Source organism: Syngnathoides biaculeatus, chromosome 5 (genome assembly GCF_019802595.1).
Source record: "Syngnathoides biaculeatus isolate LvHL_M chromosome 5, ASM1980259v1, whole genome shotgun sequence".
Classification (NCBI taxonomy): Eukaryota; Metazoa; Chordata; class Actinopteri; order Syngnathiformes; family Syngnathidae; genus Syngnathoides; species Syngnathoides biaculeatus.
Window position 1 is genome coordinate 23,857,644 of NC_084644.1, and position 114,470 is coordinate 23,972,113.

The window sequence follows — 114,470 nt, forward strand, 5'->3', positions numbered from 1 at the left end:
ACGTAAGTGTGTTTACTGGAAAAATGCTGGCTGTCCTTCATACTTAAGTGACGGAAGCCACACGACAACTGTAGGTTACGGCGGTGTGATGTGTGGTTTTTAAAAGCTTTCAACTCATTGCTCCATCTCAAGTATCAATCAATGGCTGACATCTTTATTCACAGTATTCAATGTCGCCAGGCACTTCGAGATTGCTATATGATGTATATACTGCTACAAGTCAAAGTTTGACTTCATTTCTAGCAACAAAAGAAAAACTTAACCTCTGAAATATAAGTGCTCACACTTTTGCAAAAGAACACGTGCTGCTTTCATTTCGATGCACAACACAACTCGTTGAGCTCATGGATGCTTGAAAACGGCACATCGGTCCTTAGCTCTGTATTATTGCTCCCTTGTTACTTCATGCTGAAGTTGGGAGGAAAGATCAAACAATCTTTTCTGTCTCTCACAAAAGTGAGTACACCCCTTACATTTTTGTAAATATGTTGTCTTTACACATCAAAACACTGAAGAAACGATACTTTGCTACAATGTAAAGAGGTCAGTGTACAGCTTGTATGACTGTAAACTTACTGTCATTTTAAAATGCCTCAACACACAACCATTAACGTCCAAACCGCTGGCAGCAAAAGGGAAACCGCTCACTTTTGTGAGACACAGCGGTCATTTCTTGTAAAAAAGTGGGAAACTTGCCCAATGATTGCATTGCCTTGTTTTGTGGTTCAGCTGGCAACCAGCTCAGAGTGCACCCACCCTCTCACCCAGAATAAGCTGTAGGGTGTGCTGCTAGAGGGATGGATAGATATATTGTTTTATATATATATGGCAGGCCCAAGGTCAAGAATAAGAAGAGATTCATGTGAAGCAGAGCATTAATTAAGGACTACAATATGAAGAACTTTGTAAGGGGAGCAAAAAAAAAAAAGAGATATGACGCAAAACAACATAAGAAAAGTACTGTACAAGAATAGAGTTGTCATTTTAACAAATACATGTGGAAAAAGCCCAAATAGTTCTCTCTCAAGAACAGACACAAAGTGTTCATAGTGGTAATACATAATGGTACATAATGGCGTTGTGTGCCTAAACAAGGACTACTTCATTGTTCTTCATAAAATGTACTTTTTTTTCCCCTCTGAATGTCAGTTTTCCCCAATTATCATAACATTCTGACCTGTTTCCTTGTAGTAAACCTTTTCTTTAAAAATGACAACTTTATGTTGCTTGCATTCTTGTCTCATGAGGGTGTGTGTATGGGTGTGTGTATGTGTGTGCACCCGTATGTGCACGTGCGGTACATATAGTGAAGAAAAGTATTGAACACCCTGCGATATTGCAAGTTCTCCACTTAGATGTCATGGAGGGGTCTGAAATTACATCGTAGGTGCATGTCCACTGTGAGAGAGATAATCGAAAAAGAAAAAAAAGAAATCACAATGTATGATTTTTTTCTAAATGATTTATTTGTGTGATACAGCTGCAAATAAGTATTTGAACACATCAGAAAACCAATGTTAATATTTGGTACAGTAGCCTTTGTTTGCAATTACAGAGGTCAAACGTTTCCTGTAGTTGTTCACCAGGTTTGCACACACTGCAGGAGGAGGGACTTTGGCCCACTCCTCCAAACAGATCTTCTCTAGATCAGACAAGTTTCTGAGTTTTCACTGAGAAACACGGAGTTTCAGCGCCCTCCAACGATTTTCTATTAAGTTGAGGTCTGGAGACTGGCTAGGCCACTCCAGAATCTTGATATGCTTCTTACGCAGCCACTCCTTGGTTTTCCTGGCTGTGTGCTTAGGGTCATTGTCATGTTGAAAGACCCATCTTCAATGCTCTGACTGAGGGAAAGTGGTTGTTCCCCAAAATCTCACAATACATGGCCGCGGTCATCCTCTCCTTAATACAGTGCAGTCGTCCTGACGTCCCATGTGCTACCATGCCCATGCTTCACAGTAGGGATGGTGTTCTTGGGATGAAACTCATCATTTTTCTTCCTCCAAACACGGTTAGTGGATTTATGTCCAAAAAGTTCCATTTTGGTCTCATCTGACCCCAAGACTTTCTCCCATGACTCCTCTGTAACCCTAATTTAATACGGGCCTTGACATGTGCTGGTTTAAGCAGAGGAACCTTCCATGCCATGCGTGATTTCAAACCATGACATCTTTGTGTATTATGGAAACGGTGGTCCCAACTCTTTTCAGGACATTAATAAAGTCCTGTTGTGTAGTCCTGGCCTGATTCCTCACCTTTCTAAGGATCATTGAGACACTACGAGGTGATATCTGGCATGGGGCTCCACTCCGACTGAGATTGACCATCATGTTTAGCTTCTTCCATTTTCTAATGATTGCTCCAACAGTGGACCTTTTTTCACTAAACTGCTTGGCAATTTCTCCGTAGCCCTTTCCAGATGTGTGGAGTTGTACAATTTTGTCTCTGGTGTCTTTGGACAGCTCTTTGGTCTTGGCCATGTTACAAGTTCGACTCTAACTGATTGTATGGGGTGGACAGGTGTCTTCATGCAGCTAACGACCTCACACAGGTGCATCTGATTCAGGATAATACATAGAGTGGAGGTGGACTTTTAAAAGCGGCCTAACAGGCTTTTGAGGGTCAGAATTCTAGCTGATAGGTGTTCAAATACTTATTTACAGCTGTATCACACAAATAAATCATTTAAAAAAATCATGCATTGTGATTTCTGGATTTTTCTTTTTAGATTATCTTTCTCACAGTGGACATGCACCTATGATGAAAATTTCAGACCCCTCCATGATTTCCAAGTGGGAGAACTTGCAATATAGCAGGGTGTTCAAATACTTATTTTTTCACTGTATAATACTGTGAGAAGTGAGGAGGAGGAGTACAGTCACAAAGGATCAGATTTTTTTGTAGGTGTACACAGGTGATCAACATCCAATTCAAACATGTACAGTAAATGTGACTACTCGGGTAGTGAATGGTAGTAAGAACTGAATCTTCCTGTCATGTGCAACTGTTGTCATTCCATTATGCTGTCAGTGGCACCTGTCTTCATGAGCCCAACTTTATTCCACCACTATTTTCATCCCATCTGGTTATCCATTGTAGGCTGCGACAACGATCATGAACATTTTATAAGTCCTCTGCAAGCAAGAGGACATTCATCCATCTTTTTTTTTCTTCCTATATGTCAGAGGTGAGCTGAACTCCATCTTTAATGACTTTTGGCGAGAGGCGGTTACATCCTGCGCTCGTCACCAGTTAGTCACAGTCACATACACAGATGAGTAAAGTCGCCAAATATTGTACTCAAGTTAGAGTACTTTAGACTTAAGTAAAAGTAAAAAAAAAATAAAAAAATACTTGAGTAAGAGTAAGAAAGTACTAAAATAGAGGGAACATTTTTTGTCTTGAACTGGTGAGTAACTTCTGATTTAAAATGAAAAATCTGAGCATGAACGCCAAATAAAATTAAAATAAAATAAAATAATATGTGCGCCTTAACAAAGCTGCCACGGGTGCAATTTTTAATTACCGAAAAACCTGTAAAACATGCAGTGGGCCCTAGAGAAATAGTATCAGCTTTATTCACTTAAATGACTGAATGAAGAAGCTGTCTGCTGACCTGACTCGACTTTTCGAGAGCGAGAGAGAAAGAGAGAGAGAAGGAAAAGAAAGAGAGACTTATCGCAAACTCTTTTCTCAAGTAAACACTTTGCAAGACTATTTTTCCTCTCCCCAAAATGTGTCACTTGGATTGGTCCACGAAGAATTCGTGTGCAGTCACGTGATGGTCTTGTGCCATTGGTTTGGTTCATTGGAGTCAAACGATACTTGCGATCATGTTGGCTTGGCGCATAATTTTCGGTATGTTTTTAATATTTTTTTTTTTTTAAGTCAGCCAGAAGGGACCCATCCGTTTTTTCACCACACGTCAGGATGTTGTCGTATATGGATTTTTGCATCTCTTGCCATGAAAATACTCTTGAGGCATTTGTATTGGAGAAGAACCAACAAGTGACGTTTTTTGCAGATGCCCAAACTGGCGGGATCGTGTGTTTATACCCGTTTTACCGGTAGGAAAGTATCCGTTTTTTTCTGCATGTTACCCAAAATGCCGGCTCGTTCTATTGCTGGATATTACTCGAACACTCGGAAGGATGGATTCACTCTTCACACTTTTCGGAAACACCGAGTTCGTCGTGAAAAATGGATTGCACAGATGCAAAGGACGAGAGCTTTGTGGGTTCTAAATGACAGGTAGGTGTGTATAGAGCTCGTGCACCTACGTCACCAAAGTCACGTGACTGGCCATACTGCTGGTCAAACAAAGAATTGCTCAATGCTACGCCAGTTGGAGACGACACGAAAATATGTCCTATATCATGACGCCCAGAGTTTTGTCTGATACCCGTTAAACATTTAGTTGGTGATAATAAATGAAGGTCCTTGGAAAAATGAGAGACACTTGGCATAGAGGACCCATATTTAATGGCGAAGTCGATGTTTTCGCCGATAAGAAATTGGACTGTTAACCCGCTTCCACTTGTGTTGGACAACTGGATCGATACATGTATCTGGTGAGTAAGTCGTCGAGATTAACACAGAAGAGTTTGAAAGCGTAAAAAAGTCTGGATGCATACAAATACTTCGTTGCTGGATCTGTTCTCAATCAAGAATAAATCCCACATAGTGATGGAGCCCCTCAGATTTTTTCAATACAAATACCAATATTAAATAAATGATCCCTGGTTTTACACAAACTCGCATTCATTAACATCTTCATCTTCTTTTCATTTTGGTTTGTCCCGATTAGGGGTCCCCCGAGCGTGTCATCTTTCTCTCTTAACACCCACTGTCGTCATGTCTTCCCTCACAACATCCATCAACCTTCTCTTTGGTCTTCCCCTCGCTCCTTTGCCTGGCAGCTCCATCCTCAGCACCCTTATACCAATATACTCACTCTCTCGCCTCTGAACATGTCCAAACCATCGAAGTCTGCTCTCTCGAATCTTGTCTCCAAAACATCCAGCTTTGGCTGTCCCTCTAATGAGCTCATTTCTAATCCTATCCATTCTGTTCACTCTAAGCGAGAACCTCAGCATCTTCATTTCTGCTACCTCTAGTTCTGCTTGCTGTTGTTTCTTCAGAGCCACTGTCTCTAATCTGTACATCATGGCCAGCCTCACCACTGTACATTATCCTCAGCTGATAATGAACCTATTGATGACAATACATTCTAGTGTTGCTCCATGGTGCTTGAGAGGAGAATCTTCTTTTCATGCTACCTTTGCTGCTTCTTACTGATAATGTGTCTCAACAGGAAGTAAACGTCCCCTGGTTTAAGCCCTTGGTCCACTGAATGGGACCAAAGAAGGTCTGTGGCTCACAATGACATCAGTGCAAATAAAACATGGCTCATTCAAATTTTCAAGGATTGTGTGTTTTGTTTCCACTCTGAAGTGTTCCCCTCCCACTAATGACTCATCCTACTTCAATTAATTACCACATTTTATTTTGCCGCTCAGGAACCTCTTCAGTCGACTGACCTGTTGCGATTTTGATCACCTGGCTCCAACTGAACCAGAATTGGTAGAATTAAAAGAAGGCCCTTATAAACAAAAGTGTGACTTTACGGGCAGTAATGGATTAGTTTATCTGAGAAAAATGCATAAGAGATGACAAGTAAACCTCGACATTTATTTATTTCATTTTTATGGCAACATTTCAGCACATGAAGCCCATCCACGTATTATCACCCACCGGATGTTACGTGAACTGTGTCGGTACTGCGGCCAGACAATAGAGGTTCATTCAATATCGAATAGGATGCAGAAAATAAAAATGAGACACTTCATACTAAAATAATGGAAGGTTTTGACAAAAAACAACCCACGTTGGGTATAAACTGCAGTATAGTTCCACTAAAGGGCCAACTGATAAAGCTGAGGGTGAATCTATGGTGATTGGCAACACGGATGAGCCTTCTTGTTCGACAATGTCAGCAGCATGCTTAAATCAAAAACTGTCGAGCTGTACAGGAAAATGGAGAAGAGAGGCCAATCAAAAGAAAAAGGTGGGCTTTTTTTTTTTCTTTTTTTCAGGAAAACATGTTGCACTGCACAAAACCTGTTAATGTGTTACATTTTCTGAAGCTAACTGCAAGGAGAGGATGGGGGCAACAACATATGTTTTGTGTTCCAATCGTTGAGCTTCTTATTGTCCACTATAATAATATTCTTTGATTAACATATATTGTGCTATTTCTGCAGAGGATTTCTATTCATGAACTGCACAGATCGTATTTCATTTTGTGTGTTGTCTGAGAATGATCGCCATCTGGTAAGCACATCTGCCTCTAAGTTCTGCAGACTCGGGTTCAAATCTGCCCTCGGCTGTGTGGAGTTTGCATGTTGTTCCTCTTCCTCTTACATCCCGAATACAACCCCATGTCCAATGAAGTTGCAACTTTGTGGTAAACATAACTAAAAACAGAATACAATAATTTGCCCTAAACTTAATTGTCTACAGTACAAAGACAAGATACCTAATGTTCACACTGATAAACTTTGTTTTCAGCAAATAATCATTAACTTAGATGTTTATGACTGCAACACATTCCAAAAAAGCTGAGACAGGTGGCAAAAAAGGCTGAGAAAGTTGAGGAATTCTCATCAAACACCTACTTGGCACATCCCACAGGTGATCAGTCCTACTGGCAAGAGGTGGATGCCATGATTGGGTAAAAAAGAATTGCTCAGTCATTCACAAGCAAAGATGGGGCAAGGTTAACTTCTGTGAGCAAGTGCGCGAGGATATGGTCGAACAGCTTAAGGACAATGTTCCTCAAAGTACAATTGCAAGGAATTTAGGGGGATTTCATCATCTCCGGTCCATAATATCATCAAAATGTTCAGAGAATTAATGCTGAAAGGTACATACAAGTTTTGGAGAAACATGTGCTGCCATCCAAGCAAGGTATTTTTCATGGAAGCCCCTACTTATTTCAGAAAGACAATCCCAAACCACATTCTGAATGTGTTACAACAGCTTGGCTTCATGGTAAAGAAAAGCGCACTACACTGTTGTGCCTGCAGTCCAGACCTGTCTCCTAATGAAAATGTTTGGTGTATCATGAAGCATAAAATATGACAATGGAAAACCCAGACTGCTGAACAGCTGAAGTTGTCCATTAAGCAAGAATGGGAACGAATTCCACCTACAAACTTCAACAATTATTGACATCAATTCCCAAACATTATTTAAATGTTGTTAAAAGAAAAGTTGATGTCCTAGGTTTTTTGGACATGTTGCAACCATAAAATTCCAAGTTGTTTATTTGTTATTAACAACAAAGTTCATCAGTTTGGACATTAAATGTATCTTGTCTTTGCAGTGTATTTACTTGATTGTACTGCATGTGCTGTGCAATTGGCCGGCAACCAATTTAGAGTGCACCTCGCTTCTCACCCAGAGTCAGATGAGACCAAATTCAGGTCACCCATGACTCTTGTGAGCATAACCTGTAAGAAAAATTAATAGAATAAACATGTAGCCTGAGCCTAAACAGCATAAGGAAGGGAAGAGGAGAGCACAGCCACGATTGTTCTCAGCTGTTGACCCAAGTATCAAAAGTCCTCCATCCTCGCGATCTCTTTTCCCTGTCGCCTCACTCTTCCACCTCCACCCCACTCATTCATGCAGATACTTTATATTCTGATTTACTTTGGCTAATCTTCATTCCTCTCCTTTCCATTCCTTTACCTTGCATGCCTTCACCTTTCTAACTGTTCTTTCTGCTGCTCCCTGCTTTTACTGCAGAACACAATGTCATGTGCAAACATCATGGTCCAAGGGGACGCCAGTCTTAGATCATCTGTCAATCTATCCATCACCACGGCAAACAGGAAGAAGCTCGGGGCTGATTCCTGATGCAGTCCGACCTCCACCTTGAAGTCCCCTATGACTCCGACAGCACACTCAACAATGTTCTGGTGCCCCCAGACATGCCCTTTACAGTTCTCACATATTTCTCTGGCACAGCACACTTCCACATGCAGTACCACAGTTCCTCTGTGATATGCTGAAATAGGCTTTCCCTAGTTTGACAAAGACACAATGTAGCTCTTGTACCTTCTGTGTACTTCTTCATCAACACCCTCGAGGCAAATGATGGATCTGCAGTACGCTTACTCGCCAAGTACCATCCTGTTGATCGTAACTACTCACATCTATCCGGAATTTAACCCCCACTACTATTTCAGATATTTTTATTGTGTCTGACTTCCTTTATTCCTGTACAGTTCTTACAGCCCTGAACTTCACCCTTGTTGTTCAAACTGGGCACCAGCAGACTTTTCCTCCATTCTTCAGGCATCTTCTCACAAGGTAAATTTCTGGTGAACAACCTGGTCAAAAACTCCACAGCCACCTCCCCAATTCCTCAAATTAACATGGCAACATTTTAAACGGATTTCGTTCAATAAAATCTTGTGACGCACATCGTACTGCAGCACAGGCAGATCCACCGCGCTGTACAATGAACGGCCGGGTGGTCGCGTGCCTATTTACTAAATACATGGCGTTTGCATAATTTTAGAACAAGACCGAAAATTTTGTATATACATTCAGGATATAGAAACCTCTACTATTTATCAGTTTATGACTAACTGAACCAAACAAGAACTTTACAAATGCTTACCAGTCTTTGTTTCTAACACGAGGCACATCCTGCTCCATGCGTCTAACTGCTTGCTCGGCACTTTCTTCTGCATTCGAACGTGTGTGCTGTCTAACTGGCTCAAATTGATAACCTTTAATGCCTTTGTAAAGCTCGTATTGTTCACAGTCTTCTTGGGACCCTTCAGAATAGTGTTCATCGCATTAAAAAATATCGGAAAACTAATCGGCGTTCTCACAACGTATTCCAATCCTCGCCATTGTTGACGCAATGTTCCTACTCGGCTATTTCCGCTTCGTTTTCATCTTTTTTGGTGAATTCAGCAACGTGCGATCATTTGTTGCTGATAATCGAAAACTAAAAATGTTTCCTTCATAATGGAATTCAGATTCAAATTCTGTATTAAAAACTGTAAAATATTTACAAAAAGGTGTACTGAGGACATTCCATACACTTTAATCACCTTCACCTGCTCCACATCCTTCCCATCTCTATCCCTGTGTCCGGCCAACCCAGATAAATCCTAATCCTCTTTGTTGGTGTTCAATCTGCCATACGTCATCATGTCCCTTGTTTGCTCTTTTCCACCTCTACTTTTACACTACATCAGATTCATTTCTCATCTCCTTCTCATGTCCTTTCAGTGTCCCACTTCTTCTGAGCTAACCCCTTGTATCATTTCCACCACCGAGTATCCTTCTCCCCTTTTCAACCAGAAGACACACCAAATACTCTAATGCCTGTCTCTCCGATCATCTTGGCTGTAGTGGTCCAATCCTCTAGAAACCTGTCTCACCTCTTCTTGAAAAACTGCACAACACTCTTCCTTTCTTAGCTTTCAACACATGATTCTCTGCGCTGCACTTATTTTCTTAATCTTCCTCCCCAGCACCAGTCAATTTACACACCACCATCCTATGCTGTCTAGCGACGCTCTCCCCTACCACTACCCTGGAATCAGTAAACTCCTTCAGATTACATCGTTTCCAGAAGATGTAATACATATGTGTGCGTCTACCTCTGCTCTTTTAGGTCAGTCGATGTTCCTACCTCTTGTTGAAAAAAGTTAGCACTTCAGCCGAGTTTCTTTCCTTGATGCCAAAGTTGCCCGTCACTTTTTCATCATGCATGTTTCCCTCACCAACATGCCTATTAAAAGCTGCACCAATCACCACTTTCTCTCTGCCTGGGATGCTCAGAAACACTTTTTCTAGATTCTTCCAGAATTTCTCTTTCCCTTCTAGGTCACTAATTACAGTACATAACACCCTCTAGTTCAAATCTCAGCCTCATCAATTGATCTGACACTGTTTTCACCTCAAAGAGATTCTTGGCGAGCTCTTCTTTCAAAACAACCCCTTCTTCATTTCTCTTTCCATCTAAACCTTGGTAAAATAATTTGAACACTGTGCCCATGCTTTTAGCCTTGCTCCCTTCCCAAATTTTCTCCAGGAGACACAATACTGATGTTTCTCCTAATCATCATGTCACCCAACACCCTACTGTTTCCTGTCATAGTCCAACATTCAAAATCCCCACATTAAGTTCTAGGATCTTTGCTTTCCACTTCTCGTTCTGCCCAAGAAGGCCCTTTCCATCTCTCTGTCTTCATTGCATTGCATATTGACATTATGACAAACTGGGTTACAATATGGTCCATGCACATGCCCATGTCCTGGGTTTTTTTTTTTTAAACTGCACAAATGTTTTGCACATCAGATAATATGGTTTGCTGTATATCCACACCCCATGCTTTTATTTTGCCTTGTTTTGCCCTGCTGTCAGGTCAGTAATATAAAAGAGAAACTGTTCTTATTTGCCTTACCTAAATAGGCCTATGTGACAATAATCATAAGCAGGTACAAACATTCTGCACATCACACAAGTACAAACAATGTAAAAAATATTTATTTGATCAATATACATGTTTTTTTTCTTTCCAGGAATTGGAACAGTCACCAAGCATGCCAGGGGTAAGAAGTCCCATGATGTCAGCTGATGATAGTCATGCGTCACTTCTGTCATTGCACGATGATGATGGAATGGATGTTGATATGTGAGCAGACACAGTGGAAACAACTGCACCAACATCATCTCATATAATATTTATGAACTTTACATAAATGCAAAAAGTCAATTCACCATCTCATGGTCTGTTTGATGCGCTAATATGTTAATCCACACTGCCAAGAAACCAAAATAAAAGCTTTTTGTAGCGTTTCTTTTATTGTTGTTAAAGTTATTAACTGTACTTGAAAGATCACCATATCAAATTAATTCTAACAACAGTATAAACTCTTTCACTCGTACATAGATGATATTACCTTTAAAGGTGATGTTGAGGAAAACGCCGCAGAATTTTGGTTCAGACAAGAGTATCTATCAAAACAATCCATCTATCTAACGTATGTGTGATGGTTGAGTGATGACAGACAAATTACTGTTGCTGCATGTAACGCCTGGGTCAGACTACAAGACATATTTGGTCTTACACGATTGCACTACGTTGGGCTTAAAATCTTGGTGGGATAGTGTCAACACTACGCGACATTGTATAGTTTGCCACCGTATCGCATCTTTTACAATTACTGGACTTTATCTTGTCATATCAAACACTGTTGGGGTGGCAAGACCATAAAATGCCTTTCACCACAACCAGATACAAGTGATATCATGGCGACAACAAGCTGCTGTCAAACAATGGATTGCCGTGGCAATGTTGGGGGCAAAAAAAAAAAGAGAAATTTGTGGTGTCACTGGGTACTCAGGAGATGACATTTTGGGCTGTCCATTCAAGTAGGGCTTGAAGTATGTTCATGTACTCTTAATATGATATGTCTCGCAAGCAGGAACCTAACAATACGTCGCCCAACAAGCTAGTGATAGCGCTAATGTCAAATCACATGCTAAAAAGCAGATGTGGCAGAAGCGCGGCTCTTATGAAGACACGAAAGCATATCGAAGTTTAGGTTTTTGAATATGCGCGAGTGCATACAAATGCATGCACAGAGATAAATGCTTGCATCATATCAACTGTTTTGGAACATTTCATGGGCCAGAAAGTCATTCATTGAAAGGGAACTTTTTTTTTTTTTTAAATCCCTCGGTGATGTCGCTAAAATCTCGTGTCCTGAAAACAACAAACTAAAACAAATGGTATTAGACCATCAGGTGTCCCCCCCAGACTGTTGAATATCGGACATTAGCACGACGACTGATTCACAGTAGGACTCAGACCTCTAATCACGTGAGTGTTTGAGTGTTGCTTAGAGTTGTGACATACAACACAAACCTCAAACTGTCAATGTTTGGGTCAACATACATCTGTGACTCTGTATGTTCTACCCTTCTTCTTCTTTTCCTTTCGGCTTGTCCCAATTACGGGTCGCCACAGCATGTCATCTTTTTCCATCTAAGCCTATCTCGTGCGTCTTACTCTCTAACACCCACAGTGTTCATGTCCTCCCTCACAACATCCATCAACCTTTTTGTTGGTCTTCCTCTCGCTCTTTTGCCTGGCAGCTCCATCCTCAGCACCCTTCTACCAATATACTCACTCTCCCGCCTCTGGACATGTCCAAACCATTGAAGTCTGCTCTCTCTAACCTTGTCTCCAAAGCATCCAACTTTGGCTGTCCCTCTAATGACCTCATTTCTAATCTTATCCAACCTGCTCACTCCGAGCGAGACCTCAAAATCTGCTTCTTGTTTTTTCAGTGCCACCGTCTCTAATCCATACATCATGGCCGGCCTCACCACTGTTTTATAAACTTTGCCCTTCATCCTAGCGGAGACTCTTCTGTCACATCTTCCGCCAACTGTTCCATGTCGCTTGGACCCGTTTCTTCACTTCCTGACCACACTCTCCATTGCTCTGTATTGTTGACCTCAAGTATTTGAAGTTGTCCACCCTTGCTATCTCTTCTCCCTGGAACTTCACTCTCCCCCCACCGCGCCTCTCCTTCATGCACATATACTCTGTTTTCCTTCAGCTGATCTTCATTCCTCTCCTTTGCAGTGTGTGCCTCCATCTTTCTAATTGCTCCTTCATCCTGCTCCCTGCTTTCACTGCAGATCACAATATCATCTGCGAACATCATGGTCCAAGGGGACTCCAGTCTAACCTCATTTGTCAGCCTATCCATTACTACCGCAAACAGGTAGGGACTAAGAGCGGATCCCTGATGCAGTCCCACCTCCAGCTTAAATTCTTCTGACACACCTACGGCATATCTCACCGTTGTTCTGCTGTCCTCATGCATGTCCTGTACTATTCTAACATATTTCTCCGCCACACCATACTTGCGCATGGAGTACCACAGTTCCTCTCTTGGTACTCTGCCATCGCGTTTCTCTCGGTCTACAAAAACACAATGGAGCTCCTTCTGACCTTCTCTATACTTTTCCACTAGCATCCTTAAGGCAAATAATACATCTGTGGTACTCTTTCTAGGCATGAAATCATACTGTTGCTCGCATATGCTTACTTCTGACCTGAGTCTAGCCTCCACTACTCTTTCCCATAACTGCATTGTGTGGCATCATCTTTATTCCTCTGTAGTTTCCACAGTTCTGAACATTGCCTTTGTTCTTAAAAATGGGAACTAGTACACTTTTTCTCCATTCTTCTGGCATTTTCTCTCCCACTAGTATTCTATTGAATAAGTTGGTCAAAAACTCCACAACCACCTCTCCAAATTGCTTCTATACCTCCACTGGTATGTCATCTGGACCAACTGTCTTTCCATTTTTCATCCTGTTCAGTGACTTTCAAACTTCCCCCTTACTAATCATTACCACTTCCTGGTCATTCATGCTTGCCTCTTCTACTTTTCCTTCTCTGCACTTTTCTTCATTCATTAACTTGTCAAACTACTCTCTCCATCTACTTAGCACACTACTAGCGTCAGTCAACATATTTCCATCGCTATCACATCCAACCTGCGGGGTATACATAATACCCTCAAATTCAAATTTCATCCTCATCACTCGATCTCATACTCTCTTCACCTCCAATACATTCTTAGAGAGCTCTTCCTTTAGAATAACCCCTACTCCATGGTAAAATTATTTAAACTCTGCTCCTAAACTTCTAGCCTTACTCCCTTTCCTTGCTCTCCTGGATGCACAATATATCAACCTTTCTCCTCATCATATGTCAATTAACTCCTGAGATTTTCCTGTCATCGTCCCAATATCTCTTTCCTTGAATGATTTCCTGTATTTTGGGGTTCCACCGCCAAGTTTCCTTCTTGGGGCAGGATCCCGTCATTCAACCCGGAGAGGGCACGCCACCCTTTTCCGACTGAGGACCATGGTCTCTGATTTGGAGGTGCCGATTCTCATGCTAGGTGCTTCACACTCTGCTGTGAACGGCTCCAGTAAGCGTTGAAGGTCACGGCTTGATGAAGCCAACAGAAACACATCATCTGCAAAGAGCAGGGATGCAATGCTGAGGCCACCAAACTGGACACCCACTACACCTCGGCTGCGCCTAGAAATTCTGCCCATAAAGGTTATGAACAAAATCGGTGACAAAGGGCAGCTTTGGCGGAGTCCAACTCTCACCGGAAACGAATCCGACTTATTGCCGGCAATGCGGACCAAACACTGACAGCGGTTGTACAGGGATCGAACAGCCCATATCATGGGGTTAAGTAACCCATTCTCCTGAAGAACCGCCCACAAGACTCCCTGAGAGACATGGTCGAACGTCTTCTCCAAGACCACAAAACACATGTAGACTGGTTGGGCAAACTCCCATGCCCCCTCGAGCATTCTGCCAAGGGTGTAGAGCTGGTCCACTGTTCCACGGCCAGGACAAAAACCACATTCCTCCTCCTGGATCTGAGATTTGACCCTCCTCTCCAGCACCCCTGAATAGACCTTATCAGGGAGACTGAGGAGGGTGATCCCCTTATAGTTGGAACACACCATCCCACCCCAGTCTGCCAATCCAGAGGTACTGTCCCCGATGTCCATGTGATGTTGCAGAGGCGTGTCAACCAGGACAGTCCCACAACATCCAGAGGCTTTAAGAACTCTGGGCGAATCTCATCCACCCCCGGGGCCCTGCCACCAAGGAGCTTTTTAACCACTTTGGTGACCTCAACCCCAAAGATAGAAGATCCCCCCTCAGTGTACCCAGACTCAGCTTCTGTTGGTGTCCACCAACGTGTTCTGGGGTTGCCGCCATGACAGGCACTGACCACCTTACAGCCACAGCTCCAGTCGGCCGCCTCAACAATGGAGGCATGGAATATCGTCCACTCGGACTCAATGTCCCCCGCCTCCCCTGGAACGTGAGCAAAGTTCTTTCGGAGGTGGGAGTTGAAATCCCTTCTGACAGGGGAATCTGCCAGCCCTTCCCAGCAGCCCCTGAAAAGTGCGTTTGGGCCTGCCACGTCGGACCTGCATCTGCCCCCACCATCGGAGCCAAATCATCACCAGGTGGTGATCAGTTGACAGCTATGCCCCTATCTTCACCCGAGTGTCCAAGACATGCGGTCGCAAGTCCGATGACACGACTACAAAGTCGATCATCAAACTGCAGCCACAAGGTGCTTGTCTTTGAGCCCCACTCCAGGCCTGGCTCCAGAGTGGGGCCTGGGTGACGGGCAAAGGAAACCAAGGTCCAATTTTTGTATTCGTCATCGGGGTTTTGGAGTCGTGCTTTGTCTGGTCCCTCACCTAGGACCTTTTTGCCATGGGTGAGCCTACCAGGGGGATGAAGCCCCAGACAACTCCTCGGATCATTGAGACAAACAAACAACTCCACCATGATAAGGTGACGGCTCGAGGACGGGAAAAAGAAATAGTTCATTTTATCATTTTAGTTTTTTATCGATTGTATTTCTGTTTGTGGACTTGGTTGAATTTGTAGTTTATGTGAGAACGAGGAAACAATTTATATATATTTTTAAATAAAGACTGGCCTGTGGTCTTGGTACTCTGTAGGAGTTGATTTTTGTCATATTGGTGTGTGAAATTTACAATAAATATGGGTGAGTAAAGGATCTGTATGTATGAGGAGGGAATGATGTTCATGTGTATGATGTGGCTCTTTGCAGCAATAGAGTAAAAAATATGGCTCTTGAGGTTTGACTGCATGGCCACCCCTGCTTAAATCATCGGTAAACATTGATGATGACTGTGGTGTCATCTGCAAAATTCAGGAGTTTGACAGCTGTGTGTGTTGAGGTATAGTCGTTTGTGTAGAGAGAGAAGAGAAGCGGAGAGAGGACACAACTTTGTGGTGCCCCGGTGCTGATGGTATGTGTGGATGAGGTGGCGTCGTGTGGATGAGGAGGTGTCCCCCAGCCTCACCTGCTTTGTCCTGTCCATCAGGAAGCTATAAATCCACTGCCACTTGGTTGGTGAGATCCTGAGCTGGAAAACCTTGGAAGAGAGGAGTTAGAGGATGATGGTGTTGACCGCAGAGCTGAAGTCAGCGAACAGGATCCCCATATGTCGGTCCCTGACCACTTAAGGATTTCGAGGTTGAAGATCAGTTGCATGTTAACTGCATTATTGCTTTCTTAATTAATATTCCAATCATCATTTGCCTTGCTGTCCGACCACTGACTGGCTGACAATTGTAGCACATTTGCTGCGTTTTGTAATTTTATCCTGTCCCGGATAGTATCTGAGTCTATATGTTGTCCATTGCATTGAGGTCAAAGACAGCAGAAGTCACCATTAAAAAAAACAAAACAGTTATCCATTTAAAAATCCAGAAACTTCTTTGGACACATGACGGACAGTATTTGGTCAGTCAAAATGAATTTTGTAGTCATGCTAGACATTTTGTTCAAACCTTTAAAAAAAAAATCACTCAGACTAAACTAAATAAAAGAAAAAGTCAGCATGTCAGAGAAGAACCAGAAGAATCGGCCAAGTCCCTGCAGGATTTGTAGCGATAAGTGTTGCAATCAGCCAAAGATAGGAACAGAGCTGGAACTGGTATTTCATTGCAGGGTGGCAAGAGGAAAACTGAATTGGCACAGTATATCTTTTATTATCTTTAGTCGGCCCAAAATTGAATTCACCCCATCAAAGTTAAATAAGATGACACGATAACCAAGTTTATGTATTCTTTTTTTTTAATAAGAGGGAGATGTGAGGCATGACCTCACTTAGTTGCATCTTAATAACATTAAAAAGAGAGGACATTTAAAATAACACGAAGACACCAGTGATTACATTCCATAATTTTTGCCCATGTGCACCCCCTGCAGTTTTTATGTTATTCATTACCCATTGTTGGGCTCACCACTTTTTCCACTTTGCTGCCCCTGGAACATCAAATGTTTAATAAATCCTGATAAAACCAATATGTTTATATAAGGGCATATTGTTTATCTGGTCTTTTCATTTGTAGAGCACATTCTGGTTATGATCAGGAATGAACCAAAACTAGTGATTTGTGTGATATTGAGGATAAGGAGAATATTACTGACCGTTGTTTGAACTTCAATTTGTCTTAAGAATAAATTTCCCGAGGTTAATGTAGACATTGGATTAAATGTGCAGATAGATCCTTACCACTGCTCTTTGGCTGATGGAAACATTAGTTTCTGGGTGGTTTTGACGTTGCCCCATATGGGCAAAGAGTCTCTGACCTTTTCTAATTCCGTTGGACGTAATTATTTTTGAATCACTCGTTACACATTCCATCAAATGTTTCTCTATCCAGTTGCATCAGTAGTGATTTAGAGACAAACGATGTTTGTAGTTCACCAAACTTGGTTTGTGAAAATGAATTCTGAAGTATTTTCAACAAACATTTAAAAGAGAGGGGGGAGTTATAACATTGAAGTGAACAAACATTTTACAACAACATCAATGTCCAGCACAGTCATTGAAGTGGATGAATTGGGATTAAGCTTCATCATTGTGGTTACAACATGGTGTAACGACACTGTAGAGATCAAGTCAGCCTACAATATAAGCTTTTTTTTTTTTTTTTTTTTTTTTTAAATACAGAATTTCGTATTTTTTACACTTTCAGAAAGGACACATTATCAGTGACAGAAGTTTCATCTGCTCTTTCTCTCGAACTATCCTTCCCTTTCCTCCTACCCTCTTATGTTTTGACAGTTAGTTTTGGCAGTCTTATTGCCAGCCTGAGGCAATCTGTCAATGGATGGAAATAGACATTTACTGGCTGAATGGAGGAAAGCGCAGTACAGGGACACACGCATGCATGCAAACACACTATGGATACTAAAAAAAGTCAACGCACTCCCTGTCGAATGCAGTTTTTTGGTGATATAAAAAGAAACAACCAAGATTTCATCTTTTCATCATCTGTAAAACTCTGTTAATTCTCTTTGTATTTTTGAGACGAGTATTGAAAATAAACTGAAATAATGTTGTGGCTCTTTGTTCAGAATTATACTGTAAAAAGTCATTTCAGACTTGTATCAAATAAGAGTTAGCATATGCCTTCCACCATTTCAAATTCCACCGAATAAGTTTGAGATGGTCTCCTGCCAATGCAAACTTGGTTTCATCTGATCATAGTGCACTCTACCCGTGTATGTGAGAGATTCAAACCCATCATTTTCTGTGCATTTCAGAGGCTCTTTAAAATACCAGTTAATCACATGGAGAGTAAATCCGCCTTGAAATCATCATGTCATCTACTCTGCCTGTAAAACTGATTGCCATGATGGAAATATCGTCTTGCATGTAGCACTAGCGTTGACTAGATTGCAGTGAAAAACAGTCTCACCTGTACGTTTTGTGAAATCAATGTGTATCTGTGTGTGGTAACACTTAGGGTGGCAAAGAATAGAAACGGGGGCTGACTGCATTGTTCACCTCCTTCGGGATGTGATTGGCTGCCGCTACAACTCCACTAACACCTTTGTGTGTCGCTCCCGGCAGCATACAAAGCCAATACAAAGGTGGCAAACGGACACTGTTCCAAAAATGCAATTGAGGAAGGGGAAAAAATACGGCATGTCAGAAACTAGCTGGAAGGAGAGCAAAAGAGAGGCTTGGGGAGAGGTCACTGTCATCATGTTTGGTTCTTCATTCTCCAATAGCTGACTTTGTGCTTGTCATTCAAAAGGAAAGTATACATGTATAAGATCACAGACTGTGTGCAGAGAGTTGTTCTTGTCCTGGAAACTTTTCCTGCCAGCCAGCCACAAGGCCAGTGCCAGAAAAACGCAACCATTTCACGTGATGATCTGGTAATCGAATCTCTGCAATGCACAATTTCCCAAAAACAATTCAGGACAACCAGTGGAAATAAAAATGCAATAAACAAGAAATGCAGGTGTTTAGCAACAAATCTTTCCTCTGTTACTTGAACGGGACATCAGACTGAGCCAAGGGTTTGTTTTTGTTGTGAATTTCACTTATCACAGAGAAAAAGAAAGACTTGGAACGAATGAAAACAAAAAGAGGAAAAATGAGAACAAAGAGACAACAGTAGCAAGAGAGAAAAACAGAGAGAAGCTGGAGAGCAAAAAAGTAATCACAGAAGACTGCAATGTTTCTATGGTACTATGCAGTAATTAATACAGTATCGGCGTTCCAGAGCTATGTAGAAGAAAGATAACTTGTACGCACTGTAATGCCACAAATCAGCACAGGCAACGTTGTGTACAAAAGGTGAAAAGTGAGTGCACAAATATTTTGTTTTGGGTTTGTCTTTCAAATCCATTACGGGACAATCAAACAATTTTTTTTTTCTGAAGCAATTTATTATAACCCTTCTCTGACTTTCTTGAGTAGAAATGTGTGGTTCTGACAGAGATGCGTCCACTGCAGTGTCTTGCGTCAGGTAATTATCTTGCCCTTGGTGATCTCAGTTCGCAGGTACGTGAAGATGCGCGTCCGCGTTGACTGCTGAGATGGACAATGAGGTGGGAGGAAAGGGTGTGTGAGATGAAAAAGGCTTTAATGAAATCCCCTTTGACACTTGTCAAGAGTCACTTGCCTTTAATGACCGAGGAGAAGAAGAAGAACCACACATATGTCCGCATAATCAGAGTCCTGTTTCAATTGCTTGGAACGTCGGATGTCCAATTTGCATCTTGTTAGTTTGGTTTTATGATATCCAAAGGGAAAAGCAAATTTACTCTTCATAGTGGGCATTTTCTTTGTACTTACAGGACACTGGTGCACAGTTCATTAAGACGCTGCTATTCCTTTTTTAGGAGTAGCGACGGATTTATTTTGAATGGTTGTTTTCAAATGTTATCCTAGCTGCTACCGTGAAAGACACAAACGCTGAATCTCTCTCCAGCGGGGAAATCCACAAGTTGTTCCACGCGAGTGTTTCACTTCCATTTGTCTTTTACCACCTGACAGCTTCCATGATGTATTATGATTCGCCATTAGCAGCCGACTATGTAATCTCCTCAGAGAAATCGTTATGTGCTCCGCCAACTAAGCAGAAATTTGTCATAATAGCGTTGCGGCCTGACATGAAGACATTCCAAGTGTGATTGGTAACTTTTTCATATCAGCAAAAGAGTGATGTGAAATATAGTCCAGCCCTGGTAAAGAAATGAAAGCTGTCCTTTTTGGGATCCAACAATTATTTGATGGCAGGTTTATAGGAATATTCAATACCAAATGGAATTCTGTGTTCTAATTGGTTTGTTCATTTTTGGGTAGCATTCAAAACAACCTGTTGGTTGATTGTTGAAGTTTGGGAGTGAAACCAATCGGTTGGTTTGTCGCGTTTAAGGCCCAATACAATTTTAAGTGAGCGAACTGGGTCATCTGTCATTTTTGCTGTGGTCCAAGTGAAATTGATCTGATTCTTTTGAAATGACAACATTTCGGTTTTCTCAGATGAGGACACGAGGAGGAAGTTCACAGATGCAATCCCGAGTAGGAGCTTGGCTCATCAGTGATGCTTGGCAAGTTCAGACATGCAAGTCATCACGGCTGTCGCACTTTTGCACATAGAACCTAACCTCCACGTGAATTACTGCCTTTCTAAGGAAATGCAAGTACACACACAGTCCGTGCCTACCGTAGGATTTACATGTACGTAGATACGCTACCGGTATAAGTTTACCATCTGGGAATTAAATGGACAATAGACTGATTAGACAAACGTGGACACACAAAACGTTACCTGCAATTTCCACTGATGATTAACATAATGGTTTCCTGCGAGGATGGTAAAGCTCATTAGTAATAAACCTGAGCTCATAAATCACTTTTAATACGATTGAACTTTTCATTTACGATAACCAGACACGAAAATAGTCTATGGTACGGAACATGTGGTTCTGTTTGTGCAATAGGGAAGATAATTTTAAAATAGTTGGAGCGGAGGAAAGATTGCGTTGTTTGGTGTAGACCCAACGTCTTTCCTTGTTGACTGCTGCTTTCAAATGAGAACAACACTACATGGATTCAACTACAAATGGACTGTGAATGATTTCTTGAGCGCTGCGCTGAATATGTTGCAGTCATATTTACGCTCTGATATAAACGTATTTTATGTTCAAAACTACACAGAGGACATCCAAAATCATTATAGACCTGAAGTGAAAATATGCATTAAAAATGTCCCAATTTTATGAGCCTAGTTCACTTCGTGGTACCAACCTGGCCATCTCTCATTTTCTGTTAGCGCTGTTTCAACTCGTGTGTAGCGCTCTTACTGGAAAGATTGCTACTTTTTTTTATGCAGTAATACTTGCAACTTTAAAAATAACATTTCTCTAGAAAATGGTCCTGAGTGTCCCCTGCCAAGTAACAGCTGGAATGGGCTCAAGTTCACTTGTGACCCGAATGGGGACAAGTTGAAAATAAAATACATTGGTGCCTAGCCGGATGGATGTCTCACTCCTTATGAGTCTAGAGTGGAATTCATCTTTTTTAAGCACGTTTTGACCGGTTGTCTTGAGTGAAAAGCGTTTCACTGCGTGTGGCCAATAAAGCAGCAGATGAGTGAAGAGCGGTACAATGAAGGACCGAACAGCTGCTCAACAGCAAAGGCTTTTTCAAAGAGAGCGTGTGACAGGGACGCTCTTGATGTGCAGCGTGCCTGTGCATATTAACAACTGTCAGGAAGTCAAGTGGACGCACAGAACCATGCAGCAAGTAGCAGTCCGTGTCTGTGTGTGCACGCTTGTGTTTGTTGTGTGCACTTTTGGGCCACAGGGTGAGTGCGTTGGCGTCAGCATGATGCATATAAAAGTACGTAGCAGATGTCAATATTGCACACACACATACAGTACACACACACTGATTTGTGTTGATAGCTAAGGACAACCGCTAAAAATTCCATTTCAGCGTTTCTGTTGTTTTGTTGCTGTCTGTCTTTTCCTATGGAAAACGGAATTGATTTTTTGGTATTGACTTGTTCAGTGGTGGATGATTAAATTAGATATGATTTGAAGTCTGAAGAAAATGTCCCGATATGAAAAGGAGAAGCAAAGGGACTAAAGTTGCTGTGCTAAGAAGGTTGACTCAGTGCACCAGTGAGTTAGAGCATGTGAACATGTTAGATTTTAGAATTATCAGGACCCTCTGTGACATAATGTTACAATCTCAAAAACTGAGACTGTGGATTACCACACTGCAAAATAAGCATAATGATATATATATATATATATATATATATATATATATATATATATAAAATGGGTTCAATCCTGGACCCGGTTGTTTGGAGTTTGCATGTTCTCCCTGTGGCCTGTGGGGGTTTTCTCTGGGCACTCCGATTTCCTCCCACATCCCAAAAACATGGAACATTAATTGGACACTCTAAATTGCCCCTAGGTGTAATTGTGAGTGCGGCTGTTTGTCTCGATGTGCCTTGCTGGCAATCAGTTAAAGGTGTACCCCACCTCCTCCCCGTTGACACCTGGGATATGCCATGCAACAAGCACTTGTCAATCACAACAGGCAGGGTTCACCCTAAACTGGTCACCAGGCAATCACAGGGCACACTTAAACAACCACTTGCACACATATTCACACCTACGGACAATTTAGTCTTCAATGAAGCTACCATGCATGTTTTTGGGATATGGAAGGAAACCGGAATACGTGGAGAAAACCACGCAGCCACGGGGGGAACATGTATAGTCCACACAGGCGGGGCCGGGATTTGAACCCGGGTCCTCAGATCTGATAAACAGTCGTCTACTGTACTGCCTACAAGTTTCGTATTATATTTCATTTTTGAGAATCTTCTTGAAAAAGATGTGGAACTCCGGTTTGCACAACCTTAGAGCTGTTAGTCTTGAAATATTCCACTTTGGTTAACATGCTAATTGCCTGCTCCCTGGCAACGCAACCTCACTGGCACGATATGTACAACAAAATGAATAACAGTTCATTAAATATTGATGCACAGTACAGTGGAATAGGGGTTAGCATGTCTGCCTCACAGTTCTAGGGTTCAAGTCTCGGCTCAGAACGTCCTTGCTGGAATTTCTGTGCTCTCCCTGTGCCTGTGTGGGTGTTGTTCTGTTTTGCTTTTTCCGCACAAAAAAAATAAGCATGTTATTGGAAAGGTTAAATGAGGACTCGAAATTGTCCATAGGTGTGAATAAAACACACGAATGGTTAATTCTTTCACGCCCCCTGTGATTGGCTAACGACCATTGCAGGTTAGTTGGGATAGGGATTTCTACCTCAAATACTCCTGTAGTTTCCTGGGACCTTCTGCATGGCCTGATTTTGGTTATTATGCACACAATCGGCAAGATGTTTGCTGGCAAAATGTTATTTGCAAACCTTGAGCAAATACGGATGGACGACTTGAAATTTTATAACGTTATTGCGGAGTGCTCCATTTGTGTTGCATCATCAGGGAAAGAGCACAGGAGATGGAACCATAAAACACACACACGCGCGCTTACTTTACAACACTAGATGTTGATGTTCAAATGGTCAAAAAGACGAGAGTAGATAAGAAAACCAATTTAGTGTGTTGGATACCACAACATATACAAACATATTGTTGACATTATAAAGGCAGCATTTGTGGGAGATCACTTGTGTTTGACATTGTGCAAGTGTACCTAATGTTATGGTTGGGGAGTGTACTTGTCTCTATGATGACGCCGCCATCATGACATGTGAGGTTGTTGGACAAATCCATCAACTGGATGTAGTTACTACATCAGCAGTGCATGTGAAAAACTGGAGTGCAACATAAATAATTCCACCTACCTGACGCCAAACAAATGCGTGGTGGCTAAATAGGCTTGTTCACTAGAACGCTTTGGTAGTTTGTTCCTGTTCATTATTCATAAAGTTACACAAGCAATATCTGGTAATGAGTTCGTTACCACAGCTCATGCTGTCAGATCCATTCATCATTCCCTCAAAATGGTTTCCAAGAAAAGTAAAACAAAAACAAAACAAAACAAAAAAAAAAGTGAGCGAATAAATGCTTGAATTCTTCCCTCTTGAAGTTGTCGTCCAAAACACAAAACTCCATGTCTCACGCACACAATCACAAGCATACACTGGACTAAATGAATGTCATCCTGTTCTACATCCCACTTGTGACCCAAGCTGTGCTAAATAGTACTTTGCTCAGGAAATGTGCTGCTAATCACACACCTCAACCAAACAAGATACTATGGGCAGCAGTTATTTGCCGAACACAATAATCTGTATTTTTTTTCTTTTTTTGGCTTGCTCATGTTTACAACAGTGACTTCTTGACGCAGTGCACTGACGGGACACAAGAGTAGGGAGGAAATTTTTACTGTAAGTACTGTAGTCACAATATCTTCATTTGGAAGTGATATGAAAAGTGGTTAGGACCTCAGCCTCACAGCTCTGAAGTTCAATGTTAAAATCTCAACTCTGGCCTTCTTGTGTAAGTTTTCAAGTTCTACTCGAGCTTTTGTGGGTTTACTCTGGCTTTCAGCATTTCCGTTTGAAATTTGGTTCATACAATCACTGTCATGCAGCCTTTCACAAAATTAGGTTTTGCACCAGGAACCAAAAAATAGCTGGGCCCGTTTTAATCAAGTCATTAATTGTCAAAGTGAATTCCTGTAAATTATTTTCCAGTACAAGCAGGTACGCATTTCCTGCAAAAGGCATTGTGGAGAAATTTTGTTGTAATCATGTAATAAGATACAAGTTTTTCCTCAGTTTGAGAAACCACATTTACAATTTGTTTATTGCCCAACTATATTGTCCATTCTGACTTTATTAGACATGTATTTTATGGTGGCAATGAAATCCTACTTACTCTAGACAACTTTATGAGAGTCTAGATGCAAGACGGCTTGGTGCTCAAGTCAATCGCTGATAAGATTTTACTTTTCGGCAAAGGATAGATATGTGCATTTTGCACAAATTTTACTATTGTTTCCTTAGATTATATTTACAGTAAGTGACTTTGATGATGGCTTTTTCATTTTTTCGGAATGAGGGATCCTTCGAATTCGAATTTGAAATACCGACCCCAGAACTGCAGCCCACATGTGCCACCCCCCCCCCACCTCACTATGCTGCGCAAATCGTGCTTGATTTTTTTCATCTTTTACAACAAATGACACTTTGAGTAAGTTTGTGTTTATTTCTCAGATGCCCCAGGCGAAATGCAATTTTACTTTATTGTACTTCATTCAATTAGCTGTCTGGAAAATCCCAATAATCCAATAGAAATATTGTTTGGAGGTGAAAATGTCATGTAGAAGTGGAATTAGAAGAGGGCTGCGCTAACACATTTTCAGCAGAAGACACACAATCTCATTTTGTTGCTCCTCCAGGAGATGCCACTAATGAATGTTTCTGGTGCAATAAACAACGTCGGATAAATTGCGAGCAGTTGTCTTCTCGTCTGTAATGTCACCAATAATCAGAATACTAAAGTGCCTTGCATCACGCTGGTTTATTAATGGTGCTGCTTTTATTATGAATGAAAAACATCCTCATAGTGTACTTTACCAAGGAAAAAGAAAGTCAGGTGTAATAAATTACATGTCTGCAGAGGGTAATTTGTTCTTTTAACCTTTTGTATCTTAATAGAATAGAGTTACAAGCGAGTTAAGAGTCTGCGTATGCTTTCGTCTGGACTTTTGATTTTCTGTTTGCATTCAGCTCGTAAAAGTGGATTTGTTGTTGAAAATCCCTTGTGTTTGTGTGTTTGCGCCATCACCATTTTCCTCCTGTGTCCAACTAATCAGGCGCCGCCTCCACCCTTGTCACTGCCTTTGCGACGCGTTTGGAGTCATTTCAGTCCAATCGCTCGCTTCTTATTGGGTCAGGATTCTTGGCTCAAACCTGTCAAGACTTCGAGTTAATGTACTTTTTGGCAAAGCCAGTTTGTCTTCCTTTACTTTGCCTCCTTTTTGTTGTCCAAGAGGTGAGGTAGAAAAAAAAAAATCCTTATTTACCGAGATGAAGATTTTCCGTTTTGATTGACCTTGTTAGTAAGATACTCATTTGAGAGTATTTTTATTCCTAGGGTTGTAGTTTAGAGCTGTGGAGACCTGCACGGCATCCTATGAAAAACTTTGGCTAGGTAATTAACGACAGCCTGTTCACGAAGAGTAGTTGGTACGCGGTGCAGTATATCAAACGAGCATATCATTTATTACATTATTTATCAAGTCGTATGGAGGTGATGTGGTTCCACCTCACAACTGAAACATTCTCAATTACTGAGTTTGGATGTTTTGCCTGTGCTTGTGAGGGTTGTTTTGTCTTCTACATCCCAAAAAGATCCAAGTTTGGTCAATTGAAAAGCAAAGTTTTCCAAAGGTGTCATTCGTCGTTTGTCAATGTGTGTCTAGGTGACTTGTCCAAGTGCACCCCACCTCTCTTTCAGCCAATTACAGTAACATTTCATGCATGAGTCTGATAAAATTAAGACTATTACTGACCTGCATTACTTTAAGGTTATTAGGCACTGGGATCTGTTTGAGCTGTGCTCACAAAATGAACCCCAAAGAAATCTCAGAGCTTGTGAAAGTGGCTATCATTTGAACCCTTTCAACATATTGTAGCTGTATAAACCAAAATAGTTGTAGGTGCATTTTTTTATTTATTTATTTTTTTAAATGCAGGACAAAGCCAGAGTATCCAGTACACAAATATAGGGAGAATTTGCAAACCGTACAGCTGTGATTTGAACTTTGAGGTACACGTTAGTCACCATTTCATCGTTTTGTTGTCCGTGTATCACTGCGAAAATCCACAATTATGAGACAGTCAATGTGAACGCAGGGTTTAAACAACAGGTAACAACCATGCATTCGGTGAAAGACAGAAAAAGACAATGTTTTGCGATCAGATTCCTGCCAAGATCAAGTGGTATAAATATGACGTGAAGAGGAAAGTATGCTAAAAGTTTGATGCTGGACTATTGACTGATGCTGTGAAGTAGAAGTGCAAAGGCATAGAAATACAAAATGGAGTCTATAAAAGTTGATTGGTGAGTGGAGAAAACCCCAGAGTAAAAGTTTCTTTCCTTTTGCCAAGTATCTTCTTTAATGTATTGACTTTCCAGTCCAAATCATCAGAAGCTTCTTGAGTCTTCTGTGGGACCATCTGTCTCGTCTGAGCCTCTCTTCGTCCTCTTCTTGCAGTCATATTAACTCTCCATGCTTAAATCTTTTATAACTGGCAGAGACTTTAGCAACTGCATGAGGGAAATTAATCCAATGTACTGTCTAATGTTGGAATAACATTATTTCCAAATGTTATAAAGGAAATGTATTAATGTTCGTTGATATAATATCGACAAGATCGAAATGCATCTTGGAACATTCAAAGACCCAGACTGAGGGATAAGAAGAGCTCTGCTGTGGCCTTCTTTGTGAGGCCAAGCTTCACAAGCTCAGCTCTCTGGCTTGCTTGTTCACACAATACACACACACACACACGCACACACACTCAGCTTTTGGACCAGCTGTGTTCACTTTGGCAGCCACACTGCCTCGATGTGGATGAAAACCATCACTGCAGAAAGACAAACTGGTCTGCGCAACTACTGTTGGGTTCAGTATGTGTCATGACGGTGGAGATTTATGCTATAGATACAGCCGTGCACGCCATTATTGGCACCTCTTCACTTTTTTTCTTTTTTCTGGATCTGTACCAACCTTATATCATCAGGGCTTTTGATCATTTGATTTCGTGATACCAGTGATGCAGTCAAGGCTTCCAGTACCAGATCTGGGAAAACCAGGCTAAAAGAATTATGGATCCCCACCAGGCTTGTCTGTTTGCGTGCATTCCTAAAAAGCTCTATTTTTAAATCGGTCCATAAAATATTAGGTGGTAAGTCGTCAATAGAAAAATGTTGTTTCACTTTATTCTCTGTTATGATATTCCTTTAGCACTTAATCTTCAAGGGTGCAAATAATGGTGAGAACACACACACAAGGATAGCAATAAAAACATGGAAACACACACACACACACACACACACACACAGTAAATGGGTGTTTGATTTCAGCCACTTATTTTTTTGAAAAATGAAAATCCAATGTTAAAAGAGACTAAACCTCTCCTGTTTTAGGTCTGTCAGGGGCACCAAAACCATAGAATTTTGTTAAATTCCATAATAATGAGAGAGAAAATCTCTTAGAGAATTTTAATATTTTCATCAAGCTAAAAAATGTACATACACAAAAAGTACAAGGTCTTTAGTGAACTAGGGGAAGCCTGGATGATGAGGTCATGGCTTTGGAAGCTCCTGATAGGTTAGCTGACAACATGTCAGTTAATTAATGGCATGCCTGGATGTGGATTTAAAGCCACACCTCAAACCCTCTGCTTCCTTGTTTGAAATCATGAGAAAATCAAAAGAAATCGGCCAGGAAATCAGAGAAAGAAATTTGGTGTGTAGCTCATCCTTGGGTGCAATTTCCAGATGCTTGAAGGTGCCACTCTCATCCGTTCAAACAATTATACACACGTATAAATATCATGGGAATGTCCAGCCATAACACCAATTGGGAAGGAGACAGGCTCTGTGTCCCAGAGATGAATGTGTTTTACTCCGAAATGTGTGAATCACCCCAGAGCAAAAGCTGAAGACCTTGGGAAGATGCTGGATGAAGCTGGTAGGAGAGTGTCATTATCCACAGTGAAACAATTACTGCACATACATGGGCTGAAGGGCCAAAGACTGGGAATGAAGTCATTACACCGAAAGAAATAAAAAGACAGTTTGCAAAAAGACATCAACACAAATACCTTGATTTCTGGAGACATGTCCTCTGGTCTGATGACATTTAAGTCAGGCTGCATGGCCATCATGACCAATGTTAGATCTGGAAGATTAAGGGGTAAGGTTGTTGACCTGAGAACACCATACCAACTGTGAAACACAGCATCTTGTTGGTGGGGCTCTTTTGCTACAGCAGGAACTGGAGCGGTTCATAAAATAGACGGCATCATGAAGAAAGAATATTACATGGAGATACTAAGTCAACATCTCAAAGACATCAGCCACTAAGCTAAAACTTCGGCACAAGTGGTTTTTCGACAATGACAATAACTATACGCATACTGCCAAAATGATTAAAAAGTGGCTTGAGGATGACAAAGTCAATGTCTTGGAGTTGCCACTACAAAGCCCCGATCAGAATCCCATCAAAAATTTGTGGGCAGATCTCAAAAGGAGTGTGCGAGCAAGGGAACCGACAAATCCGATTCAGTTGCACCAGTTCTGTCATGGGGAATGGGCCAGGATTCCAGCACTGTTGGAAGTTTGTGGAATGTTATGCAAAATGTTTGACCCAAGTCATGCAGTTCAAAGGAAATACTACTTGATACTAAGGAAATGTATGTCAACATTTGACCTTGAAGGTCATATAAAATTCTCTAAAAATATTCTCATTATTGTGGGTTTTAACAAAATTAAATACATTTGGTGATCCTGAATATCCTGAAATTGGAGCGGTTTAGTTTGATTTTACTTCAAACAGTGGGTCTGTTTTTGCATAGTGTATGTAAACACATCGTTTCAACTGCGTGAGCTGCAAGTGGAACCTCGTAGTTTCAACATCATTTGTTCTTGTTCAACTTCCGAAACATTTGTTTGTATAGAAAATTATGTAAATGAGTTTGAGCCGTTCCCAAACTCCAAATAGTAAATTCCCATTTTAATTCAAATTTATATAAAAACATGTGCACCCTACATTTAAACAAAAATACTTAAACTTAAAGCAATTTAAATGCGTATAATTTACGTTTTTGGTGCCAATGCAATGGCTCATGAGGCAGTGAAGAGGTGTTATGAGGAGGGGGAGTTTTTTATGCTGATTTGTGCAACAACCGAGACGTGTGAACTCAGGTTCCACTGTGTGTGTGTCTGTACACACACACGCACACACACACACACACACACACACACACACACACACCACACACACACACACACATATATATATATATCACCGTACATACATACACACATTCATACACACTCCATTCTTTTCCAAAGACCCACATCTTTTGTTTTTCAGTCTTCATTTATTTTATTTTTTTTAAAACTAGAGTTCAGTTCTGTAAAATAGAACACTCAGTCACTGAAAATAGTTATATCTCATTAAAACAAAGTTATAAACTCATTTACACTTTTACATGGCATGAATAGATAAATACATTCAGAAAGTGCACAAATGCACTTAACATTGTTGCTTAATGTCATAACTTGAAAATAGGAAACTGACAGACTTCACAACATATTGCAGACTTAAAAATGAAAACAAAATAACACTGCCAAATGTGAAATTTTACAGGAGTAATAACATGACAACAATCACTGTGGATTGAGTCAAACAATATTTGGTTATGAGTCAGTATTTGAAAAGTATAAACTGTGCCTCTGCCCAAATAAGAATACATTTTTTTTTACCTTTATGAAGGGGGCATAAAATGTCAAAGCCATTCAGACATGAGTTGATTTTCTACTACACTAGCAGTATCCTCATGTCCTGTCATAACATTGCCATCCATGTTCAGAAAGGAACTGTGGGGTGCCTTGGATAAGTCAATCTTTTCATTTGTCTATACCACAGAATTCCCATGAACATTTTCCAAAACTGAAGTGACTCCATCTCAATCAAATTTACACATGTGTGATTAACAACTGGATAGATGCAATTACTGTTTCCATTTACCGGTCGATCTACATTCCTCCCCGCAACTATGGGCACGAGCTGTAGGTCGTGACCAGAAGAACAAGATCCCGGATACAAGCAGCTGAAATGCTTTTCCTCTACGGGGTATTCAGGCTCTCCCTTAGAGATAGGGTGAGAAGGTAGGCCATGTGGGAGGGGCTCGGAGTTGAGCCGCTGCCCCTCCGCATTGAGAGGAGCTAGATGACATTGCTAGGGCATCTGATCCGGATGTCTACCGGACACCAGGCACCTCTCACTGGGAAGAGACCCCAGGGACGACTCATGACACGCTGGAGAGACTACAGTCTCTCGGGTAGCCTGGGATGTATCGGGACCTTCACGGAAGAGTTGGATAAAGTGGCTGGGGAGAAGGAAGTCTGGGCCTCCCTGCTAAAGCACCTTTGTGACCTTTATGAAGGTTTATTTCAAAACTGTTTTATTTAAGCCCATCCTCTTTCCGTCTGCTGTTTTACAAATAACGTTTGATGCCGGTCAGAAGCAGAGAGGTTTGATTTAACTTCCTGCGTTGAAAGAGTAAGTACCACTGAACATTTATCAGAAGGTTGCAGAGGTTCTAAGGAGAAGCTGCATTAGGCTACAACAGTCAAAAAAGTGGGTGTACAAGATCAAAGGGGAAAATAAGGGGGTGCTTTGAGTGACTTCCATGACAACAACAGGAGCAAAGATGAGTCACCATTGTTAAAAATATATGGTGGTGGTTTCTGTTCCAAAGTGAGAAATTCAAGAATTTCAAAAATGGCTGATGGGAAAAGGAAAAGGTTAAACATTTTTTCTTAAACCTTCCGACAAGTGTTTAAAAAAAAAAAATAAAAAAAAAAAAAAAAAAAATCAAGTGCAATTGTTCATTAGGTTTTGACTTGCTCTCATACATTTATAAGTATGCTTTTTTTCCCCCCAATGGCAAACAAATGTTAATATGTGCAAAACATTTTTACGACAATGTGACAAGTATATACTAGCAACAACCATAGTGGCCTGAATAAAATACTGAATTAAAAAAAGGTACAATTCAACACACAGGGGCAGAGGCTTAACAAACCAATCCATCTCAACATCTTTGTCATATTTACAAGTTTATGGAGAATGAAGCCAAGCTACAATCAAACTGCAGACAAGTACTTTGATTGATGCTTGATCTGCTGGACGGTTAGTAGACTTAAACAGAACAACAACATTTTAGGATCCTAAACAACTCATTTGGCACTTTAATCTCATCGGTGCTACACATTAATTATATTCAGGCCAGTATGGACATTTACATCTTTCCTTTTACAGCTGGTGCAATTGTTTAAGTTCAGCGGATAAAAAGGGGAAAATGAAACAAAAATAAAAAGTTTGAGTTAGATTTGAGTGGCGGCTTTGTATTTGAATATCATATTGCACATACAGGTGCTGGTCATATAACTAGAATATACTGAACTGTCATTTCATTAAAAAGTGAATCTTGTATTACGTATACGTGCATTGCACACAGACTGACGTACAGTAATTCAAGTGCTCATTTATTTTCATGTTGATGAAAACTGAAAACTAAATTCCAAATTGAGAAACTCAGAAAATTACAACAATGTGGAGCGGTGCAATAATGAAGACATCTGGTGCCACACTCTAATGAGCTACTCATATCAAGACACCTGCAAAGGCCTTTAAATGGTCTCTCAGTCTGGTTCAGTGGATTACAAAATACAACCACGGACACTTATCACAAGGAGCCGATGCTGGCTGTTCACAGAGTTCTGTGTCCAAGCGTATTAATGGAGGCGAAGGGAAGGAAAAGATGTGGTAAATAATAAAAAAATAAAATAAAAACAACTGGACAAGCAAAAGGGATAACTGCACACTGGAGAGGATTGTGAAACAAAACCCATTCAAACGTGGGGTAGATTCACAAAGAGTGGACTGCAGCCAGTCAGTGGTTCAAGAATCACAATGCCCAGACGTACGCAAGCTGTCACATTCCTTGCATCAAGCCAGTCTTAAACAGGACAGCATCAGAAGTGTCTTGCCTGGGCTAAAGACAAAAAGGACTGAGTTGTCCAAAGTTTCGTTCTCTGAGGAAAGACAATTTTACATGTTCTTTGGAAATCAAGGTCCCAGAGTGTGTCGAAGGGAGGAAAGGCAATAGAGTGCACCTTGTTGAGGTAGAGTGTAAGGTTTCCACAGGAAACGATGGTTTGGGCTGCCATGACATGCCATGGTGTTGGTCCACTATGTTTCCTTACATCCAAGGTCAATGCAGCAGTCGAGCAGGATGTTTTAGAGCACTTTATGGAACCTGCTGCTGGAGAAATTTATGGAAATGCAGAATTCATTTTCCAAAAGGAATTGTCACCTCCACACAGTACCAAAGCTACCAGTACTTGGGTTAAGCACCATGTTATCCCATTTCTTAAGTGACCAGCAAGCCTGCCGGACTTCAACCCCATTAAAAAAAAATAAAAAAAAAAAGCTATCAGCTATTGTGAAGCGGAAGATGGTATAATACCCAACAATGCAGAATAATTGAAGGCCACTATCAGATTCCCCTGGAGTTCCTAAAGGCTTTGGATGTTGTGGTGCTATTCTGGTTGACATGCCTCTCCAACATCGCGTGGACATCAGGGACAGCGCCTCAGGATTGGCAGACTGGGATCCTCAAGGGTGCATGGGAGTCCGCCCAACCAGTCCACATGTTTTCTGGACTTGGAAAAGGCATTCAACCGTGTCCCTCGTGGAATCCTATGGGGGATTCTTGTAGAGTATGGGGTACTGAACCCCCTGATATGGGCTGATCGGTCCCTGTACGATCGGTGCAAGAGTTTGGTCCGCATTGCCGGCAATAAGTCGCACTCGTTTCCGGTGAAACTTGGACTCCATCAAGGCTTCCCTTTGTCACCGATTTTGTTTATAACTTTTATGGACAGAATTTGTAGGTGCAGCCGAGGCATAGAGGTTGTCTGGTATGGTGACCTCAGTATCGCATCTCTGCTCTTTGCAGATGATGTGGTTCTGTTGGCTTCATCAAAACATGATCTCCAACGGTCAAGTTTGCAGCCTTGTGTGAAACGGTTGAGATGAGAATAAGGAACTCCAAATCTGAGACCATGGTCCTCAGTCGGAAAAGGGTGGCCACCCTCTCCAGGTCAGAGATGAGATCCTGCCCCAAGTGGAGGAGTTCAAGTACCTTGGGGTCTCTTTCGCGAGTAAAGGAAGAATGGAGTGGGAGATCAACAGGTGGATTGGTGCAGCGTCTGCAGTGATGCGGACTTTGTATCGGGCCATTGTGGTAAAGAGGGAGCTCAGTCGAAAGGCGGAGCTCCCAATTGACCAGTCGATCTACATTCCTACCATCACCTAGCGGCAAGAGATGTGGGTCGTGATCGAAAGAACAAGATCCCGGATACAAGCAGCTGAAATGAGTTTCGTCCGCAGGGTGTCCGGCTCTCCCTTAGAGATAGGGTGAGAAGTTTGGCCATGCGGGAGGGGCTCAGTGTCGAGCCACTGGTCCTCCACATTGAGTGGATCCAGATGAGGTGGCTGGGGCATCTGATCTGGACGCCACTCGGACACATCACTGGTGAGGTGTTCCGGGAACGTCCCATCAGAAAGAGACTTCAGGAACGACCCACGATACAGTGGAGAGATGATGTCTCTTGGCTAGCCTTGGAATGTGTTGGGATCTCTTATGCAAGAGCTGGATGAAGTGGCTGGGGAAAGGGAAGCCTTGGTATCCCCGCTGAAGCTACTGCCCCTGCAACCCGACCTGGAAAAGCGGTAGAAGATGGATGGAGGGATATCAGACCAACCTAGGCTCTCATTAACACCTGAGCAGTGCCACAGACTGATCGACTCCGTGACACGCCACATTGCTACATTAATTCAGGCAAAATGAGCCGCAACTAAGTACTGAGTGCTCTATATTCTCATACTTATGTTCATACTTTTCAGGTGGTCAACATTCCTAGAAATATATAGTATTTATCTTGTTGTATGGCTCTTAAGTAGTAATCTAATTTTCTGGAATACTGAACTGGATTTTCACCGTTTGCCAGTTATAATTATCAAAATTAAAAGAAACCTTTGAAATATAACAGTCTGTGTCTAATGAATGTATATAATATACAATTTTTACTTTTTGAATGAAATTACTGAAATAACTTTTACATGAGACTCTACTTATATGACCAGCACCTGCATCGATGCACATGGGAAGGCAACATCCTTATGATAAAAAAAGACACAGGAAATGGCCCACACGATTTCATTCACCACAATTTCATATTGACACCAATTACTGTTGTTAAGGAAATGATTTCTCAGGGTAGTGTAGGCTTACAGAATGGACCTTACACTGTACATACTGTTGTAAGGTGCAGTATCTGATCTCAGATTTTATGAACAGATTTGCTATACTGTTTATGAAGAGATTTTATCACGACTCTCCTTTGCTACAAAGGTCTTGCAGCATTTTCTTGGATGTGGCTTGTGTCTGTTTTGTTGTCAGTGATGAGACAGTGTCCTGTGTCTTTGTTAAGGTGTGATTCGTTTGTGTTTGTTGTGTCTCGTGTACGTGCACTACTGGTTGCGTTGGTGGGACTTGCACTAAATGTGGTATGATGATGTCGGTAGTATGAGGACCTCCTGGATCTTTCATAGCCATACTGGCTCCTACCATAGCAGGATAGCTTCTATTCCTCCTCAGTCCTGTGTTCAGACCCAGAGCAGTGTTCCCGAAGCCAGTAGGGCAGAATGGAGCTATCAGACTACTCGCAGGTGCAATGGAAGCGGTGTGAGGTGGAAGGGTGTGGAAGCTTTTCAGTTTTTCCACGAGTTTCAGGTTTATCATTTCTGTTTGACTTTCTTTATCAGTCTGGCCACTTCGCTCCCTCTCTGCCTCACCTAGGACTTCCCTCAGGATGATGCGCGCCGGCTTAGAAGCTAGGAAAGAATCAAAACATAGTGGGTCATCATCTGAGGGACTGAACTGAAAATCTGGGCAGGCGGCGGCAGATTTAGTGCAAGAGCGGGGAGAATTTGGAGGAGTGGAAGGCTGGAGCAGGAAGAGGGTGTTAGGGCGTTTCATCATCAGTCTGCCATCATTCCACTCCACAGTGTCACTGGATGTTAGCTGTTCTCCTCTCACGGATCCTCGATCCCAGCTGCTCGGGTCATACACTGACGCAGAGATCCCGTGCTCCAGCAGGAGGCGTCCGAGCCCTAGCGAAGTGCTGGTGGTCTTGGTGGGGTCTCGAAGGTTGGTGGAGGATTCAGCCAGGGACTGGGACAAGGAGAGGCGGCGAGGTGTGCAGCAGGGGGTGTAAGAGGGTGTATGTGGAGCAGAGAAGACTACTGGAGTAGATGATGTACTGCTCTGACAAGAGGAGAGCGCTGAGCTGTAGTGAAGAATGACGGTGGAAGGGGGACAGGGATGGGTGTAGTAGAATGGATGCAGGGACAGAAACAAGCAATAACAAGATCAATATTTGATGGTTGAATAGAGGTAATGTCACTAAATATGAAATTAGTCACAGTATTAATCAAACTGTAACTTGTTAGTTAAACACAAACACTTCAACCTGCGAACGTTGAACATCTCAGTGTAAGATGATTGAGTTGACCCAGGTGTCAGTAGATGACTATTTCAGGCAGCCTCTCTTAATTCCTATCATCCTCCCTCACATTTTTTGGCAACTGAAGGAGTTTAACCACTTACGCTTACGAGGAAACAGAGTAAGTAGCTTGTAGAAAGTTCCATCCAGCTGAGCCATTGGTCTGCCTACTTCATAGCCTCTTGCAAAATAACCAAGGCACTAGAATGAGGACATCTTATGCTGCTTAGGCAGCGCCAGTCATGTAAAGGACTTCAGTCATTTTAGCCCAAGATTCCAGTATATTGACTGTATTCACTTTTTTTTTTTTTAATGGTTTAGATACTTTGGTTAAGCCAAAAGGGGATTGGCCAGAATTCCATTATTCATGCAGTATATTACACTCTGGCAAGTTAACAGATACATTTAGAAGAAGAACGATTCTGATTGCAAAGTAGCTAATGTTTCCTTATTTATCCTGCATTTTGCAAAGGCTTTAGTCATCACTGGCTTTGTTAATGAAAAGACATTTTTGCAGTCATTTTGACAGAACAAAATATTACAACAGATAAAGTAATACACAAAAGATACATGCATCAAGGATAAAGTTTACAATTACAATAGGTGAGGATCCAGATAAACGTGTGCAGACTGACATTTATGTCATTGTTTTATAAGATTCGAGAGCATCACTGGACATAATAACGCAGCGCCTTATTTTTACAATAATGTGATTGTTCACATCACCATGGTGGCTTTCTGTTAAAAGAATTCTCCCAGTATCCCAAGCACCATTTACAGTTGTTAAAATGTTGTTTTAAATCAGATGGTCTCTCAATCTCATTAATAGTTGGAATATTGTGAATGTTAATTTAACTTGTAGGCATTTATTTCTCTCTGCAGCTTTTGTTGTGTCTTAAGTAGTTTTTATTATCTTGCACGTGGAATGAACGCGTTATCTAGGCACATGAACTTTCTAGCTTTCAGCACATTGTTTGAGCCATGTTGGGCATGTGGGAGATGGAAAATACCTCCGTACAGTTGCTGTGTAATATACCTTATGAAAGATCTGGTGTGTGTGTTTCTTTCGGCTTATCCCTTTCGGGGTCGCCACAGCGTGTCATCTAAACCTTAGTATTAATAGTAAAACTCCAGTGTCAAAACCAGGGTGAATCAGAGGCTTACACACAATAAAAGGGTAGATGAATAACATTTTAAATGTGAACCTAAATATTTAAATATATAAATGACAGGATTTAAAGCTAATTCATGGTTTTTCAAAAACATATCTACTTGTATACCGCATCTCACTGTGAAAGGATTTACCATTTACTATACTTACGTATAATGTGCACTATTGGCTTTTGAAGATTTAAAAAAAAAAAGCACATTATACAACAGATTCTTGTATTTACTGTTTCCATCAATAACTAAAGGGCATTGTAGTTCAAATCACAACAGTTAGTGACTGCTTGGATGACATAAAACCATTTATGATTTGTTAGTTATCAAATTGTTGACAGGTAGCATGGGGAGGCAAAGTCAGATGTGCAGGTGTAACATGAATGTTTTACCTGTTGGATTTCAACATATTTTGAGGCCACAATCACACAGCAACATACAACCATGCCTTCCCTCACCCAACATGCAAACAAGCAGCTGCACTCATTGGTGCTGGTCTACGCCAGCCATGACAACCATATGATACAATTCCACTTCCTCTTCCTCAACACATGATCTGCCAGGACCAATAAAATCACAGTGAGAAGGTAAGCAAGATTGAAGGCTTTGGCAATAAGAGGTGCTAATAAGAGATCGATTACATCACACTTTCAAGTAATTTAGCTTTTGTTTTACCTTGTTGACATGGAGGTCTGCTGATCAGAAGGGTGGAGAATCCTGCAGGTGGTTAACGTGTAGGTGGAGCTAGTGTGGGACATACACTTGCCTGGGAAGTTAACTTAAGAGAAAAGAGGAAAGGAGGGGTCGGGGTGGAATCCAGGGGAAAGATGTTAGAATCAAAATTAAGAAACATAATTAGTGCAATCACCAAAATAGTACACAAAGTTGTGAGAAAGGCCCAACATTCACAATAGAAACCCAGAGCAAAAGCAGCAGCATCTTTGGAAAGTACTATTTTTAACATTTATCGTAGCGCTTTATACTTATACTTTCAAGTCATGTGTCCTGTCCTAAATGAAAATGAGATAAATTATTTGCAGCATACACTTCTGTGTACTGCCATTAATTAATGCAGAAAGAAAAGCCACAATGAGGAGAAAATAAATTACTATTATGGTGATCGGTTCGAGGAGATTAATCAACATTTGTTAAATTGTTTCTGTTTGGGAATTTTCCTCTGTGTGGGGTGAACAGTATTGTACAGTAATAAATTGGTTCCACTGTATTTGGATCAGGATCAAGCACTGTACTTGGGCTGTGAGGTAACCCACAGAGAAAATTACAAGGTCAACGCCAATATTACCCAGCAATGAGTGCCGTACTTTCATGTGACTTAGACAGCTGCTCTATAATGACACCTGATATATGAGCTCACATGACTATGAGCGGTGTCTGCGTACTGGGGACTTTACAGAGTCAATAGATACTAAGCTGCACTGTTCAAAAGCGAGCTGGACTGAAGTTAGTATGCTCAAACGACACCTTAAGAGTTTCATATTTGAGATACTTTTTGTTCCACCATTGAAAAGGATATAAACAAACTTTCACTGGTCACATCAGTCGGTCTACCTTCACAAATTAATGACATTTTGAGCTAGAAAAGCTGTGTGCTTTTCAAAGATAGTTCAGGTAAGAATAACTCAAAATGGGCATGTTGGTGGGCACTGGCATTGTCACCACAATGGAAAAGCATGGACTTTGACACAATTAAAGAATACAATAATTTCCCCCACAGGATTAATAATTATGAACCCTTCCAATTAAAATATAAACAGTGATGAAGTGAACCCCCATCACAACCAAAATAAAACAAACATTCTGTCAATCATGGGAATTATCATTTTTTTAATTTAAGTGAAATTTATTTACTTTGGCCATCTTTATGAATGTACACAAAATTTGATCCAATCCATCCATAATCCAGCTATTATAGGAGCATCTTATCCTCACAATACAAAAATATATTTAATATAGTTGACCGAAAAGCTTAGGGCTGAAGCGAAAAGCTTTTTAAAAGTTACATTTGCTATACAGCTCTGGTATTAGGCTTATTAGAGCCTAACAGTACACCCAATGCTGCAACCAGTGAGTACAGAGGCAAACTGGTTGAAACACAGTGTTCCCATGGCAAGAAAAAAAAGTGACGAATTAGGTCTTGAAGTGAATAAATATATTGTAAATTACAAAAATACAAGTACTGTTTTGATGGTGTTTGATGACAGCACACATCTGGACTGCAGGTGGGATGGAGAGATGTGCTGATGTATGCAGATGAGTGTGGCCATGCAAGACGGGGTGGAGTGTCACACTGAGATGTGGAGGTGTCCGTCGTTCCCTGAATGCTCCTTTCCTGACCATTAGACTACGCTCCCATCCCGACAACCCCATGCGCCAAGGTCCTTGGTGGGGAATGGAGGGTTGGGGTGGGGGTGGGGGGGACTCAGTTACACCAGCCTCAGGGTAGGGGTGGGGGGGCGGGGGGGGAGACTCAGTTACACCAGCTAAGAGGCTACCTCACCAGGCAAGTGGTCCGGTGTGCAGAGTTCTTTTAAGTCCACATGCCCGTTCATCTCAGACGAAGATAGTGTTGGGGAAGAGGTCGGTGGGCTCGCAGAAGGAATGACATCTTTTGCTTGAATTTTCTCTAGTGTCGCTTCCCTTTCTCCATGCAGTGTTTCTGATGGATTACTGGCATCAGTTTTGATAGTTTTACTGCGACAGACTGAAAGCGGAGAACTGCAGTACAAAGTGTCCAAAAAGCTCTCTCCTGACAAGCCTGCACAAGATTCGCTCAAGACTTCGTCCTCTTCTGGCTGGTCCAATTGCCAAGCATCCATTTCATCATGCTCGTGTGATAAAGTCCGAAAGCCCTTTGTGACTACACCAGGCCGATCATCCAGCAACGCACCCATATGAGGTTGAGCCAACTGTTGCCATGCATAGAGTGTCGCAGAACCTGGGGCAAAGAAAAGATAATAAAAAGTTATGACATTTGTAAACAAATATATACTTCAATTAATTTTCCCACCTGATCTCGTTTTTTGCTCAGCTTGTATTAAACAACTTACACCCATTTTTTTTTTTTAAAACAATGTGAAAAACACCAAATCTCCCAACATACTCTTATGAGTGTAAGAGTAACAACAATCATTGCTGCATGTTTATATCAATGCATAGTACAGCATATACTTTAAATTTTGGTGTATATTCCAAATATGAATGGAGATTCAATTTACATATAACATGGTTACACTAAATGTCATGCCATATTTATCTGTGTGAAAGTAGTTTTAAATATATCTACATCCAGGTACACAGTGAAGAACATATTCCATACCAGCAGACTGGTAGAGTATGTTTTTAAAAAAAAAAAAAATCTATCTATACACACACACACACACCACACACACACACACACACACACACACACACACACACAACACACACACACACCACACACACACACACACACACACATGGCTGTAATGAACACTTTGTACATGTAGCACAAACATACAAATTTAAAGGATGTCAGTATGCAAAACTTTAATGAAAAGAAAGTAAGGTGAGGAAAATTAGGAGAATTTTATTAATCTTTCACAAAAAACAATGGCATAACAGAAAAAGGAGGGCAAAAAAATGTTCAAAGGTGGACTGAAAAGGACAGCGTGCAAAGAAGGGAATTAATGTTATAAAAGACAATTTTCGAAAACTTATGGAAAGGCACATCAAATGCTAAATAAACAATTTGTACTCTTTATTCCCCTAAATGCGACTAGTAAATATCATTTGACCTTCACCCATCAACAAAGCATATGTTAAATCATTCAGTGCCTGCTCATTTTGGAGTATTGGTTTGATGAGAAATAAATGGTAAACACTAGATGGCACCAATCTACACAGTATGATTCTGAAAAAGCACTAGACTGCAATTTCAAAACATCTTTCAATTAGGTGTCTCCCTCCATTATTCATCAGACCATTTATTTTTCATGTAATTACCTTATTATATTTTAAGCCATTTAATCATATTTATCTTTGTGTAGCTTGATAGAGGAAAAACAAAACAAATAGCCAATATAAATTCAATAGAAAAACTCAATGTAGTCCATGCCTGTGTTTGGTGTTTTAAAATGTACAAAGTGCAAAATATAGTGTTAAGAAAATGTTCTTTAAATCCATTGAAAGGTAAAGATGACTGTGATTGCATGCTCATGTTTCAAAGCAACAGTTTAGTTGTGTGTGCCAGAGAAGTAGAAGGAATGCTGCAAATTCAAACTGCCTTCTTGTTCTGACACCTCCAGCAGACCGCCGACTACATTCAGGGGTCAAGGGTGAGACTGTGAGGCCAGATGGAGGCTGACCTGAACCACATTTGAGATCCATTGTAATTTCTGGGCACTTGTAAGGTGAAATCAGGTATTGATCATCTAACGGACTCTGAATTTGATTGCTTTTATTTTGTGACCAAGTTAGTTTGATGGGATCCCATGGAATTTTTGAGCATTTTCATTGTGTAAAGTGATCGGATTGTGACTCTGACAAGAATAATCACCTTCCAGCGGCTTGACAATCTGCAGCTTCTCAGGGAGGTAGGATCTGGCGGTGAACGAGTATCCCGACCACGCGCTTCCCAACGACGGATGTGAGCAGAGTGAGAACAGACTCTCTGATGGCGTTCCAAGGCCTCCACTACATTCACTACCTCCTTTCTCCTCTTCTTTGGCCAAGTAAGCCAACTTCCTCTCCCTCTCCTCTTCAAAGAAACGTTTTTCTGAGAGGTAATTGTCACGGCGTAGGGACAGACGCCGCAGGGCTCTCTCCAAATCCTGACTGCCAGGGGTGCCTGGAGCTCCCGGGGGCCACTTGTTCGAGTCCTCGGATCTGGACAAACAGACAGTGCCGTTGCAATCAATGAGGCTACTGATCACAATGACATAAGAGAGGTACATCAGTCATTACTAAATTAAAGTATGTAATAACATCTACGCTTACTTTTTCAGAGGATTTGTGGATTCCCTACCCCCCAAGTTCTGTCATAACTCAGAAAGAATGGATTTAAAAAAAGTTCCACATCATAGCAGCTTGTATACGATATTATTCCCCCCCCCCCCCCATTCACAACATTCTATATTGACCCTACCCTCTGAACATTGCAGCATCAACCCAAATACGACCTGAATGGTATGGATAAAAAAAATCCAAATAATGAGTAACTGAATCCTTTCCTACAAATGAAATACTTCGTACCCATTATCTGGTGTCTCCAGAATGCAGCTGCTTCTGTTGTCCATCATAATTCCACTTCCTGTTTCGCTGCCATACATAGAGTTGGAGCGAGGTGTGCCCACCCTGCTGGAGCGGCCCGAAGCGATGCATGATGACTGATTGGAACCCGGGATGTTGAGGGGCGAGGGGGCAAGCGACGAACGCTGCTGACGCATGAGGTTGAGGTTTTTCACAGTCTGGAACACACGTTTTGGCTGCAGTCTAATGTGAAAATCACACGGAAAAGTTGATAAAACAACCAATTATGGTTAGCATTTGAAGCAAAACAGGTTTCTAATTGTACCTTAGCTCCTCCACATCTGGGTCATCCATCTGTAGTTCTTTCCTCATGGTGCCCTCTATTTCAGCTGCCAGAGAGTCCTAGAACAAAAAAAAAAACAACAAAAAAAAATCAATGTGCTTAAAAAAAAAGACATGCATTGTATATTATGCTTTAAAGATCACATTAATAGAATATATATAATATAATACTGACATATAAAGCATGCTTTTTAGTATGATTTTAATGAAAAAAAGTGACGCAAAATGGACCCATCCATTTTTTCACCACACGTCACGATGATATCGTATATGGATTTTTGTAGCTCCCACCATGAAAATCCTCATGAACCATTCGTTTTGGAGAAGAAGCAGGAAGTGACATTTTTTTCCAGATTCCCACATTGGCAGCTTCATGTGTTTAACACCAGTTTTACAGGTGGGAAAGTAGCTGTTTATCCTGCGTGTTGGGCAAAATGCTGTCTCATTGTATTGCTGGATATTGCTCGAACACTCGGGAGGATGGATTTACCCTTCATAAGTTTCCAAAAGACCCGGTTCGTCGTGAAAAATGGATTGCACAGGTGCAAAGGACAAGAGCTTCTTGGGTTCCAAATGACAGGTAGGTGTGTATAGAGCTATTAAAAAAAATAATAGTTGGGGGGACGTAATCCTCTCAGAAGCAACAAAAGATCCGCGTCATAAGGCCATGGCCACCGGTGTTTAGCCCGGCATGGGTCCTCCCAAGTACGCTATCATGCTGTCAAACATACTGTTGTTAGTGAGAAGTGATCCGCATATCATCTAAATATGGCTCGAAACGATAGGGTATAACTGCCCAGATCACTTCATTTGATTGTGAGATGTTCTCTTCTTTGAAAAGAGCTTCCGAATCAGAAGGGGCGTCGGAAAATCTTTGTTGTTTCTCTCCCATAGCAGGTGGCAGAGTCTACTCAATGGCAACTGCCCCAGTGTGACACCTGTAAATGGCGTTGCAAGCAATATGGCTGCCACTGTGATGTCGATTGAGACTTCAGCAACTTTGGACATGAATGACACTCTTTCCGCTCATTTCTATTCGTATAGAGATTGAAGTGAATAATATTATATGGAGCTTTCATAACAATATTTTAAAATGTATACAGGCATGTCGGTTGAGCTTTAAATTGGTAGAATTAAAATAGGGAAAGGAAGCTGCATTTTCTTCACATTATCCTACTTGACTTTATCCTCTCACCATCGCGAACAAGCCCAGAGAATGGAAACGTCTCTGTGTGTTAGATGGAGCAGCTTTATTTCTCAGGTTTTTCAGCTCCTCTTGAGCTTCATGTAGCATTTCGATGCACTCCGCATACTTGTCCTGCAACTCACCCAACTAGTGAAGAGGCAAAGAAAACAATAATTAAAAAAAAAAGAAAAGGAAAAGCAAAGTATATATAAATAAATATAACTTACCTCAGCAGTGAGCTGTCGCTGAGCATCTTTGGCAGCTCCTAGGTGCTGTGTGAGTTCTTCATTCTCCACAGCGTACTGCAAAAACAAAACGGAACCTGATAAATATCAAGTATGAATGAGATCAATGTAAATAACGCATGCAGGACTGCACACCATCTTAGCCTTTTTCTGGAGGTCTACTATCTGGGAGAGAAGATGAGTGATCTCCTCCTGCTGTCTGGAAGCATCCTCAGATTTCCTCGCCAGCTCTTCAGCCAGGGAGGATATTTGCAGGTTGGCAACACCTGGGAGCAAAAGAAAGCGTTCATCAGAAGGGCTTCACTTCAGTCATAGTAGCAAAGTGGCACCACATTCACAAAAAATTATGAATCGAGGTCCTCAAGTACTTACGAAGTTCTTTGACACAGTCATTGACCAGCTGTTGCTCTTTTTCTTCATAGCAGAGGGTTTCTGTCTCCAAATGACTGGCCTGGAGCAAAAAAAAAAAATAAAATAAAAATGATGAGCACCACCACTACCACCAGAGGGCAGCTGTCTGCCATGACTTTCTGTATCAATGCAGTTGAGTGGCAACTATCCACTTACAGTCAATTATAATTTTCATGTAAATTAGAAAAGCAATACATGACTTTACTTTTGAAATGAAAGTTAGGCTAAGGTTGCACAACTACTGGTGTACATAATGAGCTTTTTTGAGTTTGTGTGTATGCACCTCAGAACGCAAAGATTTATTTTCTTCTTCTAGATCTTTCAGTTTCTTCTGCAATGAGTCCAGGGGGAAATAAGTTGGCGTTGGCACGTTGTTCTCACTGGGCCGCACACTATTTAAACATGCATGCACATAATTAGCAACACCACATTTACCAGCAACTAAGTTTGGTACACGTACATAGTGTAATGGAGATGAAATTAATTGGGATTTCAAGAATTAATAATTCCACCATTGAAAAGATGCTTTGCACACTTAAACTTTATACACAGTATACTGTACTTAATATTATTTATAGAAAGGAGTTTTGTTTTTTATGTTTGATATCGAAAATGTCATCACAACTTTGTTATATAAAAACAATTTAATTGCACTGATAAGCAAATGTATTTATGTAACGGTGTGGGATTGCAATGCATCACACTGATATGATTTGCCAACATTTTGCTTGTCATCTGTAACTATGAAAGATTATTATTACAAACCACTTGCTTTGAGACGATTGAAAACGGTCCAAAACTGCATTTGTTGAAGAATATTTTTTTTTCATTGAAAGACTTCCATTAGGAGAACATACTGAGATGTGATGGAAGATGAGAAGAGAAATGCAATAAAATAAAAAGGGCCTCACGGTGTGGAAGTGGTCGACTCCCCCTCACTTTCCTCAGCAGCGTTGGTATAGAACTGCAACAGCTCATCTTTCATGGATACATCATGGCGCAGCTGGGATACCTAGATGCGGAAAAGCAAGGGAGAGCTTGTGCATTCTAACAAATCCAACTATTGATTTTGGAAGAATATCCATCCATCCATTCTTTTTCTCAGCCACATATCCTCATGAGGATCGCAGGAGTACTGGAGCCAATCCCAGCAGGGAGGAGGCGGGGTACACCCTGAACTGGTTGCCAGCCAATCGCAGGGCACATGGAGACAGACAACAGTGGCAGTCAAAATCACACAATTGCCAATCGCAATTTAGAGTTTCTAAAGAATGTGTGTTTTTGAGATGTGGGAGGAAACCAGAGTGCCCGGAGAAAACCCACACAGCCACAGGGAGAACATGCAAGCTCCACACAGGCGGGTGGGGATTTGAACCCCAGTCCTCAGAACAGTGAGGCCAACACTCTACAGCTCCTCCACAATCCTGCCAAGAATATCCTTGAATCAAGATTTTATTTTTTTTTTTTTTAAATGTAGTTTGAGGGCTTTGTATGGAATCCACAAAGCACTTTAAAAATGAAAAATATGCTGAGAACGATAAAGAGCTTGATACATTGAGAGATCGCACTCCTACCTCCTCTCGTATGTGCTCAACTTGCTCCTCCAGTAGTTCATTTCGCTCACTCAGGGCCTTGTTTTTCTTTAGCAGTGATTGACCAATCCGAGCCGCTAATTCCAAGTCACGCTCTTTCTGCACAGGACCCAACAAAGAGTTACAGTTACAGTTTTATTATTCACTTGGGAGAGTTCCCAGAGAGAAACTCAAGAAAGTAACAAGTTAAAGTGACCACAAATATTGGTTCAACACAATTTATTTTTTATGAATTCTAAATTACTATTAATACTATTAAGAACAGCTGATGAGACAAGAAATGTCGATACTTCCTGATTATGCTGTTATGGAACACTCCTTGGCTTAATCATTAATGACTGCCGATTGTATGATAAACCTATGTGATACAAACCAATGATCCTGATTAGAAGTTTCTCAAACCAAACCTTCAGAGAAAGTCCACTTTTTGTTATCATCTGGACCACTGTTCATTTTGGGACAACCTTTCAATCCATCGGAATTCTCATACTTTTGAACTTCTTGGTTACCGAGTTACTGATGTGGATAAACTTGATTTGAATATAAAGCAAATAAAAGTCTCTCACCTCTTCCAGCAGTCGGGTGACGGCGTCAATGTCACTGTAGGTCTTTGTCATCTGTCCAACTCTATCGGCACACAGCACTACGCAAACAAGGAAAGGCTTACTTGTACTTTAAATGAAAACCACTCTAAAGCTTCGCACAAGTCATTACAGTTAAATTAATTTTTTAAAATGTTTGCAATATTGATGACCAATCATCTTGTCCAGCAACATACATGCGATTTATGTTTAAATAACACTTGATTTAATTTTAACAGTACTTTTGAAAAATACGTACAGTCTTTGAACAAATAGTGTATATCAATTAACTTGGGCAATATTTCATATTTGATTTCATCTGCCTCACAGTTTTGTGGACCTGGGTTCAAATCCGGCCTCACCTGTGTGGTGTTTTCATGTTATTCCTGCACCTGTGTGGGTTTTCGCCGAGTGGTCTGGTTTCCTCCCACATCTCTAAAATATGCATGGTAGGTTAACTAAAGACTCTAAATTGCCCGTAGGCATAAATGTCAGTGTGATCTTTTTTCTTTTTATGTGCCCTGCAATATGCTGGCAACCAGTTCAGGGTGAACCCCGCCTCTTGCCCAGAGTCAGCTGAGATAGGCTCCAGTACGCTCGTGACCCTAGTGAGAATAAGCAGTATGGAAAAAGGATGGATGGATTTCATATTATGATAATGTCTTAAATACTGTACGGTAATACAGTACTAAGGGTGTCTAGCAAAACTGCTTAATGATTGTTCTAATATTTCCCCAAAATAAAGGAACTTTATTGTGTGTCACACCTACACACCACATATCCAATTATGCTTGTATAATAAGTTATACAATTTCTCCAACATATTTAAGGTGTGTGACATCCTAATATGGATGCTAACAGCACAATACTCCACAGCACCAGGAAATCCAACACATTATACACATATTATACACAAGGTTGCTGACATGTTAATTTGGGGACCTTCCAAAATGCAAAACAGAGGTTGACGACACAAATAAAAAAAAATATTTCCTGGTGTGCCACAGGTGAGCTTCCCAAGGACAGTAGTGAAGAAATAGTTTGAAAACAAATGAATACAAAAACTTCCGAGTTAATGTGATAAAGTTGAATTTGCATAGTATCCCGATGGTAAATAATGCCTCTTGCCTAAAATCTTAAAAGTTACAATAACTTCATAACAGATGACTGCGGTTCATCTGAGGTCTAGCAAAATTAGAAAAAAAAAAAAAATTTACTACAAAAATACTGTGTGAACACGAGAGACTTAAAAATAAATATAGAGCAACCGCAATTTCCAGACTATAGAGCGCACCTAATTATAAGCCTCACCCAGTACATTTTTAAAAGAAATACCATTTAGTATATATTGTACATAAGATGCACCTGTCTGTAAGCAGCATGTGCCCACATTGAAACATGAGATATTTACAAAGAAAGACGGTACACAGAGAGAATTTTCAATGTTTTAATAATATACGTTACCTTTATTATCTTATCCTTTCTTTAAATCTTTATTTATTTGTTCTCTGTGTGTTCAACCAGTCTTCAAGAATGTTTTCCAGTTCGGGCCACCTGCTTTTATAACCTCTGAAAGCTTTTTTCGTCTTTTCACATTGCTCCAGTTCTTCGGGCTGCCGTTTCCAATGTCTCACCATCAATTAATTTATGCTAAGTTTACGTGCAGCAGCTCTGTTTCCTTCTTTATTGGCCTGCTCAGTTGCTTTTAACTTGAAAGCTGTCATATGCATTGCTTCTTGCATTTTCCATGATGAGGGTCTGTTCATGCCCAAAGTGCGAAGTTACATTAAACTTGCGTCTTCCTCAACACATATATGACACCTGTCTCAATTTTACCTTTTCTGCTCGAGTGCCCCTGGCGGCCGGTAAAAAAAAAAACATGCAGAAATTACCCCCATCATTGCATTAGCTGCAGGGTTGAAATTGTGTGACAAAAGTCGCGGCTTATAGTTCAGAAATTACTGTATATAAAAAAATTAAATGTAATTTTTGCTCACTGGTTTACCCTATTCAGTAAAAGCTGTAAAAAGGTTTTATGCTTGTCAATGATAGCAGCTGTAACCTAAATTTTGTAGATTTCAATTTTAATATGTAGAATGCTCAGTTGGAGTTTTACACACACCATACTGAATATTCTATCGGTAACTTGAGTCAACCATTTGATAACATTTTGTTTTCTGTTACTACAAAAATAAAGCCTAAATTAAACTTATTAACTTGGCTGAATCAAGGCGCAGGACAAATACAATGAAAAGTCTTGAATTGAGCCGATCTAATAATATTGCTACTGAGCAACTGACAGTAGCCTGTACAATGGATTTAACCAAAACAAACACCAAGACAACCAACACAATGGTGCACAACCCATATGCACAGCCAGAAAGCTAGTCATAAAACAAAAAAACGAAACAGTGCACAGTACTGTCGACCATGTCAATTTACTGATTGCTCATGAATTTTAAGATTCGTTACAGTCTGCCGACAAAATACAGACACTGGTTATACACCTCATTCATACCCCCACTGTACTGTCACATATTAAGCAAAAAGAAGAAATACCATTGATGTGGTGACTTGGGTCACTGATGTGCTAAACTCAGACTTAATTTACTGCTCGTGCTGTGCTTAGCTAGCAAGTCACAAAACATTCCAATTATGTTCAGAATTTTGGCCAAAACACAAACTGTAGCCCTCTGTAAAGTGGGTTAAAATGCCCAAACCACATTTGAACCCAGCATTGCACTTTGCACATACAGTAAGATACACCCATAGAAGACAGACAATGAAAAAGTGTATTTAAAACAAATTAAAATCAGTATCCCTCCATCTAAAAATATGGCAGGTCATAATCATAAATGAGCATTTAATCGAAATTCTAAAACATAACAGCAGACTACCTTCAGAAATAACTGGTTGTTCTTCATCCATCTCATCCACCTCTACCTCTTCTTGCTCTTTCAGACTTGCAAGACAAACGTGTAACATTTCCTTCTCTTGTCCTGTGCTTTCTTGCCTCGGCAGATAAACAAATTCTGCATCACTTTCTTGACGCCAGTCCGGTCCATCATCAGAACCAGTAAATGGGAGAAGTGCCATCCCTCATTCAAGTACAGCAGAGGCTAACTCCTGAACCTTAATGGCTGCAGGTGCAATTCCATGGCACCTACCTGCGTTGAAGCCATTTTACTCGTTGATCTAGCTTGTTTGTGCCAACTCCAGGGTTAATGTAAAAAAGGAGCATTCATATTTTTTATTTTTTATTTTAAATCCAGACGTGTGGTCACTACGATTGTCCATATTGCATGTTTGAAAAAGTTGGTCCCTCAAGTAAAAAAAAAAAAAAAAAAAGTCAGCAATGTGAGTTCTTTAGCCTGATGTCATTTGTGCCCTCTGGTCTGCATGTGTGTTTGTATGTGTGTCAGTGATAAGACAACCCGACTCCTCCCCTCCACTGTGATTAGTCAGTTCATGGCCCAAGCTATTATCAGATGAAGGTAAACTAGGACACAGAAGTTTTCTCCCCCTCCAGCCAGCTATCAGATATAAAAGGTTAAAGGAATTGAAAAAAATTATTACTGCTTTTCAAATGTTTGAGTGTTCAAAAGCAGCAACAGCATTCCACCTAACTATAGACAAGCAAAGTTAACCTGAGATGTAAAGTTTCTGGAGGTGTGTGAAATATAATAAAGGCTATTCTTTTACCCCCCTGCCTGAAGTGAAAGTTACTTGGTACAGTCCTGTTCTGTCTCTCTGGTGACAACAAAGCCACCAAACAAAACAGTCATGCACCTTTTTCTAGGGTGGGGCCATAAATCTCTTTTGTGGCTGAGGTTTTGGTGCATGTCAAACCACATACTGTACTCAATAAATAAATGTTGGTCACATACAAGGAGCTCAACCTTCTGCTCATTACCCCCCATTAATTGCTGAAATTGCTCCACAAACTGACACCAGCTTAGTGAGCTCCCCCACGCTTGAGTAACTCAACCCAATGGCCGTTTCGATGGAATGGTGCATGCAAACAAAAGAGTGGAGCACAATTTGCAGCGTTCACCTTGCCATTTGTTTTTATGGTGACATTTACCTTCACTTTTGTCCCAAATACTTATTTTTTCATGTGCACACAGACTCTTATTTGATGAGTATAACCTACTCAAAATAGTTGTCACGGTAATTTGGAAATACATGAGTACCCCTCTGTTAAAACTTTGTTTGGCAAAGTTTAAAGTCAGATCCCCTTCCAGAAGTAACCCTCTCCATTTGGGCTCAGGACCGGCCTACAGTTGGAATTGGCTTGTGCCCCCCAAAGGGCTGCATTTCTACGAAGACTGTTAAAACTGTGAATTATGGTAACATGCCGTCAATGTGCCAATGTTAAAATGTTTCCTCACATCAAATGGCTTGTATGAATAAGTTTTAACTTCACTTGTTTTGAGCTTGTAGCCGGAACTCCGTATTTTGGCTCGAAAAGTAACCTCACACAACAATAATGAATTTTGAAAACAAAAGAACACTAGATGGCAAGAAAAAAAACTAATGAATGGAACCAAATGCTACCAATCGATTCCTTCCCCTACCCACAAACGAGGGACAAGCTTAGTGTTTGTCATTCTGTGGGGGGACAACGTTTGTGTGGATTTTCTCCAAGTTCACTGTCATGTAAAGTTTCTAGTTTGACTTTTGGTCAAGTTTTATGTCACTTAAGTTTTTTCGGCTGTTTCAACTTGGCTTCCAGTATAGTAAAATCAGTTACGCACATGCACACACACACTTTTTTGTCTGTCATCAGCTCTTTTGAAGACTAAAATAAATGGTGAAAAGCATCAGTGCAAAAGTGCGACCCACCATTTAACTTGTTAGCTGGCTCATTGTTGGCATAGATATATTTTATTTTTTCAAACTCACCCAATTGACTTCATTAAGGTTCTATGTGGTATAGGCGGAGGCTAAGAGCGGAAGGTAACTTCTATGGACTGTTTTCGACCACGTGACCTCATCGGCACGCCACCATGTTGGATGGGTTCACTATCGCTTTTGCATACAGACCTACCTGAGTTACACAAATGTTCGTACGACTGTTAAAAGTAACGCATGATGGCTAAAAAGACTTTGGAAAGTTATCGGGGCTCATTAGATGTTGTTTCAAGAAACCATTATGATACGAAATGTGCTTTGATCGACAATATTGACCCATATGCCTTGGAGAAACACAAATGGAGCAAGAATATTGACCTGTGGGCGTCGGTAACCTATCCAGACATAGTCAACTATCTCCTCTTCTTGACAAGCGCTTATACCGTGGACCAACCAAAGAATTACAAAGGGTCTGGAGGCCTGCAACCACTTCATCAATGGCTGGGTTTGTGATACGGTGGTATCCATTGTAAGCAACGTGTGTCTCCACACTGCCAAGTTTGGTATACCGCACAATACAATTGAAATATGTAGGCAGAGGCTACTTCATTTCTAAGTGAATGCTTTCGAAAGTATTCATTCGCGTGATTAAAGTCAGCGTTATGTTAAATTATGTTGATCATACCAACGAATGAGGTGCAGATTATTATTACTTTCATTTTTACAAACATGTGCACGTAACGATTATTTTGGAGGGATGAGAAAAGCAAGTGCAAACCGAATATGTGAAACAATGAAATAAAGATCAAGACTGATTCATTATAGCGTACTGGGGGGTAGGAATTCAGTTCAGTTTTAGTTCCTTTCGTGGACTGACAGAAAATACAGATTTTGAGAGACATGCATTGCATTCACACACATTATCTAAGCCCTTGGCCCCAAAGAATACTTCTCCTTCACAGAACTTAGTTATTGCTAAGTAAGTCTGAAATTTTAAAAAGGTATCCAATACCTACCAAGAACAAAATACTCAGAGCAAACTCCGACATAAGGGAATGATTTGGCTATTAGACCGGCTCTGCTGATGCGAGACAGCCACAGTTGTCGCAGTTTGGTTGATAACTGCTCAGTGTTGTCACAATGGCTCTTGATCAAAGCTGGCAGTTGAAAAAAAAGACGCTTTACAACACCCACATAACATAGCAGTGCACCCCCATTCATACGCCTTTCTGAACTGATTTCTGCTCAGTTACGGTTTGTTTACCCGAATTCACCCATCCAAAATGGCGACCGTTTTCCAAACCAGAAGTTGAGTGATGTCAGATGAAAACAGTCCATACATCATGAAAGCCTCATTTGCGCAATTTAATTCTATTCCGAGTGTTGCACTGAGGCACCCGGTCATTCATGTTCACAAAGATAAAATACTTTTGTCCACTGCTGCCATTGGGCACAAGCACGTTTGTGTATATTTTTTCTTCTGTGGTTTTCACTGCTTTTTTTCTTGGTTTTCACCACGTTCTTCTTTGGGGTCAGTGGATTATAGTCATCAAAAGTGGGAGGTGAATTTTTTTTAATTTGAAGGATTCTGGGAGAACAGGAATGTTAGCCCCAGTTCCAACCGGTTCTCGATTCTCAATGCCCAACCCTAGAGACAACACTTTCCTTGGCTTTCTGTGGTCCATGTTCAGTGTTGTACATCTTATGTCTCCAAACAGCATTGACTACGTACTTGTAACCCTTTATATAGGCAGACTCATTGATGACTTGACTCACATTCAAACACATCTGTGATGCCAATTCGAAGACAAACCTTAAACATGTCCCAATGATGAAATTGTTTCCAATTTTTTTTAGGGGTAAAATTATTGTTTCCTTTGTTTCTTTCAATGATTCAGTTGAACTGCAATTCAAAGATCATTTAATCCCAAAACGTCTTTCAGGCAGTTGTCTGCAGAGTGGGACCTGAATAATGGAAAAATACATTTAGCTATGCTGGTCCTTTCGCTTGGAAAAAGCAACTAAATGACCTCAAATTGCAAGGACTGGTTACACAAGTATAATTTAAAATTATTCTTAAAGATTATAAAAACTGCTCTTTCGGCTGGGGCAACTGACAATTTGCCTGTTGAATGCTCATTTTTTTATAACTACCTTTTGGACAGATTGCTCTTGTGATGATGATGATGCCCATTTGGTAAAACAAACAATTTGATTTGAAAAAGCAGTGTGATATTCTTTTAGTTGATTTTAGATCTTTTTGTTACTGCTTTTGTTAATTTCAAGTTATTTTATTGACCATTATGGGTGATTCTTTGACCACAGAGGGGTGCCAATAATTTTGTCCACCTGTGTCCAATAATGCGGGTACAGATAAAAATAATTATGAAAGTAATGATTTTCTCATCACTAATTTATTCCAGTATTTCTGATTTGTCAGTCACAGGCCTGAATTTTGGTTGACAAATTGGTTCATAAATACCTCCACAACATTCAGTATTATACACGATACCAAACTGATTAAATCTGCTGGAAAAGTTATATTTTTCAGCAATCCCCCAGAAGAATTATACACAACTCCTACAACTTAATACATTACCATACACATCAAAGCTAACAGAACTAACAATGTGTTCAGACCTAGAATTATTGTTTTTATTTATTTGAAAGCAGAAGCAAGCAAAAAACATTAAACTGGTTAAAAACATTGTGAATTAGTGGGCCAAGATAAACCAATTCATTTTTAGTGGGAATGTACATACAGACTATTGAGTTCTACCCTGACATTATTAATCAGCAGTGTTTAATTTTCAAGTTAGTACCAAAATCATATTCAAAGATGTATGAATGCGGTAGCCACATCAATTACATACATAAGATGTTACTATGCAGATGTAGAGAAACACGATTTTAGTTCGTTGGAAAATTAAAGTGGCAAAACCAAATTGGTTTTAAATGCGATCACTTCTTCATTTATACTAATACTTCAATACATTTGAGATGAGAACCAAGTGGCATATAAAAGTTGACCCATTGCTACAACGTATCTCAGTAGTGTGGAAATCATAAGACTAAATATAAGCCAACCTACTTAAACATCCCCTCCTTTAATAGCTCAGACTCACACCTAGCCAACTGTTTTCTAATCCTGTCTGTATTTTGGAAAACAAATGGAAAACTTCACATCATTTCAGTGTTGCCCCACATCAGCATATGAAATTGTTATAATAACACATCAATAACACTCCTGAATCTATTTGTTTGGTACATTTTCAAGGTTGGTGGCCTCAACTGAATATTAAGTATATACACATAAAGGAGAGGAAAAGCTACAGTACTTCCAGTAGTTACGTAACAGATTTTTTACACCAACATAGATGCAAAATTGTGATTCTCCTTAATCCTAAACTGATTACACTGAGGAGGTAATTGAAACAATCTGCTTAATAAGGGGCGGGGCGATGAAGCACACATACAAGACTGAAAGAACATGCTAGGTAAAGGGAGAACTAATAGACCAATCACTGCTATGAGCAACCCAAAGCTTTTCGTCATACAGGTTACATGACGAGGGAAAGCCAATCAAGCACACAGTTCTTCTGTGTAGGAATTTGTAGAACGATTAGAACAAGGTTAAATATAGTTTTTCAACCAATTACTTACTGGTATGTTTTCATGTAAGTGTTGGGAGTTGACACGAAGGGATATAGTATGTACAATATGTTAAGAAACTTAGTACAATATACCCACAAATTGTCAAGAGCTGCACACAACAGCCCCACGGTAATTCAGGTGCCTACCTCTATGAAGAAAAAGCCTTAATATAAATTTTGCTACCTGTGTTAAACACGAACATATCAAGTTTATACAATGAGCATAATAGATTATTTTCAAATGTTAAAATGTAGTTGTAAAATGAAATCCTGCTCCATGCTTCTCTCTCCTCTGTACTACATATACAAAGTCAGAGGACGTAGTTATTGACCTGCATTACGTCACACATTCAGAAGAGGTTACGCAGAGTTCTCTCTCTCTCTCTCTCTCTCTCTCTCTCTCTCTCTCTCTCCTCTCTCTCTCTCTCTCTCTCTCTGTGTATGATAACTCAAAAATAAACAAAATAGCCAACTGCCAACTATTGTCCCATTTACTACTCTGAGGTAGATAATCTGACAAAGTATTGAACTTTTTTTTTTGTCCCCCCCCCACCAATGAATTTCCAATAACATTTGCTCTGCTTGCAGTTTGAGAACATATCACATATAATACACAAGACTGTCTTACCATCAGCACACTCTTCATAGTACCAGTCCAATTCATAGTAGTCTCCCTTCACAAACCTTTGGCCTCGTCTCTTCATTCTCACTGCTCAGAGAGACAGTTGTAATTTATTGTCTCCAATATCTTTGGTCAATCCAACACCCCAGCATGTGCTGAGAAGACCAGCTGTCACTGGGGTCTTATATCCTCTAATTGTACAGTATCTGTCCGTCAATAAAAGGTCCGGTTCTGCTATCCCAGAATAGTTTGTGGAAACTAGATGCCAGTGTTTTGGCCCACAAAAGAATTGCTCCAATTTTATCCCAGGTCCTTTTGGTCCCACACTCATTAGCAGCTTGCTGTCAGGGTAGTATGCTCCATATTGTTTCTGGTTCCATGCTTCCGAACAATCCCCTGATCTGTTAACTGTCATCAGTTTTCTTGAAGTCTCACACTAATACTCCATTGTTATAAAAATAGGCAGTAGCATCCTTTAATCTGTGTCCACTTTTCTATCTCCACAGTCACTGTCACTATTTTCTGTTGCCCCATCCATCAATTGCTGTTTCTAAAACATCTGGTCTGCCAAAAATCAGCATCTTGTCTTACAGTTAGGATAACTGGCTTTTCGTTTGTAGCATCCCTTGTTCAGTCCCAGCATTAGCTCTGCACGTGTACCACTGCATCTTTAACTGTGACTCAATAAATCCAATGATGCAGTGTGTGACAGAGAAAGCAGCAGGAGTCACGGGTTTTGCAGCAGATCTGATGACACAGTAAAGTGGGAAGGGTGAGCCAATTCTAACAGCCAATGAGAGGGAGCACTGCCATCTTACTGCCACCCACTGATGCTACGTCAGCATACTCTCCCACTCTCTCATCTCTTGCCCTTGTGAGTGGTTGCTATAGCAACAGGCTCAGACTCCAAGGCCCATGACTGAGCAGCATGTAGAAGCAGGGTGGAGTTGGAACAGATGACGTGGACAACAATTACTGAATTAACTTAATCTGGAATTAGTAGATGTAACATGTTTTATATGAAAGTACAATATCATATTTTACGATACATTTTATATATATATATATATATATATATATAAAACAATAGGGTACATGTAATATACCACCAACACAGATCAGACACACATACTATAAGACCCTACATTATGCCAAGACAGAAGTAACTAATTTTCAATTAATGCCTAGATCCGACTAAAGGATTTTAGCCCTGATACTGACCCAATTAGCTATTGTGGGCTGTTTTTCCCAGATCAGGTCTGACTGACAAAACTACTTGTAGTGTAACATCATTCACGACCAACAATTTAGCCTGACGCCAAAATGAAAAATCTAGCATGTCTGATTTTTTGGGGGATAACGAATGTTTACGAAAGCCTTAGAGCATGATTCGACAGAATAAAAGCTTGTTTACATACAAATGTTAGTGCAAGAAGTAGCAAGCTGGACTACATAATATTAGAGCAGGGGTGAAAATAATCACACTGACTACACAGACAGCACAGAATACATTTAATAATAAAATGAAAAAATGTGAGCTATTACCTTGCAGCCCGTCAAACAACAACAGAAAAAAATAATTCTTCCCATGCCAGAATGGTTCAGTTGAGTTACTCTTGAGTAGATGCTATTTTTACAATTGCTGAGGTAATTATAGAGGCATATTTCCATCCAAGTCTCTGATCAAGTGACCTATAATAAATTATACATGATGCATACACTTGAGATTTCCTGATAAGCATATTGATTGTGTGTGCATTTGTGACATACAAAATATACTGCTACTATATGGTATATTTCTAAAACGTGGTATACCACCAGTTATGTATGTACAGTTGAAGCCAGAAGTTTACATACACTGTGCAAAAACACATTTCATTTTTTGTCTGGGTCTGAAGTCAAATCAGACTAAACCTCTCCTTTTTCAGGTCAGTCAAGAGCACCAAAATAATTTAACTTTGTTAAACGCCACAACAATGGGAGAGAGAATTTATTAGAGTTTACGAACACACAAAGTATTATGTCTTTAAAGAACATGGGGAAGCCCAGATTATGTCATCATGGCTTTGGAAAGTCTTGATAGGTTAATTGATAACGTGAGTTAATTGATAGCACAACTGGGGATTGTTTAAAATCATAGGGAAATCAAAAGAAATCAGCCAGGAAATCAAATAATTGTGGAGCTCCACAAGTATTGCGCATCCTTGGTGCAATTTCCAGATGCTTAAAAGGTGCTACGTTCATCCGTTCAAACAATTGTATGCAAGTATAAACATGGAAATGTCCAGCCATCACACCGCTCAGAAAGGAGATGGGCTCTGTGCCCCAGAAATGAACGTGTTTTAGTCTAAAATGTACAAATCAACCCCAGAACAAAAGCTAATGACCTTGTGAAAATGCTGGATGCAGCTGGTAAAAACGTATTATTATCCACAGTGTAACGAATCCTCCACCGACATGGGCTGGAAGGCCACTCACTGAGAATGAAGCCATTACAACAATCCCTCATTTTTCACAGTTAATGGGGACCAGAACCCCCTGCGAAATGTGAAAAACCAGGAAGTAGGACCCATTGGTCTTCGTTGGTCCACATGTAACGCCGGGGATGTCGCCTTGTATCAATCTGTGTTGTATCAATGTACCTCACGTAATACAGTACATGCTGTAAACCGATCTGGCTTTTTTTGTTTTGGGGGGAGTAGAAAAACAACATGCACTGAATCTGCAATAGGTGAAGCGTTAAGTAAAGAGGGATTACTATACCCATTCTGGAGACATGACTTGTGGTCTAGTGAAACTAAAAGTGGAGCTGTTATGCCATAATGACCAACATTGCATCTGAAGGAAAAAGGAGAACACTTGTACACCTAACAACACCATACCAACTATGAAGCTTGGAGGTGGCAGTATCCTGTTGTGGGGCTGTTTTGCTGCAGCAGGAAGTGGAGCTCTTCATAAAATGTGTGGCATCATGAAGAAAGAACATTACATGAAAATATTAAGGCAAAATCTCAAGACATCAGCCAGGAAGCTAAAGCTTGGGTGCAAATGGAACTTCAAAATTGACAATGACTTTCCACTTACTGCCAAAATGGTTAAAATGTGGCTTGAGGATAAAGTCAATGTCTTGGAGTGGCAAACCCAAAGCCCAGATCTGAATCCCATCGAATATTTGTGGGCAGATCTGAAAAGCTGTGTGAGCAAGGCAACCAACAAACATCACTCAGTTACACTGGTTCTGTCAGGAGGAATGGGCCAAGATTCCAGCAGAGTACTGTCAGACGCTCGTGGAAGATTACCCAAAATGTTTGACCCACCTCATGCAGTTCAAATTATTTAATTTTGGTGATCTGACCTGAAACAGGAGTTTAGTCTGATTAGTGATGTGATTTCACTTAGACACTTTGGACCATATCACCCTACAATTAATTCCTCGGTATAGATCCCTCCAAAAATTCACCCCACCATCATTAAAACGAGGGTGGACGACTTCAAATAATTGAGTCAACAATCCAGAGTAATGGTGATTGTGATAAGAAAGTAAAGAAACGATTTCAAGTAAATTGGAACAGCTGGCGGAGCTGTATGGTGTGTTATGTGTCTGAAGAGTATGTTAGGATGAATGGTAAAGTTTATAAAACAGTGGTGAGGCCAGCCATGATGTACAGATTAGAGACACAGGCACTGAAGAGACAACAGGAAGCAGAACTGGAGGTGGCAGAAATGAAGATGTTGAGGTTCTCGCTAGGAGTGAGCAGGATGGATAGGATTCGAAATGAGCTCATTAGAGGGACAGCCAAAGTTGGATGTTTTGGAGACAAAGTTAAAGAGAGCAGACTTCAATGGTTTGGGCAAGAGAGTGAGTATATTGGCAAATGAGGAAAGGAAGACCAAAGAGAAGGTTGAGGGACGCTCTGAGGGAAGACATGAGGCCTGTTGGTGTTTGAGAGGAAATTGTGGGAGATGGGCTAACATGGAACAAGATGAAACGCTGTGGCGACCTCTAACGGGACAAGCTGAAAGGAAAAGAAGGATGAGCCAGTCACCTCATGGGCTAGCAAACTTCATAAATGGTCAACTTTCCCAAAAGTGTCCCAGGTGTGTGGATCTATGGAACCAAATCTTTACGTGTTATCATAATAATGAAAATTTATCGAATGCAGAAAAAAAAGTATCACATCCACTGCATTTATGGAATGATACCCACCAAAGTGTGAAAGCCTTTTCACACTGGACTTGCTATGTGTGAAAGCCCCATTGTCGTCGTCATTGCATTTTGACACAAAAAGCAATGACAACGACAATGGGTTGCAGCCATATTTAGAAATGGCGACATAACACCTTGGAAAAAAATTCTGAAGGATTTCCCTGTTGAGTGGATCGCAAATCGCATTATGCATTTGTCATTGTTGAAAAAGAAAGATGTAACTTATTTTAAGGAAGAGGATGTGATGCTGCAGGCTACATGACAAAAGAGAGAGAATGTGAAGGCCACATACTAATTTTAAGGCAGGATCTCCAAGTTTGAACTCGTTTGGGCGCTTTCTAGTTCCAAGAAGAGCGCTTCAACACGTATTACAGGCTGATCAAGTAGATTTGAAAGAGCATTTGAAACTCTCTTGCACAGATGTCTTAGTATTTTGCTGATTGTCCAAAGTTCAGGGTGTTGGGACACCACAATTATTATGATTTCCTCATCTTTTATTGTACAGGTCTGCCAAAATTGCATATAGAAATCACTCCCCCATTGGAGGAGCTTTCTGATGTCACGGCATCACAGTGCAGAATAGAACATTTTTCTATCTGAGGGAAGCAGAGCTGAGCGTTAGACACCCCCTGCATTGATGCAACCCGTTGCGTTGCTTCAAGATTCAGATTCAGAGCTTGAGAGATTTATCGTCATTGAAAAAAATGCAACGAAAAAATAAGGTACAGACCATTCAGTACAAAGATAAAGCTATATAAAACGCATAATAAAGATTTTAAAAAAAGAAAACACACTCAAGGTCAAAAATTAAAAGTGAAAAATAGATTTATGATTTAGAAAAAGTTAAGTTAAACATTTAAGTTTCTCTGCAAGCTCCCCCTCATCATCTCACCTCACCACATAGTATGTAAGGTGTTCCACTGCCATCCATGCTTGCTTGCTGTTTTGCTGTCCAAATTGTCATTGGTCCTCCTCTTTAAAATCCACCTTTGCTTTCCTGATGCCTCGCTTCAGATTGGCGTAGTCTATGCTGTAGCAAGCCCTGTCACCAGTTATTAAGGCAATGCTTCTGTCCTTCAGCAGCTGTTTCACCTCTCTGGCCATCCAGGGGTTCTGGTTGGGGTAGACCCATATGCGTTTTTTCCCCCACAGTGACCATGTCCATAAAGTTTTTGATGTAACACAGTACCGTGTCTGTAAAAACATCCAGGTTATTCATCCTCAAAGATGTCCCAATTTGTGTAGTTGAAATAGTCCTGTCACTGCTGGCAAGCACCATCTGGCTATGTCCTGATGGTCTGAGTGATGGGGTGAATTTTCGGAGAGATCCATAGAGAGGAATTAATTGTAGAGTGATATGGTCCGAAGTGTCTAAGTGCGGTACAGGTCTGGCCCTGGAGCCCAGGTGGATGTTACTGTAAACCTTGTCCAATGTGCTGGCTCCTCTAGTCACACACTTTACATGCTGATGGAATTTATAAAGTACTGATTTGAACTCCTCTTGATTAAAATAGCCAGCAATTGTGTGCACAGTGTCTGGATATTGATTTGCTTCAACTTGACAAGAAGCAGTTTTGTAAAAACAAAATATACAAAATCGCGGGACGCCGAAGCTCAGCTCACTCGTCAGACTCGGCGTCATTCCCATCCGAAGAACCATCCATGGCTGCCAGCCCAGAGCTCCCAGGGTTTAGGGTTAGTGTTTACGCACTTACGTCCCGCGCGTAGCCCTCCGAGTAGTAAGACTCCAGCGTCATTCTGCCTGAAGAACCATCCGAATATTGAACATTATTTACAGCCACAGGTTCAAATCTGTATGGAACTATTCCTCCGTCTTCCCGATCAACCGATACTGCTATTTCTTCATCAGATGAGGATTAATCTTAGAAATCAGCACTGGGCATAATATAATCGAGCCTTTGGTGCGCATCTTACAAGTCACATCCGCACACGTAAGTCATGTGAATGGCAGCGCCCCTGAAAATCCAGAATTATCGATAATATTCTTCTCAAAACACTATTAAATCAGAGAGGATTTAACGTCACATTGTCAAAATAGACTACATATTACATGAACTATTGGAGACATTATTCATGCGAAGCACTGGAATACACAAGAGCGAACAAACAGGTCATTTATACATGCATTGCTCCATATTGTGCTCAGATTGGTGATCAGTTCTTATCAGTCCCAAAAAGCCTGATGATCGTGTAAAGTCCAAGTACTAGCTTTAAAACATTTTGCACTGATCACAATGATAATCATGGGGCACAGAACATCTCTTTTGTAGTTCCCTAAAACACATGCACTTACAGAAGTACTTGAGGGTCTCCTCTATCTGCTCCGCAGTCAGGTCGAGGGAGGAGTTAGGGTCCACCAAAGGCGTGTGTAGCCAGTCATCTTGTTCGTACCCGAATATAGTGTCGGCCCTTAGCTTGTAGACAGGGAGTTGTTCCTCCAAAAGGCTAATAATCTCGAGTTCCGGCAAGTCAGTATTGTTACACACATCTGAAATTACACACACAAAAATTAAGTTAGTAGTAAGCAGTTTCTATTTTTATTTTTATTTTTTTTTTTGCTTAGGTGAAAAAATAAATTGGATATTTGTATGTTCTCAGGCATTGGGCACTGTTGATTACAAAATTGCAATTGATGTAATTTTACAAATGAAAGCATAGCCCACCATCTAGTGGTAAAATGGGTGAATGGCTGCAGAAAGATCTAAAAACAGCATTTTCAGACATTTACTTATGATTTAAAACAAAAAATAAATTCTTATACAAAGAGACATAGCGACCTTCCTTCATTTATTTATTTCTTCTTTCATTTTTTGTACTGTTTATCCTGACAAGGGTGTTAGGGGTGCTGGAGCCTATCCCAGGTAGTTTTGGGTGGGAGGTGGAGTACATGCCGGATTGGTCGCATGTCGATCATTTGCTTATTTATAAAACTGTAATAACACTCATGAAACTTTCATTTTAATACGTATTAAACCTTAGCAAATAATTAGTATCAAAAGAGCTTTAAAAAAAAGCAAACAACTGTCTACACTCTGAAGAGTCTTAGTTCTATTTATAGCTTTTGAACCATTTGTGCACTGCAGTGGAAAAATGGGCACACTTAAGATCTGATTTATGTTCAAAATTAGCACTACATGGGACATTTGGTGGATAGTTATTTCTGATAGGGATGTAACTCAGACAAAAAATTGCAATGATACATATTGTGGAGAGTATAGATTATAATAAAGAGGTTTTGTTCTCCCCTTATTTTGGACTGTCCTTGCTGTTAGGATTTCTACAACTCTGTCTCTGTATGTGGTACTCTCTGGATAAAACGGCTCTCTCACACAATTTGCTAAGTCAGATCAAATGCCTAACTCTGTTCAGGAAACAAGCAAACATGCACACAGGAGTTGAATTCTTCGGCAAACACAACCAAGAAGATTTAATTACAGAGTTATTCACCTCTAATTCTGATGCATCTTAAATGATTGATAAAAAATGTGGTTTGATGGCAAATTCAATAGACACCCCATAGTCATAATAACTACACTTACAAAATTTAAGAACAAACAAGAATTGTATCAACATAAACCTACTGTGAGGAATAATAATAATGCATGTTTTATATTCATCTGGTATTCATTGTATTATACAGCACTGTACTTAATTTTATTGTGGGCATAGTTTGCAATGGTGCAAAAACTGCTACTGCATCACCCTTGACCATCAAAAAGACCTGAATCTAGACCTGGATTTGGATCTGGCACTGCATTTCTGCTTTACAGCATGTCTTGGAGAACTGTTGGAGGTGTTAGTCTTTATCTAGCTAACTGTGAGGGACTGTATATACCAATCTGAAATACCAGATCTTGAACCCTTTCAGTCATTATCCACATTCCAAAACACTTGCCACAACTACCCAGGTAGTTAAATAAGATAACCAGCATACTGCTTTAGACACTTCTCAGGACAGTAGTCCATTTCTTACAACACAAATTAAGGTTCTAAGTATATGTAATAATGTAAAGTTTTCCCCACAGCTGTGAATTCAAAAACGGAAATTCTATAGCCATTTTATTTGCTATGTTTTTTTTGTTTTTTTTACATAAAAGCCTCTTTAAGATGTATTGTGTGGCCTTTGCAATAATGCAATGGTAGGTAAAACCAAACATTTCTGTTTCTGTAACAGAAGCAGTTTTCACATTTCACACATTTGATGAAAACTAACAAGTGTCTTTCCACACTTGGTTTTGTGTAAAGATAGGTTTCAAACATTAACAATGATTCATAACCTCTAAAAGAGGTCAAGTTGGATAGTCTTTTGTGTAAAAGTCTGTGTATACAAAGAGAAAGCCGACTGTATAGGGTCAGACCACATTAGCAGCAGTTTGCAGCTCCACCAAGAAAAGAAAAGTTCAAGTTCAAATGTAAGAATAGCCCACTGTCACTCAGAGAAATAAACACTGCAAAGTGTTTGAGTAAAGAGCCACTGTTATACACGCAAAACTCATTAGGTCTGTCTGATAATCATCCCACTCATTCTGGATTTAAGTATACTACAAAAGCTTTTTGCAAAATATTTGAAAAAAATGCAGCGTTCCAAACTCGCTGACTTTCATTTAAAAAGACAAATTACAGTATTTGATACAGTGAGTTCTGTTGCAGTATGACTGTGAACTGAGACTTGGATCAGAAGAAAGAGGGGGGAAAAAAAGGGTTGGATTCAACCTCACTGGATGGCATGTCTGAGTAATACATTTTATACCCCAGTCGGGCCAAATTTAAATGCCTTGAACAGCACAGCTCCTGTCCAACACAACGGTTCTCATTGCAGAAAACAGACAACTTCCCCCATGTTCATGAAATTCATTACAGTTTAACCATGAAAACCTTTAAATATACAAACAACTTCCAATATCTAACTAAGACCCTCACTACCATCTCATTATATTGTATTCCCTTTATACAGAGGCTTGTAGGTCTTTAAAAAAAAAAAACTCTCAGAGAAAACAGATGACAGGAGGAGACAAAGACAAAAATGGAGGGACAACAGTACAGTGAATGACAGTAACTGCCCGGATGTCAGACAAGTAGCTCACCACTGAGCAATTCCAACAGCACAAAGACAGCTATGTACTCACTCATGTTGCCTGGAGCATGAACAAAAACCTTGAGCCCTCGACCTATCACATTTTCCACAAGTCCAGGACAGGACAAGGACAAAAAAGACTCCACGGCGAGAGAAGAGAGAGAGAGAACATTGGGAGTGTGAGACAGGAAGTTCAAGGCATTGGATGCAAAGAAACTTAGAGAACAGCAACTGGTTAGAAGACCCACGGAGAGGGAGGAGTGAAGAGACGACGAGAGCAGAGCCAAACGGGTTCACCATGCCTCACATGCCAATGACGAGATCTACATGGACCGCCCCACACTAACGCTCTCTCTATTCTCTCTCTCTATCTCTATCACACTCTCTCTCTCTCTCTCTCTCTCTCTCTCTCTCCCACCCCAAAGCTAGACTCTTCCTTGTCCTTCCACAAGCTACACACGCTCTCTCTCTCCAATACACCACAACAGGAGGAAGTACAACTGCTCCAAAAATGGTGTACTAATTTCACCAAATTTTAAAACACCTATTCCATAGTCTGGTTCAAGTACCCAACAATCATTTTTAAAATGTTTTATGATGATTATAATTCAGTAAGTGGTCCGTCACCAAAATATTTATTTTTATTGACTGTCTTCCAAAGTAAAAGCAGATGTTTGCAAATGTCTTCTTGTTTTAACAAAAAGATAACCATTTTCCTTCATGCATTCAATTTGCTAAAATTGAATGAAAACTGTCAATTCTAAGTAAAACATGTTCTCTAAACGCTAAATCGATCATTAAAACAGATGATTAATTTGATCGTCTAATAGGTGTCAGTGGAATTATTGTTCCACCACTCATAGAAACTGAAGCAATGTGAATTTTACATGGTAGAACAGGAACCCCAAAGAAAGATTTTGTTTGTGATTATGCAAACTGAGAACAAAGTTCTGAAGTTCTGATATGTTGTTCGTTCTAGCTCTCTCACAAACACACACACGCACACACACACTGTATTTATCCTACGAAGTTACTCAACTCTTTGCATCACAGTTGACAGGTTGCCACTGAGGAATAAGCCCACAAATGAGTGTGACCCACTCCATGGCAATCTGAAAACCTATTCAACTCTTTGTGTGAGAAATTATGCACGCTCAACAAAAAGTTTTCCATTTGTGAGGACCCAAACAAGAAACACTTAAGGCAAAACAGGAGCACAAAATACACAAACGGAAACTCAGAGATGGAGAGGAAAGATGCCAAATACAAAGTTGAAATTAATTTTTCCTGGTAAATTGAGTATACCAAGATACCAGTAGATGGCACCACTACCCTGTGCTGTAGTGGTTTCACACAAAGCAATGTAATCATTTCCAGCAGTATATGCAAGCTGATTACAGTAAGACTTTCACAATCCTGCTCCTGTGTAATTAACATAATACAGTATATGTATCATTCAACAATTCTAAAATCCATCAGAGAACATCAGTGACAGAAAAGCAACCGTCAATAAATAAAGATATTAGTACCACCAGCAATTTCCTCCCGTTATAGCACCTAGTGTGGATATTTGCAAGATATCTAAAGGCTGCTAGAATCCTAACCAAAGTCACAGTCTGCTCTTCACTAAATTTCTTTTTGATGCACTATTATTTCAATGCATTTCCTATGAATGCACCGTTTCAATAATTAGGGACAGACTTCAATCTCATGACCTCTAACTGAACGGGTTAGCTGTCCTTGTTATTTTAAATAATGAGAGGAAGTGACCTCATAGTCCAGGGTGGTGGCTTGGGAGGTCCTTTTCCTGTAGGTTGTGTGCATAAGCAAACCTTCGGAGTCCAAAGCTCGATTGAATTCATTCTTAAGGTTTTGTGTATGTGCGTGCATACCCCTCGACAATCATAGCACTGGTTTGCCAGGTTTAGAGCCATTTATTTTTTTTAGGTTTTTCCAGCTGAGGGCTTTGAATCAATATCCATTACCATGTCATGATGTGACAAATGTCATGTGCCAATGTAGACTGTCGAAACAAGAGTGCTAAAGCTGCATTTTGGCAGGCTAAGGTCCTCTGGAGCGTCTTTAACTAACAGGATGTAGCATTACGACATGGTCCCAGAGAGGGACACTTTCTCACAATGTATGCCTCGCAGCTTTCAAAGCTCCAGAATTAAAGGCTGTGTACTGGTAAAGATATGAAACAATTTAAATCTTCTTAGATGTTCACAATACACTGAAGTAACTAAATGGACCTTTAGAAAGGAAACAATTGTGACTATTAAAACCCATTAATTTATCAATTGCTGATTTAGTAATGCCACATGGATTGCAGTATGCTTAGCCAATACAGTGCAATAAAACAAATATGCAGTACTGTATTACCGGTAATGGTCTCAGCATCTCTGTAGGTGACCATGAATCCATCAGGCGAAGCCTGGAGCCGTGCTTCACTGACACACACTTCCTCTTTCTCTTCCTCCTCGTTGGCCAAATGGATCCCTGGGTTGGGAAGGTGAGCTATATGATGAGACAACTGTTCTGGGGATGGGGCGGAGGTATAGGAACAGGTGTGGGGAGGAAGAGTCTTCGGGTCCAGCTTGACACTGAGTAGCTACCAGGATAAAGAAGGACCAGCCATGGACAAGTTCATGCAGCAAGGAACCCAAGATAACTTGGTTTTAATCTGGCTTGAGAAAACTAGTGCAGCGGACCACACAACCATAACTACAGACATGAGAGTACAAGGATCACTCCCTGTAAACCTGGAAGACAAAACAAAGGAAAAAGAATGTGGTTGTTAACCTTCATTTTAGATCGCAATGCAAATATGGTAAAATGTCTTTACTTTGGCAAACATCTAATTGTAAGTACAAGGTCGAAGAGTTACTGATATTGTCGTGGTACACTCTTATGTGTCTACTTTGTGACCATTGGAGGTGCTCGGTCTCAGCAAATGCTAATACCTATGGGGTCCCTCAAGGGTCAGTTCTCAGACCTCTCCTGTTCAGCCTTTATATGCTACCCCTGGGTCAAATTCCTCAAAACTTGGGCAATTTTTACTACCATAGCTATGCAGATGACACAGTTATAATTAGCAGTGTCTCCAGATGACTACAGTTTATTGGGGTATTGTGCCACTGTCTAAATCAGATAACTGGATGAGCCAAAATTTTCTTCAACTAAATCACAATAAAACTGAGACAATTGTTTTTGCCAATAAAGATAAGAGAATTGCTGTTAGTAAACACCTGGACCCTCTATCTTTAAAAACCAAAGACCAAGTCCGAAACCTTGGTGTTCTGATTGATTCCGACCTGACTTTCAACAATCATATCAAATCAATCACAAAAAATGCCTTCTACCATCTGAAAAACATATCAAGAGTGATGTCTTGTATGTGTCAAGCAGACCAGGAAAAGCTTATCCATGCTTTTATCTCAAGTAGACTTGACTACTGTAATGGTCTTCTGACTGGACTCCCCAAAAAGAGTTTCAAACAGCTGGAGGTCATTCAGAATGCTGCAGCACGCGTTCGGACCAAAACAACGCGGTCAGAGCATATAACTCCAATCCTAAAGTCATTGGACTGGCTTCCAGTCAGCTTTAGAATAGATTTTAAAGTTCTGCTACTGGTCTATAAATCATGATTTAGGTCCTGAATACATGAAAGAAATGCTTACAGAATATAAACAGTAGAGCTCTGAGATCAACTGACTCAGGTCAAATAGTGCAGAGTCCAAAGCAAACATGGTGGAGCAGCATTTAGCTATTATGCTGCACACAAATGGAATAAGATGCGAACAGAGGTGAGGTCAGCCCCAACTGTGAATGTTTTTCAATCAGGCTTGAAAACTCTTTTTTTTTTTTCCTCATGCTTTTTAGAATACATCCACTTTTTGATTATATTACTTGCACTGTATGCGGTTTTAATTGTCTTTTTTTTAATAGTGTTTTTTATTGTTTTTGATTTCGTTTTAAATGTTTTATCTCTTTGTTTTCAAATGCCTTTAATCGAGTAAAGCACATTGAGTTACCTTGTTTATGAAATGCGCTATACAAATACATTTGCTTTGCGACTTCCATGCAGGAAGCTTAAGTTCAGTTCAGTGAAATAACCGATTGTCTTCCTTGTGACTGACTGTCAATCAGTCCAACGTGTACTCTTCTTGCCCTTTCATCTTAAATAAGATCCAACTGCTTGTGACCCTTAACAGATAGCGATATTGGTATAGTGTACAGTGTATCCTTGTACACATAGCTCTATGTAGTAGTATTAGGGCTTACACGATCAGGATTTTTGGGGGGAAAATCAATGAGTTTAAAAAAAAAAAACAACCAATCTGATCAGAAGATGGAGCAATGTGTCTATTTAAATGACCTTTTTTTTTATTAACGTTATATATCCATGTACTTAACTGCTACAAAAATAATGCATCTTTCTTCATCTATTTATACCAATGAGAGATTGTGACGGACAGAACAAATTGTTCGCTGTCTATTAGACCGCAATGTATTGATGGCACGGTGGAGCAGCTGGTAAAGTGTTGGCTTCAAAGTTCTGAGGTTCAATCCGGGCAGAGAGTTGTGGACATAATCCACGCAACAGAGGTGCTGGCTCCAAGTGCTGTGATCATCCGATGCCAGACAGCGTAGACCGGTCTCCAGGTCCTGATTTATTTTTTCTATTTGGCCATTGGACTCCAGGTGATGACCTGAAGTGAGACTTACTTTTGCCCCAATGAGGGTGTAGAACTCCTTCCAGAATCGAGATACGAATTGCGGTCCTCTGTCCGACACTACATCCACTGGCAGGCCATGATAGCAGATGACTTTGTCTAGTAGTAGCTGCGCCGTCTGCTTGGCAGACGGAATCTTAGGAGCTGGCACAAAATGGACCATCTAAGAAAACCGATGACTGAGAGTACCACTGTGTGTCCCTGGGAGCAGGGTAGACCTGTAACGAAGTCTAGGGAAATGTGTGACCAGGGACGAGAGGGAATTGGTAGTGGCCGTAGCTCACCAATAGGTTGCAGACTACTCATGGATTCACCAGGTTCACATCCGATCCCAAGTCAATAAAGTCTGTGGCAGAATAAGTACGGGCCCCCGTGTTCAAGGTGAATCGAAGCAGTGCTCGACTCGATCCCGCCGCGGTGTAATTCACACTCAGCGGAGTCGTGATCTTGAGGACGGAGCGCTTGGGCCTGACCGGACAGTGGGCTACTAAGTGACCCTGGCGTCCGCAGTAGAAGCATCGGCCCTCTCGCCGACGTCGCTGTCGTTCCACTGCCGGACCATCGAGTCCCTCAGCCTGCATCGGCTCTGTCGGGAGTATGGGCGTCCGCAGCAAGGAAACCGGCGGGCCTGACACACCCTGCTCTCCTTCGAGTAGCGCGTCCACTTGTCCCTGGATCGCTAGCCTCTGGTCAATCTTGAGCGCTAGGGTGATGAGTGAATCCAGGGAGATAGGCAGGTCCGCGGCAATGAGGTGGCTGCGGATTTGCGGTGAGAGCCCTTGGAAGAAGGCGTCGAAAAGCGCATCCTCATTCCATCGACTTTCGGCTGCTCTGATGCGAAACTCGATAGCGTAATCGGCCACGCGACGCGGTCCCTGTCGTAACGTGATCAACGTCGTAGTGAAGATCGCAATGGGCGAGAAAGAGTTTGACGTTCCTTGAGTCACGGGAAAAGCATTCAAGGCGGGAGAGAAGTGAGGCTCCAAACAGCTAAAACTCCGCGACTGGTGGGGTAGTCGGAGCGACCTGGACTGAAGTAGGAACCGTGGCGGCCGCCGTCAGCACGGTGTTAGCGACGCTAGCCTGGGAAGCTAGCCATGGCTCTAGTCGGGCACAGATCCCGTGAAGCCTCTGGTTAGTCACCTGTGAGCAGTCTCCTGCTCGGCCAGGCGTCTGCCTTGGATCTGCAATGAGCAGCGGAAGGTTTCTGAGTCAGCTGGGTCCATGTTGGGGCCAGATCTTTCTGTCATAACCAGAACGCTAGGGTGGACCCAAATGCACGACTTGGTAGATAGGAAGGCAGTTAAAGGAAGATCTTTATTAATTCCAATGTCTGATTCCAATAGCTGATGAGGCGCAGGTGTGCGCCTGCTGATCAACGTAGGTGTGCAGGGGACCTGCACAGCCAGGGCTGGACCGGTAGAACCATGACACTATTATGTTCAACATGTCACTGGCTGCAATCAAGAGTTCAGATATCAGGTAATATGAATTCCTCGATCTTAGCCACATCGTGAGCGAAGATCTCCAACTACCTATCCACTCAAAAGTCAGTCTTGTCAACATATATACATGTTCTCTCACAAGTGGGTCATGTACATGGAAGCCAACAATACGAGGATAGGGGGCAGGCTTACCCAAGTATGGACAAAGCAGATACAAAACTGAATCAAACAATTAGCTTTCAGAGGGGCCTTTTCTGGACACTTGTATGAGAAAACCAAGGTGAGAATTGACAAATTTATACTAAATGAATGTTAGGGAACCACTCTACGGTAGTCTAAACGGCCCAAAAAAAAAAAAAAAAAAAAAAAACAACATTTAAGATGAGGATTTGGGGCTTGGTGTCAAAACAAAGCCTCTGTTTATTCTCAAAACAGGTCAGTCCCACAGGGATAGTGCGGTAAAAACCTGCTAATCTAATGAAATTATGATGTGCCCATTACGACAGATTTTCATAACACCGCCATGGTGACCAGACTAAAATTAAAATATGCTCCTATTTATTAAGGGCAGAACCAGCTGAAGCAGAAACCAGGACACTTTAGTGGACATTGGTTGCTACTCCAAACATTTCTCAACAAGGAATATGACACCCCCTCCCCCAACACCATAAGTAAATGAATAAATAACCAAATTGATACAGAGACTGTTTACAGTCTTTACTTTACTTGGCTTGAGTATATTTTATACAATTCCCCACTCTTTGGCAAGTCTCTTTCTCAGCACCATCCTCTTCCTCCACAGATAATACAAAATGCACACACCTTTTGATCCTAATGCTAATATAGCACTAAGCTAAACTACTGTCCTCAATGATAATATCCCTTCTTTAACCAGGTACTTTGAAAATATAGTGCAGAATCTGGCAATAATAAGTCTATGTTATTTCTTTAAATGTATAATCCCCACATAAGGTCATCTTTGTTTGCAGTGTTTGTCCAAAGTTTTAAATGCAGATCTATTCAGAAAGAGCACTCACTTTTTTAATCAATGAACACAATCAATATCCTGATGCCCTCTGTCTGAGTGGTGATCAATCATTAACAACCACAACTGCTATTCCGGAAAATGGATGTGGGTAGTGAAGATTGGAAATGCATGTATTGATTATTCATTCATCTTCTACCGCTTATCCAAGGTCAGGTCACAGGGCCAGTAGCTTTAACAGAGACGCCCAGATTTCCCTTTCCCTAGCTACTCCATGCAGCCCTTCAGGGGGAATCCCAAGACGATTCCCAGGCCAGTCAAGAGACCTTGTCACTCCAGTGTGTCCTGGGTTGTCCCCGAGCTCTCCTTCCGGTGGAACATGCCCACAACACCTCACCAGAGAGGCGCTCGGGAGGGATCCAAATCAGATGACCCAGCCACCTCATCTAGGTCCTCTCAATGAGGAGGAGCAGCGGCTTGACACTGAGAACCTCGCAGATGACCAAGCTTCTCACCCTATCTCTAAGTGAGAGCCCGGACACCCTGCGGAGGAAACTCATTTCGGCCGCTTGTATCCGGGATCTTGTTCTTTCGGTCACAACCCACAGTTCATGCCCATAGGTGAGGGTAGGAACCTAAATCGACTGGTAAATTGAGAGCTTCACCTTTCGACTAAGCTCCCTCTTCACCAGAATGGACCAATACAAAGTTACTGCAGACGTTGCACTGATGAGTCTGTCGATCTTCTGCTCCATTCTTCCCTCACTCGTGAACAAAACTCCAAGTTACTTGAACTCCTCCACTTGGGGCAGTATCTCATCCCCAATTTGGAGAGGGGACACGACCCTTTTCCAACTGAGGACCATGGACTCAGATGTGGAAGTGCTAATCCTCATTCCAGCTGCTTCACACTCTGCTGAGAAATGCTCCAGTGACAGTTAGAGATCAAGGGTTGATGAAGCCACCATAACAACATCATCAGCAAAAAGCCGAGATGCAATGCTGAGGCCAGAAAACCTGCCGCCCTCTACACCTTGGCTGCGCCGAGAAATTCTGCAAATCCTGAAGCCCTGTCGCCGATGTCTATGCAATGTTGTAGAGGTGTGTCAACTGGGACAGCCCCACAACATCCAGAGCCTTTATGAACTCCAGGCAAATCTCATCCACCCTCTGGGCCTTGCATTGAGGAGCTCCTTCCCTGCCAGAGCTGGGAACGTTCCACATCCCTACAGCCAGCTTCTGTAACCAGGGATCACCAAGGTCCCTGCCTTTGTCCACCACCCAGCTCACACTACACTTGACTCCTATGGCCCTTTCCACAGGTGGTGAGCCCATGGAAAGGGGGACCCACATTAACATTTCGAGTTGTGCCCAGTTGAGCCCCATGGATGCAGACCCGGCCTTCAGGCGCTCGCCTTTAAGCTCCACTTCCAGGCCAGCCTCTTGAGGGGAGCCCCGATGAACCTAAATCCATTGGTTTTGTTCATCATAGGGGTTTATGGAGCCATGCTTTGGCTAGTCCCTCACCAAGGACCTTTTCACTGTGGGTGATCCTGCCAGAAGTGTGAAACCCCAGACAACTTAGCGCCTAGGATGAATAGGACACACAAACTCCTCCACCATAAGTGCATTGATTATACTTTCCAGTCAAACAGTTATAAATATTCATTAAATTGCTAATTGCGTAAGCCCCCGTTTTTCATGGGCACAGTAACAAGGCCTGTGATCAATACCAGAATACCATGAGTAATTGACACCCTACAAGGTTTATTAATTAATGCCTATATTAGAAGTCTAAACTGAAAAAAATACCACAAACTATGGTCCCAAAATGTCAAATATAATTTCAATCTGATCAAACAAATATACTCTTGAAAATGGATTGGTTGCTGATACTTACAGAAGAAAAAAAAAAGTCTTCATAACTTCAGCGAACCCAGACTAAATTTAGCTTGTCCCAGACCTACAAGATGCTCGTTTTCCCAAATGAGATTTATCATTTCAACAAACCTCTTAGACACAAATTCTTGTCCTGTGCGTTATAGTGAATACAAAGAATCCACAAAAAATGCTTTTAATTTCATAACTGAGGGTAAGTTTGACATGTTCCTGGAATTCATGTATCTACATTTTTGTTTGATAGTGTGCTGTGATATTTTTCTATTGTTAAGTATCTTCCTTGGCTCCAGAAAGGTTGGAAATTACTGTGCTGATCAGATCATGTATTCAACAGAACGGCAGCATGTTTATACACAACTCTAGCACTATCTTGCTAGGCTACGTCACATTTTGTTCCATAGTTGCAAACAGTGTTGTATTAAAAGCATGTGAACATATATCAAGCAAGCCTAACACGAACATCATCTCCACTCCTGAGCACCAGTGACCGCCAACACACGTTCTACGCCATTTTCTCATTATATTATTTCTATTTCTATATATTCTATTCTTTCTTATCGCGATCCACTCATTTTGTCATCCCTACAGTAACAAGTGTATCTGGTCGCATTTGAGTTGACAAGATAAAGCCCAATGATTGTAAAAAACGGGATGCGGTGGTATCTGAATACAAAATTTTTGTCTCGTAGTTTGATCTGGGTTTTATGTCTTCTCTCTGAGCCGTCTTGTCCCTACCATATGAATGTTTTTATTTTATAATTTTATTGGTCGTCAGACATTTACAGTTCTATGGCAAAAGAGAAGGCTAAAAATAAACTCACTTTTGTATTCAAGTATACTGGATAAGGTGGCGACGAAGTGTTTTTTGCAGAGCAGATCATTGACTGGCAAATGATGATGATCAGTACAAAATGGTCATTATTGTCCGATACCGATATCACCCATCCAATGGGCATAAAGTGTAGTATTTTAAAGGCGTCTGCTGCTCACAAGAAGCGTAAAAACTAGCTGAAACTTTATGAAGCCGATTATTTTGAGCAACACACATAACAGCCCTGTGATCAGCCATTTATTTATGACAAGGTTTGGGCACTGTTTGAATTTGAGCAATTCTGGTTTCATTTCCTAATTTGGATTCTGGTTCCAATCCTTTCTAGAGTCAGATTCTTTTCAGGGGCTGTGTCAAAAAAACTTTGGTTTAAATAAGCGGTGTCCAAATCATGAACATCCATTTTCTGAGTAGGCTGCTGCATCGACTAAAATGAATATTTGACTCAGGGTTCTTTATAACCAGTGTAAAAGGCAATGTGTGCAACTAACGCGATTGACTTAATATTAAAAAATGTTTTAGCGAAAAGTTAGATGCAGCATCGTTACAATAGCTATTTGCATGTTTTTATCACATCAAAGGGTTTATATGTGCAAGTTTTGACTTGTTTTCATGCCTTCAGATTGTAGCCTTATTTTGAAGGGTACTCAAGGCAACACAGAATTTTGGTATGGAAAAAGTAAATTTCACACCACACAGTGAAAATGAAAGCAAAATGGGACAGCATGGAAAAAAAAAAAGTAAGGAATCAAATGATCTGTAATACGATTTCTTTAGCAACCCACTCAAGAGAACAAGGTTTGTATTTGTGATACTGTGAGACAACTGTGATGTGACTGTTTCAACTTTCTTTCCATTATGATAAAAAAATATATATATTTTCTGTCTGTCATCAGCTCTTACGTTGAACAATAGAATAAATGTTAAAAAACCATCAGTGTAACGCACAGTTTAACGGTGTCCATGTCAGCATACACATATTTTATTGTTTCACACTCACCCAATTGACTTCACTGAAGTTTTACACTGTATAGGCTGAGGCTCAGAGAGGCAGGGAGGACATCAGACTCCTACATACCGCGAACGTCTACTTTTTATAGTACAATTTTAATTCAAGTGTTGCACTGATGTGAGTGGTCATTTATTTTAACAATGTTAGGAACCACTTTTGTTGACCGCCCCTGTTGGGTACAAGTATGTCTTAAGTCTCCGTTCTTTGTTCATTTTTGCCATTTTCTTCTTCGGGGTCAGCTAACTATAATCATGAAAACTGGGAACCAAAATTTTGAAAAATGTGAAACATTACGGACGAACTGGAATGTTAGTCCCAGTTCTTACTGTTTGATGACTGAATGAGGACACCATGTATGTAGATCATAATGGCTTCAGTGTTTACATGAATTGAAAAAAGTGTTGAGATTTTTTTTTTTTTAACTTGGAAATTTTATGCTCACAAAATGCTTGTTTAAATCTAATGCCTAAAATGACTTAATGTAACTTTTAAACCAATCTTGTGTAAACAGGGCCTGTGTCTCATATAGCCTCAGACGATTAAAAAAAAAAGATTTTTAACTCTCTCTTTCTCTCTCTCTATGTATATATATATATATATATATAATATATATATATATATATATATTTCTCAAATGTGGGATTTTATGTTCCTACTTGATCAAATTTGCAAAAGGGAAAATTCATGCCCCAAGACCACATGACTGATGTACATTGAACTTTGTGATATCCGTGAAAATATTTACGAGTAGCTACATAAGCTACAACCATTAGTAATAGGTGAAAGGAGATTTGATACCCATGTTGTGAGACAATGGACAGCAGTATTCAGATACTGTACACCCCATCAACAGGAAGTTGACGAAAAAAAATGATGGGAGAGGGCATATATACTGGAAAGATGAAAGATCAGTCAAAGGGAGCTTTCAAAACAGCTGAAGTTGCTTCATTCAAAGGGAGACTTAAGTCCATGTTTTAAGGCCAATCGTGATTACAACAAGCAGACTCACGTGTTATACTACAACTTTGTCTTTTCCCCATTGTGGATTATCTAGACATTATAATGTAATGTTCCAATTCCAGTGTAAAACACCATCACGGTATAAATTTCCCAAGATCAAACCAGTTCTAATTATTTTCCTATTGTAATATTCTAAAGACAAACTATTACGTGCTCAGTCTCACCCTTCTTCGTGTGTTTGGCTTGTTTTTGTGTTGGAACACAATTATCCACATGTTCTTCTTTGTGATCACATGTGGTAAAAATAATATGAATGCATACTCACAAAAATGGTCAACATAATTTGCATTGAATATGCAGTGGCTTGACCGAAAATATGAGCAGCAGCATTGTTGCCAGCTGGTACTTTTATTGTCATCCAAAACTAAGATGACAGTAAGCAGATGTTCCATGGATCATGTGATACTGACAGCAAACATACTGGGACCTTCATTAAGATTCTGGGCAGTCCAAGACACTCTAAGATACTAACATTTTAATACAGTTGAGCTGCTCAGATCATTCATTTCATAAAACCCCATAAAAGTAAAAACCTAGATATAATTTAGAACATTTCTCAAGTTCTTCTTAATTACTTTTATATCTGAATCCGTCTTTTGCACTTGTGTTGAAACTTGAATGGGTGCTTAAACTAAAAAAAACGATTATAAATACATTTTCCACATCATAATAACAGAAGTCATTGGTCAAGGCCATTTAATATGGTGTCTAGTCACAAATGGCAAATCATGACATGAAATGACCATTCAGCAAAAGGCAAACAACACTTTTCAAAAGATGTCATTTGTGTTCGAGCCTTTTCATTAAAAAAAAAAAAAAAAACCTCGCTGACATACTTTTTATTCAAGCAACTGCCACAATATTGGCAGTTTTAGAAAAACTGCAGAATGCACAAAACAATGACCCCCTAAGTGAATGAACTCTAACTCGCCGTTTACAGTCGTGTAGCTGGAAAGCCACCATATGTGGCATTTTGCACCTGCTCAACTTTCAGCGAACTATAAACGAACTTCATACGACAAACATTGACACATTACACACACGGGCTCGCGCGAGTTCTTACCTTTTTGGGAAGACAGAGATCCAAGGCGACCTATAAAATCCCGGTTCTGTCTTTTTTTTTTTTTTTTTTTTTTGGCAACCAAACTTTCGCAGCGTTAAATGGAGGAAGCAGCAAGCCGAGATACCAAAAGTTTGCGCACTCACTTCAACTTGAGTGCCTTTTCTAACTAAAACCATGCATGAGCAGCTCAACACGACCAACTAAATTCCTGTTGGTCGATTTAAAATTACTTTGAGTACATAACATGCCGGGCTGCTCCCACACTGAACGTCGCTGCCGTTAATTCAAATGTTTAATGGGAACAAAGCAAAGCAGTGGATTTGTGTCAAAGAAATTGAAATGATGCCTCATTTGCTCCGAGTTCCTGTTGGATGTTTTCAAAATAAAATATATCCATTATAATTTATGTTCGTTCTTGTATAAGATTGCATGTATTGTACTCCGCAGGGTATAGTCCTCACAGTTTCAAAAGTTGTCTTTAAAGCAGTCTTTATTCAAATATGGTAGATCACTATGACGGATTGCTATACCACTAGGAGTTTGTTACTTCCGACTCGTCGTTTTTATTTTTACAATAGAGTGTTACTTAATCGTGTTCCGTTTAATGTTAATGATTGGAAGGAAACGTGCTTTTATCACATGTTTTATGTAACACAAATTTGAACAAATCCGCTTGCCATCTTTATTTGCAAACGTGCAGACAAACTGCAGAGGTGACAAAAGTAATCAGTCTTTCTACTGAAGTATCCACTTTGAGTGTTCAGAAAAAGGCTGGAAAAGGTACATTTAAACCCCTTTAGAGAAGGAAATGTGTTTTGCTACCCATTATATGCGTTTTAACAATTTGTTATATTGATTTATCTTATATTGATTCATCAAGATTTTTGCTACGTTGGCACCGTCTTTTTATTTTATTGTTACAGCAAAAAGTGTTTCAAAGATTTCATAACATTGTGAAAAGACAAATAAGAATAATGTTAAATAAGATAATTTAATGAGTTGGCCTCACAGTTTTGAGGTCCCGGGTTCAATCCCAGACCCGTCAGTGTGGAGTTTGCATGTTCTCCCCGTGCCAGCGTGGGTTTTCTCCGGGCACTCCAGTTTCCTCCCACCTCCCAAAAACATGCAACATTAATTGGACACTAAATTGCCCCTAGGGGTGATTGTGTGTGTGGCTGTTTGTCTCTATGTGCCGTGCGATTGGCTGGCCACCAGTTCAGGGTGTACCCCGCCTCCTGCCTGTTGACAGCTGGGATCGGCTCCAGCACTCCCCGTGACCCTTGTGAGGATAACCAGCTAAGAAAATGTATGGATGGGTAATTTAATGTAAAACTAGTTCATTATAAATAAAAATGTATACACCTAACCTGTACAGTATATGATTTTAAGAGGAACACAAGAGGCTGGTGATTTTGAGGCTGGCATAAGACTGCGTTTGTCTCAAATCATTCTTGGAGCAGCAGCAATCCTCACAGTTCTGAGGATTGTGGTTCAAATTCTGGTCCCGCCTGTGTTGAGTTTACATGTTCTCTCTGTGCCTGCTTGGGTTTTCTCCAGGCACTCCGATTTCCTCCCAAAAACATGCCTTCATTGGAGACTCTAAATTGCTGATGATCTTTATTTGCCAAATATGTCAAAAACACAGAAGGGATTTGTCTCCAATAGTTGGAACGGCTCTAGTACGACAACAGACAGCCATTTTGACCCCCCCCCCCCAAATACTTTGCGACATAAAAGCACAGAGTGGAGAGTAATTGAAAAATGAAAGGTTGCTGGTAATGTGGTAATGGCGACAGTTCAACTGAAATAATCAATCATCTGGCAGAGTGGAAATTGTGCAAATGGCGCAGAGTCTTCAGAAAACTGAAGCAGTTTAAAATGACTAGTAGTGTAATAATCTGGAACAATGTTAATTGTGCAAATGGTGTACTGTAGATACTCAATCAAGATCTCAAGTGCAACCGACTTGGAGTTAACTCTTCATTTGTGTCTTTTCAATATTGTCATCTGAGGATGATGGAAAAAACAATGAGCCTATTTTGACAAAGAAATGTGTAGAATGTATGTGTGTTCCAATGCATGGAGTAAATGTAAAAAGTCATGAGAAAAACATCTACTTAAGTACAGGAGAATCACTGCCGTACTGTTATGGAATAGGATTACATTATTTATTCCTGGAACAAACTGTCAAACTCAAGGCCCGGGGGCCAGATGTGGCCCCCCAAAGGAAATCATGTATGTCAACTTTCATGATTCTTGCTAAAATCTGTAGAAAATTTGAAAACATATCATATCATATGTTGTGAGCAATAATCTTTAGACATGACATTTTTCTTGTAAGGTTCCCGTTTTTGCCGTAACTTTATCAATAGTTGAACAAACTAATATCCTTCTGATATGAAAACTAGTTATCCCTCAATTTGTTGTGTATATGAAATAATAATAATGGCCCTCTGAGGGAAAGTGAAACAACAATGTGGCCTTCAACAAAAATGAGTTTGACACGCTTGCTTTTACTCCATGTCAGCTATCTGAATACAGACATGCAGTATTGAGGTATACTGTTGTATTTAAAGCCAGGCTAATCCAAGCAGCAGGCAAGATTGGTCATCTGGTGTTGCAATATCAACAAGAAGAATTTGGATAAGATATAATTGTGGCGCTATGAGTGCTCAGTTGGTCCTCTGTGTTTCTGAAAAGTGATCATTCTGCCAAGCAATCATTCCATTCACTGATTTAGAGACTACATCAGTGAGTTTGAACTCCAACAGAAGGTGATCGGTCTACTGGTTCCCTTCACAACTTAACAGCAGAAGTGCCTAAAACTGTGAACAGTAGAACTGAAATGAAGTGTACACTGCTTGATGAAACAATGGGGTTTGTATAGGTGACCTGGCTGTCACCATTGTTGTTTCCTCCCAAGTCACATTTTTTTGTAGTCAAGAAACATTTCCAGGGCTGAACTTTAAGGAGGTTTCTCCGGGCTCACAGGAACCACGCTCAGTGGGACAGTTCTAAACTAGGGTACTGATGTATTGTAGGATTCATTGTGTTCACAGTCATCATCGTCACAGAAATCAACCAACTTTGAAAATGTTCATGTTAACTTTCCGGACGCTTATTGCGTAATAGTATTTATTGCTTATTGCACAAAATATTTCCATTTATTTAGATTGGAATTTTTTTCATAATCAACATCTTTGTCTCATGTTGTCCCACTGGCCCAGAATCAAAACAAGTACTATCTGTAGTCATGTTTCAAAGTTGACTATGTGTTAAATGCTATGTATCTTGCTGTGCCAAAAGTTGATGGTAACAAAATGTGCATGCAGCTGTCTGAAACTGTATTACTATAGTTGGGTCGATAAAATTTACTGGCCTTGCAGCTTGCAAATTAGTTGTTTGCTCACAGGCATTGGAAACGTAATATTGCAGATGCTGTCCACAGAGTGAATGTATCCTATACTCCACATTCTGCTATTTTATTCACTACTTGTAGTTTACGCCATAGACCAGCTTGATTATGTTGGACTAAAGAATTCCCCAGATGGAATGCATGGTGCGTTACTGTGAGAAATGTTACAAGTTAGGAAATTGGTAAGTGCTTATAAACATGTAGAAAATACACAACTTTTGTTCCTTTATTCACCATTAAATGTTTATTTTTATTTGTATTATTATTATAAATACGATTTATTTATAAATACGACTTGTCAATCCCTCCAACGTCCTAAACTTTTTGTTTCGATTGTATCCTAGCAACGCTGGAATAAACCATGCATAGGTGAGCTACCATACCAAATCAAACGTTTAACACTAAAATAAGTGACATTCTGTGTTTTAAAGAACACAACAAATATTATTACATACAGAACGAAACACAAAAATTCGACTTGTGTGACTTGTTGCAACTCAAATGTTGACAAATGCACAATACCCCAAAGCCCCCCCTCCCCGGTTGGTTTGGAGTACCCGATTTATATGACTTCCGGTTAGGGAAAGTGGCGAGAAAGTTGTCAGGCAGGTTAGCAAAATGTCAGTGTCCGATGAAATAATAATACAAAATGATATTAATTATTGTAACCGTGCTAAACATACAACACATCTTAATTAGTTTGATGACAGTACGTAGTGCCGGTTATACAGTAAGATGGTGTCCGTGCTGCAACTGTAACTGACATGCTATACGTGTGACTTGTTTATACACTTTCAAGGCAGTATTATAACGTGAAATATCCTCCTGTGTATGTTTTTTTTTCTTGGACCAGATGGAGAACTTCATCCTGTATGATGAGCTGGGAGGAGGCTCTACATCTATTGTCTATAAAGGAAGACAGAAGGGAAATCTAAACTACATAGCCATCAAATGCAGTGACAAAATCAACAAACCTGAGATCACCAACCACGTAGGATGTCTCTTGCTTTTTTGCATTACTAATCGCAAGAGGTTTATGGAACAATCCTCAAATTGTGACTAATAAGGAGTACTGTTTCTTCTTTACCAAAATGAGCAAAAGATCGTTTCTCTCACAGGTCCGGTTAAGTCAAGATCTGGATCATCCAAATATTGTTCGCTTTTATGAGTGGTATGAGACCAAAAAGCACTTGTGGGTAGTGATAGAGCTCTGCACAGGTTAGTAGCTAATGAATGTTCCTCAATCAACAGTGACACTGCACAAGCACGACCATATGCTGTCCATTTTCTGAGCCGCTTACCCTCAACCGGTGTACCCCGCCTCCTACCCGATGACAGTCGGGATAGGCTCCAGCATTCCTGCAATGCTTGTGAGGATAAGTAGCTCAGAAAATGGATGGATATATATATTTTAGCACAGAGCTGTTAGAAATCACCTGATGATGTTACAGTAGTTTTCACCTATTTTGAGGGACATAGTCATGGCATATGTATACTTTTGGCCCAAATGATTTGATGAGTTTTCATTCTTTTATTTCTTGGTCTTACACTTCATTCCAGTTACTCCAACTCTCTCTCTGCGCACCAGGTGGTTCCTTGGAGTCTGTTGTGAATCGGGATACATGTTTGCCCGAAGATGTCGTGAGGAAGTTTGGATGGGATTTGGTCAAAGGGCTGGAACACATCCACAAGTTGGGAATCATTTTCTCTGACTTGACACCCACTAAGGTTTGTCCATGGATATGTGAACTCACATATGTTATGTATATTTCTGATTATCATCTTTCCTTCAGTAGATCCTTCTAGATAGTACTGGTATTTTAAAGTTGAGTAACTTCTGCCACTCCAAGATGGTGACAGAAACGCTTGAAGATTTCTTCTCATTGTGTTCTTCATGTGAAGATGCAGAGGAAAATTATAACTATGATTATATGAAAAAAAGGTTTCAAGGTCAGGGTTGTTTTATTATTCTTTGTTTTCCTGTTATCTGATGTACAGAGTTCATTAAGCGGGTGGTGTATTTTTTCAGGCTCACTGACTTACATGGCTCCAGAAGTCCTTCAGGGATCAGAAACAACTTTTATGTCAGATCTCTGGGCTCTTGGTTGTATTCTCTACTACATGTACACCGGTATGGTACCCAGACATGAAAAGTTTAATTTTGTTTCACATAATCAGTATTTATCCAGCCACTGCGTTGGCAAAAAGAAAACAAAAAACATGCAGACTGTGAAAAACAGTCATCCAAGAATAATACAAAAATCTTTGTAGGTAAAACACCATTTTTCTCTGCTAACCACAACGAGCTCACTGGAAGAATTTTACACGAGGAGCCTGTATCTCCCATGCAGACAAGTATGCATAAATTATTCCATGGAAATACAATCGTACATGTTGACAAACTTGAGTCATTATTTTTTTTAAAAAAAGCAATACATTAACAACACCTGACCCCATTACTGTTCATACAGCGTCTCCAACCATTCATCCCAGTCAAGGTTTCAAAAATCTTCTCAGAGCTTTACTCATCAAAAAGCCTGATGAGAGGTCAGACCCCCCCCACCCCACACACACACATTCTGTGCATGAGTGAGGTCTAAATAGAGAAAATTCTCAATTTAAATTGATATTATTGAAAATTGTGATCAACTTGTAGTTGATTGTGCTGTCGTCTTTTTTTATTTTTACAATTTAAATTGATAACAGGTTATTGAAAATTGTGATCAACTTGTAGTTGATTGTGCTGTCGTCTTGTTTCTTTTCTTTAGGATTAAGTGGCCAGAGTTACCAAGTCACCATTTTTGGACACAAGGACAAAAAAAGGAAGATGACTTAGAGGATGCAAAGGAGTATGATGATGATGATGATGATGATGATGATGATGATGAGTTTTCAGACAGAAAAAATGGCGGACAGTGGTGATTCAGTTGGATGGCGGTGTGTAATGTGACATTGTTTCTGAATATTGTGTACTTAGTGCTTTTGAAATGTTGATCATGTATTTATTAACTGACATGCACACAGAATTATGATGGTTTTCCTAAAAGTGCTCAATCCACCTGCTTCCGTTGTGTCAATGTGTTGTTTAAAATAAATAAGTAAATAAATAGATAAATAAATAAACTACATCCACAGAAGGATTTCTGATCTCTTTCCATAGGGGGCGCCGGAAGATAAATATCTTTACAATGAAACGACAAGTACTTCAGTGACCAAGTCTTTGGAGAAGTTGACCTCATCGCGGAAAAAACTCAACAAGAAGCAGACACACACACATAATATTCATGAAACTGTAAGCAAGAGTCAGGGATCAGTCAGGAAGTTGGCGGAGACCAGAAAACCGGGGAGGAAAAGACAAAAGATAGGATTGGAAGTTATGCAAATCTGTTGTTCTTGCTCCTGTGAAAGTTGAAGTGGAAGCTGGAGCCTCTCACACTCTCAAAGAAGGGATATATAAATAAAACATATTACCCGGCAGTGCGGTGAATTGTCCTTCATCCGTTCACTTGTCTGAAGAACTTCTTTTTTCCAATAAGATGGAATATGCCAGATATCTGTTAAGTGGATAAAACCTTGTGCTCACTGGGCACTCAATTAGGTACAGCAGCACTATTTTACAGCACCTAATGCTATGTTACATACTTTTACTTGGCCATTAAAGCTGATTCTGATTCTGAGGTGAGGAGGCATACTTTAGCAATGCCATAATGCTCGATTAATTTCTTGCTCAGAAAAAAAATCATTACTCACACTACGAGGGACGTGCAATATAGTCAGAGCTGTGTCCATTAAACATTCCAGTGCAACATAAATTAATTCGCCCCCTTTTAATGCAATAATAGTTGTCAGTAGTTTTGTGGTTAGAATCACTTGTGGGTTTTCATTGTTATCTTTAAATCCAGGTTTTGCATTTGAATTGATGCGATGTCCATTGGTATCAATAGCCCCACAGTACAGAGTACACACTACATCAGATTCTAATTATCCATACCTTCTCTGTCTCCATCTGCTGGTAATCCTTATAAATATGTTTTTCGGTTCATGTTTGGGCCTACAAAAAAAAAAAAAACAGCTTTGGCAATGACATCACATCCTGTGTGAAATCTCTTCTGCATACCGAGGCGGTTCTGACAGTCTTCCCAATTATAGACAATGCCAAGGTACATTGATGCAATATGTTTTTCTCAATGTCTTCTTTGAAGGGTAAATATCTCCTCCTGTGTGTTATTTTACGAAACTGATGCAGAAATGTATGTCGACTTGACAGTGTTTGTTGTTTATGGCCTTTCCAGTTTTTTAAGAGTCCTGCTGTTTAATTTGATTCCAAAGATAAAGAAGTATATCATCATATCCAAGTACTGTAGTCTAGCATGCGGATTGAATTGAATTGAATTTTTTGCACAATATTTTTATTTTTTTTTTAAATCCGGATTACTGATGACATCATTGTTTTGAATTGTACCACTAAATAACATGGCTGTCGTTACATCAAACATTTTTTTATACTCCAGTGTTTACCGATCTTTATTGAAACAAGGCACTCATTTTTCATTAGAAAAAAAATATTAAACAAATGTGTCTCAAAACCTGAGTGTTGAATCTTGTCTCAATTTACTCATGAATCAACTTTCTCTAATAAATCTGTAAATTTGACTTTTTCGAGTTAGAATTTGTTTGTAGTGCAATGCGAGTGATATCTGACTCGAGTTGACAGACAAAAAGCCAAAGAACAAGAAAATATTTGCCCACAGTTAATTGTTTGATGTTCTCTGAACTGCGGTCATGTGAAATTTGGTTATGTCTCTTGTGACATCATGCTTGTCGGCGTATGGTTTTCTTGTTAGGGGTGTGTAGAATTTTACCATTGACTTACTATTATTACTTATGCGCTTCTACAGGGTTTTAACTGGGGAGGCTTCAAACGGTATGTTGGTATGTTTTGAGGAAGTCTGAAGCTTAAACAAATCTTAAAGCAAATGCCAAATGCTGATATAGCACATCCAGACTAAAATATTTAAAATTTGAACTTGCACCGGTTTGATTTAATCCTAAAAAAAAAAAAAAAAAAAAAAAAAAAACGTGTATCAGCATCCATATTTCCCTAAGACAGCACATAGCAAGAATATCGATGGAAATTGACTTTTGGAATTTTCGTTTGTTTTTAATGCAATACTGGAGCAGTTGATTATTCTGAAGGGCACCACAAGATGTCACACTTGACACAGTAGTCACTAAGAGTGACCAGGCGGTTCTTTCTCATCCCGCCATACTTGCTCGGGTATTTTTTGTAGTCCTTTTGACTCGTTCATAGCACACCTGACTTGTTTTACATTCGTCATTGGAGGAGAAGAAGTTAGTTGTAACCCCAAAGGAATCTGTCAGGTTGGCTGTTGCAACGATTTGATGCATTCACCACACAAGCAACTGCACCATGCAAAAGCTTTAAAAATTTCTCATCAAGTGAAACATTTGCTGGACTGTGATTTTCTTATTTAAAAAAAATGTCTTTTTAGACATGAGTCATGCTTAAAACCATTCGACAGTCAGAATATAATGTTTCTCACGAACATCTCACTTCTAACGAAAGACTACAATCTTGTAACTTTTTGAAATCTCATTATTCTTTGCACATCACTGGTGCATTCAAATAAGCATATGTTCCATGTACATTGCAAAATTAAATTGTTCCCATCCTCATCCTCGGTTTTCTTCCAATGGAGCAGCTGCTATCACTTCATACGGAAGTGTTGAGCGTCTTCATTCAGCAGCTCTATTTGGCCATCGAAGGACAGAAGACAACAGCTTCTGCTTTCACACCTACTCCCTCCACTCTAGCTCTGTTTCCTCTGCTTTCTAATTCAACAGAAAGAGGTTGCCAAAAGATAAATCAATCCATTACCCGAGCCGCTTATCCTCATGAGTGTCGCGGTAGTGATGGAGCCTATCCCAGCTGTCATCAACCAGGAGGCGGGGTACACCCTAAACTGATTACCAGCCAATCGCAGGGCACACATAAGCAAACAACTATTTTCACACACATTCACACTTAAGGGCAATTTAGAGTCTTCAATTAATGCCTGTTTTTGGATTGTGCGAAGAAACCAGAGTGCCCGGAGAAAACCCACACAGGCACGGGGCGAACATGCAAACTCCTCACAGGGGGAGCTGGGATTTTAGGCCCCACCCTAAGAACCATGAGACAGACACACTGATTAGCTCAAAAATCCCTGTGGGGATAAGCGGTTTGGAAAATGGATGGATGGATTGTAAGAACACTCAAGACAAAATTAGGAATGCTACTATTTAAAAAAAATCTCTTTGTTCCAGTAATAGTTACAGACAAATAGACTCACACTGAGTACAAAACATCTTATTTCATTTGCTTTCATATGTACTGGTTTCTAACATGCTGTATCATATCAATCTGATCATTCTCATTGTGGGAATATTTTTCCTTCAATTAACTGCAAAAACTAAACCTGCAATGACAACAAGACTGTAACAGGGATGGTTAAGTAAATAAATCACATTTTTAGTTTTCTGAAACCAGTTCCAGAAAGTCTGTAGTGATTCTAGTGTTGTAGCATTGCAAATGTATTAATACAGTATTAAATTAATTAAATTACATTTATTAAAATTATTTATTTTTAAGTTGTATATAGTAGCTCTGGTGGTTGTTTAGAAATGCACCACCACAGCGACAGCAAGAAAAAACACTCCGGATACTTTCTTAGGTTTACTTTGACTATCACCATGTGTTTTATAAATATAGAGTTCAACCTTTAAAAGATATGATTTTCAATTCTATAATAGATTTGTAAACCCTAGTGACCCTAGTGTTGATAAGCGGAAAATGAATGAGTGAATAGATCAAATAAAATGTATTAAGGCGCAGAATTTTTCTCAGAGTTCTAGGTTTGCTGGATCACCATTGTACTGAACTTGAAGAAAACAGCCCACTTTCTGAGGTAGACGTATGCACACACGCACACACACACACATACACACACACACGCACACACACACACGCGCACGCACACACACACACACACACAGACAGACACACACACACACACACACCACACACACACACAAACGTCCTCCTTTACTAAAGATTTAGTTCCAGCAGAGGTGCTGTCAAAACGTGGAGAAAAATGGTAACAATTCCAAGGGCCCATAACAGTCAGGGTGCTACAAAATCCATTTTCAGGTTGAAGTGTAGCATTGAAGTAGTTGCCAGTGCAAAACACATGTTATTTTGTTCTGTGAGGTGGTGAGTCACCGCTGAATATAAAATCCCCCAAAACTCAACTTTATGGACTATGGGTTGCGATGAGTCATCTTGGGCCCTGTGAACAAAAATATCACTTTGTTCCCCACTCCATCGATACTGCAAATTCAAATTACAATTATTGGGTACAGATTTATGTCATCACTTTTCTCGCTCAGATAAAACGGCTCAATGGGATTACTTTTTACTAGAGTTAGTTTGTTAATATCCCTGCTAAAAATTTTCTATAGAACATTTCCAAAGAATTTCTAAACAACTATAGAACTTTAGGACCCAAGTCCTATAGAATTTCTATAGAAATTCTATTGTTCTGTTGAAATTCTACAGAAAATCACAGTCAAAGTTCTATAGAACAAGTTGTTTTGGTTTCTATAGAATTTCTATATAAAACTTTTAGCAGGGATTGTCCGCCAGGTAGCATTAAGTGTTTGAAATACCACCTCATTCTGAAAATTCTCTCTCTGTCTCTTTCTCTCTCTTGCTCTCTCTTGCTTTCTCGAAACTCACTCACTTCCCCTTAACTTATTTAACAATATTACGATGACGGTGGCACTGAAAAAACAACTGAAAGGAGAACTTGAGGTAGCAGTAATGAAGATGGTGAGGTTCTCGCTTGGAGTGAACAGGTTGGATAGGATTAGAAATGAGGTCATGAGAGGGACAGCCAAAGTTGGATGTTTTGGAGACAAGGTTAGAGAGATCAGACTTTGATGGTTTGGACATGTCCAGAGGTGAGAGCGTGAGTATATTGGTAAAAGGGTGCTGATGATGGAGCTGCCGGGCAAAAGAGTGAGAGGAAGACCAAAGAAAAGGTTAATGGATGTTGTGAGGGAGGACATGAGGACAAGTGGGTGTTAGAGAAGAAGATGCACGAAATAGGCTTGAATAGAAAAAGATGACACGCTCGGGGGACCCCTAATCGGGACAAGCCAAAACGAAAAGAAGAAGACGGTGACAAAGTTACAACTGAGCTTGCATTGTTTTTACCACTGTCTTTAATTTACAAGTTAAGATGTCACTCAATGTTGAACATGAAATAACATTTTAAATAATTTATATATTGTAAAAAAGAGTTTGAATGTTGTCCCGGAGCCTGTGTGGGTTTTCTCCAGGTAGTCTGGTTTCTTCCTATGCGGCAAAAAGATTTATGGTTAAATGAAGACTCTAAATTGCCCATAGGTGTAAATGTGAGTGCAAATGGTTATTGGTATGTGCCCTGCGATTGGTTGACGACCAGTTCAGGGTATAGAGCTCGTGCACCTACGTCACCGAAATCACGTGACTGGCTATATTGCCGGTCTAGCAAAGCATTCTTCAATGCTAAATAAAATACGTCTTTTAGCATGACGCCCAGAGTTTTGTCTGATACTAAACATTTAGAAGTTGATAATAAACAAAGGTACTTGGAAAAATGAGAGACACTTGGCATGGAGGACCCATATTATATGCCGAAGTCAATGTTTTCGCCGATAAGAAAGTGGACTGTTAACCCGCTTCTGCTTGTCTTGGACAACTGGATCTACACATATATCTGGTGAGTAAGTTGTCAAGATTTACACGGAAGAGTTTGAAAGTGTAGAAAAGTCTGGATGCATAAAAATACTTTGTTGCTGTTCTCAATCAAGAATAAATCCCACATACCGATGGAACCACTCATATTTTTTCAATACAAATACCAATATTTAAATAAATGACACTGGTTTACAGAAACTCACATTCATTAACTATGAAGACAGCGACTTGGCTCCTCCATACATGGAAGCGTGTTGCGGCCACACGTTAAACTTCGGTAAACCCCCCAAATGACAGACTTTTTTTTTTTTTTTAAATATGCATTGTTCTCAAATTAGTCCAGTGAATATTTAAAAAAGAAAATAAACCGCTGGGATAGGCTTCTGCCCCTGGTTATCTATTATCTATCTATTATGAAAAATACATTGGACTCATTTGCGAACAATGTATAATTAAAAAAAAAAAGTCTGTCGGGGAGAGGTTTACCGAAGTTTAACGTGTGGCCGCAACACGCTCCCGTCTACGTTGGAGACGACTCCCTGTCGTTTTTTTTGAAACACATTGTTCTCAAATGAGCCAACTTGGCATTGTAAATACTTCTTGGGAATTTGAGATTGAGAGGAATAATTCCTACCTGAAATGAAACAGTTGTGTGTATTTGGTTGGACACCATCCATCACGTTTAATTGCCGAAATCCATCGATCTTTTCTCGTTTATCTCGTTTATGATCTATTTAAATATCTGTCTCGTTTGTTGTAACAACCAACAGCACAAGTCTGGGGCATTGTGTATCCTCTGCTCCGGTTCAATGTCCCCCACACTGTCAAGCGGCTGTTTTTGACTGGCAATATGGCGCCGTGAAAATGGTGAGGTCATGTGCACGAGCTCTATACCCCACCTCTTGCCCAGAGTCAGCTGGGATAGATGCCAGGACACCCACAAACTTAGTGAGGATAAGCACTTCAGAAAATGGAAGGATCGATGGAAATCGCTGGTGTCTGGGCGAAGCATGTCCAAATTCAGTAAGTGTCATATTTTTTTCCCACAAATTGATACTATTGGTCAGTCCCCACGTGGGTCATTTTTATAAATTATTAATGAATCTCACGTGTTGAAAATCTCTGGCTTCCTTTGACAATGCAATATTATTGGCTCAACTTGTTTTGGTTTCCTGAAAGTGATGCTTTTAGAAATACAAGGGTCCCACCCAATGTCAGCGAAAAAAAAACAAACAAAAAAAAAACACTGTCGCTGACCAGTTATGACATCCGCCTCACAGTTCACAACTACTTAGAGCATCTCCCTCATGGTTCTGAGGATCAGGGTTCAAATCCCAGCTTCACCTGTGTGGAGTTTACACATTCACCCCATGCCTGCATGGGTTTTTTCAGGGTACTCCAGTTTCCTCCCATATCCCAAGAATCTTAATTACCCATAGGTGTGAACGTGAGTGCGAATAATTATAGTTATTATATAGTGCGATTAGTTGCCAACCAGTTCAGGGTGTACTCTGCCTCCAGCACTCCCATGACCCTTCTGAGGATAAGCAGCTCAGATAATGAATTGATGAACGTTTATTTGTGGCCTCCGATTAGCTGCGATTTTTCATGGTGCGCCCTACCTCTTGCCAGAAGTTAGCTGGGATTGGCTCAAGCCCTCTCGTGACTCCTGCGGCCAAGAGAACGGATGGATGGATGGCTATATGAACAATTCAACATAGGACTTGTTGCTATAAGATAAATAAAAAAATATCAACCAATGTTTGATAAAACAGGCTCAACCTCTGACTTAATAGTGTTTACCTGAAACTTGAATTACAAAACTGAAGCAGCAGTTTAAAAAAATAATTCATTTTTTCATATATGCAGATTTTCATTGAACTTTAGTGTCATTACAGTGAAATATGAATTAACCGATGCAAAGAAGCAGTAAACTGCCATTTAATGTGATATGCTGCAGTGTTGAAATATCAATAATAATAATCATAATAATAATGGAGGGATGGTGGATGGCTCATTAGCACATCTGCCTGACAGTTCTGAATGGTTGTTTTGATGTGCCCAGTGACTGACTGGGTGTACCTCACCCATCACCCAAAGTTAGCTGAGATAGAATCCGGAGTGCCCGTGACCCTCGTGAGGATACATGGTACAGAAGATGAATAAATTAATGAATAATAACCAGAATAATGTGACTGATGGCGCAAAGGTACATTTGTCTGATGTCACTGGAGGCAGCACAGATTGAATGACCATGTCAATGATTTTCTGTGACTATATGATTTATTTGATATTTTTTAATATTTTTTAATATTTCTATTTTCCATTTCCAAGCCACTTATCTTGACAAGAGTCGCAGGAGTGTTGGAACCTATTCCAGCTAACATTGGACGAAAGGCAGACTACACGCTGAACTGGTCGCCAGTCAGTTGCAGAGCACACATTGACACCATCAATGAGTGGGAATTGTTCCCATGGTGCCCACACCAAGGTCAGGCGTGCGTACTACTACACCATCAGTGACTCCTCTTATTTGATGTTGATTTGTAACATTAATTTGCTATTGTTGATTTGGATCTTGGATTTTTTTCTATTTTAAAAGTTAGAATATAAATTACCGTAATAAGTCTGCGATTGGTTGGAGACCAGTTCAGGGTGTACCCCACCTTTCACCCAAAGATAGCTGGGATAAGCTTCAGCACGTTCACGACCTTAGTAAGAATAAGGCATTTAAAAAAAGATTCCTTCATAAAGTATCGTATATCCCACACTCTATTTCACTTCCCGTGACAGCTTGCAGCTGTAAAGCTGTAAACTGATCATTACAAAATGTCTAACTGTGGAACTGCAGTGCTTTTTTCCTCAGTATTTTCTGTTCTGAATGAAAGATGGTAGAACAATTTTCCCACTCTATGCTCTTTACCTGACAGTGACAAATTATTGAGAGAGGGAGAAAACCGGTAAACTTGGGCCCATGTTTGTACATCTGTCTGTCTGACTGTCTGCCTGCGTCTCTGTGAGTCTGTCTCCAGACTCAGCGGGGGCTCTCTCTTGTACATCGATGTTTGTGTGTGTGTGTGTGTGTATTTTCTGTGGAAACAGATGACCAATAAAACAGCACACACTTGATTCATCTGTGTGTGTGTGTGTTTGTCTCAGCAGGGGTTCTGTTGCTGCAGTCCTGATGATAGGAGTATCAGGACTCGGCTTAGTTACTATGGTAACTGTTATACAGCATGTTTCGATCCGCCACCACCAGCACACACATGCACGTGCACACACGTCTGTTCTCGCCCTCTCTTCCATTTGTTTTCAATCTGTTTTTCCCTAGACAAACCACACAATACACATGCACACATATGCGCGCACACACACACCACACACACACACGCTAGTATCTTCCCTCACATAGAATTAAATGGGATTGCAATTTTGTGGGTTAATCAAGCAATTTAGGATTGATGTGCCTTTGCAGCAAACAAGATATAATTTTCATATTTACTTATCAGTGCTTCTCAAGTTTTATGTGGCTCCTACAGGGGTTTAGCCCGAGAGGCTTCCACTGTACACTTTGCAGGCAGTTTAATGGGGATATGTAGTCTTAAGGCATTCTGAATGTTCACAGTACTGTAATCTTGAAGCGGATGAATAATGCTGCTGGCACCCATTCAGAGGGAAAATCCTCGAAGCCCTCGGTGATGTGTCAGAATACTACGAAGTATTCTTTTTGTACGGAAGAGATGACTTTCAGCAACTTGTATCAATAAATGAAACAATAAATGATAACACCACATCTTATCTTGGTCAGTTAGAAATTCTAGCATAATTTTCTCATGAGAGATTTTCAGGTTTCTCATTATGCAACAAAAAAATATTTGAATATTTAATCAGTATTTTTAAAGACAGTGTTTGGTTTATTCCTAGACAAAGGTAGCAATATACTCTCACCGGCCACAGCAATGTAGAAAATTACTTTTTGTAAATTTATCTAAAAAATCTCAACCAAAATTACTATTTTATGTCCATGTTTAAATATGAGTTGTCATTTTATCCAAATTTGCTGCAATGTTAGTCCAAATTGAGTTGAATACAGAATGAATCCCGATTGACTAAAACAGATTTAACTTAACTTAAAGCTCCAGTTTAAAGGGGAAATCCACTGGTTTGCATTAACAATGTATCCAATAGGTCACGTAATATGTACTCTATTTTGACAATGTGATGTTAAATCCTCTCTCATTTAATAGTGTTTTGATAAGATTTTTATCGACAATCATGAATTTTCAGGGGCGCTGGCATTTTCGTGAGTCACATGACCTACGTGTACTGTGCCACAATAAAGCCCTGATTATGTGGGACACCATTTAGGCCCAGCGCTGATTTCTCGGATTTATCCTCGTCTGATGAAGAAATAGCAGTATCGGTTGATCGGGAAGAGGGAGGAATACTTCCATACACAGCCGTGAGCGGCATAGCTGTGAGTGGCTCGGGTGTTCGGTTGATCGGGAAGACGGAGGAATATGGCTGCGCCCCTGAAAATTCGTAATTGTCGATAAAAATCCTCTCAAAACACTATTAAATAAGAGAAGATTTAACATTACATTGTCAAAATAGAGTACATATTACATGACCTATTAGAGAGATTGTTCATGCAAAGCACTGGATTTCCCCTTTTAGGCCAATCCCTTACAGTTCTATATTACTGAGTTCATGGTATTGAGGCCCTTATGATCCTATTTCCATCCATCTATTTTCTGAGCCACTTATCCTCACAAGGATTGCAGGAGTGCTGGAGCCAATCCCACCTGTCATGGAGCAGGAGCCCGGGTACACCCTGGACTGGTTGCCAGCCAAATTACAAATAGCGACAGACCCCACTCATACTCACAATCACAACTAGGGGCAATTTAGAGACCTCAATCAATGCATGTTTTTGAGGATGTGGGAGGAACCCTGAGTGCCTGGAAAAAAATTCATGCAGGCAGGGGGAATATGAAAACTCCAGACAGGTGGGGCTGGGATTCGAACCCTGTTGTGACTTTCTGAGCACTCCCCCATGCTGAAAAGTCCCCTTGGGATAGATGCGCACGCGCGTATAATTTTTTAAAAACATTTTCTACTTCCGTGTCAGTCTAAAGCTTCTCCATCCATGCTTCTTCCGCGTGTTCATTTTCGCTCCGCGTACATTTCGCTAAGGACATCTCACAAAGCCGAACACAGCGAACGGAAGAATACAGAAACAAAGGCAAATGTATTGTATGTTATTTGTCACCTGGAAAGCACTTTCCAGCATTGAACAAGAATCAACAGAGGATTGTTCGGGCTCAGTCATTAAGGCACGTTTGGGATAGTGAAAGTAAATGACATATAATTTTCATGCGGTGAAATTCCCTTATATTGTCAGCAGCATGCAGAGCTTTTATTCGCTGTGTTCGGCTTTGTGAGACGTCCATAGCGAAATGCATGTGAAGGGAAAATGAACACGTGGAAAAGGCATGGATGGGGAAGTTTCAAACTGGCACGGAAGTAGAAAAAGTAGAAAAAATTAAAAAATTCTACGCGCATGCGCATTAATCCCAGGGAGACTTTTCAGCATGGGGGAGTGCTCAGACCGTCACACCCCCCTTATTACGTTTCATTTATTTGAAAAAAAAAAAAAAATCTGAAATTTGGATCGAGCTCTTCTCTTCCATCTCCTTCCTTTGCAAGATGTATCCAGTGGAGCCCAAGTGAAGTCCAAGTATTGACAAACATTTGTTTTAGAACTAGATAACTGTGTGAATGTAAGTGTGAAAGGTTGTCTGTCTCTATTTGCCATGTGGTTGAATGGTGACTAGTTTAGGGTGTCCACCTCTGGCCCAAAGACAGCTGCGGCAGACTCCGATTCTCTATGATCTCAAACAAACTGCATAATCTTTGGTTGTCACTAACAGAATTCTGTGGATACAAGAAGATATATAAGATAAGATGGTGTAAAAATAAATACTTTTAAGAATATTACTTCTGGCTGTACTGCTTTATTGTGCTTTATACATCCTTTAATACCAATCTATTTGTAATGTGCAGGTTAGTTTTACAATCCAATGGTCCGACCACAATTCACTGTATCTGTATTCTCTCTGCTGAGCACTTTTTAATTACTGTATGATATTTGAAGTGTAGCCATAAATGTTGTTGCCGCTGCATATCAAAAAAGTATATTTCTGTGGATGCTACATTCAGGTCTCACTTCATCCAAGGTGCTATTGTTGCAGAGCTACTGTAATAATACTGTGTTTAGAGGGAAGAATTGGTGTACTTTTTTCTGCCTCATTTGACCCGCTGCCCAAGAGATTTTCTGTTGTGTCACTATTAAACCCCTCCCCCCAATGATATGTGTACATTATTAGCAGGGTCATTTACAGGTGGAGAGCCTTTCAATACTATTGCTTCCCCTACATGTCCCACCAATGCACTTGACTCACATGCTCAATATGCACAGAAAACAACATTAAATTAAGCTTCATTATCTAAATAAGACAAAAACATATCAAACTGTAATGACAAGTATGTTCACTATCTTTAATTTCTTTCTTTTGTATTATGCTGCTGATTTCTGGTTGTAATAACTCACTGAGAAAGAGGAAGACTTGCTATCTGTAAAAAAAAACATAGCCTCTCTGTAACTAGATGTAGTTTTTAGATTTTGTTTTTGCGGTTGATTGAGTCAGGTGTAAAGTAAGGCTGTTAAATACTTTGAAAAGTGGTCGTGTCCGAACTATCAGAGCTGCTGAGGGACAATTTAAAGAAGTCAAGTAAAAAGGCTTCTGCTGCCACCACTTAGGGAAGTTTCTGTACCACATTGTCTCTCGGGTAAGCATATCCTTATATGATACAAAAGTGTTAATTACGTCTTCAGCATAGTATTGATTTTAAATAAATTGGTTTGTCATTAGTTACCATTTATAGCTACAGTATTTGTGACAAAAGCATGTTTCACTATGATGGAGTGCAGTTGTACACCACTGCATTACACAACTGCAGCAATCCACGTTTTGTGACGTTAATTCCTCTCTCTGACAGCGTGAACAAAAGCGAGCATTTTTTAATATTTTAATGGGGCAGATTTTTTTGTTTCTCTCTCTCTCATTGGATTTGCAGACAATCACTATTAACTTTGTTTCTGTCGGTTCATCGTTTGAATTGCGAGCCTCACCCAGCCAAGCAATGGAATTTAATTGTTATATATACACATCACCAATTCTTGAGGGCTTAATTAGCTTGCCTTACGCCTATAAAGCAATAAAGATGCCATTCTTGATTGTTTCAGGAGCGTAATAAGTTCAGGGTCTTATAAGTGCCTCTCAAAAAACTGACTTTTTGATTCCTTAAGGGATTTTTTTTCATTAATCTCAGTGCAGTCCTTATTATCCAACACCACCTCACCAAAGTTAAAGCTCTGAAGCTTAGAAAAAGGTTATAGATGTTCATGTTTGTCATGCAGTAAAATATTAAAACACAGCTGCAGTCATTTTTGATTATTTTTCTGCAGCTCAGCATATCCATAGCATTATTGGTTGCAGAGCTTTTGAGATCTACTTTAACAAAATGCTACAGTTTAATAGTAGTTCCTGTGCATTAATGTGAATAATCCTCTATTTCTCATTTGTATTCATATTATTCATCATCCTGCTTGTTCTGAATCACTGCAGCACCAAATTACTTTGACAAACAGCATTGGGGGAAAAAAAAAAACTGGATATTGGTAGTCACTAAAGATAGAATTCAAAAGAAGATCATACTGAGTGCATTGCAGCGTTCTCCCTTAGATCAGGTTTTTAGTAGAATAGTATTATTAGCATTGATATTTTTTTCTTCAGTTAACAGCATACACTGTCATCTCTTCCATTTTGTGGACATTTTTCATATTTTCGGAACACTTAAGCACAATTGCAATTGACCTAATATTTATATCAATGAGTAGTTTCTACATCCATGCAGTAGGGCAACGTGCAGTACAATATTATTTTGTTCTCTTAAACACAGTGGCACTTTTTCACACACTTTACAAGGGCTCCCTGCACGTTCAGGATGGGATAGTTGGGAGGTTTACAGCTGCACATCTTCTGCTTTGTGTTATCAAACAACAAAAAGTGCTCATTACACACAGTACTATGTACGACAATCATGTAATATCATAGCATTTAAAAAAATATGGGACAGTAAACAATTTTGCACACTGCCTTTGTCAGTCACATGACAATGAGTGATTGAATGATTTTGTGTATTTGGGTGGAATATGTCTTGTATTTTCTCATCATATTTTGTATTGTACTACTGTATTTATAATTAAAATGTTACATCCAGCTACCAGGGACTATTCAAACAGAAACCATCCAACTGCTATAATCTGTCATATTTACATGTAAATATTAATTAATGTGCAGTGTCCCTTTTAGTTGAATAAATAGATTAATTAAATGATCATTTCTATGGAAGCACAGTGGATCAGCTGTAAAGTGTTGGCCTCACAGATCTGACGTCCCAGGTTCGATCCCGGCCCCGCCTGTGTGGAGTTTCCATGTTCTCCCCGTGCCTGCGTGGGTTTACTCCGGGCACTCCGGTTTCCTCCCACATCCTCAAAACACTTGAAATTGCCCCTAAGTGTGATCAGGTGTGCGACTGTTGTCTCTCTCAATGTGCCCTGCGATAGGCTCCAGAACTCCCGCGACCCCTGTGAGGATAAGCAGCTAAGAAAATGGATGGATGGATGGATAATTTACATAAAAGCACATAAATAAGTTATTTGAGAATGTTAATTTTGTACAGCTCTTAAGGCCCTTTGAATCGGGTTTGCGTCTTAAGTGATCGATGTGATGAGTTTGAGGTCAGCGGTACTGTTGAGACTTTCCGTTGTGAGGCTACTTGATGCATGTGGCTTTCAATTGAGGATCTGTTGTGTGTGTGTGTCTGTCCAGTTATGTGCTTTTCTGTCAATGACAATGATTTGCTGAGTGTTTAGTGCTGCGGTAGGCGTCTGTGGTGAACAATTTGAGTTTACGCATTTTGAATGCAAGTTTCTGTCAGAGGGCCAGTATGATATTGATAGCACTAACACTCAGTATGCTAAGTCCCCCAGATAGAAGGCTGGCAGTGTTGACAGTGTGTGTGTTTAATTTCCTGCAGAGTTAATGATCAGCTGCATTGTTGGATCCCGTCTCTGGAGACTGAGATACAAACAATCCGCACAGAAGAAAATACATTTGGTCTTAGACCTAGGGTCCCAGACTTATTTCTCAAAATTTCCTCCTACAATACTAACACTAATTTACAACCAAGGTGTTACCTCGGCATTAACATTTGTAATGCAATCCAACCAGGTTCAGCCTTTATCTATATAACAGCAGAATTGATATTTAAATTTAAATAATAAAGATTTCCTCACTAAGTGTCCTAAATACAGTTCAACGCTCGATCCGGAAGTGTGACTTAAAACTCTATGATGCAAAGCAAAAGCCATTTATCAACAGCACCCAGCAATGCCAGTAGCTTCTCTGGGCTCATCTAAGATGGACTGATGAAAAGTGGAAAAGTGTTCTGTGGTCCGACAAGACCACATTTCATATTGTTTTTTTTTTAAATTGTGGATGTTGCATCCTCCAGGTCAAACACAAAAGGAACCACCGGACTGTTATGGACGGTCAGAGTTCAAAAGTTTGCATCTGTGACGGTATGAGCCTGCTCGTGCCACTGGCATCGGTAACTTACACATTCGTGAAGGCACCGTTAATGCTGAAAGGTACGCACATGTTTTGAAGAAACATATGTTGCCATCCAAGCATCATGGACACGCCTCCTTATTTCAGTAAGACAATGCCACACCACATTCGGCACGTATTACAACAGCAGGCCTACGAAGTAAAACAGTGCAGGTACTACACTGTCTTGTCAGCAGTCCAAGTCTGTCTCCTATTGAAAATATGTGACATGTTATACAGTGTAAAACACGACAACGGATATATGACGGGATTGTTGAATAGCGGAAGTTGTACATCAAGCAAGAATAGGAAAGAATTGCCCCTACAAATCTTCGACACATAGTGTCCTCAGTTCCCAAACGTTTGAATGTTGTTAAAAGAAGAGGTGATGTAACACAGTGATCCCGGCTTTTTTGGAATTTGCTGCAGCGATAAAATTCCAAGTTCATGATTATTTGCTAAAATCAATGAAGGTTATCAGTTGGAACATTAAATATCTAGTTTTTGTGGTCTATTCAATTAAATATAGGTTGAACATGATCATCATCAAATTATTGTATTCTGTTTTTGTGTTTACCACAACTTCCCAACTTCCTCGGCATTGGGTTTCTAGTTTTTGTAGTTTTTTTTTTTTAAAGTTCTGGGCTTTGCCAGAACCACTTTCAGTACACAAGGACGAGTAATGAAGATGTCATCCTTCTCGCCTTCCTGACTTGACCTCTCTCACCTTTTTTTCTGACTTGTCTCCACTTACATATCCATTCCATCATCGTCCTGCCTTCTTCTCACTTCCACTCTGCTCCTCTACTGCCCCAGCAGCTCCAACCCCCCCCCACAGACAGACACACAGAAACACACCTACACACACACTCCTCTCACCAATGCTCCATGTCTTCCTATGACTCTACCAGGAGAAGCGAGGCTCCCCAGAGGGCCTTTGGTTCGCTCCTGTTACCGCCTACACTGGCTTAATGAGGAGCCTGGGGGAAGGGGTGAGTGTCTCTGTGTATGTCTCAATGTGTCTGTTTTTGTGTCTGTGGCTGTGACTAAGTCTCAGTGTGTGCGTGTGTGTGTGTGTTTGTGTGGGGCAGGGGATCCCTATGAACAGTAATGATGAGACAACTGTGGGGGCCTAAAGCGTTGTATGCCAGCTGCAAGTCAAGGGCATACAGAGCAGACACACACACGTATGCGCACGCACACACACGTATGTGCCTACATTTACCTGCATCAAACACAGCCTGTACTGCTTAGTGCCCTGACCTCAGCAGCAATTAAGCCCTCCAGACACATATACAGTAGATGGCACAGGCAAAAATATTGAGATTTATTTCATTTTTGACCTCCCATTTTTACTCTTCTTTCATGCTCTGTGTGATCTCTATGTCATTGCTTCTCATATTTGATGATACCCATCCTATATATTTGTCATAAAAATGAATCCATGAAATGAAAGTTGTTTACGCAACTAAAAACAAAAATGACCCATACCACAATAGTAACGTAACTTATCCACGGCGAAAACACCGCTGTTTAGATGGCATGGGTGTATTATTCTTTGGTTCATATAAGTATATTTAAGACGGATAGATAGATAGATAGATAGATAGATAGGTAGATAGATAGATAGATAGATAGATAGATAGATAGATAGATAGATAGATAGATAGATAGATAGATAGATAGATAGATAGATAGATAGATAGATAGATAGATAGATAGATAGATAGATATAGATAGATAGATAGATAGATAGATAGATAGATAGATAGATAGATAGATAGATAGATAGATAATGCAGTCATATGATCATTAATTATTTTGAGATGCATGCAACTGACGAAACAATGTGCAGATTGAGACTAAGGAAGGTGATACGGATGTTTTTTCTGTACCTCAGAGGTAAAAGGGGGTCTTACCGGGCTGGCGCACCACAGCAGAATGAATATAGATGAAACTGTGGTCTGCACAGTTGTCAGCTTATAGCTACTGTTGCTTCATTACCACTGGGACGGTGTGGGGGAAGACGAGGGGGGTGACAAGAAGAGAGAAGGGTTGATCCGAGGAGAGGGGAGGTTGACTTATTTATCATTATTGAGCTGTGAGAGCATACTGAGTGCACGTACACACACACACACACGCACACGCGCACCCGCACGCAGACACATACAATGTTGGAGGCATGAGACTCCTCTTCCGACCCGACTTGAGTTCTTTCTTTCCCTCTCAGCATCTTCATCCATCCTTCCATCATCTCTTCCTCCACCATTGGTGACAGAGTTTTCCCATGAAAATACTTTAATTCATTCAGTCTTTTATGTTCTCCTGTTTCTCCAGTACTGGATGCCAGGTTAGTTGGAGCCCAATTGGCGTACACCCTGGACTGGTCGTCAGAATCGCAAGGCACATAGATATTAAAAAAAAACAAAACATTCACACTCACCGCAGAGTCACCAAAGATGACAACAGTGCACATTATATCTGGGTATAGGGACAAATGGATAGAAAACATTTATAAAATGTTTCAAATGTTTGCTGCGATGTAGCTGAATGATTTGATCAGCATATTTGAAAGACTTTTTAGCACGGTGCAGTGGAGTTCTGCAACTGCAATAATAAACTCATCTCATACCTCTTTTTAAAGCATCTCATTAGAGAGAGATGGTGTGCCTAAAGTTGAAGCTTATAAGAATGTGCTATAGTATTTGAGTGCTAACCTGAATGCATTTCATACATACAGTGTTTGTTCAATGTCTCATGTTCAAATGTCTTATGGGAAAAATATTGAATGTATTGAATGCAATTCCAGTCCCACACAGTACATTACATGCATTTGGTACATGACAGCAATAAGATACAGTGTTCAGGCCTGGTCTAATGCGCTTCAGGCACTGTGAATTTGATAGATTCTTAGACCCACTATATCACCCCTCCAACCCCCAACCCACTTCAATGTTGTTTTGAGTTTTCCCCATTTATAAATAAAGCACTGGAGAGAGAGGTGAGGTATTGTTGTGCTCAAAGGGCCCCCATCCAAAGAGAACATGGTGATTTCCAGCGGAAAGGGGAATGGCAAGGAGTGACAAGGGAGGAGGAAGAAGGATCCGCGTACTGGGAGAGGGGGAGGAGATACCAGGGAGTCACAGAGAGTTCCACTTGGAGAGGAAAGAAGTGGAGAGGGGGTTGTATGGAGTGAAAGGCAGGTTTCCAGGCCACACTCAAGGTGTAGGAAATTGTTTATGAGTCTCAAACGTTGCCTCTGCTGTCTGATGAAAAGGTTCTGTGTGTGTGTGTTTGGTGTACTCTTTCATAAGTGGTGATCCTGTCACGATTTACTCTCTTGCTATATTCGGCAAAGGAAGCCTTATGTACATCTTCATCAGTGCAATTAGCACGATGTTACCATTAATATCCTAAGATGTTGCCTTCATCATATGTCATTTGTAGACATTCCTCAGCCATAATATTGGGTACGGCTCCACGTCTTATGAAGTGCAATACAAAAGGTGCAAAAACATTCAAAATGTTTGTTATTGTGGCTGTGGTTTTTTGTGTTGAAGAACATTACTGCATCGTGCTGGGAACTCTCTGCTTGGATATTTTGGTTACCTTATTTAGCTTGAAGATTGTCAACTATTACCGTACATATACCAATGAGTAAATAATAGAGGATTCACCAGCTTTAGACACAATGGATCACTCATACTAAAATTCCAAAGCGGTACCTGAAAGCAAAACATTTCACTTGTAATATCACCTTTATCTGAATATGTAGTAAATATACAGTAGGATGCTAACAAATGGCAACTGAAAGTATACCAGATGCATGCATAGAACCCTTCGACAACTACTGCCTATGAAAAATCTAATTTCTTAATCAATGATGATTAATGTTGATGTCAGAATACAAGTCTGATATTTTAAAGACAAAAAATAGTACACTATTGAATGCTACCTTAAAGGTACTCATTAGTTATCTATAAGTGGAAAGGTTTGATTGACAAATCTGCTTTTCTTAAACTGTGTCTGGTACAAAAGATTTTTTGTGGAAATTAATTTAATTCTAAATTATATACATATAATTTCAATTTCAATTCACCAGAAACATGACAAACATGACTGATACCTATATATTTTCAACATGTTCAACAATAACAATAACAAGCTGTGTGGTCAGCACCGAGTTTGGCCGAGCCTCAGACGTAATCGTGATGCAAAACTGAATGACAGTTAAGTAGGAAAAGAGCAACTAGCTATGTCGCGTGTTTGTATAATGCGTCCCTCAAGTCATTAACCACAATCAAAATGAAAGGGTAAACAGTTTACAACCACAATGTCATTCCCAAATAAGCGAACACATTTCTTTCCAGTATTTCTCATTTTATGAGTGCTCTTTCTTCTTCAATATATTTTCCAGAGGTCAGATGCCCTGTGGCACCATCCTACCTCTCACAGATCAGAGTTGGTACTGCAACAGACGTCTGTTTTGTGGGAGGAGCCTCAATATTTTCAAGGGAGATATTATGTTCTGTGCTTTTTTGGTGATCTCTAGGGATGACATGACATGATAAAAGACTAACCACACATCCTGATTTTTCATTGTCATTTTTTTTCTGTCAAATTTTAAAAATCTGTTTTAAATCTTGATTAACCAGACTTAAAATGACCTGTTTTGGAGGCAAATTGTTCAATAGTCTTCATAGAGCTCTCTCTCTCTCTTGTACCTGTATCTACAGTGTGTGTTTGGTATTTTTTTCCATCTGTCTGTTTGCTCATGTTCCTGTTGCTCTCTGAACTTTCCTTCCGCTGTCTCCCTGTTTCTTTGATGATATTAGGTGTTTTAGATATGATGTCTGAGGATGATAGATGGTGTTCTGTGTGGCTGCCATAGAGTCACATTCAAAAGCAGGTGCACCACATTCCAAAGGACTGCAATTACAGAGGGAAAACCACATCAGGCATACGCGATTATGCATCAAGTCATGTGATGTGGTTTTGCTGTGATGTATCTCCCTCTGCGCGAAGACTCTGAGGCCAGGTGCAAAGATGCAGGTACATAAATCTGTACTGTATAATCCAATCCACAGCACTGCCCCCACTCTGAGATTTACTAATTTTATTAGGCAGACGTTCAAAAAGTGCATAAATCTGTCAACACTGCCAAAGAACTAGTTTGGCCTTGTGAAATGCTGACAAATTCTTATACTTGAAAATGCTGTTGAAAAACAAACAAACAAAAAGAGAAACAAGGTAAACCCAAAGTAAATGAAGCTAATATACAAGCTATTTTAGTCTTGCTTGTGCACATTCCAATTAAAATTGATTTTAGGGAGTTTAATTTGTGTATGCATGCTCCACAATCTGGACTGGAGGTTTGAAATTAATGGCAGGTAATTAAAAGTGCCCACAACAAAATAGAAAATACTTCACTTTTTGTTCTAAAGCTACCTGTGTGTTCCTCTCGTTTGATCTCCACCAATTTACATGAATGAGATGCAGATTCAGAGAAGCACAATTAATTACGTTTGCACACACTGGGCTTTAAAAAAAAAAAACTTTTTCGAACAGATCTTTTTGTATCACTCTCTCCAGGAAACAGTCAAAACCTTTTAGGCTTGTTCTCACAAGGAACCATTCAGAAAACACTGCAATTAGTTGACAACAAATTACTCCTAAAACAATGTGATTTTCCATACATCCATTTTCAACACCACTTACCCTCACTAGGGTTGCAGGATTGCTGGAGCCAATTCCAGCTTGTGCGAGAAGTGTGCTACACTCTCAACTGGTTGCCAGCCAATTGCAGAGCACATAGAAACAAACTCACATTCATACCTATGGACAATTCAGTCTTAAATTAACCTACCATACATGTTTTTTGGGATATAGGAGGAAACCAGAGTGCCTACGCAGGCGCGGGAGAGGCGGGGCTGTGAATTGAACCCCAATCCTCAGAACTGTGAGGCTAACGCTCTAACCAGTTGCTCCACCGTGCAGCCAAACAAATTTATTGTTGTACTTAAATGATAAGAGTGGTGGCAGCTATGGCAAAAATCTATGATACCGTTTGGAACATTTGTATCAGTTTGAGCATTTGCATCATTTCAACATTTTTTCCCCAACTCTTTAGGGTTTCCTGTCCTAAAAAGGCCAACACTTTTACAGCCCAAAATTAGTAGAATACACTTTAGATTGGTTGCCAGTCAATTGCAGGGCGCATACTGTGTGCTCTCGACCAGTGATTCCTAGTATTAGTCTACTGGTCTCACTGTAGTAGTCCACAAAAGAATCACTGAAATAAACATTAAACCTGTTTCTGTGGATTTAAACTTTCTTTTGTCTCAATTCACACAAAATGAGAAATTTAGTCTTCAATTAACATACGCATATTTTACAGGAGGCTGCACGGTGGGGAAGCTGGAAAGCAATGGCCTCACAGTTCTGAGGTCCAGCGTTCGATCCCGGTCCCCCCTGTGTGGAGTTTGCATGTTCTCCCCATGCCTGCGTAGGTTTTCTCCGGGCACTCGGGTTTCCTCTCACATCCCAAAAACATGCAACATTAATTGGACACTAAATTGCCCCGAGGTGTGATTGTGAGTGCAGCTGTTTGTCTCTATGTGCCCTGCGATTAGCTGGCAACCTGTTCAGGGTGTACCACCCCCCGCCCCTCCTGCCCGTTGACAAGTGCGATAGGCTCCAGTACTCCCCACAACCCTTGTGAGGATAAGCGGCAGAGAAAATGGACGTAAGGATAGATATTTTACAGGAATCTGGGAATTTGTCATAGTAAGCAAGCACAGAGAGTTCGTACAAATTCCGTACAAGAAGGCCAGAACCCAGATTCAAACCCCCAACCTCAGAAGTTCAATGCAGTCATGCTAACTACTCTTTCACTGCACTGTCCAATAGGTGAATTTAAATAAGTTAATGTTCTCGAGATGTTACTTCTTAGTATGAAATAATGAGGCAAGTTTCGTGGCTGATGAAATCATACTGAGAGATATAATGAGAAGGATTCCCTTGTTTCTCAATATAAGGGAGGGTTTCTTGCATGAGCTACTTCTTTTACTCATGTAAGAATATCTCACGTGATTCTTTCTTTCTTTCTTTCTTCTTTCTTTCTTTCTTTCTTTCTTTCTTTCTTTCCTGGCAGGGAAACAGTCTATGAAAGACATAGATGGTAGTTTCTCCCCCGTGGGCTCATTAGTGAACTGGCCCGTGCGGCCCTGCAGAATGCAGGAAAAGACCATTCTGCCGGCTCCCAGAGGGGTGTCAGCGGAATTATTACGTTGTCGTGTTGCGTAGCACGTCGGTGTTGGTTACACAATGTGGTGGACTTTATTAAATGAATAGGTTGGTTGTTAAATCAGTTGTGCCAAGTCTAAATGAAGATGGATCACAGCCTGACCACGGAGGCATTGTTAAATGTCAGATGTGCTTAAGCGAGCTTGCTTAAGATTGCTGCTGCTTAAGAGAGCGCCTGCCTCACAATTTTTTCTAGTTCATTTCAAAGGTGTTTGACGGGGTTTGAGGTCAGGACTCTCAAGTTCTTTCACAGCGGACGTGTCCAACCATGCTTTATTGGGACTTTCTTTTTGGAATGTCATGTCATGGTACAGCCATAAACACGGCCTTAAACAAACTGCTCCCACAAATTGGCAACAGTGGCCTCGCCCAAGCCTTGATTGATTATTGGTTTGACATTGTGTGTTCCAAAACTATATAAATCTATATATGTCTAAACACATTAACTGGGAGTAATGATTTTTTATGTAAAGTGTACATCTGCAGAGCTTCTAGACATGGATCAGAAATCTAAGCTTTTCTCAAGTTAACATGAATGGATTCCCAGCATTTCATTTTTTTTCATTTTTTTCATTAGATGTGTATTGTAACATCTATTGCAAACGTTTCATTGTAGTCCACATAATCCACGATGCAGTTTTCACCATATGCTCCAACCAGCGTTGATGTCTCTGGGCATTGGAATAACTAGAAAGAGAAGCAGCATATTCAGTTTAAGTTGATCAAAACAATGACCAAAGACAAACAGATGGATAGCAGCATTGGGGTTCAAATACTTACATTTAAACTTCCCATAAACATATGCGTAGAAGAAATAAAAATGTGGCAGTTAAGGTTTATAACAATGGCAGTCTGTCATTTTCCACTACATGTCAGGATTGCAATTATACATTTCCTCTCCAGAATTATTTTCCAGCCTTTAGAATGAAGTTTTGCAACACAATCCAATTAACGGTGTGTTTTTGAATAGGCTGAGTCGTGTTTAAGTGATGTAACACAGTGAAATACATTAATAACCTGACAGATAATCATTGTGCCGCCATTTCCCATCTTTCTCTGCAGTGACGCTCCTGGAAAAACTCATTTCTTTTGCCTCTGGGATTTTATTAGTCTGACCCCATTGTCTGAGCAAAATAACTCAGGCATACGCACACCCACAGCCTCTTTATGTGTGTCCACATTTGTCTGGGAGCTCATCTAATAATATGTGTTTGCCTTTTGTTGTGTGATATTTTTTTTATTAGTCCAGCACCAATTTTATCAACAATAAGGTGAGTCTTTTGAACGTGAACAAGAAAGAGTAAAAAAAGTAAAAAACACTTTTGTTGGGCATTGTATAGTGCCTGGAAACTGTTTTTTCACTTGTTGATCAACATTTTAAATCTCAATTTGTCATTTTTTTTGCATTAAAGAGCATAATCTACCATTACCACAATTATACTTTGCCTTTTTGGCACGACAATTTGCTGTACCATTTTAGTATGGAGAGGCATCTGATGGGTATGTCATCAGACCTCTGTGAATTGGTCGATTGCAAGCTACCAAATCAAGTGATTCTTGTTTATTCGACCTAAAGACTTAAATGTGGGTAAAGTCAACTCATGGACTCATACCAGAGTTGATTTGGCGCATGTCCTGGCAGAGTAGCTCAGAATTTAAGTGTGCTAGGTCTTAGGTGAGGGATCAGAAAAAGCATGGGACCAAAACCACCTGTGATGTTAAAAAAAAAAGAAAATCAGGAGCCTGGACGGGGCTTGAAGGTAATGGGCAGGCCTGCAATCATGGGGTACACTGCCACCTGCCATTGACATTCACACTGTCACAAAGTGGGGACTGAACGCATGAATTAATAAATATTCTTTAAAATTCCACACCTCGTTGTGCTTTGACTTTCATAATTAAACCTCCTTAATCCAGAATTCAGATTTCCTAAATGGAGCAACATCCATATTATAGCCATTCAGGGTCCATCACCATGCACCCCTGGAGGACCCTCCAGAGGACCACGCAGGGGACACAGTCAAAGGCCTTCTCCAAGTCCACATAGCACATGTAGACCAAGTTGGGTTAACTCACAAGCAGTCTCAAGGACCTTGGTCAGAATTCCACCGTTCCATGGCCAGGACGGAAACCACGCTCCTCCTTCTGAGTCTGAGATTTGACTTCACGATGGACCTTCCTCCCCAAAACCCGTGCAGACTACCAGGGAGGCTGAGGAGTGTGATCCCCCTACAGTTGGAAGACACCCTCTGATCACCCTCTTTAAAAAGGGTGACCACCACTCTGTTCTGCTAATCGTGCACTATCCATGATGTCCGTGTGATATTGCAGAGGCGTGTCAAGTAGGACAGCCCCATATCATTCATTTATATTAGAAATTTTAATTCACAAGAACTTAATAAGAGGTGAGTCTAATCATCATCTAAATATTTGTTTGTGTCCTTACTTAATGTCTAATTTGTTATGTTGATGACTTGGTCTTCTCACTAAGGTTTGGAATTCTCAATTTCAAATCCCCCCAAAAATGCAATAATATTAATCATTCATTAGTCTCTGGCGGTATTTGTCTGATGTCTCCGTTGTCGCCATGCACTCTCTGGGCCAACAATGTCAAACGCTTTTTTGTCGAGTGCCACATTGTATTTATGGATTCATTTCGAGGGCTATTACAACTGTGAGCCCATATTAATATATGAGGACCTCATATTATTACACATCCACTAAGAATTGATGGAAAACTTGTTTTGAAATCAGAAGCCAGTAAAACATTGCTTTAAAAACATACATATTAATCATTTTTTTAAAAAGTGTCGTTACTTAGCAACAGTGCTTGTAATGTACAATTTCCAGTTTTGGTATTTTAGCAAGAAACATAAAGAAGAGATTATTTGCTTTTGCGGGCCACATTATATGATGACACAGGGCAGATGTGGCCCACGGGCTTTGAGTTTGACACCTGTGCGCTAGGGTAACTCAAGGACTCTCCACAGACATTTCGCACTAATGGAAATCTGTGGACCTGGAGCCACAGCCTTAGAGGCCCTGAATAGAGCAGGCCCCAAGTTCCACCAGCACCTGCTCACTGGCTTGGTCAATTCACGTATCTATGTAACACAACATTTCACACAGATCAGTGTAAGTATACTAATTGACTCAGGAGTAAGTTACAAAAAAGATGCCAGCAATGTCACCACATATTAAGCAATTTTAATTTTTGTTGTATTTAATTACGTGGAACAGTGGATGACTGTTTTCTGAGTGTCTGCCTCTCAGTTCTGAGGACCAGGGTTCACATCTTCTTCTCCCCGTGCCCGCGTGGGTTTTCTCTGGGCATTCCAGTTTTCTACCACATCCCAAAAATATGCATGGTATTTAATTAATTGAAGGTTCTGAATTGCTCGAAGGTGTAAATGTGATTGTGAATAGTTGTTTGTTTAGATGTGCCCTATGATTGGCTGGCAACCAGTTCAAGGTGTACCCCACCTCATGGCTGAAGATAATTGGGGTAGGTGCCAACAAAACCACAGCCCCAGTGAGGATAAGTGAAAAAAAATGACAAAAAGGATGGACATATTTAATTGTTTCCTCAGTGTGAACTGTTGGACTGCAAACAATAAATTTGTACACAACAAAACCTACCAAAACATTGTCCATGATTTTCTTTTTGGGTCACTGAGTAGTGGTGGTACACAGTGGTGGTGTACGATGTGCGGGGAGAATGGGATACATTCACATGCTGGTGGTCCATGGTGTTGATATGATCTCTGTGAATAACTGATGACCAGTTCGGGGTGTAGTTTGCTTTTTGCCTGAAGTTAGCTGGGACAGGCCCCAGCATCCCTGTGACCCTCGTGAGGATAAGCGGCTTGGAAAATGAACAGATTGATTTTCTTTCTTCCCACACTCATTGTCATTCTGTCTAATGTACATACAATATAAAGAACTAATGTTGAGCTGCACGAGGACTGAACATTTCACAAACTAAACGTCTGTCAGCACTTATTGAATTTTTTATGAGACAGACTATCATATGTGCATGTGAAGCATTAATCTGGGTAAGGCAGAGGGGCTGAAATTGATTTTAAGGTTTTTAACTCTGAGCCTCGCATTGGTAATTGACTCTGAACTGAATTTATTTGCATTGAGCATTTCCAATTTAACACCAGAATACAAACTTAGTTCTTCAACTCTGCTCTAATTATACACTGATATGCATTCACCCTTTTTTTTCCCTCTCCCCTCTCCTCTCCCTTGGCACAAAAACAGACAGTCCATGAGTTTGTTTACACAGAGCACAGTCTGTTGCTGTGTATGTACTGTATATACGTGTGTGTGTCTGTGAGTGTTTGCAAGTGTGTGTATGTGAAAGAAAGTCTGTGCATGTCGTATGTGCACATCTACGGTAATATACAGTGTGTGTCACTATCTGGGCTAATTGGCTGAGTGGATGTGCTGCAGTGTTGTACCTCAGCAAAGCATTATGGGTAGTGGGGAGGGACTTATCACCTCAGCACACATTACTGGGCTTTCTAATTAATTAACTCAGGGTTCTTGCACCATAAACACAATTGCATGCACACATCTCTCTCTTTCTCTCTCTCTCTCTCACTCATGCACACACGCACACACACACACACACACACACACACACACTTTATAATATGCCACATATTTTCAGTGGGAGACTCAACCTGCAAACAGTCCAGACCCGTCTAGTACTCACACTCTGATACAACAATACCACACTGTTTTAACATGGACAAAATGTGGCTTGGCATCCTCTTGATGAAATAAACAGAGAAGTCCGTTAAAAAGATGTTGCTTGAATGGCAGAATATGTTGTTCGAAAACCTGTATGTACTTTTCAGCAACGGTGCCTTCACAGATGTGCAAGTTGCCAATGCCATGGGCACTAGCACACCCCCATACAAGCAAAGATGCTGGCTTTTGGACTTTGGGCTTATAACAATCCAGATTCTCCTTTTCCTATTGTTCCTGGCGCACACAACATCCCCGATTTCCAAAAATTGGAGGCTCAGTGGACCTTAGAATACTCTTCCACTTTGTGTCAATCACTCTCAAATTGAGCCCTGCCTGCCCCAGAGACGCGTGTGGCATTTCTGGTTGATGTTGATATGTGGTTTTCATTTTGCAGTGTAGCGTTTTAATTTGTATTTATAGATGTAGGTACGGGCTGTCCGAATATTATTTACAGAATGATGGTGGTTTTTAATGCAGTGCCACCTGAAGGGGTTGAAGGTCACAGGTAATCAATGTTGTTTTTCAGCCTTGCCACTTATATGAAGAGATTTATTCAGCTTCTCTGAATCTTTTCATGAGATTATGGACCTAAAATGAGGAAATCCCTACGTTCCTTCCAATTATGCATTCAGAAATGTTCTTAAACTTTTTAACTATTTTCTCACGCAGTTGTTGAACAGGGTTGTGAAAAATTTGTGAGCTTTGTTACTCAATCATGACACTCACTTGCTTCCAGTTAACCTGGTAGCACATACACATGCATACAGCCAGCCATCAATTTTTGAGCCGCTTCTCCTTACAAGGGACGAAGGGGTACTGGAGCCAACCCAGCTGTCATCAAGGCAGGAGGCGGGGTACACTCTGAACTGGTTGCCAGTCAAATGCAGGGCACATGGAAACAGACAACAATCACACTCACAATCACACCTAGTGGCAGTTTAGTCTCCAGTTAATGCATGGTTTGGGGGTGTGGGAGGAAAACGGAGAGCCCAGAGAAAACCCACGCAAGCACGGGTAGAACATGCAATATAGTCACTCTCTCGCCTCGAGACATGTCCAAACCATCGAAGTCTGTTCTCGAACCTTGACTCCAGAACATCTAACTTTGGCTGACCCTTTAATGAGCTAATTTCTAATCCTATACAACCTTCTATTTTCTAGAGAAAACCTCAACATCTTCATTTCTGCCACCTCTAGCTCTGTTTCCTGTTGACAGTGCCATTCCCTCTAATCTGTATATCATGGCTGGCCTCACCACTGTTTTATAAACTTTGCCCTTCATCCATGCAGAGACCTTTGTTTCAAATGACACACCAGACACCTTCCACCACCTATTTCAACCTGCTTGGACCCTTTTCTTCCTCTCAGACCTCTCAGTGTCCCACTTCTTCTTCGCTCATCTCTATCCTTGTATGACTTCCTGTATTTTGGGGTTCCACCACCAAGTCTCCTTCTCCCCTTTCCTACCAGAAGACACACCAAGTACTATTCTACCTGTCTCTTTGAACCTTCAGGGAGCTCCTCCTGTCCATCGAGAGCCTGTCTCACCTCATTTCGAAAGGCCGCACAACATTCTTCTTTTCAAAGCTTCCACCACATGGTTCTCTGCTCTACCATTGTCTTCTTAATCTTCCTACTCACCACCAGAGTCATCCTACACAGCATCCTATGCTGTCGAGCTACAATCTCCCCTTCAACTACTTTACAATCAGTAACCTCCTTCAGAATACATCGTCTGCACAAAATGTAATCCACCTGCATGGTTCTACCTCCACTCTTGTAGGTTACACTATGTTCCTGCCTCTTCTGGAAATAAGTGTTCAGTGTTCTGCTAATTCCATCCTTTTTGGGAAGTTCATCCTCAAAGTTCCTTTGCTGAATCCCATACTT

The 114,470-nt window shown here is 40.4% G+C and overlaps 2 protein-coding genes across 6 annotated transcripts; one reads left to right on the forward strand and one right to left on the reverse strand.

The window, feature by feature from the left end:
- Nucleotides 1-31,598: 31,598 nt before the first annotated feature.
- On the reverse strand, nt 31,599-78,890 carry LOC133500520 (trafficking kinesin-binding protein 1-like). Of its 2 annotated transcripts, XM_061819287.1 has the most exons (17): nt 78,560-78,890; nt 67,953-68,332; nt 62,790-62,984; nt 47,125-47,201; nt 46,541-46,657; nt 45,878-45,978; nt 45,250-45,358; nt 44,928-45,006; nt 44,691-44,821; nt 44,538-44,612; nt 44,320-44,457; nt 43,108-43,184; nt 42,786-43,025; nt 42,091-42,419; nt 40,054-40,491; nt 38,211-38,313; nt 31,599-36,158 (listed from the first exon to the last, which is right to left on the reverse strand). In XM_061819287.1, exons 2-17 carry the CDS (start codon nt 67,984-67,986, stop codon nt 35,198-35,200), a joined length of 3,204 nt encoding a protein of 1,067 aa, XP_061675271.1. In that variant the 5' UTR covers nt 67,987-68,332; nt 78,560-78,890; the 3' UTR covers nt 31,599-35,197. The 2 variants fall into 2 exon arrangements, with proteins under 2 accessions (XP_061675271.1, XP_061675272.1); XM_061819288.1 differs by lacking the exons at nt 62,790-62,984; nt 67,953-68,332; nt 78,560-78,890 and adding an exon at nt 50,037-50,449.
- A 338-nt stretch (nt 78,891-79,228) lies between these two features.
- LOC133500917 (serine/threonine-protein kinase ULK4-like) lies at nt 79,229-86,501 on the forward strand. 4 transcript variants are annotated; one of them, XM_061820181.1, is made up of 10 exons: nt 79,229-79,339; nt 82,828-82,965; nt 83,093-83,192; nt 83,563-83,702; nt 83,771-83,924; nt 84,004-84,105; nt 84,246-84,329; nt 84,446-84,521; nt 84,743-84,911; nt 85,135-86,501. In XM_061820181.1, exons 2-9 carry the CDS (start codon nt 82,828-82,830, stop codon nt 84,894-84,896), a joined length of 948 nt encoding a protein of 315 aa, XP_061676165.1. In that variant the 5' UTR covers nt 79,229-79,339; the 3' UTR covers nt 84,897-84,911; nt 85,135-86,501. The 4 variants fall into 4 exon arrangements, with proteins under 4 accessions (XP_061676165.1, XP_061676167.1, XP_061676166.1 ...); XM_061820183.1 differs by lacking the exon at nt 79,229-79,339 and adding an exon at nt 82,513-82,583; XM_061820182.1 differs by lacking the exon at nt 79,229-79,339 and adding an exon at nt 82,539-82,594 and having other exon boundaries at nt 85,135-86,500.
- Nucleotides 86,502-114,470: the final 27,969 nt, after the last annotated feature.

Coding starts and splice junctions, on each gene's coding strand:
- LOC133500520 (XM_061819287.1), bottom strand. CDS start 67,986: ATGGTCACCTACAGAGATGCTGAGACCATTACCG. Junction 45,359..45,877: donor GAGTCGACCACTTCCACACC/GTGAGGCCCTTT, acceptor ATGTTTAAATAG/TGTGCGGCCCAGTGAGAACA. Junction 44,458..44,537: donor AGCGACAGCTCACTGCTGAG/GTAAGTTATATT, acceptor CCTCTTCACTAG/TTGGGTGAGTTGCAGGACAA.
- LOC133500917 (XM_061820181.1), top strand. CDS start 82,828: ATGGAGAACTTCATCCTGTATGATGAGCTGGGAGGAGGCTCTACATCT. Junction 82,966..83,092: donor AACCTGAGATCACCAACCAC/GTAGGATGTCTC, acceptor TTTCTCTCACAG/GTCCGGTTAAGTCAAGATCT. Junction 84,330..84,445: donor TGTATCTCCCATGCAGACAA/GTATGCATAAAT, acceptor CTGTTCATACAG/CGTCTCCAACCATTCATCCC.